This window comes from Calypte anna, chromosome 10 (assembly GCF_003957555.1).
Source record: "Calypte anna isolate BGI_N300 chromosome 10, bCalAnn1_v1.p, whole genome shotgun sequence".
NCBI lineage: Eukaryota > Metazoa > Chordata > Aves > Apodiformes > Trochilidae > Calypte > Calypte anna.
This window is the reverse complement of record NC_044256.1, coordinates 7,087,370-7,231,548: the sequence shown is the minus strand read 5'-3', so window position 1 is coordinate 7,231,548 and position 144,179 is coordinate 7,087,370. Positions and strand designations below refer to the sequence as shown.

The window sequence follows — 144,179 nt, the reverse complement described above, 5'->3', positions numbered from 1 at the left end:
TGATGCTGGCAAACATGATGTGATCAGAAGGCAAGAGGTGGTTCATTTCAGAGAACGAGCTGTTCAGAGAGCAGAGCTGTGTTGAGTCAATGGCTCTTCCTGTATGTGGTATAAGTAAATGAATTAATAATCAAGGGAAAGTCTTTAAAAATACATTTCAGATTATAGCTTTAAGTGAGTTTGATCTGTTTTAGCCAGTGAAGTCTGGTGTCTAATTAGGTTTCTATTCTTACAGTGAGGGATATGAAGTACTTTCTGAATCTATTTGACCTTCTCAGCCTGGGGAGCAAAATTATTTCCATACTCATTAATTTGACTGGAGTTTTGCATTTGTTGCCACAGAGAACTCACAAACAAGGAAGAAAGTTTAAATGGTTGAGAGACCTGCTTAACTATGTGCACTAGGCACGGGCTTTATTACTGCTTATTTGCCTGTGGAGTTCTTCTCCACCCTCTACATCTGTTTCAGTATGCATGGTATCACTTAGAGTTGGGCTTGGTGGTTACTCACAGGGAGCCCCTGCACTTGCATCTATCCTCTGCATTTCTTAATTTCTTTTGGAAATACTCTATTCTCTCACCTTATTAATGTTAAAACCAGTAGAAAAAAAAAAAGATTTATTGCTAAAGGCAGCAGAATAGTGAACTTCTTGGTGGAGTTCTGTGTCTTCCCCTGCGAGTGAAAGCTAAATTAGTTTTGAGGTGCTTTCACTCAGTGGAAGCATAATGAGAGACACCAGCCACCTCTTCATTAATAACATGTCAGTCACATTGGGAGCGCCATACAGAGCCTGCTGGGAGAGCTGCACCACCCTCAGAAGCAAGTAGGAACCAAAAAATAGGCTTCAGAGAAAGGAAACACAGGTGGAGATCAGAGCTCTGATGTTACGGGGTGTAAAGTCATTTCTGTCTGATGAGCAAGAGTGACTCAGCCTGGCTGGAAGGGCAGAGTCAGTGCTACCAATTGCCACCACTGTAATATTGCAACAACAATACTCCTACTGCTCTGGAAGAATTGGCAACAGTCCATCACACAGTATTTTTAATAAATGTCTGTTTATTTTATTACTTGTTTACAGTTTGGTCTATTTCCCTAAAACTGGGATGGCTCTGAGTTCTGCTGTCTGGTTCCAGATGTGATATGAGGTGCTGGAGGAACCTGAGCGTGTTCTCCATTTTTATGAGATTCCTATATTATTTCTGCTTCCTTTTTATTATTCTTAAATTGAACTCATAAGGATTAATTTTACATATCAGACAGGTGAGAGCAAAGATGGTTGGTTCCTGTACCTTTTTCTTTCCACCTCTCCAAGCGAGGCAAGCAGCAAAGCGAAAATCTCATAGCCAAAACCATAGTATTAGTAATAAGGCTTACATGTTAAATTCCTAGGAGCTGTGAATACGGCTAAGGTAATCCTGATCTTCTGCTGAACTATGGAAAAAAAAAAAGTGCTCCTTCTGATACAGGAATAGGAATAGACTTCATATTCTGCTGGTCCTCCTGAAATACCTGCTGGCTTCACCTGGCAGGATGTCTCATAGCTTACCTAACCAAATGTCTAATTCCTTTGCATGGGAAGCTAGCTCTAGATTTCTGTCAGATTTTTCTGGGTTTTGAATTTATCTGTTTCCATAGAAAAATTACTGCATTAGATCTTTAAAGGAAAGAGTATGCTGGATAAGTTTGCAGATGAAGACTATGCCATAGAAGATTACCTTTTACTTTTGTTTCCCCATACTTCCACAGATATTTCTGAATCTGTGTCATCCATCTTCAAAGTCTGTCACTGGCCCTAACATTTTTGGATTTCTAGGTTAGTTGTCCAGTGTTACACACATAGGGTAAAAAAATCGGGTAAATTCAGGCAAGAACTGTTCAGAAACTGTGGTCCAGAAACTTAGATAAAACATTTTTTTCTCAAAATCAGATGCATCAAAGTGGCTGCTATCACCTATGTGAATGTGGATTCTTTGGTACAGGGTATGTTTCATGGCTGTGTCCTTCAAAATCTCAGGTAGTGGCAATTCTATTAGGCAAACAGCAACTTGAGTGTAATCTTCCATAGTCATTAAACCTTGTCTAGGAGAGAGGGAATAGCTGTGGTTTATAGCACTTTAATATTTTCTTTTTGGAGACATAATATTGGATCAGCTCCTACAGAAATTGCAGAGTCTAAGGAATGAAGTAGGTTTATTATTATAAACAGCAGAAGCATCAGATAAAATGACATTCATTAGATTCATTTGGCTCCTGCTGTCTGAGGAAATAAATACATGGTTCCTTGCACTGGCAAGTACATGTACACATTAAAGGATCCATGTTGCCTGTCAGCTCAGGCAAACGCCCATGCAAGCCAACAGGGATTTGTCGTGGGTGTCTTTGCAACAGAACAAAATTCCATGAATGGAGAAGTTCCCAAGCAGCTAGTTTATGGTGTAATTCTCCTTTATTTCTATTAAAAGTATTCCCAAATTCACAAGTCTGCTAAAATAGTACCATCTCACTGGACTTTTTTTAGTGTACCAAATACTCAGCCCTACTGTAGTCAGAGGAAATTTGAGTACTATGAAAATTCAGTCATGTAAATAAAATAGTTGGTTTATAAAAGTTCTGCCTCTTCTAGTCAACTGTCCATATGCCAGTCTCATGTTACTTTGGATGTTGTCTGTCATAGTTGATAAAATGCTTTCACATGGTGGAAGTACTGGTATTTATTTTATGCTTTCTGCATTAGCTTCTAATGACTTAAGAACGCATTAGAGCCATAAATTGCATATTACAGCACAGTGCCCTCAGCAGTCACCTTAAAGTACTATCATCCATAGTGCATAGGGATCTGAGGTTGGAACTTGTGTGTAGAAATTCAAAACAAGTAAAGCTAGAACTCAGCACTGGCTTCTGCTTATAAATCAGGAGTAAATACATCGTGTTGCAGTAGTTACTGCTTAGGAGTTGATCATCAAATGCAGGCTGGACTAAAGAGTTAACTTCTTGAATGTAAGCCTAATGAAACTATTGCTCAAAATAACTTGTTGAAATCTCTGGCATTTTAGTTAAGCTCAGCCATCGATCTGATCCTACACTTTTCTGCAGTACAGTCTGTCCTTCCTTTTCTTCCTCCTCTCCCCCTGCCTACTTCCCCCTTCTCCTCAAAAAAAAAAAAAAAAAAAAAGGGATGGGGGGGGATGATCTCTTCTTTTCATGGTTTGAAACAATGGGAAAGTTTAAAGTTTGTGACAGAAATGGCAGTGCTTTGGATTGCTAGATCTTTGTCTGGTTTTAAAATTGCCTTCAGAGCTACTAGAATTAACTCTTCAGTCTGTGATAAAGCAATATAGATAGCCATCCAGAAACAGTGTTTCTGCCTGGTTTCTGGTTTCTTGCTTTTTATCTTCAGCAGCTGTTTGTCATAAATTTAATGCCTATATAGATTAGACTGTAGATTCTGGCTTTACATACAAAGAAATGAGTTAGGAAAGCTTCTTATGAGTTGATTGCATCAGTATCAGCTTGATGTAGCCTATAGTGTGAACACCAATTTTTAAAAATCAGTAATATTTGGCCTAGGAAAGTTTTTAGATTGAGAGAACTGGCAGATGAACTGTATCAGTTTAACCAGAATCTTTCATGGTATTACCAGTTCCTGCTATCCACTCTCCAGACAAACCAGGATTGGTGTTGTCTGCCCCACTGCTGTTCTTTTCAGCCCAGAGTACCAAAGAAGATGGAGTCCAGTTTCCAGTGTATAGAACTGCACTAAGCTGAGAAGCATGGTAGTTTGACAGCTGGTTTATGAGTAGATAAGGTATCCCTGCCTGAATTTCCCAGACCTTCAGAGGAAGAAGTGGACAGTAGCTTGCAGGTACAAATGTCCATCCTCTTTGAATCTGCTTCTGAGTCTCAGAGCCCTGGAAAAACTCAGGGTTTTGATTTAGAATTTAAAGGCAATTACTTAGTTGAGTCTGTGAACTTCAATATTTAATGCTGCTGAGAGTGTTTATGACAGGCATGAGAGCAGCAACTGCTACAGATTTGGGAGGAAGGGTGCTGCCTGTGGTAGTCTTGTGTTAATTGCTGAGGTAGCATCAGCCTTGACGTTTGGGCACACTTGGGGCAAGGGCTCTTGCTAGTAGCATTTGTAGTAGTAGTTGTATGAGGATCAGAAGACTGCAGTGTAGTGTCTTCTTGATGCTGGAAAAGTATGTTTCATCAGCATATGGGAGGAATCTGGTGCACTGTTGAAGGTAAAGTTGGAGGTATTCCTAAATTCTGCAAACAAAACTGTTCTGTGTCAAGGAACTTAATTTTGAAGAGGACTCTTCATCCTACTGGTAGTTTTTGGTACTTTGATAATAGGGTGCCCAATCAGGGGCAGGGAGTAAATTCACAGAATTTTAGTTTGTCTTTCTCAAATATTAATCATTTGGCTCTGGCTAGATGTCTAAGAGTACAGACATGAAAAAATAACACGTTCTGTTGAGAAAACCTTGATGACAGATCTGGCTGGCTGGCATCTTGGCTGTGTTTCAGATGTGAAGACTTAATTGACAGCATTGAAGACTTAGTTAACTTAGACCATATATGAACAGTACAAGCACTCCTCCCTTCTTCCACCATAAGTCCATTTCATTTTGTGTGGAGAAATTATGTAAGAAGCGTGTCTTTAGGGCAGTGTTAAAGAGAAAAATACCAAGCAGTAAGAATGGAGGAAGGCAAAGTATGTTTCCTTTCTTTCTTTGTCTTTTCCATATTATGCTTTGTGCTGTCATATTTTTATTTTGTCTTAATGTAACTTGCCTATAGGGAGCAGCACAGAATAGTATGTGCAGTGTTGAGGCAGTTAGCATTAGGATATCCAAAGTTTTAATGTTTTTTTCCTAGTGTATGGAATGCAAATACTTGTGAGCAGACTGAACATCTAATAAAAGTGACCACAGGCTAAACTTCTGTAATCCAGTGACATGATGGGCAAGTTCCATGATTATATGATTAAAGGAACAAAGTAACGTGTTTCTTATTGTATGTAAATCAGATTAATACTAAGAAGTTGTCTTACTTATGTAGAAATTACAGACATGAGGAAAGGAAAAACACAACAAATTACAGCATGTCTGTGCATTCATACTTGCATTTCATCAAAGCCTTATAATGTTGATAGAGAAGAAAAACAGGAAGGAGCAGGAAAAGTAGGTTGAGATTATACTTCCAGCATGACTACCTTATGTTTATGACACTTCAGGAAAGAACTGTGTAGTGCTTGCCTTTGTGTCATGTTCATCTTTTTTGGCCATGATCACTGATGGTAATTTTATATGGAGGTATTCTGTCATTTCATATGCTCTAGAAACTAGAAGAATCCCATCTTTTTACCTTGGTGAAGAAAGACTTAAACTCATCAAGGTACTGTGACACTGCATACCTGATCAAATGTAGTGAGTGGGTGCAATACCAGACAACTTGCAGCCATGCAGAAATATTTTCAGAGCTGAATATATGTATGGCTGTACCCACGTGGGATGAGGCTGAACTTTGTGACACAGGATATCTACAAGTTTAACATTGTAAATCTAATATAAAGCATAAATACCCAATGAGTTTGTTAATAGAGTACAAGGAAGAAATTAAGTATCTAGTGGTGTCAGGCCTAGATTTGTCATGATAAAATCTGAACATTTGAGGGTTCAGATAGCTTTTTAAATAACTGCCTTATTGACAGTGCAGGAAGTGTCATTGTCTCATTTCAGCCTGCAATAGTGGCATGCAAATGTATACCCATACCCCTCCTAGTTATTGTGCTTACCTCAGCTCCTGCATCTGGCAAAGCACAAAGGGTACTCCTATGGCATGTCAAGGTGTAAAACTGAAGCTGTTGTTAAACCAGAAGAAGTTAATTTACCTACATTAAACTATTTGGAATGGGAAGTAGATTACTGCATTGGAAGGATGAAAAGACAGATAGGAAAAGGGGTCATTTGGATATTTCTGACAAGTTGGACCTAGGCCCAATTTGTATTTATCCAGCCAGCTTTAAGGAGCAGCTGTTGAAGAAGCATTTCTTTTTCCAAAGGAAAGGCAAATATTTTGTGAGAGCCTTGGATGTAGAGGGTTAGCAGCCTTCACAAACCATCTGTGCAGTGTGGTGAACCAGGTTAATGGTCTCTGTCCTGCACCCTGTCAACAATCAGTCTAAATTTGGTAGTTACAGACACAGTCTTTGTACACCTATCAGGAGACTCTCTCGAGTGTTAAAAAATTATATGGATATAATATGTAGCATGATATATCATGTAACATGATTCCCATCTCAGCATCCCAGGGGGAGGAGCTTGTTTGTACAGGAATTGAGAGATGAGCTACCCAAAGTGAATGCCAGAGAGCGAGATGTATAGTGTCAGGTCTCTTGGACCATACAGTGGTGGGTTTATCCAGTGCCCTCACCTTGGTTTAAAGCAGCAGCAACTTACTACTTCTATTATTGGTGCCATTAAATCATCCTCTAACAGAAAGTAAAACTCTAGATATGTCTGTGCTCTGTGTTTTTGGAAAAGTATTCCCAGAATGCCATTGTTTACTGAAGGACTGTGCAGTGTGGTCATACCTGTCATCCTCTGTTAGTTTTCAGATGGTGATAGGTGTTGGGAAACTTATTCACCTTGATGGCTCTTTTTACAGAACATGCTATGAAGGGTTTGCTTTGTTTGCAATCTCTCACTCTCGTTTACAAGGTCAGGACTGATGTTTTGGTTGTTTTCCCAGCAGTGTTCTACTGACCCATTTTGCCTTAATCCCCTGATGTCACTGAAATAAACTGGGGAGGGGGAGATTTCAGAACTTGAAACAATTTCCTCTGCTGTTGTGCTCTGCTGCAAATTAATTTGATACTATTATGTAAGCATAATCATCTACTCTAATCACATCACAAGATTGGGAACAGACAGAAATAACAGAAGGGAACATTCTGGATAGCAAAATAGAGTCAGTGGAATAGGCTATTGGTCAGGACCAGAGCTGAAACCCTTCTGAGATTTGATGTTACAAATACTGGTGCCAGTTGTCTCTTCTCACACTTTTGAAGACATTGTGGTTGTCTAAGAGTTGGAGGCTTTTACTCACTACTGTCTGCTAATACTATTCCTGAGTTCTATGGTTCTCTTATGGGCAGAAAGCTGCTAAGTGATGTATTTTCTAGTGGAAGCTGGTAGGGAAAAAAAAAAAAAAAGGTGTTTGATCTTGTTCTTTATGTATTGATCTGCATTTGTATGAACTGAATATGAGCTATCATGCTAATGCTCTCTTATCCCAGTGGTTGTCCTTCTCAAAGAGTAAACTAAGTCATAGATGTGAATAAATAGGCATATGCACCTATTCTCCTCTCTCTAAAATATCTCTTTGATCAATGTCACTATCACTGGCAGATATTTCCTTAAGTGTATTATGACTGCAGTTATTTGCTTTATCTGAAATTGAAACTCCACATCTTTCATTCAAGTGGAGATCAGAAGAAAGACAGAATTTTTCCTTGCAGTTCAGTTGGGCATTTATGAGTTTTTCTTTTGCTAGTGGTACTGCACTGTATGTAGTGTATCCCTTTTGCAGCCTATAGCAGAGCCATCCAGTGGGAATTGCTCAGGCAGTGTTTGAGGAACTTTTACAGGGAGCTTTGTGTGTACAAACAGTGCAGACTTGGAACCCCTCTTAGGTTGTTGTCTCTCTTTGTTTAGATGTAGCAAAAGTTGACGTTGGGTAAATGCAGTGCAATCTGCATTCCAGATTGGCCTCAAAGTGAGTGAATGCAGATGTTCTCTGCAGCACGCTCTGACCTCCTTAGTGTAATTTCCTCTTGAAAAGTAGGTAGAAGAGGGAGGATTACAGAACACAACAATACGTTTGAAGTCCTGATGGAACCTAATCTGAGATGTGAGGCCTTTGCTTTTATTCCTGATATTGATTAGCAATGTAGCATCACATAAACTACCCCAACTGATTTATTTGGGGTTTTGTTCCTCATACGCAATTATCCCCATCACCCTCAGTCTGTAGAAAAGTCACTGGAAAGCCAGGGAGTTTATGAGATGTTTAAGAGCAGAATCTGGCTCTGGGACTGGGTTCTAAACCTTTGTACTTCTAACTTCATTAGAGCTGACTGAACACCATTTACCTTGTCAAGTCATTGTGGCAGAGTCTAAACAAGATTTTGGAGTCAGTTGACCTAATATTCCAGTTTTTGCTTCATGTAATGTTTTAATATTATTTTCTTTTAATTAGGATTGAGAGTATGGCAGATAGTACACAGGAAAAAAAAAAAGTCACAGATTCTTAGTTACATGAGATTTTATTAACATTTTTAGGAGCCAAGCTGTGTATTAGAATAAAAAGATTGTTGCATTAAGCAGTGTATGTCATTGGATGCAAAGGTTAGGAGTTATAAATGTAATTGTGTAGGATGCTGCCCAATTTCATAGCCAAACAATAGTTTCTGCCTAATGGTGGCCTAGTTTCTTTCAGAAATGAATTGATGGTGAAAAACCAATGTATTTTAGAAGATTTAACCGAGAGCTGACCTTACAAACACCTACTACTGAATCTGACAGAAAACTTTGTGGAAGAGGCAGAGCATGGCAAGGAGAAGATGACAGACGACCCTATTAGCATAGGTACAGAAGTGACAGACTTCCTTTGCATGTGCAAGAACATGACATTGGAGTGAGAAGGTGAGAGCAGATGTGCTTGATGGATAAAGGAAAAGCTTCCTTGTGAACCAGCATCTTGTCAAGTCCAAATAGGATTAGCAAACATTGGCTACCTTCTGGGTAGCCTTCAAAATAGGAGCAGGGGAGACTGAAGAGGTGAAGTGAAACTAACTTGAAAATAGAGCTGTTAGGGGAAAATAGATGCATCTGTTCAAAGGATATCAATTTCTGTGCAACAAGATTATTCATTTACGAGGTTTCTGCTATATAGTAAAGGACATTAACATTTCAAAGGCCCGAATAAGCTTCTGGCTAGCAGAACCACCAGCATTATTTCATTACAGTCTGTTTGCTGAAATTGAGTCTTCCTGCCGTGGTTTTGACTTTTACTCCGCTTAAGTATAAAAGGCTTTATTTCTGGCATGCAGTCTGACAAAGCAATTATGGTTATTTACCTCTGTTCACTCAAAAAGAACCACTTCACATGGGCTGTGCTGCGTTTGACAAAGCCTAACAATGTTGTTACTGCTGCCTTTAATGATTTCTCAGGCTCTGGTTCCCATCAAGAAATATGAATGACTTTTCCATACAGAACTGTAAGCCTTGACAGAGTGAGACATTGGCATTTTAAGTGGAAAGACAAAGTTTGTGCACAAGATCAGTTTTTACTTTATATGCCCCTGAAGCTATTTCATTTTATTAGCCTATTTTTTGTAGAATATTGTCACTTTTGAATTCATAGTTTGTATTGTTCTTTGTACCTCCACGGAAAATTTAAGAATTTAGCATTAGTGGGAGCATTTGATAATCTATATGATAATCTGATGATAATCTATCATCTTTTTTTTTTTTTTTCTTCTGTCTTAACCTTTCTTCCCAGACAGGGTTTCAGTTTTCGATCTGTGTTTTGACTGGATGATCGGTGAATACTCAGAAACAAATTACACCTACCTGCAGAAGAACATCTCATGTCAGTGCAGTGTAACTGAAAGCACAGACACTGAAAGAAGGTGGCCAGGTGGAGACCAATGGCTTGAAAATAAGACAGCTAGTTTCTCTTCACCCACATCTGTGAAAATATCAAACTGATCAACAGAACATGCCATAAAGCTTATACTTGTACCCATTTGTGGAAGTTATTTTGAAATTAGTGCTTTAGAGCAACAAAGGGCATGGTGAAACAGTCTAGCAGATGACAGTCATTGCAGATACAGCCTCATGGCCACCTTCTAACAAAATAGGTGGTGAGCAGAGGATGGCTTGATGTTAGGCAACCAAAGAGACAAGCCAGACTATGCAAGTGACGAAGTGCATCACAGTAGGATTTCTCTTGAATATTCAGGCACATAGTGCCTAGTAAATGAGTGCAAGTCCTGCAGGATGATTTGGTATGCAGTCTGCCTGTCAAATGAAGCCTGTGTGGGAGTAACGGGCCAAATCCTGGCTTCAGTGTTTCCGTCGAGGAGCAGTTTTTGACTTCTCTCATTCTGCCTCTTGGGGGGGCTGTGTTCCTGGTAGCTTGTGTTAATCTTTCACTCACTGTAAAAGCTTTGACAAACAGGGAATAAATAACTGGGCTTGTCTTGGAACCATTAGGTTTAAGTGCAAGAAAGGAACAGTGAAATAGGCTATTCAAATGAAATGATTTCTGTGATTTTGAAAAGCACAGGACTTGTAAAATTATTTTGTTTAGGAAGTTTAGGGGGTTTTGTCAATTCTTTTTCCAACAAATCCACAAAAATCATACTTTTTTAATATTCTCATCCATACTAAATAAGTGATTGAGAGGTTGGTGAAGAGGAATCTACAAGACACAATTAATAGGCATTGGTCCCAGAGCTAGCTCTAGTGGGTTTCCTGTTTGCTGAGAACATTAAGGGTAAGAGGACACAGGGTGTGTTTTACAAGCAGCTTAAGCAGGCTTGAGCCTCACTCTCAGATTGTTAAATAGTCTTCAAGTGAGACAAGTAGCACACCACCCAAAGCCAGAATTTGGTTAGGAAAATGGTTACACTTGAGCCTGACTGTCCCCTAAGTGTAGGACACAATTCACCTTGACTTTAAAACTCTCTGCTATGTATTAAAATGGGCTTTGCCAGTGGCTACATTTCAGTCATTTTGTAAAAAGTCTCTAATCCATCTGGTGGGTATCATTGTGAGCTCAATACTCTGTTTATTCTTACAAGAACCAAGAATCCTCAGCCATCAGCTCTGTCTTTCAGCCTGCCTGTAGCTTGCCTGTTACTGGCTCATGGACACAAAGCATGTGTCTTTATTTGTAATAATTACCCAACTGCCCTTACCTCGTGTAACTTTTAGATAGAGAAACATTTAGAAAGTACATCGTCAATTATTGCTAATGTCATTTAACTTTCTTAGGAGAATTCAGCAGTTAGTATCTCGAAGTCTCCCTGCCTTTTTTCCTTGCCTGTTTTCAAGTAGTTGTGCTACTTGTTGCCAATGAAATGTAAATTCATGTAGCCCACTCAGTCTTCCAATGTCATTTATACAAGTTCTGATCTTCTCAATGGAGAAAAATGTTTCAGCTGTAGTAACAATGCCTAGGGTTTCATGGGCCCATGTTCTGAGCCTGCACTACCCAAGACAGTATTTAGGAGTTCCTGCATAGGGGTGAGGGGTCTTTAGAGAAAAAAGGAGTCCTCTCTGTGGGCTCTTGTCTGAACATAGCAGTGGCTTGGAAAAGAAATAAGTAGAAGGGTGTCAAGAAAATCTGTAAATCCTCTGAGCTTTGATAGTCTTGCACTGAGCTGGCAAGAGTATCTTGTGTGGTTTATTTGGTTTTTAGTAAAACAGGACAACGTTAGTAAGCTGAAATTCTGAGAAAAGTAAGTTTGTTTGCTGGGCAAAAATTAGGTGATCTGTAGTTCAGTGGTTAAAAAACCCCACAAACCTTAGAATTTAAATTTGGGTGCAGTGGTTTTATAGCAGGGGTAATTCTGTTATAAGCCTATCAATAATCCAGGTACCAGGCTTGCTTAGCTGGGGCTAGCCTAGAGCAAGGCAAAGGGAACTGCAGTGAGCCTATGCTTAGGCTGCCTGACATGTTAAATCAGATTTTTGGAGGCTGCTGCTTTTTTTCTCCTCTCAGAATAACACCTTCATTTTTGCAGAACACTTTTGGAATTCAGCAAGAGCAAAACTAATGTAAAGAGATGTTTCATCTGTGTTCTCTGCAGTTTTGTTTGTGTTAAAATGTTAAAATCATTGCCTCCGCTTTTAATTTTGTGCTGGGCAGGAAGGAGTTGGGAGCTTGCTTTTTAAACAAATGAGAGAAAGAAGAATTGGGTTCTAGCAGCAATCAGCATTCAGTACATGCTGAAGTATCAGGGAACTGCTGGAATATCTGGAAAGCTCAGAGTACCATCTCAGTTGTGCCTGAAGGTGAGACTCCCACTGTACGTGCTCTGTGGGGAAGAAACAGAAAAGGGGTTCCATCTGCTCTCTGAAAGAGGAAGAGAAAATGAAAAAGTTACCATACCTACAAACCTCCGACTTCTAATTTCTAGGATAACTTTTTTTTATTCTTGAGGCTCTCTTGCCTTTAGCATAAATATAGCTTATATTTATCTGACTAGTATTTTAGGCTTATTTCTCAGACAGTTTCTGGCTCTGTGAGCCACACAGTAAAAACTTCTTTTGTCATGAACTAGAAGATATATATACTGGGTACCTTTGGAAGCTGAGGAAGGACAAGATTTGGAAATCAACAGTCACTGGGCAGTAAGGATCCTGCAGGAACCCTGTTGCTGTGCCCTTAGAGCAGTGCAGGCCAGCAGCAGTAGCCTCAAGAAGTCTGAGCTGGCTGGGGTGCATGCAGCAGGGCCCAGCATGCCCGATTATTTTTTTTTTTTTTCTCTCTTATCTAGCCTTAAAGTCGTTAAAAACCTTTCCAACTGAAATACTTTTTTCCACATCAGTCAGCTCATCTCTGCATGGTGGAACTGCCTTGTACAGTGGAGTTGGGGTAGTTCTTTTCTTAGAGGGTAGCCATTTAATGGAGCAAGCAATTATTGATACATACACAAAAAAATTATCTGATAACTCCTTTCATTTTTGTTCCTTATGCAAATTGGTGTTCTATGTTTTCCAGACAGTACCAAATGTTTTATTTCTTTTTTCAAATTCTCTAACTGGAATTGATGCCTGTTCATTTTGATGGAAGTACTTTTTGTAGCTGTGATAAAAAAAATAAATAGGAAAAATAAGTAGCAGGCAGTCTCTGTTGGTGGCTGTTGTCCTTTGTAGATATTTTTGTTACATTCATAGGTGAAATAACCTTTATTTAGTTCTGTCAGTCATAGCAAAACACTTCAATGTCAGGCTTCTGGCTCTGTTTAGCCAGAGAGGCAGAACATTTGATACTTACTCTGACTGAAGAGTGTGCAGCTGCTTAAGCAGGTACCACCTTGAGTTATCCAGGGCAGGAGTGTGCTGCAAGGCACTAATGGGACTGCTCAACTTTTAATAAGGAAAATTTGCAACATCATTAGTTGCATACTAGGAGTGCACTGCTAGGGTGGGCATAAGAGGATGTGCTTGCTCAAGATTCAAAGCTGGTCTGAAGTTCTCTATAAGATGGCACTTCTTTCCATTTTCTGATGTTTCCAAGTGTTAGCTATTTACTGTGATTCCTCTAATTATTTAGTTATGAAAAGAGGAAGGCATTAGGAATGGCAGGTCATGAATGAGATGAATCTGTACTTCATTTCACTGCTGTCTGCATTACCAGCTTGTAAGATAAAGTTGTGGGGATTTCCTATGACAAAATACTGACTGTAGTCAGTAATTCTGATAGAGTAGGTGATGCTTTAAATAATAATTTCTCTCTGATTTCTTCCTATGGTGCAGGCTGCCAGAGAAGCTTAAACAGGCTTCAGGTATAGTTTTCAGTATAATCTGAGGAGTGCAGCCATCAATTCTGATGATTCAGTGGCTATATTAAATGTTATCACACTGGAAATAATAGGAATAGGAGAATACTGAATGCCTCAGGGTGATGGGGCTTTCATATTATTAAGTATTGATTGAGAATGTGCACTTAGGTTAAGATAGGGTTTTAAGAGAAAAAAAAAAGGATTAAGATTTTCAGACAATCCTATTCATATTTTGGGGTACTTTTTTCTCACTTATTTTCTGAGGAAGTAGCTTTCCTCTTTCCCAAATTATGCAGCTCTCATGACTGATACAGGAAGAAATCCTGACATGCTTTTTGTCTCTTCCAAGTGTTACCATGCCTAGAAAAAAAAGTCTTGATTCAGAAGTACGGTTCAGGGTTTTCCTTTTAATCAGGGTTAAATTATTGCTTTGTCAAAAATACTTTATTTGGTTTATTAGAAGGAAACCAGTGTTAATCACACAGATTGCTTTTTGTTTGGTAGTTGTTTTTTTGGTTTTTTTCCCTGTTCTTTTGTGTTCTCCAGAGGAATAATGTGTTTGTCCAGAGAGTACATGCTGCTGACCACAGTCTATAGTCTCCAGATTTCTGTGGAGCTGCTATTTCCCGTGTAAGCCCAAACCCTCAGGCTCTATCTTTCTGAAGTAAAGATTGTTAACATATTAAAAAATATGCTTCCTCCCTCACCACATGCTATGGAGGAAGCCTTGGAGACTAATGTCCTTATATTGGCCCTGATTTGGGAATAATGCCCTCCAAATGTTAATTATCTGAGAATCTAGTGACCATTAAGAACTAATTAGCAAGGTGCCTTACAGATGCATGAAGGAAGTTTAGAAAATTAGAAGATAACTTCTTATCATGCTACAAAAACTCAGTTGGAAGTAATTTCTGTTGTTATGTGTGCTTGTTTCTGCATCTCAGTCCAAGAGTCTGCTTTTGTATCTGCAGGGAGTAGGTATGGTTAAAATAGCTCCAGAAAAAAATAAATAGGTACCTCCCTTTAAGGGCACATTTCAGACAGGTTTATTTCTCAATCTTTTTATTCCTCTAGATCAGTTGTAGAGTCCAATTTTTAGACATCTTCACTGCCACATTTTCTTTTGAAATCATTGTATTTGTCAGTATCTCAGGTTAGTTTGGGAATGAATTTTGGCTTTGTACATAAATGATTAGCCTTCATCCAGAGGAAAGCACCTTTTTTTAGGACTCATTTTTTCCCTGCAACTTGGTGGAAACTCAGACTTGTTTGTAAGTCACTAGCAATGTGTGCCCAGTTGCCCAAGAATGTAGGTGAGCCCAAGCAGGGGTCTTCTATGGAATGAAGGTATGTTTGGAATTTAGTTTGCTGGCTACAGCAGTCTCCCGCATTTATTAAATGAAATCTGAAGTGCAGGTGGAAGTCATCACAAAGATATATGGCCAAGTTAACTGCTGTGGTGGGTGCAACACACTGATTTGTATTAGAGATTAATTTCACTGCTGAAGATGACAGACATTGGGGAGGAAAAAAAAATTCTACCACTTTAGTGTACCGTCAGAATAAAGGAAACCAGTGTGCTAATTGGGAAGACTGATGACAAAATAATTCAAATATCTAAATATCTTGTCTTATTTCTATGTGAGAGTTAAACTGTTATGTAAAAAGTAGCTACCAAAATTATAATAGCTGTTCAAGACAGACTAGCAAGAATTAGCAATCAAATCATTGTACATGTGAAAGTTATTACAGCTAAAATAAAAAAAAAATTTAGATCAGGGTTAATTATAAGATGATGCAGTAGTATAATTAGTATTCTTCCTATGGAGGATTATGGGTCCTTCTAAATGCCCTTTTTGATTGCCTTCTTCCCTTTTTTAATTTCCTCCTTGTCCTTTTTGATTATCTACCCCATGACCCTCAGGGCTCCTAAATGTAATACAATTGAAATAACATTTTTGTTAGAGGTGTTTTTTTCCTATATAGGCTATTAACCTCTTGCTTACCAAGTGCTAATCAATTCTTTTCCGTGAGAGCTCCGCTAGCCACAGAGGGACTCTGTAGTGTCCCTGGAGTTTCTATGCAGTGCAGCTTTTTTCCTGTCCTGAAGCAGTCTCTATGGATGTGTCAGGAACAAATCTGCATGAGAATGAGCAGAGAGAGGAAAGAGAACCTCCTTGGAATGTGTTATACAGCTCGGCAAGATAAGATCTAGTGGATCTTTGATATTTCCAAGGCTGCTTCAGCAGTCTAACTATGAGTGTTAGGGTTCAATATAAGATACTATTGTCAGTGGTCCGTTACCACAATTTTCAGAATATTCTTCACTACTTTTTATACCTTTAAGTCCAACAGGCTGAGATTTTTTTCCACAGATTATGTGGGATTCAGTTACTCACTTTTTTGGAATCCTTAAGAGGACAGCCAGACCTAGCACTTCAGTCAGTTTTGGATCCTAGGAGAAACAAGTATTATTTTATTTTTACTTTTCCACCAAATAAACTAATTGTATTTTGCAGCTCAACAAACATACCTATTTTGTATGTTTCTTTTCAGGCTAAAATTTTTTTCTAAGTTCACTTTGTGGGGAAGGAGCAGTGTTTGCACCAGAGCAATCAGATGTTGTTAACTGCCTGAGATGCCTTTCATTAATATTTTTTGGTGTATAGTATAAACCAACGTGCGAGGGCACCTCAAAGTACAGTGTGCTGGCTATTAATGAAACTAAGTGCATCGTCTTTATGTATATCTTTGTGCTTGTTTTCATTTAATGCCCTTTACTGAAGCTGGCAAAGGGATATCCATCTCTGTTTATAAATTTCTTTCCCCTTCAGGCATGAGTTTTAGGCTAGAGCTGCTGTAGTTTCTCATACTGCTTAAGATTCTACCCATCATCTATTTTTCTGAAGTTGAATGAACTCCCATTTCACATCAGACATGAAAGAAGAGGGAGGTCTTATTTTCACTTGGGCAGTAATTGGTCATAACCTTTCTGTGCTCACCTGAATGCAAAACCAAGGACAGGACAGTGTGCTGTGTTTGAAGTTACCCTGCTCATAGCCAATAGAATCCAGTAATGAGAATTCCTTGTTTGTGCTTCGGGTTTGCACAAGACTTGTTGCATTGGGCAAGTCAAGGTTCCTATCTTCTGAGACAATGTCCCTTTCTCTGTCTTGTCTGTTGAACAAAGCATCATGCTTCGGTCTTTCACTTCAGCCTCTTTCTAAGGCTAAGAAGGTAACTCCTAGTGATAAATGCATTTTAATACTTAGCGGAAAGGTCCTTGTTTTTCTCTGTGCCAGTAACGCAAGTGAACTGATTAACACAGTTCTCATGGCACCCGAGATGGGCTATTGCAGCTGATGGGAGACTGGCAACCAGGAATTATTTAGGCTGCCTTTGTATGAAGCCTGTATTAGGACTTTTACAGAAACATTTCTGATGCAGTCTTCGTATGAAGACAGTTTCTGTTGTGTTTCTATGCAGGTGTTTTGCCAAATAGATTAATTTAAATGGTCACACGTGACATTTTAGCGTAGTGTTGATGATATGGTGATATTTAAACAGATTCATCAGCATCAGTAAGAGTATAGTGAATCAGACAAAAGTTCCTATAAGGGTTTCCTACACCTTGTTATCTTGTGTCAAATATTAATCAAATGTTTCCTTACTCATTCTTATTGTAAAAAGTGAGACTCAAGGAGTTAGAAGTGAAAACACAGTTAAGTAACAGTAAATAAAATCTGATTGCATTATCATCTTCTGCAGTGATTTAACTAAAGAATTGTGAACTTTAGCATGGAGTTGAGCATACGGTACCTCATGGATTCCTGGAGCTGAACTATATGATGAAAGTAATCCCTTGTTTTATTAAGTAAGACTACTTCTATGCTCCTGTTTTCCAGTGATGCTGAGGTCTCTGCTTTTTATTGCTGGTAGAGGAAAATACCAAGAATGTATTAGGAAAGCTGTATGCCATTAGACATAAGGGTTGGGCCAGGGGAGTAGAAATTAAAATCCAGTTTAAAAGCACTAGTGGTTTTTGTGTGTGTGTGTGTGTGTTTAGAGAGCTGAATGCAGAAATGGATCATGGCTCTCTTCATCTGAAGAAAAACCATCAAGAAATAGCTCTAAACATTTTTGGTGTAAAAGTAGTATTATGTGAGGCGTAAGGGTTGAATGGTTCTAAAGAAAGCAATCCTCGTCCAAGATACAACAAGTGGCACGGAGTTTCCACAAGTGTGGAAAAAGGTACTGATGATTTTTTAGAAAAAGTGTCAGAAGTTAAAATGAATACTTTCTTGATATCAGGGGTAAGTACACGTTATTGTGTCTTTCAGTATTTTGATACTTTTTTTCTTTTGAGAAAGAAATCACTGGCTCTTTTTTAGCCTAGAACTCCTATGCCAATAGAATATTTGTATCTCATTGCTCTGAGAATGACAGCACGCTTTTGGTACATGTCACTGGATGTCACACTTAAAGCATTCTTGGGTGTCTGCTCATTTTGAAGTGTTTTAGAATGAAAAGACTATTTTTTAGGCTGTCAAGCCTGGAAGCCTAGGTAGGAGGACTGCTGGGAAGCTTTCCAGTGCTGCATCTCAGCAGAGATGTGGCGAGTGCTGAAATTAGTAACTTGGCAAACAGCACTGGCTGGGTATAAAACCTTTCTATTGGCTCTTCACAGAGATGGTTGAACTACACAGTTCTGGATCACCATTCACCTGCAGTTTATTTCTGTCACTTGTCCCATCTTCCTGGTTCTGTCTCAGAATGATGTAGTATGTCTGCTCCCTTTGCATTATGAATCAGGAGAAGGAGCTAACTGCAGGCTGTTTCTGGAATACACTGGCAACTTGCTTTCAAGATGAAACAGCTGTGTGTGCAGAGCCTGCCTTGTGTTTCTTGGGCTATGATGCCCTTGCCTGGATTCTCTCCTTGATTCCAAAATAAGTGATTGGTGTTTCCATTTTTTGTACTTATAAAAAACACCTACAGCAAAAGAGCAAGAAAAAAGGAAATAGGGAAACAAAAGCACTACTTAAATTCTACATTCATATTAGCACAAACACGGAAGCAGCGGATATTCTCCTAATTTTAAGACTTCTCTCTTTTTATTCGCTGTTAACCAGAACCCTAGGCTTTATTTTCTCACAAGATGTGAGTAGATAGAGGCTCTCTTGATCTCAAATACAGATAAAAGTTAGCATGCAAATCTGTCAGATGTGAAGGTGATGTCTAGACTATGCATACACCGTTGCTGTTAGCCAAGGCTGAGTTGAAGTTTGCCACATGGATTACATCCACCATGCCTGCAAAAGAGGTGAGGGTGGGAGGCTGTGTTCCAGACAGTCATCTTCTGTGGCTGTGTTTTTGGGTTTAGCAAGTGAGGTAACTGAATCAAAACAGAAGTGTTTGATAGTTGAGTGGTTGAGGGGATAACTTGAAAATACAGTGTAAGAGACCCACCAAAGCTGTCTGCCAGGGCAGCTCTGCAAGCTGCTCCTGCCTTTCTCTACTGTGCCCCAAGGCTTGATACTCTGCACCTTAGCTCTTGTCTTGCCAGCCTCCAACTCAGTAAGAAATTGGCCTTTTTCTGTTCTCTGAGAAGATGCTCATGAAAAAAATTAATCAAACCATTTTAAAAAGTTTAGTTTGTTTTAATGCTTTTGTGTTCCATGGGTTTGTGTTTTTAGTTTGGTTTGTGGGGGTTTTATTCAGGTGAAACATTTAAATTCCTATGTTCTGGCCTTGAAAGGGTTGTGGAAATGCAATGGTGACTGGCCATTCCCTAAAATCTATACTTGCAATTTCTCTCATAGTATGCTGGTGTAACTAGAAAGGGTTATTGTGTTTACTAGTTTGTTAAATAAGCAATGTGTTGTGGAGCTTTATGAGGCTCGAGGAGCATTGGGAGGGAGCACTTAGCTAGTTGTTCATCTTCTAAGATGAAGACACAGGGAAACAGGTCCTTCCCTGTGCCTTATGCTCACTAATCTGTGCAGAGGGTATGGAGTTGGGGCAGGCTGAGCCTAGGGTTTTCTTGTGACCTGTACTATCACTGCCCATTTTCCAGGGATTATACAGCAGAGGAGCTGTGTTACAGCTTGGGAGAGAGATGAGGATCAAGGCTGAAGTCAGCTGCTTGTTGTGCATATAAAAGGAAGGATTTAATGTATGCCAGGACTGAAAATGAATACCAAGTGTTCCTTTTGGCAGGGGCTCTGCAGAGTGTGTGCTTTTGAAAAGCAATGCTTTTCTCATGGAGGGGGGAAGTGATGTTTCCTGTTGTTGGTACCTGTCTTCATGGTTTAGTTCCAGAATTAGAAAGATAGTTCAATTCCAGCAAGCTTTGCTTGACCAACACAAGCAGATAATTTTCCTGATACCCAAGCTGTTTGCTGCCCTATCAAATCAAAAGAAGACTCAGTCACTGTGTTTGTTGGTGTACTTGTCACCTATAGTATAGTCAGGACCCAGGAGGTGTTAACTTGGCATGAAATAGGAAGAAAAATAGAGTATAGAAACAATTTTCCCCAAATTGAAACTGACAAAAGATAAGGAACTCTGCTTACAACAGAAACCACAAAAGCAGGGAAATTACAAATTACAGTTATTAGTCATTCTTTACTGGCAAGAAGAGGCAATAAAACCCCCTACATGTTCAAATATGGTGTGGCAAATAAAGAGACTCATCTGAAGAGGGGGCAGTAGTGGTAGTATCTGTTCATCTCGAGAATGTTGCGTCCAGCGAGCAGACAGCAGCAGACTGCCATGTTGAGAAGGTTTTGGCACACACAAAATTATTTTATTCCTTTAATATTTTATAGCATTATTCGGTTCCTTTGATTATGAGAACTGCAGAGTCACTCCTCCAAATTTTCTCTGGCTACACCCTGGCTGTTAAAGTGGTCTGTGTTTGTGGCTTTCAAGTATCCCATGCTTTAATTACAATCACATTGTTACCTGGAAAATAATGTTGGGCAAATCTTGAGGTCTGCACAGTTTAACAGAAGATGTGACCTTTTGACAAGATTTGCTTATACTTTGGATATAATAAGGAAGACTATCCAGAATGGCATTAGGTTATTGTACTCTTTAAACAATTATTTAAAATCATTTAAAACCTTGATAAGCAGAATGATCTCTGTTCAATGTACAGAAACAGTCTAGATAGAAAGCTAGGAGGCTGCTAGATGAGTCTCTAATCTTTTTCAGATATTTTTTTCTTTTTTGCTCACTAAAGAACATGAAAGACACGTTTAAAAATTTAAAAACTTGATATGTTATGGTTCTGTGGAGCAGCAGAAGGAAGAAGCTTTTTACAGTGCTATAATTCCCTGTCCGGCAGCTCTTTTAAATTAAGATGTTTGACAGCAGTTTGTACTTAATGGAATGCACATAGACTTGGTCATTAATTATTGCTTTTTTTCCCAGTTATTATTTGTATTCAGTGGGTCAGGTGGTTATGGTGCTGCTGGTGTCAGTCCAGTAAATGCACTTGTAACTTCCAACCTTTCCCTCTCCCTATTTATCTTTCCCATGGCTGAAGATTTTGTAGGAAAAATATTCAACAACAGTGAGTAGTTATGGAGCTTTTTCTTTTTTTTTTTTTTTTTTTTTTTTTGTAATGCAGTCATTTAACAGCTTTGAGTTGGCAGTGATCCCATCCACCTTAATCCTCTTCACAGTTTGCAAGCAGTCAGCCGAGAGCAAGAGTGCACCAGGACTTAATAGTGTTTGAACTATGGCATTTGCGTTTAGCTTCCAGAACTGGTCTTAAGTGCCTAGTAAAACCCTACAGCTTTGCTTTCATTAATTAGAGACTGCCTTCCACTGATTTGTGGAAAACATTGGCTGACATGTTCTTTCAGCTCAGTAAATATTTATACAACTCATGTATGATATTTAGTAACGAATACTGCTCATTTTCAGTGAGGCCAAAAGAGGCTCTTTCCACATAGTAACAGATTCCTTGTCTGACCCCTGCTGAGCATGGAAATTCAGGTTAGGAAAAGGTTATTTTAAATCTTGTTTGGTTTTGAAGGGTTTTTTCTGAACTCTGTTTGCCATATCATCATTTTCCCTCAGATTTAATAGGATTTTGTGTGTAAAATTAAAAAAACAGTAGATAGCACTTAGTGATTTAAACCAACTGGCCAACAGTATTGTTGAGCATCTGTCAGATAACTGAGTGTTGTGCTGTGTTGATATTCATTAGGAAACGATCAGGATATATTTACATGAGCTTTCTGGGGTGTATTAACACCTTTCAAATTTAATCCTGTTTGTCCTCACCCACAGGATCCCTGTGAGGCAGTTATTATCCCTGTAATGCAGATGGAGAACAGAGATTGAATGCCTGGCTCAAGGATGCATTCAAAATCCTTGCCATAGATGTATTGACAAAATTGGCCATCCACATGGGATATGACATATCCCACTCTTGGGAAATGATGTATCCAGCTCTTGGCATGCACACATTTAGCTTTGCATGCAAATACCTTTTCTATGCACCCAAAGGAAGGCAGACACCTCAGCACTGATTTCCTTTGTGGAAGAAACATCACAGGAGCTCGTTGGAAAATTTCTTCAGTGGTTTTAATTGGTTGTTAGTGGATTCTTATTTTTAAAATTCCCCCAAATTACTTTTCCTTCAGTTGTCTCTCCTGGGTCTTTTTCTTACCCTTTGATTCAAATATTAATCTTGGTTGCATTTATGCAACCTGATTTTACAAAGTACTGTGCTATCTTTATATGAAGTGTCCTAGGCAGTAGTTCTCCTAGGTTTCTTATTCTTTGATCTATGTGATTTGGAGATGTAAGAAAACAAACATATGTCAGCTGTTTAGGGATTGATGGAACATTGAGTGCTCATCTTGCTGGGTATACTTGGGTTAGTATAAATGAACCATGAGAGAATGCTAAACTAACTGTCCCGTCTTCTGTGTTGTTCTGAGATAGAGCCATAGTAATGTCCCTTAAACAGTAATTTCTAAAGAAACAACTTTCATGTTTAAGACTGAAGAACAGAAAAGCTGCTTGGAGACAACCAATCATATTTTAATGTGTACAGTAACCTTGATATGACTGCATTGAGCGTCTGTAACTAACTTGTCTTTAGTGGAGTTCACCCTAGAGTTTTTTGTTCAGTTTATTACATGTACTAACAAGTAGAGACATCAGCCCAGAAGTGTTTGTTATCAGCAGGCTGTGTGCACTCAAAAGTGAGTATGATAAACCATGCTGTCTGCCTTAAGGCAGATGCCAAATTACCTTGTTCTTGCCCAGCAGCTCCAGGTAAAATATTCCATCCCATACAGGTCATGTGGAAGTTAATGGGAGTTTTGTTTGGAATGTGGTGGCTCTACAGAACCTTGGAATGCATCAACTGTAAAGTCCTTTTTGAAAGCAGTTAGGAAAAAGCACCTATTTCATTAGTTGGTGCCAATCTGATAGAAAACAAGTTTAAAGGAGGGAAGAATGCTCAACTGATAGGAGTAAGTATGCACAGGTGTGGGAACTTAAATTTTGTTAGAACCAAATATAGAAAGGAAGGTAAATCTTCAACTATTGCCCATTAATTGATGTACAGAGGAAGCATTCACACTTTCTATCTGCATGGAGCTGTTTTGCCCAAATGTAAGGTTACAGAAACTCCAGGCACCTTAATTACCTGTAGGGTAAGATGTGATTCATTTCTTTATGTGCCAAGGCAGTGCTGGGGCAGCTTGGGGTTAGTTGATGGGGATCAGCCATAGCTGATTTCCACCCTGTGGAGATCAAAGCCAGTCTGGGAATCAGCAGTGCTCAGCTGCCCTGGCTGCTGACCCACCTGAGAGCTGCTGGGGAATCCTGTTCCTGTGAGGATCTGGCAGTACTTTGGCAATCCTTCCCTTGATGGACAGAGAAAGATCATTGCAGCCATTCTGACCTTTGTGCTGCAGTTGCTTATTTTTTTGTCTTCTGCAATGGGTCATGACTCTACCTGTAAGGAAGATAATCTGTTCTTTCAGATTTTTAAAATCGAAAGCTTTTTTCTTAAATGACATTTTTCTATATTTTGTCTTTTTAGAAATAATTCAGTGGGTGAATATACATAGATGTGTGGTATGCAAATACAGTAGTAAATTCAATGCAAAAAGCATTATCTTACAAAAAGCGTTTACAAATATTATTTTCAAGAACAGCTTTGAAATTGACTACTGTTGGGCAATATCTTAGAGAAACTCAGTGTTTTAGTGCAGGGAATCAGAGAAATCTTTTGAAACAGGGACCATTTCTTACTGGCTATTCTCCTCTGTACCAAATAGCTCCACTCAGAGCTTTTCTTGTCTATGATTGTCAGTTATCACGGCCCTTCCAGAAGAGACCAGGACTGCTTAAAATGCAGGAAGTCATTTAACCACTTCAGATACTTGGATGGGAGTTTCTTTTAAATCATTGAGGCAGCTTGTGAGTTACAAGTACATTTTCTTGATAAATGAGCCTGAAGAGCTAAGCTCCCTCTCACCCCCCAACTTGAGATCTGGCTCATCCTGCTGTGAGACAAAGAGCAGTGGCAGAAAAGGCATTTGCCCTGCTGCAGTTTGTTGGATTAAAGGAGAACTCTTTGCTATCAAGTGTATCAATGCAGCAACTTGTGCAAGCACTAAATTTACTTCTAGAAGTAAATCTATTTTAATTGCCCCAGAATAAACCCTTTCATGTCATGCTATTGCCTAGAGGAAGGTTTTATATGGAAATGCGCTTTTTTTTTTTTTTTTTTCCCTCCGAAATTATATCGAGGATGTCTAGAGTTTGCCAGACCAATTGATCTTGCAGGGAATGTGCTGACTTTCAGTATATATGGAGCATTTTTAAAGCATCTAAATAAAATCCTTTCTCTGATAAGATGCTTTCTGTTTTGTCAGTTAAGAGCATCCCCAAATTGAAATAGCTCAAACATAATCAAATCTCTCTTCCCCAATCCCTTGCCTTCTCCTCCCAACCTCCTACACAAGCCATCCCCAAAAGGATAATCCTGACAGTGATGTCATTAGAATGAATTTACAGACTAGTGCTCAATTTTCTTGTCTTGAGCTTCAGTTGCTAATGCTGTAAATTTGAGCTGTGTATGTAAAGGAGTCAGGTTATGCCTTTTCCTCACCCTTCTTTAATTTCCCTGGAGCCCAGAAAGTAACTAATATGCGATTATTTGGATATTTTAATGCTTTTTTTCTTACTGCTTTTTTTGCTTTTTTTTTTTTTTAATATATAAACTGCTGCACATCTTCGCATTTCTTCTAAGCATTTGTTAAAAGCTCTTTCTGTATTCCTAAAGGAACCATTGTCTTCAGGGACCAGAGGGTTTAGGGGTAGAATTTTTCTGGCTAACTGTGGTAGGTGTTGTAAATGGTGACATGAAATAGAGCGTAGACTGTAAAATCATTTGTTTAACCAAATTTCTCTCTTTTCCAAAAGGAAAAGCTTTTCAATGTGATGATCCTCAGTGATTTTCATCTCTAGGCAATATTTTTAATTGTTAAGGAACACCAATGAATAGTTGATCCAAACCTACCCCAAAGATCAAGACCCATCTTAAAAAGGTTACAATATGAAATGGCTTGGCAAAGAGATGAAGAAACAGGCTGAACTTACCTATTTTATTGGTAGGAGGTTATAATACATGGAAATTATGTGAATTTTACACAGGCATTGGAGGAATTGATAGCAAAACCAGAAAGTGAGGACAGGTCCCTCAACTCTTAGTGCATGTGCTTGGAATGTTAACCACGTAACTTCAGGCTGGGGTGTAGATCCCTTGGGCTGACTCAAGGCTCAGAAGTGGGTCTCTACCCACAGGCTTATGGATAAGGAGACAGACGACACTGAGAGCTTCCAGGAGCTGAGTGCACACAGGGAAAAAAAGGCTACAGTCAGTCTGAAACATGTGTTGGAAGCAGGATTTTTGCTTGGGGCTTATGTCTAAAATTAGCTTTCTTATTTCTGTGCCAAGTTGGTGTACATTTTGAAAGTGGTAAATACTTGTTTGAAGTACTCTGCTGCATTTCAAGTTTAATTTATAATAAACAAGAAGCCTTTCAGATCTGAAATGGACAACACTAACCTAGCCAGGATGGTTTGAGAGTTGGCAGGCAGTCAGCTTGCTTTGCAAATGGCATTCCATAAATCTGTGTGTGAAAGCTTGCAGTAGGAGGTTTGGGAATGGTGGGTGGCAACACACAGATTCAGTGTCGTACACTGCAGAAGAAACACACAGTTCCCTCTTAACAGAGCTGCCAGAAGACAGGAGTTACAAGTATGGGGTCCCAGCTGTACTTCTGAGGTGGATTATAGCTGTGGTGTGGATGATTGGTTTTCTGTTCAGTTCATGTATCCATTCAGCAGGTTAGGATATTTCATATCATGATCTTTCCTCCTCCTTATTTAGCCCCAGATCATAATATATCCAGATATTTTCCAACTTCTGAGTTAAGCTTTTAAGGGAAACTCTCTTGAGATCTGACTGGAAGATTTTTCTGACTTGATGGACAGATGCTCCTAGGCCCAGGATCATGGGTAACATGAACCTTGCCATATAATCACATCTAATGCAAGAGCCCTAATGTGTGAAAAGTAGATCAGGGTGGTGTCTATAACTGAATAGTTAAAGCAAACAAACTATTAGCTTACACTATTAAAAAGGGCATTTGTGCTACTGAGTAACTGTGTGGCACTGATTCAACGTGTCCTTTTTGACTTACCTTCCTGAGATGGCAAATACCACTGTTTGGTATATATTAGAAAAAGCAAATTAACCTCAGTCTAATTTGGTTTAATTCCTTTCTTTGGTGTAATTCAAATATCTCATAAGCATTTTCATAATTGAAATTTTAAGATACATTTTAGGTCAAGGGGTTATTAACACCTTATTCTATTTTCTAAACATGTAAATATTACGTTATGAGCTGCATGTCAATTTTGGAACATAATGGTCTCTGTAAAGAAAGTAAGCTTTTCCACTAATCACTGAGAAGAGACATTTGCTGAGATTTTGACTCTACTGTGCACACCCAGCCATCACAGCAGTGCAGTGAGCAGTGCCAAACAGCTGGCACCCTGAACACAGGGAAGTGAAAATAGCAGTGGTCTTCCATAAGGAGAAAAGAAAAACTCCGAGAAGTGAATGTCCAACCACATTTGGGGTGTAAGTATGCTAGAAGAATGCAGGTAGATGAAAAATAATTTCACTAATTCCATTTAGATTTGTAGCTCATACAAAACAAGATGACGAGCCCCTTTTTTCTAGCAAAAATAAATGCATAGTGTTACAGACTTTTAATCTGACATCTGTTTGAATTAATTATAGTTTCTTTAAACAAAAAATTACCAAATGGAGGTTAAATGGTTCCAAATGTTTTTTTCTGTACATGTGCATTTTAAATGAGCAAACTGTAGGCTGCCCTTTTGAGAGATACTGAGGAGGTTCATAGTTTTCCTTTAGTGCTTTATCCTTTAATGGCACTGAAAGCACAAAGGGAGGGAAACTTAGCAATTTTTTTCACTTCTATTGTGCTGTAATATTAAATAACTGCTAAAAAAGAAGCAACAAGTGTAGTATTCACAAGCTAACTAAGAGGGAATTAGAAATTTGTCAAACTCCTGTCAAGAAATGTAGTTCACATCAGGAGCAACCAGTTTATTAATTTTGCTGGAATTGACAGACTTTTCTCTAGAGTGTTCTCCCCTTTCCTGAAATAAGTTTAGTGATTTAAACTCAACTCTCCAGGGGTCTCAGCACTGAAGGAGTCTGAAGTGTTGAAGTGGTACTTGTGCTATATTCAAGTCTTGAATTCTGCATGAATTTCCTTCATGCACAAACCCTTCCCTCTCCCTATTTTCCCCTCATTCATCGAAGCTGATGAAGACGACATAATAGAATCTTATTTCTTTTCCTCAGGAGAGCAAAGTAATGAAAAGTTGAGATTCAACCTCAGTATATTTTAAAATAAAAAAAGGAAAAAGTTGCAATTATAAGAGACTTCTTAAAAAAACTGTGATTTATTTTTTCTTTCTTTCTTTTTCCTCAACAGTCCGTCTCAAAAGAATACTGAAAGGCCAATGTACATTGCAGATAAAGTATTCCAGTTGGGATAGATGAAGTAATGTGTAAGGAATCAATTTTTCTGGATCAAAAATATTACCATATAAATACTTTGCAAAGCAGATGAGTAAAGAAAATATGGTTTTTATGAAAAACATTCGTGACCTTTCAATTAAGTTTCAAGTAACCCACCAGTTATAATAAGAAACTGGTATCTTAACTTGGCTTCGTTTGATGTACAATGGGCCAGACTCATTGAAGCTGTTCAGTAGATGATGGTTAGTGGGGTGAATCAAGGAATTCAGTCAGCCTAATAAACTTCCTTTGTGACTTTAAAAAGGTATTGCATGCCAGAGAAATAACTATCTTATGACACAGCTGTCATTTTAAATCCTGTAGAAATGTGTAGAACAGCACTGAATTTTCTGCAGTTAGTGTGGAATTAAATATTTCTATCTGTGTATTCATAATGAGCTCTGAGCACATATATATAAAACAATGGGACCTTAGCATGTTATTATACAAACTGCTTTTGAAATGGAGGCCCAAATTTCATTTCTAAAATGTACATGGGTTACTGGCTGAGATGCAGCATTAAAATTGTGGCCCTCAGACACATTGTACTGCTTATCTTATGGTACCTTTTATCTTCTCAATGAAGTCATAAACTGATTTTTAAAGATGCAGTGAGAAAATTGGAGAGATTTTGAATTAAGACTGCTGCTGTTAGCCAAGCAACCCACTTTATACATCCATGACTTGTCCTTATGTAATTATTGCTTTCTCTCTCCTCTGTAAAGTGCAAGAAGTGTTTGTTTTTTGAAGTGCAAGAAGTGTTTCACATCACTAACTTAGTGATGTGAAGTCCTTCAAAAAAAGCCAAGCCAGTAATAGCAAAGCAAATACAAAAAGTAGCCATGGTAGAGTTGTCTGCTTTTTGGTCTGTGATAGACCTTGCAATTTTAGGGTTTGTCTGAATGTAATAATTTTTTTTTTCACTAAATTCCTCACATCTTTGCAAACAGTACAGCTCTACCTATTGTTAGTGACAATCTACTCAGTAAGCACGGGTGGTTTGTAAGTTAGAGAAGCAAGTGCTTGTAATTTGCCAACACACCTCCTTGTGTGATATTCCTGCTTGTTCTCAAACGTAAACCTGTACTTATTGTGGCTGTATCTGCAGTGGAGGTCTCCCAGAACAACCTGTACATCAGAGCAAATGGGGCTGATAAATCACTTGATTGTGTCCTTCCCCCACACCATTTCTTCCAGCTTAGCAGAGAAGCCATGTGTGTGCTGTATCAGAGGGAGATTCTGCTAGTCAAAAAGCTTTCAGATACAGTATGTAGCAAGTTCCAATTACTTTTCAGCTTTCCTGTATCCTTTTTCATCTTTTTATTACAACCTGACCAGGGTCTTTCTGCCACCATCAGTTACACGTTTGAGCAGTCCATGGGTGCATCTGTTCTTACTGAGAAGTGGCCACTGTCACAGAGCTGACCAACCAGGATTTCTGGTAGGGCGGAAGGAGCTGCTTAATGGCATTGGAATGTGGTTCAGGTGAAACTTGGTAGCAAGGTGCTCTTGACATTGGCATCTTTGCCAGACTACTAATAATCTGTGTCCATTTTCCTCACTTTATCTGGCTGCTGGAACTCTGTGATGAAGATTTTTGAAGATGTTGTTTTGCGATGGATTAGGAGTGTACTTAGTGCTGTAATGACTGGGTTTCGTTGAGGACTTCTATTTGCCAGCCATTGCCTGCTGTATACAATCAACACTGGCTTCAAGGGGCAAAACCAAGTAGTATTTTTATTTGGTGGTTCTCTCTTTTCCTGATGAGTGTACAAACTCAACTTCTCACAGAAAAAGCATTAGAAGAATATTCTTTTTAATTAGATAAGTTCTGCTTATTTGAAAGAACTCATCTGTGAACACCATCTCTTTCCATGGTCATTTCTGAGAACCAGGCAGTTAAGTATGAGGTTTGAATTGGTAATGAGCTTTTTAATTTTTGAAATTACAGCAGTCTTGTCTATCTCTTTATTTTGAGAAGTGAACATATTTGACTTAAAGCCAAAAGGAAGAAGAATACTTGGATGTAACTAACCAGCAGGCATGCTGCAGCATGCCTACTGAATAAGTATTTTGGATGCCAGCTTTTCTTTAGGCTCTTGTGAAAAATAGATGCATAGTTGTGGATTTGGAGTTCCTGAAGTCCAAACCGGGTCTGTACTTTTAATTGAAAATCAATAATTATTTTCAAGAAAGAGATGAATACACGTAAGAATTTAAAACTGTCTCCTCCTGTGAAAGTATACTTTAGAACATGACACTTAATGATTTGTTTTCTTCTACCTGAACAGTCCCTGGGGTTTGGTATTAGAATGACACACAGAGCCTATCTGATGCTGACAAGTCACTTGAATTTCAATTGATTTAATATTAAATGAGTTTTAATACAATAGTTACACTAGATGCAAAATCTAGATGATAGAATTTACATTGCAACTGCTGATGCTTCTCCAAAGGATATAAAGAGCTGTCCTGTGATTCTGTAATGGTATGAGAGGGAACTGGACAGACTTGAGTGTACAGGCATCTGTGAGTGATAGCTTTTAAAAAGTTTAAATAAGACTACAACATGATTAACAGAAAGGGCAGCTGGGGTGAGAAGTATGTAGCAAGAAAAGAAGACTGCTTTCCAGTGTGCTTGCATTCTGTAAAACTTAAGAGTATCTGATGTTGGATATTAATGCTATTTCAATAGATTCTTCCATGCCAAACATCCATGGTACAATATGCTATGAGTGGCTTAATGCTCAACAGGAATGTCTTCTTTGACTGTAATATTTGTTACTTGTATTATTGAGTGTTGAAGGCCTGGATTTTAAATAATCCATTTTGTAGATGCAAGCAGTGTGCGCCAAAAGCAGGTAGCTGACTGCAGCACCAACATTCACTGGTCATGGATTCAGAAAAGTGAGTGGACAAGTAACTCAGGAATTGGGGAAATATATTTCTTTTGAGGGAGTTGGTTTTTTGTGTTTTGTGACTGCATAAAGTCCAGAGTTTTATGATCATATTTTACTGGTGGACAGCTAATGAACAGAGGTTTTTCAGAGAAATACTGAGAGACGTTCATTGTCAGCTGTAGTGTCAATGAGGACATAGATGATATAAAATGGATGTATTCTTAACTAAAACAGATTTTATTGGAAAGTATTTATAGGGTAAGAATAATAAGAAAAAATATTTACAACTATATATTAAGATGTATTTTAAGTAGAAACACATTCTTTTCTTTTTCTGACATAAGAATATCCATCAGATCAGTTTAGATCATAACACAGTGTCTTTAAACTTTGCAATAATCTTTAATAATTAATTCCTTTTGCAGAAATGTAAGTAACAGGGACTAACAGCTACACTTTTCATAGTTGTTTGGTTTTCTTTTCATTTTAGTTTGGCTTTTTGTTGGTGAAGACCATTGGCAGCTCAAGTGGAAATGTTCACATGGTAGTTCTGCTACCTGAAGGCACAGAAATGGGGCTTTGAGGCTTCTGTTAATCTCCATCTTGCCTTAATTGATGTTATCAGGATGGCTGCAGCCTTGCGGTTCTTACGTCTCCTGGGCCACCTTCAGTGAGGAATTTCAGTTTTGCTCTAAGGACAGCTAGATGTCCATGCACCTGGAGAAATAATGAGTGGCAAAGGTTGCCTGAGTTAACACATTAAAAAAATAGCTGTTAGCCTCAGCTTTTATTTGTAGTTTGATAATACATTGGATATTTTATGAAATACCATGAACTCTGAATAATGCTGTGATAGATTTATGTATGAATAGCAGCTGTGCATCTTAGGAGAGCAAAGATGATTTTTTCAGTACTGAAAGCATCTTAGGTCAATCTGGATTCCTGGGACTTTGGTATATCCTATGCACTTGAGAAAAAAAGAAATCCTTATTTCACCTGGTGAACTTGTTTGTTTTCAGTAAAAGCTGTGGCAAGCCTGGGAAAAGACCTGAAATATTATATTTAAAAAATTTATAGTCATCATATTGGAAGGTGGGTTTTTAAAAAGACAAACAAACCTTTTTTTTATTTTTCTTTTTTTTTTCCCCCTTATTTATGGAGAGCTTCCTGGTTTTTTGCATGTCCAGTGAATGTCATCCTTGATAGTTGCTACCCTAAGTGCATGATTATTTCTCTTTTGAGTGAACTGTGAGCCTTAGTGTCCATTAACAGTTTTTGAAAACAAAATGAAATTACATGGGGTACTTTCAGTAATGTGTGCTGATCACCATTGGCAGCTCTTCTGTCCTAGGTCACTGTTTGTTTTGCAACATGATTTGGTTTGGCTAAAATTACTGAAGTTGTATTTACAGAATAGCAATGTGTGTTATTTTTACCTTAGTCACCATAAACAATGGCCTACGAAGATCACAAATTCTTTCAAGCTAGAGATCCTTACAGACTTTAACATAAACTTATTTTTAGTGTTCTTAGAAGAAGAAACTCCTTTCTAAATACACTCATATCTTATTATTCTGCTTTTTTTAGGTTCTCTGCAGGTGCCCAAGTGTTACACTATAATGAATTGCAGGCTTTGTGTAGTGACAGAGTGAAAGAGAAGTGGAGTGACAGGATGAAACACAGTGGAATCCAAGCCTTGTATGCATTTTTTGTCTGGTTTTACACAATATGTGTGAGGAGGCCTAGTGTTTAAAATTTTACCTTTCTTCTCCCACAGGATTTCTAATCCATCCTAAAATTACTAAAATCCAACACATGCTGGAGCCACAGTGCTGGTTTGAGGAAGGGCTGGGGGGCAGTCAAAGAAAGTAAAACTGTATCATGATAACAGACCCAGCAAAAGCATCATACACTGTCTACATAGATGGTAGGTTCCATCCACACTGCAGTCAGACCAATGTTAATCACCTCATTTGGCATGAGAAGCAAAGCAGAGGAAACAAAATGCTGCCTACCAGAAGTCCCAGAGATGACTTAAGAGCTTTGCCAGTGATGTACGTGTTTATTTGTCCAAAATTCTGAGGAAGAGTTTCCTTAAAGCTTTTAAGAAAACTGCTCTCAAGAAATATCCTCTTTTGATATTTTTGCAGAGTAATATATCTGCCAGACAGGGCACTTTTTACTTATCTTTCTCTACATCAAAGTATGTTTTCCCCTTGAAATATGGGAAGTTGACAACTGTACAACAGCAGCAGGGATCTGGGTTCACAGAATAAGCAGTGTTTCATTATGCTGCTTTATTTGGATGGGCAACTGTGAGAAATAGCTTATGATGTATAAAATATCTGAGTCTCTTTTTGTACTTGAAGACATTGTTATCTCTATTTGAAGTTGGCTAGTGAAGGTCAGCTGGGCTAACTGCTTGCAAAAGAATATCCTGTCTCTGTTGGTAGATACTCTTTTCAAAGTTCATTGCATCCAGAAAGCTATTTTTGTAAATACCACCCATCATGGCAAATTACATATTGTTAGTGGCAGGGGGAAAGGGAATGGTGTATGAATTCTTTCATTTAAAAAAAAAAATAAAAAGTGATTGTTGTTGCAAAGAGCATTGCATAGCAACAATAATAAGTCTAAGAAGTTAATTTGTTTAACATTTGGCGTTGATCAGGAATGTCAAATTGCACTGCTGAAGTGATAAATTCTGTGATAACTGTAATATTGAAACTTTCACTCACTGATAACCATGGCAGTGATATATTGTGGTATTTTCATGACATTTCCTTTGCTTTACTTTGAAGTCTAGTTGGTTAAGTCAGGAAGCCTTTCTGTATTAGCAACACTGAAGTTAGGGTTGTTTCTTCCTCTCTTTTTTTTTCCAATTTTAGTTGATTTGTTAAATAAGAACGGAAAGCTGGCTGTTGAGGATCATGCTAATGGTGATAAGCAGTCACATGTCACTCCAGTCTCTCACAGAAATGAAACCTGTTACAGAATGGGTTTTCCATTAAGTGATATTTTGAAAAGAATCAGTAGGTTCATTGTGCTCCACTTATTAAAATCAGTAAATCTTTGTCTTTCAGTGATGTACTAGGTTTACATTTTATTGTATAGTGGCTACTCAAATCTACATAAACTCATTGTCAAAACAGTGAATGGTTTGGGTTGGAAGGGACATTAAAGGTCATCTGGTTCCAACCCCCCTGCATGGTTCAGTCCCAGAAATATTTACAAATTAGAGCAATCCCAGTTAATCATGCCTTATCTTGTGAAGAAACTTACTGATGTATGGTGGACATGCAGAATTAGTTTCTTAAGAGATCTTGTTGATTTCAAAAGAAACCGTGAGAACTGTTCAAGACTTCTAGGATCTGGCTTGGACAAAAAGTGTTCAAAACCATTTGCAAGGAGGAGACAGCACTGGCCCCTCAAAAAGGCAAAGATCTTATAACTCCCTTTTATTACATTAAGTACTTTTCAGACTGATTTTTTTTTTTTTTCACAAAACACTCATTTTTAGAAGGTTATTGTGCTTCTTGACTGTTCTGGATATCAAAGTCATTGGTTTTCTTCACTGAAACTAAAACTGATCTCGATGTTGGAATGTGTTGCATACTTATTATTTATAGCTAAAGCAGTGGTTACAGTGCATCTGACTTCCCTGTTTGGAAATGCCATACTTATTATTTATAGCTAAAGCAGTGGTTACAGTGCATCTGACTTCCCTGTTTGGAAATGCTGGTACATTTATTGCTCAGCTTTTCTTGTCACAGTTACTGTTGTGAAAGAGGAGGCTTCTTAAAACTTTGTAACTCATTTTAACATAAGGGAAGGTTCCTGGTTAATTTAAATCTAATCCTGTTAAACTCACTGGGAACATTTATCCTTGTTCCACCAGACTGCAGTTAGTCACTGAAAAACTGCAGTTCAAAGCAAAATACTTTGGTTTAACTGCAACTACCAGTGTAATTATGAAGGAGAGGCAAAAAAGCCAACCTCTAAGCTGTTGTTTTAAAAGGTTATCTAAAAATATCTGCATAAATCAGCTAAAAGGCCTTACCAGATGGTAATCGGTAATTATTGTGGAAACATCTGATTGGAAAAATCCACCACTCATCTCATAAAAAAAAAAAAAAAAAAAAAAAAAGGGTAGAAAAATATAAGCACTAATATTTCCATCACTGTTTTATGATGTATCAAGGGAAAGTAGGCCCTCAGTTAGCGAATAGAGCTAAGTCTGTTTTGTGCTGTGGCAAATCCCATTGTGAAGAGTCTGTGAGTAATCAGAAGTGACAGCATAAGCACTTTCTGTTCAAAGTGATTTTACAGCAAACATTATTTTCTGAGGAAAGTACACATATGGCTCCCATAATGCTGAAAGAGCACTGATGTATCCATTTATTAGCACTAGTGTTGGGAGAGGAAGCTTGCAAATGTTCAGATTTAAGACCTTTTTCTTGGCGTTTCCCATTCCATAAAGCATCCCTAAATTGCCAGGACCTGGCCAGATAGATGCTGGTGGGGCAAATACTTCTGCCAAGGGAATATTATGACAGTTTGTGACAACAAAGATCATGTCAGGAGCTGTGCAGGCTGTTCGGTGATCACTCAAGAACTCTAACAGCAGCAAAAATGCTCTTGCTTGGTGGAACAACAAATGTTCTAATGAGAATAGTAACCAAAGAGTGTGCAAGATACTATTTATGCATTTTGAGGTAGGAGCTTCAGATCTCTCTGCTGCTCTTCACTCTGCCCCTATTCTTGCCCTAAGCAATCATTCCTATGCTAATGCTCACCAACTTGCCAAGCACAGCTGTCCTGACCTGTCCACCACTCTGAGCCAGCCAGTAATGATGGGGCTGGAATGGAAATCTGAAAAAGCTGGCTCTTATGAAATACGAATTTACAGAAAAAAAATTGTCCCTTCTAGTAGCTACTTATGTAACTACAAGGTTTTATTTATGTTATGCCTGTTTTCCTTTTGTTGTTACTGCTTACCGTGCTCTATAGTTTGAGGCTACAACCCTGATTCCTTGCATGACAAATGTACAAATTTGTCTGGGATCTTTTCATTTTAAGTCAGCACACATACATGTTCAAGTTCCAGTCTTCTGAGTTTTGTAAATTGCCTATCAGTGTTTCACACTTACAAAATTATTCAAAGGGTCAGAACTTCTCTTTTCAAAACTTGGAGCCTCTCAGTTTTGCTTTTCAGAGAAAAAAAAGCTTCCAGTGTGTGCAGTTGTAGAACATGGTGTTTCAAAATCAAAAGGCCAATAGCAGTAAAGTGGAATTTAAAATCCTTGTGACATTTATGCCAAACTTGACAGCTGTATATTTGGGGTTGGCATTGTGTATTTATTTATCTACCAAAAGCATGTATAGTTTGAAAACTGTTGGCTAGTTAGCTCTAAATCTGCAAGTAAGGTATATATGTTTTCCTGAATTATTATGACATACTGCGTACCTGAGATATTCCATAACAAAGAAACCTCACATAAAAGCCTGTTTTTTCCACAGCTTTTTTTTTTTTTTTTTTTTTTTTTGAAGAAGTACTTAAAGAAATAGGAAGATAGCTAAGGAGATTCAGATCTGTCTTTTATGAATAGTAAGGCAAACAATTCCAATTCCAAAATTTCATTACAGGCTTTAATCACAAGTGAAATGTTTCAAATACTTGTACTGCTTCCAGTAACCTCTTTCTGTTCTCATAAAATTCCCCCCAAGGAGAATGAAGCTTAAATACTGAGGGGCTTGAGTAGAACGCCATTTATCTACTAAAGTGGAGGCAGTGTTTTTTGTATTTAAGCATGAATTCCGATGACATTTAACAGAGTTAATTTTATCTTTATTTGGTATTATGAATTTTGCCTTGTTCTGTTCACTCTGTTGCTTTCTTTAAAATGCCTCTCAAATTTCACTGGCACTGGACCATCTTTGGTGATTGCTGCCACATGCCTGTCTAGCATAAAAACATCTTTATTATTTCAGAAAGTATATATTTAACAGCTTGGAGATATTTGCATCTGGCTTGGAATTATGGCAAGTAATACTCATATTGAGAGAGCTGTTCATTTGTTTTTAATGAGCATAAGCTACAGCTTGCAGTCAAGGAACTACTTGAACTTAATGATATAGCAAATGAATTGTACTCAAATCTGTTCTGTCTGGGTAGTTTCATGTGTACTTGTTAATATGAGTGCAAGAAAATTTTTAACCATGAAGAATAAAAGGGAGCTTCCTTAGTGGTGGTGATATCTTCTGTTTGCATCAAGTTCAGTTTTAAAACTGCAGCATTTACATACACATTCCAGTGACAAAATTTAAGCAGTACATGTTGAAACATTTCTTGATGAAAGAGAAAATAAACCATTCAACTCTGCCTGCAAAGAAAGGAAATCCTCCCACCTCAAACGTACAAATAATTGTGATTTTCATTCCTCTTTTATAGTGGCTGCTGTGTGTCTGCAATAAAATATTTAATAATGAAATGTATGTCAAAAGCACTCAGTGGCTGCTTTTCTAACACTGATTTCATTTCTTCCCTACAGGTATTTCTGTAACAAAGAAGACTCACACATGTAAGTAATACCTTTTGATTTAGCCTCTTACAAATAGAATTCATGATAGGCTGTGCTGTGGTGCTCAGACTCTCAGGTGTCTGCCTGGTGTGAAAAGGCTCCATTTTAAAGATTCTTTGGGGTTTTCTGCTTTAGAGTGGTTCTAGTCCTCACCTGAAGTGTCACCTAAATGAATATACAATGCATGTGGTTGTATGTGTGTTATGTTCACATGTGTGTTAAGTTGGAGGGCAGTAAAAATTATGAAGAAAGACAAAATTCTTCATTCTTACATGAATACCCTGCAGCTAGCTGATAATTAGCATAACCAGAAGATACAGGTAAGGAGAATGGTTGCATTTTTATCTGTTACTTGCACAGTATGATTCAAGTAAAAATAATTTTCTTGGAAGTCTTCTGTTCTTCCCTATGCATTAATCTGTAAGGTAAATAATTTTGTGCTTGTGCTTAAGGAGCTCTTGATGGCAATGGAGGTTGTTTTGCTCTCAGCTGTATAAGCAGTGCTTGCAAGTGGCAGCCTTGGAAATGGATGTGGATGCGTGCATTTACTTTTGTATACACCTATTCTGAATCTTCTTCAAAGACATCATTACTGGGGATCAACTCTCATCTACTCTGCAGTGAGTTAAAAGCACAATTCTGATTTGTAGCTGAAGGAAATGTGTTGAGATTCTGCGGATACTGTGGAGGTCTGGAAATCTGGAAGTGCAGGAATTGTACTTGCCCAGGATCTGAAGCAGGAGTAAGCTAAAGCTGAGGCTATTAGGCTCCTGAAAGCCTTCTTACAAAACACATGGTAGGCTGCACAACATTTAGAAAGATGTACTCATGTTAATGGAGTTACACATTTGAAGTATGTTTACGGCAGCTTTTAGGGTTAAAGCAGTGTCATAAAGTGTCTTACATTAATTTCATTCTTATTTCATTCCTGGTTTTAAAGAATTAATGTCATGAAAACCTGACTTGAGATTATGGATTCTAACCATAGATAATCACAAAATGCAGTTGCTTGATTCCAGAATTTCAGATGAGAAGCTGGTGTGGATGTGATTTGAAGCAAATGTCAAATATCACAAATTTTTGGAGCATGATGGCCCCTCCTCTGCTTATGTGGGCTTGCTGCTTAATGCATTCTTAGGGTCAGATCCTCTTTGGCTGAATTCATATGTGGTTTCCATTGAACTTAGTGGGAGCTACAGATAGACATCTGAGGGCAGACTTTGACCCTTAAATTTTTGGGGAATATTTGAGCTCATGCTGACTGAGACTGACAGTGTAGGAGACTGAAGTCCTCTGTATATCCGCAGGCCAGGCATTGTACAGACAGCTTCCTTGCACAGCCTTGCCCATGAGCTCAACCCTGGCCTGGAGTGACCACCCTCTCTAGAGGTGGTAAGTAATTTGGTATTTACACAACCTCAGTCTTGGGCTTCTCTTGTAGAGAGACTGAAGACTGTATGTGGTGGTTCAAAATGCTCCACCTGCCAATCAGCTGAAGTCACCCTCTGTAGTTTTTGTGCAGCAGTGCCTTGTACTCATCTGCTGGATGGAAGAGTCACATCTCCAGTTCCAGAGTTTTTTAATACTTCTTATAGGGAAGTTTAAATAGTAACCTCAGACCTAAAAAGTGTAGGAAATGTGGTCTTAAGTCATTCCAGACTGATTGTTATAGATGCTGTGTTTGAGGCCTACAATGAAAAAAAGATGTCCATTGAGTATATTAGATGCTTAGGTACTGCTCACTACCTGTGGCCTTTCACCTAGTTAAGACAGAAAACAGGGTCACAGCATCTTCTATGTTGAAAGCTCTGTTTGTGATGTTTTAAGAAGACACTCAGACAGTAGTTCCTTGATTTGTTAATCAGTTGTCGTGCAATTGATGAAGCACGACCAAAAAAGGTTCCTGAATAATGGTAAGATAAGCTTACCCATTAAGAAGGGATTAAAATAGAAGGAGCAGTATGCTGTAATTGGCATGATGAAAATTCAGGCTATGTTTGTTAGCCAATATATATGAGGTTTCATTCAGGTTTGGTTGAAGTTTTTAGAATTCCTTCCTGTTATGACAAATTATTATAGGAATTAATATGAATCATGTGACTTAGACATTTTGGCATCACATACAGCTTGTTTTCCCTTACTGCCCAGAAGTTTGTTTATTATTGAATAAAATAAATGGACAACAAATGTCACAGTTTGGAGTGACTTGGAAAACAATTTTATATAAACACCGAGATGCAGAAACTACAACTCAAGTCTAAGATTTTAAGGAGGCAAGGAGACACTTTTTGTATCAAGTTGACCTAGAGTTTTCCTATCCCTCTGTATCAGTATACATGACATATGTGATGTGGGCTACATGCAGTAGGATTTCTGCAGTAAGATTTCAGAAAACACTCCAACAAAGACTGCATGAGGTATGTATGCAACATGGGCACTGTTCTTTAGAAATATGGATGAAGTATTCTTGTTCCAAGTTTGCAATGTATGGAATAGGAGAGTACTGACTGGTAAACTAACACTTATAGTGATCTTTTTACTTAATTAGTGGAGTACTTTGCCAGCAAATTTGATGTTATGCATCTGAAAAATCAGATTAATCCTTTTCAGATGTCATCCTGATGGCCATTTTGGGTTGTGCAGGTTTTAAAATCAGTGGTGGTCATCTCTCTCTACCACCTAGTTCTTTCTGGGTTTATTGTTTGAGATTTTGTGTTTATTTTACTCACTTTTTGGTAATGCTCTGTGGCAGAAGGATTCTGTCAGCTGAAATTGAAGTACTGTGGTGATGAGAGGCACCTAGGTAATTTCTGAACCAAACAATAGGTCAGTATTGGTACATGAAGAAAATTGGTATTGAAGAAATAGAAGTTTGCCTTAATGTAACCAGCAAAATAAAACTTGAGAGATTTTCAGTCTTCTTGATTCAAACAATTTTAGGCAAGTATTCTGTTTTACTAACTGCATCTCCACATCCTCTCTTTACTAGAGTTTGAACATTACAAAACCTGCCATTTTACAAAGAGTGTAATATTTTTCCAAGCAGCACTTAGAAAATAAATCTTGTCTGTCCCCAAATGCAGTTTTTCCCTCAGTAGATGAAACAGGCTGCTGAAGTGAAAATTCATGGTCAATCTGTAGAACCAGTATCTCTTGGGCTCACATGATGATTTGTTACAGGTTAGCCATCATGTCCTTTAGTCTAACTTAGTCAGATGGTAAAGTCCCAGTTCTATCTCCTCTTCTATCAGTTCATCCCACCAGAAATGGGTCTTTTTGACTCAGGAAAGACATGACTGTCACATTCTTTTCTGATCATTTAATTTGCAAGTACAACCCTCTTCCTCTTATATTTCATGCCCTGAATAGAAGAACACAGTGAATGCTAAATTTGATGCACAGCTTCACTTTTTTTTGTAAATTCAGAAGGGGTTCATTATATCAGTAATAACTAAAGATGTAAAATTCTGGAGAATGGAAGGTTGCAAAGGACCTGGCATTTCATACCCACTGACTTAGGTTTATGCTCAGTCCTGAAGTGTGTAGTGTTTTGTTTCTGAAATCTTAAACCTAAATCCTTCATACAGTGAGTTTGATGGCCTCTAGTAGATTACCTATGTCTCAGAACTATCACACAAATACACAGCCTTATTTCTCTACATATCATTTTTATATCCTGGGAATTGACTCTCTTATATGAATTTGGCTTGATTGTCTGGGAGAGTTCTGGGGTGGTTACCTGCAGATGCACCAGGGATGCTGATAGTGTAATCAATCCACAGTGTCATCGAACCTCCTCTCACTATTTGAATTGCCATGAACCACAGTCCGAAATTTCAAAGGAGTTTGATGACATAGAGGGAGTTCATACCTGCATAGAGGTTCAGGTGCATTCATTTATTTGTTTACCTGAAATTTTTAAGAATAAAAAGATATGGATATTGCAAGCTGCTTTACCACACCATTTTCTGTCCACATGTCCAGAAAGCCATGCAAGAGCTCCTACCCTCTACTGGTATATTGTTCTGCAGCAGAAAAGAATCAGAAGCCTGAGCCTGTGCAGGGGCAGGGACCTGGGGTGCAGGGGTGCTCTCACCTGGGCTGTGTTCATCCAGGTGCTACTTTGAATTAGGGGCTGCTCATTGGGTTTAACTTTCCAGTGACAGTTCACCTGCAGATCACTGTCAGCACACAATGTGGGTGATGATGACCCAAGTTCAAAACATTTTGACAGCTGCTTACTTCATGCCCTTACACTGTCTGATGATCACTGTTTGGAGGACAAGGCCTGTTTCTTTGGCCAGCCTCAGTGATCAGTAGCCAAGTACCTCACTTCCTCTCCCCAGTCTCACTCACTTTTCAGTGAAATTTAAGGTTAAGATCTAACAGCACAATCTGTTCTCTGATGCTCTTATGATAAGGATTTCTTTTATTGGTAAGGGAACTTGTCAGTTGTGCTACTTTGCCGCTATTATTTCCTAAATCTCTGGCTCAAGAGAGTCAGAGTCAGACGTTAAAGGCTGCTGCAAACTGTGGTTCAAAAAGCACACCTCATTCTCTGCTCACAGCCAGCTGATCAGTTGAGCTGTTGGGAAGCTCGGGCTCCTCTCAAACGTGTACAGAGAACTTGGCATTGCAGGGCAGCTGTACCTTTTCAGTGTCTGGACAGTTTAGGTGTAGACTGTTGTATTTCAGTATGTCACCACTTGTTACCTGCTCCCTCAACAACCACAGCTTTTGACATTTGCTCCTTTAATCTGTGTCACTGCCTGGCAATGTGTGAGGCTGGCAGAAACAGCATCCAGTGGTTGTGCTTTGTAGATTGTATTGTGGTAGGTACCACAGTGAGAAAGCCCTTTTTAGTCATCTAATTTTTTTTATCCTTTATTATCTGTTTGCTTGTAATGCCAATAGATGTACTTTGTATCACATCCAGTGCTGCGTATTTTGTATTTTCATAGCCCAAAGTATATCCAGATTTAACAGAAAATACTTATACCAAAATCCTCTATAGATAGATTGAAACTTTTAACTCTGAGATATTTACCCTTTATTGTAGACTTGGGACTTCTCTGCTTTTTGTGATTTACTGAAATAGTTATTCTAGAGTAATCTTTCTTAAACAGTTATGTCAGTAGGTATGTCTGTATTAATTCCTTATTTTGTGATTAAATGTTCCTTAATTACACTGAAATTATCCTTTCAGTTAATTTCTTGCAGATAAGAAATGTTTGCAAAGCTACGTATTGGTTTTAATGACATAAGCTCCTGCTGGAAAATTAGGTGTGGACTCTGTGCTTTTAATTTTTATCACTAAATAAAAGCATTTTCATGAAGAGCTGGCTGCTTTGTTGGCAAAGGGTGGAGGATGGGTAAACTCATCCCTTCTGCTGAGGTCACACACCAGGCATCTATGCCAACCCTCCCCTTACTCTCTCATCACCCTCACAGGCTATTCCTACACTTATCTTGTAGTAGGTGTTGATCCTGAGAAGTATTTTGACTCTTCAGTGAGATTTACCTTCAAGCTAAGCTCATGTTTCAGGTCTGCAGTGTAGTTTGATTTATACTATAAGGAGATGAACTTGACTGTATACTGCCTACTACACATAACAAGGCCTTGGAAGTTGGAGTGACAGCGTTAGGTGTATCAATGGATAACTGTGGTCCTAGCAAGTCCCTAAGCCTTTGGCTGGAGCTTGGAGTGCTCTCTCTGCACTGCTGCTGCAGCACAAGTAGTCAAAAAGGAGGGAGGGTCATCTTCTTCAGGCATAAAAACACTCCTAACTATCTGGAGCAGAGATCCCTTCCTAAGACATGTCTTTTGTAGGTTTGGCTCTGAGCAGTTGCTGAGGAAGGGACCCTGCTTGCTAGAAAGAAAAAGGCTGGTTAGGGGCAGGAGACAGCTCTGCAGTTTCACAGGTGCCCAAATATCCTGAACTGTTGTTCACTGAAGTTCTACAGGCGTATTAAGGTTTGCAACTTAATTGAACCCAAGACCTGGATTTCTCCTTCTCTTGTTTGCTTTCCACAGTATATTTATAGCCACTGCTAAAGTTTTCTCAAAAGTTAGTTATTTTGCGTGATTGCATTGAATAGAAAATAACTGATTTTTTTTTTCTGGTCTAATTGAAAATTACTTGGTACATCTACTGTACATCGTACTGTCTGCTTCATCATCTCTTTTTTGTGTGCTGGCTAAAGCAAGTAAATGATACTTTTCCATGACAAAATAAAAGCCTGCAGAAAACTGATGGTTAACAGGATCTGCTGTTAGCACCGAGGCCTAAAGAGAACAGGTGAAAACTAAACCCTGTCCCCTGAGGCCAATAAAATAGCTGTTTGGTCCCCTGTGTGTAACCTCCTAATAACTTTACTGGGCAGCCTTAAGATCCCTTGGGGGCTTCTCTGCAAGAGCACTCCCTCTCTTTGTTCAGATTGCTTATTAAAAATGATTTTATAATGAAGTTGCCTCAAATAGCAGCTACTTTCCTACTTGTCCTTGAAGCACTGTTTGCCCTGGTGAAGAATCCGAAGACAACTATCTAGGGCTTTTCTCTTGTTCAAAACTTTTGCTGAACTACTGCTACACTTCATTTTTTTTTTTTTTTTTAATTCCATTATGCCAGAGAAAACCTTTTCTTCATCAGCTAGATATTGCATCTTGAATGCTGCTTTGAAGTTTGTAAAAAGGTTTTTGGATGCTGGCATCATCAAGCAATCAGTTTTATTCCCTGCCACACAAAACATTGTGTCAGTGACTTGTTTGTTGTCTGAAAGAGAATTAATGTTGCCACCGTGTTGAGGGTGTCAAGTTACTTAGTACAAGGGCAAAGGCACTGTCAAATAATGAGAAGAGAGAAAGGAATATAAAATATTCTAAAATAAGAAAATATTTCTGGCTGGCTTGGGAGAAAGAATATGCAGAGTGACAGTGCTGTGTGTGAGTGTGAATTTTGTGGTAAGGCAGAAATCTGGTAAGAAAATGTGGTAAGGTGGAAATCTGTAGACGCTCTGCTTCTTGATTGTAGGTCTATAGCAGTGAAACATTTCCTCTGAGAACATTCTGATGTTTGTGAGCCTGGCCCTTTGCCCATGTGGAAGCAGCTGTGGGCAAAGCTTTGGGAGAACATTTTATTGCTGCGTGCTTTATGCCCTCACAGAATAACTGGTCAGAGGCAAGAGAAGTCTGGTGCCTCTGATGTTCTATTATCTACCCAAAAGCTTGGCCCCTGCCTGGGCCCCAACCCCTCAGCACAGTTGGAAGGAATATTTCATTTTCTCCAAGGCTGATAGAACAGGCAATTAAATGCACTGTCCTGGAAGTCCCATGGGGAACTCGGTCTATTAGCTGCTCTTGAAGCTCATGTCTCTTCTCTGGTTCTGTTCTGAATATATGGAGCAGCTTCTCTCTGCTTGGGACTCTTGACTGTAACCATTAATTACGGAGTTCTTTTACTTTGAGTTTTCTGGTAAATACCTTCAGATTGATTTTTCTGTTCCTCTATAGCAAAATAGCATGCAAACCACAGCAAGGTAAACATCTACAAACAGGTGAAAGTTAATTTTGGCAAATGAAGAGTGATAAGCATTTGCAAAATGTTACTCATTCATTATTAAGTATGCCTATGTGTATATGTTGGATTATAGTTCAGATAGTCCAAAATCATGGCTGTCTTGCAAGCTCATTTAAACAAGGCAGAAAAAAGGAAACTCTCATAAATTTTGCAAGTCTTAATCTGGCAATAAGTCCTGACCCTTTCCATCCCTCTAATATATATTAATAGAGGTTACAAATTAACAAATTCCAGCTCTGCTCACACCTAATTTCTTTTTCTGGTCTGTCCTGTGGAAGCGTACAAGAAAATTGTTTAAAAAATGGTTTGAAAGCCCATGTTTTAAGAAGTGCTGCAAGAGCATTAGGAGTTTTCTGACATCCACATCAGGCATCTACAATTTTGGTATCATTGGTTAGAGAAGAGATCTGTGTTCTGTATAGGCTGACTCTATACTCTCCACACTCATAAGACTTGTATCCAACTCTGATAGCAGTACAAGTTACTCTTGGCAAAGTTATAAATGTTTTTTTTTTTTACTTTTTGAGTGGCTCAGCCACTAGAAAACTGATACATGAGACATCTCCAAATCTGCTTTTCAATTCTGGCCATTTTCCAATGCAAACAATGTAAAAACAAGTAACAAATGTTACTACTTACAACTTTCTTCTTTAATGTGAACAGTTCCTTGAAGTCACTTTATGGAAAGGTAAGTCTTTGTATCTGTGATGGATTGCTATCAAATACAGCAACAATTAAAATTAGGATTAAAAGTAGGATTAAAATTATTTGAAGGCCTGGTTGCTCATTTTTTCAAAGATCAAAGTGTTTTCACAAAGTAATCATTTATTCCTACAGACATATCACTGCTACCTTTTTCACACACTGAAAAGAATCTGTCCTCAAAGCTTTTTCTCTCACATTCATTTCACTTTGTGATATTGTTTCTTATAACACAATATTGCATTTTTGTTGTAGCAGGGCTGAATTCTAATGAGTCTAAAGCAAACTCAGTCATATGGATTTCTTCAAGGTTGGTATCTGAACCAAAAAAAGCACATTCTATTATCTGAATTTTGAAACCAGGGACTGATTCCATCATTTCTAATAGACTCATTTATTTGACAGTGCATTGCTAGACTTGTGCATCAACATTCTGAAGCTACTATTGAACCTGAAAAGGGCTTTTTAGTGTATGTTGATGGCTAACCTTATTAGGACTGTTAGAATATTGATAGTTTTTGCAGCCTTTCTATGAGAACATCACCTTCAAATTATTTAAATGTTCACCCCTTCTGGGAACAGTTTCATGCAGACCACATATAAGGCAGCTCCTTGTGGCAGTTCAGGTATTCATTCTAACTCATACTGAATCCGTGTTCTTAATCTTATGCCCAAATGATGATGGTATTTTTAAAGCTCATATTTTAAAGTTGTTTTGTTGATCAGATTTTTCTCCCTCATAGTTTCTTAATGTGTTGAAGTGTTAGTGTAGTTAGTGGTCATCTAACAGACTCAAAGGTCAACATAGATCAGTTAGAAGAACTAAAATTTGGGGTTGAAGAGTGGGAACAGCAACAGACAAGTCCAAAATTAAATAAAATCCTGACACAGTATCTCTAAGGTCCCTTCCAACCTAAGCCATTCTATGGAATATGGTATACTAACTTTTAAAAAAATCAGCTTTCTTTTTATTTCTTAAGAGCTATTTTTGACAAAATGCTGTTTCTTTGTATATACTGGGGGGGAGTATGGGGATAGAGAGCAGGCAGTGAGAACAGTGCAGTCAGGTTTTAAGAAATCTTGCCAGCTATGGGTTATAATATGTTCCTTTCATGATACAATAAAACACAGTTTTTCTGTAAGACCATAATAATTTCCTTGCAATCAGCTGTAAGTGCACTATAAAAGCATCACTAAAATATGCATGATTTGGAAAATACAGATGTGCTTAGTAGCACAAATAAGCTACTTATTCAATATTCACAATATTGAAACAAATTTTTTCTCAGTGTTTTATAGAGAGGGAAACGGGAATTCAGTGTAGATAAGTACCAAAGTTACATCCTTGGAATTTCAGTCTGAGTATTTTTTGCTACTTTATCTCTTGCTGTTTTAAGACATTATAGTTATAGATTTGGTCTTTAACTCTGATGCAGTCACCTTGCCTTAAATTACTGTATTGCCAGGGTCTGGACTCACTGTTCACTGTATCAAAAGAAGAGATATCACCTAAACAGAAGGTACAGTTTTAAGGTATTACAACTGGGACTTTGGGAAGTTTCCTTTCTTTATCTTAATGCCATTAATGGTAAAAACTTTGACTTGAATGGAAATCAAACAGATCATCCCCTGAGTTATTGTAGGAAACATAAGTAGTAAATTAAACAGGAGTCCTTGATAAAGGGGATGATGACTTTTTTGTAAAAACTACGTCAGTTGTGAGACTTTTCGTCTCTGGCTTAGCTTTCCCTGTGTGCATGACAGCTTCTTGTTTAAGGTTAACAAACGATCAGTTGTGAGTTGTAGCAGTGTGAACTTGCTGAACAGCAGACTAGGCACACCCTGAAAGCAATTTCCTCTTTTTCTTTCTTTGTTTTTTTTTCTTTTTTTTTGAAACGTTTACCACCGACTACAAAAGGTAGTTCACAACAGTGGTAGTTTGGTTTGGTTTTTTTTTTCTTTTTTCTTCACTTTTCTGGAGGTTTAAATGGGGCTTTATTTAATCTCTGTGCAACAGGGAAACCTCCAGTTTCAGAAAATCGGTATGTGACCAAAGCCATTTAGTGATTTCCTTTTAGATGCCATCATTAGTTGATAACCATCCTACCCACCAATGTTTGTCTGAAGAACTATTTCCTTATCTTTGTTACTGTTACCTAACTGATAGGTAGGTGTGATACTTCCTGGCTGCATAGAAAACTTGTACAGATAAGGCAAGTTTCCTGTTTAAACTCTTAACATATCTTTAACTCTGACCTGTTTTTCCTTTTCCCTCCCTATATTGCTGGCTTACTGTAGAGTTATGGTCCTTGAAGTAGAAGTGGAAGTAAGGGGTCATCCAGAGAGAATATTTTACATGCATACAAGGGTATTAAAGGCTGGTTGAAAATAATTCTCCTGGTAAACAAAGCTTTTGATATTTAAAAAAATATTTAACTGAAATAGTCTCAAGTTTTTTCTGCAGTTTTCAGGAAGAAGGCAAGGAAGCTCCTTGTTAACCAGACCATGGTGAGTAGTCCTTCACCTGGGATGGTGGTGTCTTGATTTAAGAGCTGGCCTAGAAACAAGGCAGTTCAAGTACTTCAAACTTAAATCCCCACATTCCATGAACATGATTTCACCACCTCATTGTTTTTGTAGAGTAGATTTTAGTATGCAGTCATTTATGAAGCAGTAATGTATGTTCCCCTGGAATATTTCCTATGTAACAAGCATGCAATGTTGTCACCAAAAAATCCCCAGCCATTTCTAACAGCAAACCTTAGAAAAGAGACACAGAGAATCTTCACTTGGGAACAAGCAGTTTGAAAACTTATTCTTGGTGAAACCGATACCTGATTTGCCAAGAAAATTTTCCTTACTGCCTGTTAATTTGCTGCTTTCATGGATGTTGGGTGGGAGGTTGTGAGATAGTCACTCCAGGTAGGACCTTATCTCTTGTTGTGCAGATAAACTGCTTTCCTTTCTCTGGAGTTTAATCTGCAGTTAGAGTGCAGGTCCAGCCTCATTTGTGTTTCTGGGAAGTGCAAAACTGAGAAGGCTTACATGTAGCTATTTAATTTCTTGACTCAAGTTATGGAGTTCATTGGCTTGAAATCATAAGCTAAGCTTATGAATGTGATTGACATTTTACTGTATATTCTGGGTAAGCAACAAAACACTGTCTACTTAACTCTTTCTAATGTGTTGGGGGTAGGTGTAGGTTGTCCAGTAAATCTTACATGTCCTGGTGTGTCAGGTCTGGCTTGCCTGTACACAATGACTTAGTGGTGCTGGCATTCCAAGCCTTCCTGGTCCTTCACTCCAAATCAGACTTGATAGTGCTCCTCTTGACAACCAGAAGGCCTATTCAGCAGTTAGAGATTGAATGAATGTTAGTTTGAAGGGGATCCCCTCCTGCTGGTGGGATTTGAGCAATTGTTGAGAGACTTCTAATATCCAAGGCAAAAGTATCCACCAGCATCATCCCACTCTCCCTTTTCCCTTTCCTGTCCCTTTGCTAATGCCCACACCAAATCTTTCTTCAAAACACTTGTCATTAAAAGATGGCTCTATTTCTAAGCAGATAAATTACCAAACTGCAAGTATATTTTGCCCAAAGAGTAAGTAAATAAATAAATAAAATCGGTAAGCTAGTTCTGAGTGGCATATACAAAAATAGCCATTCCCCTTGTTAGGTTACTTCGTTGCTGGATAATAAATCTTGGTAAAGTTTTTAATTGACTATTTAAGTAGTTCTAGCTCAAGTTAATCTTCTCTATTTTTACTGTTTTCCAGTTTGTGATCACTGAACACAGCTAGATACACAGCCCTTTGAGGGGCTTGCTACGCTTTCTTTCCAAATAGTTCTGAGGTTGTATTTCTATTGTGATTTTTGTTTTTGCTCGAGCTTTAGAGAGACAAAAGGAGAAGAGAAGCAAAAAGAAAGATGAAAGGATGCAGTCACTATTTATCTAAAAGTTGTGTGCCAATTTGGTATATTTGGACCTATTATATAAGAAGAAAAACAGAAGCTTCAGCCGAAGTTGGGGGCCAAATTGTGTATGAAGTAACAGCAACAGGAACTAAGTTATGGCAAAGTATACCATCCATTAAAGCTCTTAAACTTGTTCTCTCCAATGAGACCATTAACTCGTGGTAGGTAACCACATGTATCAAGCATGCCCATATCACAAATTAGAGCAAAAGTACTTACCCTCTTTCCAGAAAGCACTTGAAGGATACTTCCTGTAGGAATACATCTGTAACAGCGATTACTAATTTAATTCTGATGTTGTCCATACTCTATATTCATAAAACATTGTTTTTCTTTAAAAGCTTCACTTGCTCAGTCAAGTGTTTGCTTCTTTAATTGTTGCACTCTTGTTTTTTCTCAGAAGACTTTTCCCATTACCAAAGAGAGATGGAAAGATAGGTACAGTGACAAAAGGAAGGAATACAGTGTGTGTGTTTTGAAACCAGTAGAAAAACTGTCCTTGGTTTTAGAGCCAGAAGATCCTGTTCATTGCAAAGTAGTATGGCTTCTCCTTATAGCCTCAGCGTTATAGTGTACTGTATTTAATTCATTTTTACTCTATTATAAAGATAAGGAAAGAAACTCGGGATATTGGTATGATGGTAATACAGTTCTCCCAAACCACCCCATCCATGCTTCAGTCCTCTCTACTTAGAGTTACCAAATACAGTACTCTTGTCCTTTGGTGCTTTTAAATAAATTTTCCAAAGCATCTTTATTCCAAATTTTGGAATAGGTAAAAGTAACTCTATTAACTGTTGTATTTGATCCTTCATTGGATATAGTCATTATTTAACATAAATTTGTATCCTAAGCTTCTTGATTTTTCAATTATGCTTTGCAGATGGTTGTGGGGGGGGGGTTGTACTTAGTGATGGGAAAAGTATTTTCATTTCATTTCTAACCATATGTTTTCATGGAACAAACCACCTAAACCACAATGTATTTCTATGGAAACACAAGCTTATTAAATGTCAAACAGTTTATGTTTTCATGGCAATCATCTTGAATTTGACACATCCACTGTGTCAGTGCTTTATGATGTAAGCTTCAAACTGTCATATTGTTGATGTTCAGACATGAAAAGGTCTGAAGTCTCGCACATGGAGGAGGAGAAATTAAGCTCCTGACAATTAGCAGGTGGTGGTAATTTAGGCATGTTTGAGGCTTGTATTAAGATAATAGGAAATCCTTAATCTATCCTCAACTATTTCAGCTGATGAAGAGGTGGCATCAGAGTAGAACTCGAGTTTGTGCTTACTAAGGGCTGACTATAAATATCAGGGTTGCTGGTGGAGCTTGAAGTGTCTTTGCACATTTAACTCTGTCACTCAGCTCATGCATTGCAGAGATTGCTTTAAAAAGCAAGGAAGATGGGAAAAAGAGCTCCACAAAACTGTGCATACCCGGTGGAACTAGTGCTGATGGAGCTTAAGGGGTTTGGCCCTGCCTAATCATTTGGAATTAAAACTGCAAGTTCATGGGTCACATTGTAACAGGCTGAAAAATTACTTTTCAAGCCGACTGGCTCCTTGCAGAGAGCAGAGCCTAATGGCTAAGCTTATAGCTAAAAAAGTCCTGTGGCAGTAAGGAAGGACATGTTGAATAAGCTTTAGTTTACCCATAAGTGATCCTTGTTATATGGAAACTGAACTCACATCAAAGTCTGTCTTTGCTCTACTGACAGCTGTGGGCATCAGGCTCCTAAAGAAAAGATTTAGTATGTGATGCATATGGAAAAAAGATAATGCAAACATCACAGTTAAGAGAATTTCAGTGGCTAAAATAGGGAATACTTGTATAAGGAAAGCCCTTTTAGCCCTCCCATACTTGTCATTCCTTCCTTTTAACAAAAACAACGGTATTACCTTACTGATCTTTACATTTTCAATATATATGGATTAAAAAGCAGTAAAATCAATTTTTCCTTTATCAAGCTGTGTTATATACTACAAGCTCACGTTGATCATATGGTTCAATAGAATATGTCTATGCTTAGAAATGGCTCATTCCTCACACACAAAAATTTTCAGGAGTAATTTGCAGGTCTGAGTGCAGTTGTGTATATTATACTATCACATTAGGAAGAAATAGCCATTTAATTTATTTATTGTCCGTTGTTTTAAATATATTAATATATTTCTTTACAACAAACTTTGTCTCACAGTGGAATCAACTAAATTGTCTGGGGTTTAAATCTTCCAGTCTTTTCTGGTTTTGTCCCTCCTGTGCAGTGAAGCCAAAGACAAGTTCTCATTGCTGGAAAAAGCTGTAATATGGATGCCTTAACTTCCTTACTCCTTCCAGAGTTTGCCTAGCACATGGTCTGCTCTCAAGCTCTCTCTGAGGGTTGTTCATCCACCCTTGTGCCTATGTGGTGTTTCACAGAGAGCTGTGAGAAGGAGCAGTTCCCTAGTCAACTCTTCACTGCTCTCCCAACCTGGCATATCTGTGTGAGACGGTGGTACTTCCCTTTCTGGGTGAAATTGCAGAACTTGATACTTTCTTGAGCATCACTTACAGGTAACTTTCTCAGTTCTGTGCTTGTGTTTGTCTCCTAGAAGCTTAAACTATAGTGATGGACATACACCTGGTGACAAGTTTAATGAGTCATGAAATCCTAGCCCTTGGGGCACACGCTGGTTATTTATTGTTACACACAAGCACAAAGCAAATAGCAAATTTATCACTTTCAGCTTTAGGGGACTGAAATGGGTGATTATCTGAAAGAGGTAATGAATATTTACATCAATTTGCATGACAGCCTTTTTTCTATTGTACCACATATCAGAACATAGGTGTGCTGCTGTGAAGCTGTCACTAATTGTAAAGGAAGGATAGTTAATTACTAGTTTAAGTGATACTTGGTATCCTACTTTTGTACAGCTTATACTCTGTACTTGTTTGGTGGTATTTTGCCACATAATAGCAGAATATTTTTCCATTTTTGCCCCCAGCATAGGTTTTTCTCTGTTGAAAATGATAAATTCATAATCTCACCTGCAAGCCAGAGGAAGAATGTATTGGAGGTGTACTAATACTGTTTCGATTGATGCTGATACACTCTGTGGAAACTTCTCAGTGCATGTTTAATTAATTTATTCATAGCTGAACAGAATGCTAAGGGCCTGCCTGCTTTACCAATCATTGCAATAAAAGGGGCAGATCTGCACAGCCAAGCACTTGACACACAGGATCTGACACCCACACTTTAATCTGTCTCAGCGTGGTCTGTTTATTGGACTTTAGAGTAGGTCTTGTCTGGTCTCCTGGAGCCTTTGTGGCTGAGGTGAATTACATGTTGTCTCGGGACTGCATCTTCCACTTTGGTTTCAATCAGAATGGAATCTTGGCTCATGCTCTCTGGGCCACTTGTGATGCAAACCAAAACATGGTGAAGCCATGGGGAGAGCTGCTTCAAAAGCACACTCATGATCAGAACCTGAACACTGTTGGAGACTGACACTAAGAAGGCGCAGGTGCAATTTCTGAATGGGAGTAGGGTTTTCCTATCAGAGTAGTGTTTGCAATATCCAACTCTACTAAACTGCCTGGGGGTGGTCTCCTTGCTTTCTTCCAGCTTTCATGTTTTCTCTCTGAAGGGACCCCATGACTGCCTGCCCATTTCAGTCACATTGTGGGGGCTAGTTGACTCCTCTGCTTCTCTTCAGAAGCCACCCATATGCCACAGGCACATCGTAATGAGGTGTTATGAAAGGACATGGTTCTTCTATAATAGAATAGCTCCATTCATTATCTCTATAATAACTGCTGAAAAATAATCATATTAATCTTTTAGCGTTTTCCCTGTTCAGAATTAACTGATGGTTGTAGAGTGCTCTTATTGTTCTCCAGTTTGCAAAGGAAAGCGTCAGGGTAGCTCTTCTGTCTTTTATTCCTACGTCCATGTATACACTTCTCTATTTCTATTGTAAACATATCCTGTAAAAGAACCTGGAGTTTTGCTCCACTCTGTAGTAAAGTGCTGGAATTCAGTACAGCGTAATATTACCACATACAGAGAAACATTTATTGGGTAGAGGGGGAGAGAAGATGTGTCTTCTGCACACTATCATTAAAGCAATCACCAAAATGAAGCTTAAATGCTCACTTTAATTGAGTATTTATTGTTTAGATTTTAGGCCCCAAAAGCTACATTCCTCATTATGTTGCTTTCATTGCTCATAGCAGTTAAGATCCATGAAGACAAGAGGAGAACAAGGTGGTCTTTGTAGAGAAAAGTTTGCATGCAGAATCCAATTCTTTTGCGAGGTCTACAGGTGCAGCCTTTCCTTGTCCTTATCTGTGCACAAATACTCGTCTGATTCAGAATTTTTTGGGGAGGTTTCATGTCCTGCCGTAAACTTTTCCCTGCCTTCACTTAGTCAAAATTAAGCCCTACTAACACTCAGTGTGATTTATTACAGTGCTGACAATGTGTTGCTTAGCTGAGTAGCTTGTAAAAAAAAAATTATGTCCTACAAGGGTAACATTTTTTCCGTATTTGAATATATGGATTGTCACTATGCTGCCAGGTTCTGTGTTACGTGCATAAGTACCACCTCACAGTTCTCCTTTGTACGTAGAACAGCTCAGCATCTTTAGCTTCCTTCATTCATTTGCCAATGTTTCATGATGAGCTAAAAAATCATGTTCCCACATGATTTTATAGTATACATAGAAATGGGATCCAGAATCTCCTCAGATTCTAGGGGGATGTGTTTTCTCTGAGTCACTGTTTTTATACTGTGTCAGTGCCAGTTCATCCTCTCTAGTCAGTCAAACTATTGTTTCTTCACCCCAAAAGTATCTAATAGTATTAAGCATTGGTTTATTAATAATTACGTCATCATAACTTTGATATTTCTTTTGAAGGTTTAATCTAAACATTGCTGGGCTTTCTGTAATTACTTTAATAGTTCTATTGTTTTGCACTGGGTGTTTTCCTTTTCTTCAAATCTTCATTCTCATGGGAAAGAGAAGCCCAAGCAGAGAATGCATTGGGGATTTTTCAGAGTATATTATATTTATTTAGCTTTCATCTTATTTTTCCATGCTGTTTTGCAGACATGTTGTTATTAATGTGAATAAGTGGAAAGTGGCCCTTATTGTGGTTTCCTGTGTAAAAGTGCTAAGTTCTGTGTTTTTGTTTCTTTATGTTTTGCATTTTTAATGTTAGATTTCTTTCTTGCTTAAAAAATATTTTTAAAGAAATAAAAAAACTTAGAAACCCCTCATACTGGGAATGTGGAGATTGAACTGCCCAGGCACTAACTGAGGAATTTTGTATTTCAGTGCTTCACTTTCACAAGCCTGTTACTGACAGACCTTTAATTTACATTGCTAGCATAGAGATACAGCCACAAGAACTGCTCTGTAAATCCTTTTAAACAGTATTTTTCACCCACCTATAATGAGGTGTCTGGTTTTATATTGCTGCCCATTCATCATTCCTCACACACCTGCTGCCTCAGTCAGTTACTTCTTAAATCTGAGTAACTTCCTAATGCCATCCTGCTCTCCTTTCTTCCTGCTCAAACCTATTATCCATAATAACCAAAATCCAACATGAGTTCCAGTCACCTGTGAGCACATGCTGCAGGATTTTAACATCTGTTGCTTCTGCCTGCTGCTCTTTGGGCAGTGATTTTCATCACATCTTTATGAACTGAAGAGGCCCATTACCTAACAAACCTGACCTATTCATTACGTGTTCATGGCTTGCTTTATTGGTTTCCGCCCTGGCTCAGGGACTGCACATTGTTCTCTAATTCATTCTGCAGGAAGAATGGAACAATTAACCACAAACTCTTGAGCTATGGCAGATTGATTAATCAAAAAAAAAAAAAGAAAAAAAAAAAAAAGAAAAAAAAAAAAGAAAAACAACCCAAAACCCCCTTTGGCTGATAATGATAGTCTATGAATTATGAACTGGCTGTAAACCCAGGGAATACTCCTATTGTGCTTTGTACAGACAGCCCATTCCTTCCTTGACTGAAGTACAACACAAACATTAAAGATTTTCCATCTAAAATAATTTAACCATTATGTTGTTTAAACTTTTTAACTCTTGAATCCCTTTATCCAGCCACCATGTGGTCCTCAGGAAAAAAAAAAATTCAGAATCCCCTTGTATTTCAGTATAATTCGGCAGTTGAAGAGTGGAGATGGTAAATGAAGGTTAATAGCATTTAGATAAACAGCTGCGTTGCAAAATCTTATTGATGTAATTACAAGGATTTTAATTAAAAAAGTAAGCCACAAAAAATTTCTTTGCTACTTTGCCATAAGCTTACTGCCAGTGATTGCAAATCAGTTCTCTCTGTGCCTTTGGTATTGACACATACCCAAATTTCTGGGAGTGTATATTTAAGTTACTTTTACTATTAGTACTGGGTTTGTCTTGTTTTCATAGGCCACTATCTCTGTGCCTTACTTTGGTCATTGGCCATGAGTAATGCTTGAGTGAGGGGTGGTTTTTTTAGGTTTTTAGAATATTACTGTTTCAAAACATCACTTTTATGTCATAAACAATTATCTGCTGTAAGTGCATTTATTTCTGGGGAAAGAATCCGCACCTTTGCCACTAAAGACAGTTTTGTTTGCTTACTAATAAGTATCCATAAGCTGCTACTCTGAACTTGGATCTCTCATCTCAGATCTCTGAAAGTGTTTCTGAATGACAGTGGAAATCTGTAGTTCTGCTTGCTGGAAACAGGTATGATTTCCATGATGAGCCTAGATGGAACATTTCCTCTCCCCTGAGAAAGCCACTGCCACATAAAACTCCCTGTAATGCCACACATTACTCCCTGTAATGAAAGCCATGCCACATAAAAACCTGTTTTGGCTTTGAGGATGAACATTACCATGTCTGCTTCTAGTAATTACTTAGCTGTACTGGCACACCCGATGCAATTGTTTTTTCTTCTATCGTGAAAGGATTACTAGAAATGTCCTCTACCCCTCAGTACAGGGTGAATAAGTGAGGTGGCACCCAGGGCAGAGAGCTTGGCTCAGACTTGGTGTATTTTCAGCTCTTCACATAATTTCTATTGTAGGTAGAGAAAAAATAATCCAAGACATAGAGTGGGGCACTAATGATTAAAGTTGTTGCCAAGACATTCACAGTGTTTCTGAAGAATTTTGTTAATATTTTATTTCATTCCATATGGGTACATGGTGCTTAGTGCATTCCAAGAGTGATTTGATGGACCATGGATTTGGTGAAGCCATTAGGCGAATAATCATTGTAGGGAACTTCATGTAGGGCTCATTTAGTGTTTAAATTCACTTTCCAACTCATACTTTCACCTCAACAAACTGAAAGTATTAACTTAAACGGCTTGATAACACTATCAAGAAAAAAAATGTAGACAAATTAAATATAAATTGAAGATACTTGCAGTAACTTGATCAGTCATGTCCATCAGCTTAGGCTGTTATTCTGGCAGCTTAGGTAAACTGATCAGGGGGTTCACCAAACATTACCGATTCATGCACATTTCTCACTATGCAGAAACAAAGTACAGTTTTAAAAACCTCAAAATACTCAGTAAACTGCAGTGTCTCAAAGGGGGTGTACCTGCCAGTATGGGTGAGTGTATTCTGAGAGCATGTGGTTGCACAAGTTCATCTGAAAAATGACAAATTCTGAGTAGAATCTGTCCATCTGTGTAATTATATCTAGGGTTGTCCTCATTACCATCAGAGCCAAGTACTTCACAGTTTTTAAAAATATCTCAAAAATCTGCACACTGCAGAGAAGCACTCTCGTCTAGAAAAGAGCCAAGAGATACAGAAACTAAAGTGATACAAATCCTTTTCCAGCTCCCAGCTGTGATGGTCTGTGAATGTGCCCCAGCCCATTCTGGCAAAATCAGCCCAATTACCCACTGATCAGCAATTCTGGCTGCTTATTATTTTCTCCCTGTTGTTAGTTTAGGGAGTGGTGTTGGCCTTAACGCTGCCTCAGAGCATGTCCTTATCAAAATAGAAACTGAGGGTTTGCATTGCTGGCTGCTGCTCTGAGGATTTAAACATTGATCCATGCCTCAGGATCTAATCTGCATTACTCCTTGCTTCTGTGCACTCACTGTGCCCCAGTCCCAAGTTCCACCGGGAGCTTTTACCATTCTGTAGGTTTGAGCCTTGAAAATGGTGAAGCTTGACTCTGTAATGCGTCCTAATTTCTTTGAAAACTACTGATCTAGTGTTGTTTTGGGTGTCTCGCAGGCCAGATTCAGCCAGGCACGAGGTTATTCCAGAACAGATCTTCCCCCGCCTTTCTTGGGTTATGTGAATAGTCATGCTGTGCTATGAATCCCTCCTCTGAGCGTTGAATTTCCAATTGTTTCCATCCAACTACTTGTTGGATGCTACTTGTTTTCTGAGTTATGCTCTTTAATTTTCATTTTTGCTATTGGCAGCACGGGTAAATAGTGCTTTTGGTACTGCCAGCTGAGATTTCTGTGGGACAGAAAGGCCCTTGCTGACACATTCAGTGTAATGCTTGCTTTCTAATAGCACATTTTAATTGTGTAGGTGTTCATGATCTAACAAATATAGATCTTTAATTCAGGATGGCTTTCAACAAAACAAGTAATAGTGCTTGATGCTGTTGCTTTTCTTATAAATGTTAATGCTAGTAATTTCCAATCAGAAAAAGTTTTTTCTGTTGCATTGCTCACACTTTGTAAGCTAACTGCTTTCTCCCTTGCTGTAGAAGTTAGGTATTTATTAAATGTGATCTCTTCCCCTCTGTCTCTCCTCTCACGGAAATCCAGGCTCGTTTTAGTAGTAGCTGCTTCATGAGACATAAAAATCATTTGGAAAGCCTCTCTTTCCATTTTGCTCATTCGAAAGCCTTTGCATTCTTCTTTATGTAGAACATTTTATTTATAACTATGTAAGGGTTTATTAAATTATGAAAGAATATTTTCCATAGAGAAGGTTACGCCCTGCCAATGCCAAAAGAAAGCCCTACCTGGTATTTAGGCAGGACTCTCAGGGGAAGGCAAGACCATGTATTGTAACAGAGAGAAAAATCAAGTATCTGAAATGTTCCACTTCTGCAAGGGAGACCTTTGTCAAGTTGTAGACAGCTTTCTGACACAGTATTGCTTATCACTTCCTGAAAGTTGCTCCTGGAATATTTGCACAGTAGTCATCCATCTCCTTTTTCTCAGCCTGTCCCATCTTTGCTTAACCCCCATCCCACTGCGTTCCTTAGCAGTTCCATAGCCATGATGGTTCACCACTGCAGCTAGCAGTGTTTTGTAATTAGTGATGAGCAAACTACTCAAGGCAAAATAAGGTTGTAACAATTGCAGAATTCTCAGCCAACATTTTATCCTGGATTAGAAAGCTTGTATTGCAATAAAAAAACTATTAGCATGGGTAACAATAGCAGCAATCTCACAATGCAACAAGCTTAGTACATTTCAGCAGCCATCTCAGTGGCTTTACCTGTGCATTTCCATCGACTGGTAAATGCTGTTCTTCTATATATTTAACTGCTAGTTTAAATCATGTTCCTGGATATGTGATAACATGTGGTAAATTTTAGTTACTCAAACCTGATGAGTGTGATTTACCACTGAAAACTGACTTTGAATGAAGAACAGAGTGGCTGTGCTGTGGCCCATCTGGGAAAGGGAGAGTTAACAGTAACAGAGCCTTTTGAAGTCTGCCACTGTTCCATCAAAATCTGCTTTGGCAAATACAAATTTTCTGGAGGTATTAAAGTGTAACTCTTTCTTTAAAATGAAGTCTTTATGTAGCACCAAGTGGCAAAATAGGCCTGATTATTTTTTTTCATTTCTATTTTTTTTAAGCCTTCAGCACGTCACCTTTAAGAATCTGACCCTTATTCTTTCTGCTAGGGAGATAATTACTCACTCTCAATGCTATCTCTAGAAACCAGTTAATGAATGCTACATAATAAACAGAAGTAGGCAGCTGGATGAGAACAATGCACAGCGTGGGTAAGAAGACTTCATTTGGTGAAGAGATAATGAGCATGAGAACTTGTGGTTTGTCTAAATACCACCTTGCCTCCCCTTCAGATAGCTCCCGCATTGTTACTCTTCTTCCTCAGTCAGTTCTTCTACTTGTTAAGTGGCAAGAGGAAGATTGTTGGAAAGAGAGGTTTCCTCAGCAGTAAGAGATTCAAGCAGGAGAGGATACTCCCTATATCTCAACCCATCCCAAACATATTTACTTTCCTTTATGTTATTGTACATCGTCCCAGAGGAGGCTGGTTCTGCATGCCGAATAATTACTGCTTTGCTGTGCCTGGTTTTATTATTTCTCTGCAAGATTTATCCCTTCCTTCATTTTCCTTTGGTACAAAACTTGTACCAAATCTAACCTTTGGAGGGAAGACAGAATGAATTGTTGATATATCAGTTGATATGATGATAGCACTGAGAGAGAAAGCAACTGTCCTAGCCCTACCACTGCTTCTATTGCCATCTTCATTGAGCAGCTACATTTTTAGCCATGTTTTGCTGTGTATCTCTGAATTAAGCTTAACGGCCACAAAAAGGTAAGTGACACACCCACAAGTGACACTGTAAGTAACACTGCTATCCAACTGAAGAATATCAATGTACAATACAAATAAGTATTTCCTTTTCTGACAGCCTCTCCATTAACTGCAGTTTTCAGAGACATAGTGCATCTGTATTTTTTAAGCCATCACTAGCTCACTATGGGATTTTTGTTGTGTCAAGTCATAGCAGTAGAGGCAAATGACTCAGTCCACAGGAACTATTGAAGAATGAACAGGGAGCCAGGCCAATACATTCTTTCTAATCTGTGTTTTGTTAACCTGGCTGACACAAAGGAAAATGGGGTCTGAAGGGTTTCCTGGCTTGTTAACCAGAGTATTAATCACTTTAGAAATTGCAAAAATTTAAGTTAGTTGTGTGGTTTTCTAAATATTATTTGACTTTTTATTGTGTTGCACTTGAACTGGCATCAAAGTTAATTAAGGCAGAATTTAAGAAGCTAAACTCCACTGACTTCCAGTATGATCTGAGCACCTGCTTTCCTTAGACTTCTTGAAAATTTCCACCTTAATCTTTCAAAGGCACGTTTAATACACAAAATGGCAGAAGACATAGCCAGAACAGCTTCCAGCTAGAGATGCAGGTGGAACAATATGCATACCATTTGCCAATACAGGCACGTGCAGGCCAGCAATAGTTCCAGTGTCTCTGCCAGAAAGATAATGAGAACATATTTGGCTATAAACATTCCCCTGATTTGGGCAAGGGCATATCTAAATTCAGTTGTCTCCTCTCCACCAGCTATAAAATGGAGGTATCAAATCAGCAGTGCTAGAATAAAATGTGGTTTCCCAGGGATTTGCAGTGAGAGACTGAGAGATGCTGATTGAAGAAACATGCCATGGGCTGTGTTTGCAGGTGTATATTTTTTCTTTAATAAATGGGCTGTTTGTGTGTGCCAAGAGCTCACCACATGTGTGATGGGCCAATGAGGAAACACAGCTCTTTTCATTCCACTCTGAGCATGTTTGGAGGGGTAAAACTTAATGCAAGGTGCCATCTTTTCTATAGTAGCCCAGGGAAACATGGAGAAATGCTGTCACACCCAAGCCCTTGGAAACACAGTGAATCCATCAAAGGATTCACTTCCACCATGCTTGTGGCCCTTATTCATCCAAAACTAGAAGCTGCCTTTTCTTTTTCTTTTCTTTTTTTTTTTTCTTTTTTCTTTTTTTTTTTCTTGCATAGAAAAAAATTAAAAATGGGACTAAGGATCCTGGAAAAGCATGCCTCTTTCCCTGACTTTTGATCTATCAGACCTTGACCCATAGAGATAAGGAGCCAAAAAGAGAGGTGTTGTCCAAGAACTCTCTTAATGGGGAAAACTTCTCTCCTGCTTTTAAGGTCTAACCCCTTCTTCCCAGGCCCTCTGCCAATATATTTTAAGATGACCTTCAGAACCTGTGTTTCAGCTCCAGCAAATCTCCACCAGGAGTCAGCATTGCCAGATTAAATGTTGCAGGACATGTATCTGCTCTGTAAAAATCAAAATGCAGTATTCAGAGATGCTCAGCTCTTAAAGGCCTCCTTACAGTATGCCTGGTCTCCTGTGGAGTGTGCTACTCAGGCCCATGTTACCTGGGAGACAAGAGGCACTTGGGAATGAATGGATGCCTGGAGTTCTTTCCTGGCTGAAGTGGAGGTCTCTTAAATTGCCAGAGCTTCTCCCCATTGCCCAGGCACACTCCCAAGGCTGTTGATAGAGCACAGAGGAAAGAATGGCTCTTGCCCTTCTTCTGTGAAGAAACCATTACTTCTTGCAGTTTAGTAGCTGAACAAGGGACAGAGGAGAAGTTCTGGTGAAGGTTTTGGAAAGCTGACAGGCAGCCTAAAATAATAGTGTCCATCAGGCTAATTAAAGCTGCACTATAGCAGCTGGGAAGGTTTGCTTTCCTTCTTGACACAGTATGCCTACAAGATCCTTTATGCCAACCTGACTGACATATATCCCATGGCTGACAGGGGAGATAAGAAGAGACTTTTTCATAAAACCTTTGGATCATAATGACCAGCTCTTTAGAGGAAATTAATTTAGAAAGGTGTAAATACCAAGATTAGGAAGATGAACAATTAGAAACACTCAGTTTCATGCAGAAGCAACCTTGTCATCCTTTTATTCTCCCTGCCATGTTGTTTGTTAATTTTCCTGGTGAACGACTGTCATTAACAGCTTCAAGAGGAAACACTGCAGGTTGGGGGTATTTTTTCATTTGCAGCACACTCAAATCTCTGGAAAGACTTCTCTTAACTCCCCTATGACTCTGTCAGGTTTTGGTGAGTGGATTGTCTAACTGTAGTTGTACCAGAGCAAAAAATACACCAGTGTCTCAGTCAGCTACAACTACTAAGTAGATGTGTATCAGGTGATTACTGAATTCACACTACAGATACATCCAAATGGCAGCACTCAGTGCTGTGTAAAAATAGCTGTGAGGCTGGGTTTGGGTAATTGAATTAGTATAATTGTATCTGATGTAATTGCATGTGCTTTGGGGTAGTCAAAGGCTCTGGAAAGTTATCGTTTTCATCTGTCATTTGCTGACCAATGTTCCTAACATGCACGTGTGTCTGTATGTGCCTGACCTCTTTTGTCTGTCTATTGAACTGGAGAAGTCACCTTCCTAGTGTGGCACTTGTAGGCTTCTCAAACTCAGTGTGTCACAGCATGTTTGACTGTTTTCTTGGTGTTCCAGCTGATAAGTGGGCTCTCAGTGCTTTTGTATGGTATGTATAAAGATGTCTAGAGCTGGCCTGTTTATTCGTATTTTATACTGGCTTTTAAGAATTATAAACCTTGAATTTACAGGAATTGTTGTTACAATCTTTCTCTCCATTGGTATTTGATTTATATCCGCAAGTGCCGTTCCCAGAAGGAATTCAAGTAGATTTTTCTCCTAGATTTTTAATTTAATAGATGATTGTTTACATGAGTGTCCTTGCCAAAGTGAGGTGATTTGGCAGTCCTCTGGAATGTAAAGGTTAAGTATATTGATTTAATCTTTCCCCAAAGGAGCTGTTCTTCTGTTGAGAAGATCATAATTTTTGTTCTTGTATCTGCAACTCTGAATGGGTTTATTTGAATTTTATCTGTACTGTCCTCTAAGTGCAAAATGGCAATTTCATAAAGTTTTTCCCTCTAGAAGTACACATTTTTTGATTCTCAGTTTATTAATAAATCCTGAATTTCCCTGAGCAGTAATTCTTCACAGCTTTCAATGCAGTAAATATTCAAAATAGGAAGCATTTATTCTGCATTTATATACACAGTTAATAGCAGCTGTTCATAGTGATGAACCTTGTCTTCATGTGGTAAACTATACTTAGCTTACAAATAAGCATATCTGGATCGTTAGCTTAGAAACAATGTCTATAAATCATATTTATTTTAATATGAGGCACAAACTTGTAACAGCCTCAGCCTTAAGCAGTCATAGAATCATAGAATGCCAGATTTGGAAAGGACCTAATCAAGGATCATCTGGTTCAACCTTTCTAGTTAGGAGCACAGTTTAGATAAGATGGCTCAGCACCATGTCAAGCTGAGTCTTAAAAATCTCCAGTCCCAAGGAATCTAGCACTTCCCTGCAGAGATTATTCCAATGTCCAACTGTTCTCATAGTGAAAAATATACTTCTGGTGTCCAATCAGGATCTCTCCAGTAGTAACTTTAACCTGTTACCCCCATCTTTTCCATGTGGCTCTTTGCAGAAAGGGACTCTCCATCTTTTTATGTAGCCACTTTGTAAGTGCTGGAACATGGCAATAACATCTCCCTCATTCTTTTCTCCAGGCTGAACAAACGCAGTTCTCTCAGCCTCTCTTTGTGTGCCAGGCATCCCAGTCCTTTGGTCATCTAAAATTTTGGCCCTTCTCTGGGAATATAAAAGTAGAATCAGTAACTTTGTTTTCAGAAATCATGTATGTAGATTTTTTTTTCACTTGGGCAAAAAGTTTGTTGGATTTTGGACCCATAATTTTTGAGTAAGCTGATGGACACCATGGCTGAAGTGTTCTTTGATCTGTTTTAGCATGGATGGGTCTTGATCAGAACAGCAGGAATGGATGGATCAGTGAGCTGCTGAATAGCTTGCTGAGGATCTAAATTTCTCAGCTCCTTCTGAACTGAATGCTGGCCCTACCAGTAAGCTGCAGCTAAATACACCCCGAAGAGGTGATTTTGTAATTGCAAATGAAACTGGTGATCCATTTCTTTTTCTGGTCACATCTTTTATTGATTATTGTTTTTATACTTTTTTAAATTCATCAACAATTTTTCTCAGTGATTCTTTTTGTCATCCAGATCCAAAGTGATCCATTTTGTAAAGCAGAGGAATGAGCTGTATCCAAGTTCTGCATAGTGAATTTTATCCCTTAGCCCATTATGCTGGTTTAAGTTGGAAAAAAGGTAACAAAGCAGGTGCCCACCCCTGAGGTTCCAGTCATATGCCTGCAGACTAAGATACTGATCTGATGTTCCAGGGGTAAAATAATTCCTAGTGTAGTTTAGTTAATGGAGCTAAACAAGGAGTCAATGTGGTCCTCATAAACTTAAATTAGAAATACCTTCTGTTATTTCTTCTTCTAGTAAATGCCTCTTCCTGATACTCCTACCCAACACACAGACTCTGTTTTAACAAATGAGGTTTCTTTTTAGATATTTCTCATTCCTTCTTATGTCTAAGTTAGCGACAGATTTCCTGTTATTCTCTTTTTCTTTTTCCTCATTCCTCCAGGACTCAGTCTTAACTCAAGGATTTCTTTTGATCCATACAGACCTTGAGGAAATTAATTTCAAATATTTGATGTTCCATATATATTGTGACTCCTAAGTGTATATTGTTGAACATATTGTTTTTTAGTTAAAAAAGACAAGACCCATCAGTAATTTAGACCCATTATGGAAAAACTAGCATTTTTTCTTCAGTATGGCAATACCAAAAAGTCTGCTGGCATACCCAACTGAGGTACTTATAATCATATAAAGGGAATGCCTTTTAGGAATTGGATTAAAGCACAGACATATTTTCCATCAATTAGACTTTGAGAAATCCCAGACATACAGTGCTGCAAGTGGAATTAGATGCCTTGGGAAACCTATTCCAAATGGAAATCTTAATATGTGGGATCCTGACTCAGTCACCACTAGCTCAGTTTTTTAACCTCCCAAAATATATTTGGATCCAGGAGTAATGTAAATATAGTAGCAGTATACTCAGTAAATATACACAGATTGAACCATTCTAGCTGCACTAAATGTAGCCGTAGACAAACTACAAACTTGCCTGTAGGTATTTTAAAAGCCTGACAGTAAGGCAGATTTACCTATTTTCCTGTGATACTGCAGATGTGCAGTACTACTATTTGTGGAATCATTTCAGCAAACTGATTATTTATAAATGGAAAATAATGGCATTTATGGTGAGCCTTCTGTCAGAGTTGTTTGGCATATGGGAATTATAAATAGGACTGGGTAAATGATGTGCTATACTTCTGGCACTGTGGTCATTTCTAATCCAAAGAGGTCACAAGAGATAAATATGTGAAGGTCTGTCCTACCTTTTTTGTGTGCAGAACTATTTTTTGTTTTGGTTTACTCCCTACTTAAACTGCAAGCTAAATGGAGTATTTTGAACCTAATCCTTTACATGTTCCTATGGCATGACTCCTTTCAGTTTCCCCTAAGTGTTTGGGGCAGATCTTCTTTAGGGTAATAAAACTAGCATGTAGTTGCTAGTACAGCTTTCCCAATGCATCTTAAAGCCCATTTCCAAAATATCCAGTGAAGAACTGAACACCCAAAGTTTCAGGTTTGTGGTGGAGCTTGTTCTAGTTGTAAACTGAAATAATCTCTTCTGAGTGCACAATGAAGTCTTCTGCAAATCATATGCTAGAGGAAGTGGCTTCTAAACTACATGTACAGCTTGCAGGCTTGGTTTACAGTAGCACCAGGTACAAAAGGACCATCCAAAACACCATTTAAGTTCTTTTGTAGTGAAGGTGGGAAACAATTCACTAATATTACTCAAGGAGCCATTATTCTCTTTGACAACTTAAAGTACAACATTTTTATTTTCCAAATTTCCACATTTCATTTATACAATTTAAAAGTCATTCTAGGTTTGGGTTTTTTTTTTTAACTTTTTAAGCACTACCTGTGATCCAGTTAAATCCAGTTCTGCCTTTTCTTTTACTTCTGCTGTTTTCAATGATAACTGGTTTCTTCATTTGAATTGAATTGGCAGCTTTATTGATTCATGTTCTTGGTAGAATAGACTCCAGCTGTCTTCACTTAACAGTATTATAATGTAGGACAAACACTTCAGTCTGTGTCATCCATGTAAACAGTCTGTGGTGCTGAAGCTGCATAAAATAAGCAAGAAAATGCCAGTCCGTGCTTCTTTTTTGCTGTGCTTACAATGTGGACAAAAGATGGCTCCTGGTTTGTTGGTTTTGTTTGTTTTTTGTTTTTTTTTTCTGTAAATCATTACAATAAGCTTGTGGGGTGGTATGCCAGTTAATACTTTAATGAAGTATACCTCAAGGTTGCCAAATAAACAGCTTTTGAGGTGTATGCATATTATTATTGTGGGAAATGTTTCTACTGGTATATTAGATAATAGGTGCAATTTGAAGAAGGAACATGCAGTTCTGTTCATCTCCACTCCCTGTGCATCCTCTGGGTGTGGGCATACACTACTGAAATGTGTAGCTCAGCACATTTTCAATTCACCTGTTCAACAAGAAGTTGCAAAGCAGCGTGGATTTTCTTTTGTTTTCTGTCCGGTGAACAAACCAGATTGGTTTTCTAAGTGGGCTTTTTTTTTCCTTGTACTTCTTCACAATGGGCTTATTTTAACACTCTTCCTCTGGGTTGTGCACCTTTGTAACCTTGTAGCTACAGAACCTTTTGTGTGAAGTTGATTTTGCATATACATAGCATAAAAAAACTTAAAATCTTCCAGCAGGGCATGTGGATTTCAGATAAATAATGTTGTTAGCTGAGGACTGGGGAGTGCTTAGTAAATGAGATCCCTTGTATCCATATAGACTGATGTAGCAGGATTTGAAAGATTGGATAGAAATGAGAGTTTAATCTGTAAATTTTGGTTTCTGAGACATGAGAGGCTTTTTACCTTGTGAATATTTCCTGAGCTTTCTCAAGGTCTGTACCTCTTCACAGCACAGTTTCTACTTTCCATGTCCAGTGACTGATCCAGACATTCTTTGGCGGTCTTGATTTTTTTTCAGTCTCTATAATGTTGCTGCCTGCAGTTTTGTAGAGGGAGATCAGATAGACAAATGATCAGTGGAGCTTACAATTGCCCATCATGTATGAAAAATCACTCTAAGTGACTCTTTTTAAAAATCCTCCTTAATGAAATATCCTCGAGCCGCGTAAATGCACATAGAGGAGGAGTGTAACAGCTTGCTCTTTTTCACTAAAAACTGCAGTCTTCAAGATAGGATTCCAGAGATTGCTTTTGTTGAACAAGGATTTTTATCTTCCTATCCAATCACCCCCTACCACCAGGCTTTAAAATTCTCATTTTCCTGGTCAGAAGGCTGGTTGAGACGCCATACCTGTGGTTTCCCTTGTGTTCTGGATCTTCTCACAGGATTTGGTTTCCATAGTAAATGCTTTTCAAAAAAGCAGTGGTTCAATAAAAGCACTCTGTAGTCCTTCATTTTGTAAAGGAGTGCTCTCATTAACTCACTGCTGAATAACTCTTACAACCTTGGGTCTATTTGAATTCTACTCCAAATGTTCCATTCCAGGCTGTCTGACACCTCATGAAACACATTACAAGCTTCATTGCTGAGTTTCTTATCTCAAGTCTTAGTCCTCGAGCTATTTTATCATACTTAATTTGAACAAAATAAGACAGCAAACGAGGACCTATATTTAACCACATGATCTAGAAATCAGGAGAAAAGATCAGGAGAAATGATGAGGAAATACTGTTCATAAAACAGTGTCTTCCAAACTTTCTGAAATAATTTGATGTGGTCTGCATTGCTCCTTAATTTTGGAAAGCTTCCTGTTTTGTTGAGACAGCTCCTTTAGAGAGGCAAGTGAATGCTTTCATAGTTGTGCTTGGTTTAATTTTTTATACTGCTAGTGTTAACACCAAGATATTTCAGTATTGTGGTATCCCTAATCCTAATCCTTGTAAACCCTTTGTACATCATTAGTAGTATCGTGTTGCCTTTACCAGTCCTTTCCTATTTATGTCTTCAGATTTTAGATTACATCAGTATTCTGTCACATCTCAAGCCACAGGCACATGAAATATGGCAGAATGCAGTCTCACAGTTCTGGATTATTCCATTCTACTCAGTATCATGGTACATTAAATCACTGCAAAATGAGACATTTCCATGGTATTGGTCAAGCTGGTGCTTCCTTAGTTGCCTTTCTGTTTTCGTGAGAAAATACAAGCAAAAAGGAGCTAGATGGCTGGGTGTGAAATAACATTTATGAGCACTGTGAGTAGTGAAAACAAGTATTTGAGCCTTTGAAGGACAAATACCTGAAAGTTTTCATCTAAGACCTCTACAAACAATTATTTTTTCTCTTGCTGTATGGTTCTCAGTGTTCAACAAAGTATTTGTGATATATCTCTAAGGTTATATCAGACCTGAGGACTTGGTATAGGAGTGCAAAACATATTCTGATTTTCTTCTGACAAAGATAGCATCTTTTTCGTTTAGGAAATGACAAACCTGTCTACTGTTACTGTGCCAGCTGAAACCCCTGTGTTAATCCCAGGTGCTGTTTCTTTCATACATTGTGGCCATTGATCCTGCATGGCTTTTGGGGCTGGCTTTGAGATTTAGTTCTTTAACTGGTAATCTGGGTCTTTTTTATAGGCTTTATAAAATTTTCCTTTTATTTCCATAATAAATAAATAAAAAATTAGTGTATTTTTCCCCTTTTAATGCTGCTAAATGTTTTCCAGGCTTTATTTAAACATAGTGATTGCTTGAAAACATTTGTTGTCTTGTTTGGTTGACAAAACCAATGGAGCATTTATATTGTAATGTCTTGGCATGTTTTCAGTTTAGGATCACTAGGCAACTAAAGAGGAAGGGCTGGAGTTTGTGCAGGCAAAAATAATGCACTCATTTCCCTTTAAGAATCCGTGTGTACTGGTCTCTGCAGAGTGCCAGCCTTAAATGGAAAAGAAGTCTAACATAAATTATTTTTTGTAGCTTTCAGTGCTGTATGGCAAGGCTAACATCTATATGGATGAAACAAAAGACAAGGCAAGATTCAAGTCAAATCTCTAGGGCTTTGGGAATGGTGTCTCTTTCCTTTAACAGGTCAGTGTACACCTGAAAGCACGCTGTAGGTTGAGAGGGTCTGTGGGAACCTGCTCAGAGGCTGTTCTAAGGAGATCCTGAACAAAGTGGCTTGCAGCCCTGAGGAACACCAGGCACTCAGTCCTCCGGAGTGGTTACTACTCCCTTCTCTTAACCATTCTTCTCAGAGATCTTTAGGAGTTTCTAGAGGCGAGTTCATACATGTAATTTCTCTCCTTTTCCCAAGGGACTTCATGACCCTGAATGTGGAAGCACACAAAGATACTGAGGACCCACAAGTACCTGAGGTTTTCCCTCCTTGGATTGCAGAAAAATGCCCAGTTCCAAAATCAAGTACAGTTACTGTCACTTAATAGATTGTCTCTAACAGCAAGGCATGGGGACCCTTGCCATTGGATCTATAGCATCCTGCAGGATGGTAGCAGACTGACATCTTCCAAACTGTGAGGGCAGCTGCATGTACTTGCTAGTTTTTGGAAATGTCTCTTCTCTCTTGTATGCTGGTGAGCATTCCTGCAGTACACTTCATTTCTAATATCAAGCTTTCAAAGTTCTGTTAGTGCCAGCTCCCATTTGCTCCTTGTTTGCTTTTCACTTCAGTACTGGATGGAAATACAGCAGATGGTTTTTAGATACTGAGAAGAGTCAAGAAGCTGCCACAGAAAACGCTATATTTTCTCATTCTTTCAAAAGTGAGGCTCAGAGAAAGTTGATAAGTGTTTTATATTGTTCAAAACATGCTACTAGAAACTGTGATCTTTAAGTAATTGCTTCTTGTAGAATATCCTTTGATTTTTACCATACGTCCCTACTGCATGATTTTTTCAAAATTATTGAGAAGATTGTGAAGAATAAACCATTATGATCTTCTGAGAAAATAGCATGGGTCCTCTCCATTTTTCACTTTTGAGGTAGGTTGCCCTACCTTAGCAATTTCACATTGATAGTTCTTGAACTTCGTATTTGGTAGCAATTTTGGTTCATTTTATATGATATTAACTATCTTTAGCAGTGCTTTAGAAGCTTCCTCCCTCAGCATTTTGTGCAGATCTTGTCAGTATCTCTGAACTTCAGTTCTCCTTCACATCCTTTTGAAGTTTTCTTCAGTTCTTCTATTAGAAGTGATCCAGCTTCCATTCATCTTGGTTTTTTTTTTTAATTCTGTCATCTGTTCATTCAGCACATTGCAGCCATTTAGTCTTCTGCACAGGAGCTCGTTTCTATCTCTCTTCTGGTTTCACCTCAGCAGTGGGCAGCCTGTCACTTTGTCTTTGATCAGTGAATTGTAGAGGTTCTTCTTGCTGCTATAATTCTGGTGATGACATAAAGAAACTTGACATACCTTGATCTTGTAAACCTTTTTCGTCTTTCACTTTTAACTTATATACCTATTCCCTATTTCTTTAGTCATTATTGCTCAAGTTTTGGGGGGTTTGACATGTATCTCATTTTTCATTGTATAGCACAGCTCATGCACCTCTCGGTTTCACTTGACAATTACTCATCTGCCCCAGGTATTGCAGGGCACTTGACTCTTTTGTATGCAATCCACAGAAGAACAGTGCTCCAACATACTGGATCAGTGCTGTTTGCCCCAAAGGTGTGAGCAGCCCTGGTGGTGTGTGAAGGAGGCAAGATTTGGTCCACTATATGCCCGTTATCTTACCCATAGCTGGCATCCAGCTCTCCATGGGTGCTGTAATAGTAACAGGCTTGTTGAGCACATGGAAAGTTTAACAGCTCTGATGATAGGCTTTAGCTGAAAATACAAATCAATTCCACTTGTTCATGCTGGAGAGCAGATAAACGACTCTCTCAAAATAGCAAAAACACTATCTTGGGGAAACAGTTTCCATTCATTTAAAAAAAAAAATACCCTGTCCTTCAGCTAAAATTTAATAGAATTATTGAAAGCAGCAGATACCTTCGACAATTATTTGACGCCTAAAAAAACCCAGCAGCACATATTGAAATTCAAGTGTCTCTGCTCACTGTAGCTTGTAAAGTACATGTTTTTGTGATACATTTGTTGGAACCTGAGTACAGATGTGCACAGAAGCTCAGCTGCCATGTGCTGGAGGTAACCTCCCCAGCTATAGCAGCCTTAGAGTAAAGATTAACAGTGTCTTAAATTAGCCTTGATTCTATTAGAAATGTCCCTCATATTTCATGCTCAGGAAAGGGATATGGGGAAAGAATGTCATAATGTTTCCCCGTTCTTTGACAAGCCTTTCAGTAGCCCTGTCAAAGATCCTTTAAAATTGAATTGAAATAATCAGAAGTGATGTGCCTGTGTGAAAAATGCTTGCGGATCCTTTTCTGTAAGATGGGTGTATACTAATGAGTTTTAAAGTATGAGTTTAAAATTATTCTTATCAATCAAATGGTAGTAGCTCAGATTAAATTCCTAAGATAGAAAATAAGGTTTCTAAATCCTTTACCTATTTTGCTTTCTAAATAGGATAAAAAATGCTGTCTCAAGCTAAATTAATACAAATGCAGTTTATAAAACCAGGTTTTATATGAAGCAATAGATTTTTCCCTATAGGTGGTCTCTATATGCTCTGCTTTGTAATCAAATTCATTAGTTTACAATACTGCTCGCCCCCCTTTTAAAGTAAAAAATGGTACCATGCAGGTGTTTTCCTCTGAACTTGGTGATTATTAGGAACACAATGATTTCACATAATTAGCTTCCTTTGTGAATGAATCTTCATCTTATTTTGATTCTGCTAAAGTCTAGAATCCTTCAACAGTGTCACTTTATCATGTCTGATAATCAGAATTATGCAAAGGAATTATCTGTATGGATTTCATGCCCAGTAACTGTATCATCATTTATTTATCACTTTAAGTAGGCATGCAGTGTTTTGTCTGTTTGAAGTACAATAGTTGAGGCTGTATTGACTTCTGAAAATAGATCATTAAAGGTTTTGTTATCCTGAAAGCTGAAGCCTTAAAAGCCATAATCAGCTGCCATTTATTTTGCACTAACAGCATCAGTAGTAATGAATTTTCTATGATAATTTTAAGAATGTAATGGTGCTGTGGGGGCGGACATCTGGAGTAAAGGCTGCTGGAGTGGTGCTTAAGTTTCATTAGAACAATAGCATTTTATCTGTAAAAAACAGTCTGTGAGCTACTGTCAGAATACCAAGAGGTGAGAAATGGGAGAAATTAACAGTAATCTACCAGCACAAGATCAGAGGACTAAACTTGCCAGTATTTATTTTCTGGAGCTCAGTATTAATCTGAGGAGGAACTGGAGAAAATGCGATCAGCACAGCATTTACAGCCTGCCTATTAAGTTCTCTGCTGGAAAAGAGGAAGTCAGGCAGGCTTAGAAGCCTGTGTAAAAGCTGTGGCTTGACGACTAATTCTGGAGAAGAGAACACAGAACCTCAGTTGTCTGAGAAAGCATGTGTAGTTCTAAGCTTGTATTTTGCATTGAGACACAGAGAATGTGCCAGATCTTGTAATTTTTCTCATAATGGCACAAATACTCTCTAGTGCAAAGCTATGTAAATAATGTATATGCTCACAGGAGCAGGAAATATGGTGCTGATCAGACAATGTCAGCTTAGATGAATCCTCTCCTGAAAGCTGTATTTCAAATGTGAGCAAGGAAACCATTATTGACATTTGGCACTGAAATGTCGATAGTTATAAAAAGAGTATTTCATAATGCAGAATCATTGCTTGGTCTGCTTGACTGGACAGATGCTTCTGTTTTCCATGAAAGAAAAATAATTTCATATTAGTTCTCTGAATGCCCAGCACAGCTTATTTGTCCCACTGAAGTTCACATTCTTAATCATGTTCTTAAAAATAGGTAAAATTAGCATGCTGGTCTTGTAAAGCAAGATGGAGTTTTGACAGTAGGCATGACCTGAGTCAGTTCAAAGGTTGGCACACTCACAGCTTTGCTCAGGTTAATTTTGCTCAATCTGCAGTGTGGTGCAGGACAAACTCAATACATGAGGCATCCTCACCCTTACTCCTTAGCTCTGTACATGAGACTGCTTCAGTTGTTCTCTGGCAACTATGACCTGGACATGGTTTCCAGAGTTTACAGGCAGAAGGGATGGCATTTTGTTTGTCTACAGATGATAGCATGTGCCATAACCAGAGGGGAAATAAAAGTACCCGAGGCACATGGGGTTGGGCTCTTTTACCAAACGACTTTCAACAAGACAAGAGGGCATGGACTTAAGTTGTGCCAGGGGAAGTTTAGGTTAGATATTAGAAAGAATTTCTTTACGGAAAGAGTGATCCGTCATTGGAATGGGCTGCCCACTGAAGTGGTGGATTCTCCGTCCCTGGAGATATTTAAAAAAAGACTGGATGTGGCACTCAGTGCCATGGTCTAGCAACCGCAACGGTGGTTCAAGGGTTGGACTCGATGATCTCTGAGGTCCCTTCCAACCCAGCCAATTCTATGATTCTATGATTCTATGATTCTATGACATGGAGTGCCAGAGGATCCACTGAGATGTGTCCGTATCATCTTGACTGTTGAGCCATTCTTCAGAAAAAGGCCAGAACACCACAGTGTTCCTTCCTGACTCCTCAGCTGGCCAGACACACTTGTAAAGAATATTCTGAGAATGGAATCTGTTTTGCTTTGTGTCACATGCTGCTCACTACTATCAGTTCTCCCACCTTGACCGTCCCTGATGATTCAAAAGAGGGCAGAAAGAGAAACATGAGGATTATAGAAATAGAACACACCACTATTTGATTAGGAAAAATACCATTACTAATCTCTCATACATAACTGTATGAGGCTGAAGACCTGAAGCAAGTGGTCAAATCAGTCATAAATCTGTGAGGGAGGCAAGGAGGCTTGGAGCATTCTCACTAAGTCTCATTTTCCTTACATGTGAGAATGCATGAAAACAGACCATCTCCGTGAGCACTACAGATCTTCAGATGCTTCTGTGCACTAAATTTTGGACCTAATAGCCTGTGAAACTGAGGTGTTGCCTGTAAATCTGCCTAAGAATACTACAGGCCAGAAGTTTTATGGACAGTTAGGGACTTTTCCAATACTTAGGTATTTTACAGAAAGGGATCAAATCCCTGACAAAATTCTGTCCATTCTCAGCAGGCCTCCAAAAGGCACCTGCATCTGTATAGCTGACAGCCAGTATCTCTGTAGTTAAGCATTTGTTTTGTCACCAGCAGGGTGTTCATTTATCAACTGAGCAATTTTGCAAGGGCTGTTTCTATGTGAAGCCCAAACATCAAGCTGATAAGAAGCAAAAGGACTGCTTGAATACTCAAAAATATGTTGAGGTTATTTCACTACAACCAACATGATTTGGTCTGAATAGGTTTAGAGGGAAAGGTGGTTCTTTGGAGAGCCTGTTTATGCCCCCAAATTATTATATTATGATGGTCCTTGAACAAGAATGTAACAATTGCTTCTTTAAGGATAACCATTATCTTGCTGTTCTGTTTGCTGTTGACAGTCATGTCAACAGTAGATTTTAGACCTCCATTCACTTTTCCCCATGAAAAAGGGATGTACTGAACAATACACTGCTAGTTTTTGGCAAGCAATACTGTTTCACAAGTCAGATAAGTTTATGCATAAAATCCAGCTTTTAAACAGCATTGGTGTTAGGACATTGTAGAAAGATTTGATCATGTAATCTAAGGCAACTCCAAAACCATACAGATAGAGATGCCTCTGAGACTGAACAGGGTCTCAGCAGTGATCCATAGTTCAATCCAAGTCACCATAGCCCCACCTTAGGTGTAGAGAAAAGAGGATTGCTCTACTGCTACTAAGTGCAGTTTGAGCTATTTCTTTATAACCTTGTGATCTTTTCATAGACCCATTTGCAGTTAGTGGCAGATGATTAATTGGCCACAACCTCATCTCCCTAATCACTTTCATTCCAAAGTGTACTGCTGTTACCTTACATTCTGAAAAGCAGAAATACGATATCCTTTCAAGGGATTCCAAGGTCAGAGGAAACTGGGTGACAATCCAGTTGACTACATCTTTAAAACCTTTTACTGTCAACAGAATATCTAGCTGATAATAATGACTTTGGACTTACCTTTCATCCAGATGAACCCCAAAACTTTGTCAAGTTGTACTTCATCTCAGGTGCAGAACTGTAGCAGCTGTTTGGCAAAGCACAGTAACGAGTTAAACAATTGTGGATAGCAGTGTGTTTAACTGGAAGTAGTGGGGCAGTTTATAAAATGGCTTAAGATCTATAGCAGCAGGCCCACACTGCACAACAGCACACCTCCTCAGCAAGAATTTAGGAAGGCACTTTGTAGCAAAATGGTATGATTGCAGGGTCAGCATAGTAGCAGTTTTAAATAGATGTAAAAGAGGCAACTTAATGAGGACAACCTCAGATTGATCTTCGACAGTGTGCTACTTGGAGGGCTAGAAATAAATGAAGTTTAAAATACCACTAAATCTAGAGGGGGAAATGTGTTAAGGAACAATAATTTTCTTTTTGTGGGTGTGTTGCATACACCAATTAGAAGCACCTTAAAAAATGCTTGTCAGTAGGATGGAGAGGATTTGAAAGGTTATTTAGAGCTGCAGTTTCCCTAAGCTTTGTTTTGGATGTATTTGGTAAACAAGGCTGTTGTGACTGCTGCACCTGTGTGTTTTCATGTACTCGATTATTGCTGTGCAAGAAGCCAAAATGCAACATTGCAGCTTCCCAGTGCTCGGAACCTGCTGTGCATTTTAAACTCTCTTTTTACCTAGAGCTGCATCCTTAGTATGAGCTGCAAGCTGAACATTCCACCTGACTGGAACATTTGATTGGCTTGCAGTCGAAGGAAAGTTTTGCTTTCACTATCACCTGTTTTTTACCATTTACCAGGTAGCTGCTCTCACCTTTTCTTGGCACTCCTCAGTGGAGTTACTAATGTGTTGATAAGAAATGAATTTGTGTAAGTGTTAAAAGTAGTGAAAAATACTTAAACATTTCGAAAAGTTACTGCTATCTGTTGAAATTGATACAAGATTTCCTCAACATTTTCAAGAACTTCCTTCATTAAAAGCATATGAAAATTTTAGAAAAACAATTAAAAATATGCTCAAATATATAAATTTAAAGTAATGGTTTAAGGCCTTTTTTAAAAGCAAAACCATATATTTTTAACAAAGTGAAGAAGCTGCTTCTGCTAAAACTGCAAATAGGCCCATGTAAGCCCAGAACATTTATTGAAATGTTTGCATGTCCTGTTTCTTTTCTAGTAAGTAAAGTTTTCATCTCCATGGGAGAATGCAGCATGCAGGCCTTTCCCTGCAAGAGGATTTGCATGCAGTTGAGAATGTGCCAGTGACAGAGCAGTGGGTAAATGCTGTACCTCATAGTGGTTTGACAACCTCAGCTTCATATCAACCCCATGTGGTTATACGTCCTTCAGACGGGGTTATTACATGAAACATTTTCTTCTTTTAAAAGCATTTATTCCTCTGGGCTATACAGGGGAGGAGGGTGGTGATTGCACCCTGTATTTATTATTAAAAAAAAAATTTTAGTGATAAGGAGTTGTCAAAATTCTTCCCGAATTAAGCCTAACCATTCAGCTTCACTTGGTCAAAAATGCAAAATATTACCCAACTTTCTCCTCATGTTCCAAGTTAGGACAACATAAACATCCTTCTTTAATTAATTGCATTTAAACTACTTCTGTTTGGGTATGTCTTCAAAGAAGTAAATAGGAATAGTTATTGGTTCATCTTGGAAGCTGAATTTATTATTTTGCTCAGTGGGTTTAAAAAGAGGTAAGAGGAGGAGAGTGTTTCATTGTTTTCTGTCTTTTCTTAGGATACACAATTTAATACTGATTCCCCAATTACTCGTGCTAATAGCCATCGTGGGTGTTCTCCCTTTCTTTGTTAGCAAAAAACGCTGGGGTTTTTTTGTTTTGTTTTGGTTTTTTTGCCTAGCACGGGTTTAAAAGGTTGATAGAAAGAGTCGTTTCCCTCCTGTTGTTGCATAGGCTTGTGGTAAGGCTAACAAGTTGAACAACTTTTATATAGATACAACACAGAACAGTACCTGGTAAGGCCACACAGTGTGCTTACACCATTTGTAAACCTAGCAGTCCAACATTTATAGTTCATGGATGTTGGAGTGTGGTGAGAATTGAAGTTCACTGTGTAGCAGGCCCCACCACTCCTGGCTTCCCTCCCATTCTGCTGGGTCTCGGGACTGGCACGTCAAAGGCAGGCGAGGGTGCAACTGCTTTGGCCCTTCATGATCCGCTGTGACAGGGCTGGAGCACAGCTGGCACCCTGTGGGCAGCTTGGAGCAGTCACTACGGGGAGCCTTGAGGGGGAGACCATCCCAGGGGCTGCCATCCTGGCAGGGCCTGCCAGGAAATGCCGGGCCCCATTTCGCCAAAATGGCCGCTGGCACAGGCAGCTGCAGGACGGGCTGGGAACCTCCCGTGTTGGGGGCACGTAGAGAAGTGGGAGTCGTGTGTGCTCCCTGCCACAGGAGCAGTGGGAACTTGGATGCTGAGCAGCAGGCCCAGCCATCGCCCTGGGACAGACTCCCATCTTCTCTGAAGAAAGGGTGTTGTGAAGGAGGAACGTGTGTGTGCTGTTGGCAGGGTTTGCTTTGCAGGCCGCAAAAACATGAAGATGTAGATTTGACACCTTTCAGGAGGTCTTTGGATGCAGAAATCGAGGAAATAATTACATGTAACCAGAGGGGTAGTTGCTTGCTCCTAAGAAGAGTACTCAGTCTTGTGGTGTTTTACAGGTATTTATCAAATGCTTACATACCAAGCACAACAGACTAGAAATTTCTGGAAAATAGCATTGATGTAAGTCAAATGAAACCCTGTTGTACAAACCCGTGAAAGCAGTTTCCTGTTGAGTGAGCCACAATGCTGAGCTGAGTACTATTTGACTGGTACTTTGTTTTGTCATTGATACGGTGCCTGAACTTGAGTGAGACTTTGTAGTATTGCAATAATTTGGTAAATTGGGAGAAAACATTTTAAAGTGAATTTTCATAATGAGGTCAAACTAAGACAGAAAACTAAAGTGAGAATGGATGTGTTTATACATCCAGAAGTCAGCTAGCATATGGCTTCTGATGGGATACTGGTAACAAATAATAGACTATTTTAAGTATGCTCTTCTCACTAAAAATGTCTCATGGCCAATCTTCTATAATTTTATTAAGTAACTATTGTAAGGCATTGTAAGAATGCAAAATCTGTGATGCCTGCTTATTACTGAAGCCGTTTAGCACATCAGATGTCATTCCAGATAACGAGTTACATTTCAGTTGGACTGGAAACAAGTACAGATCAGTAATAATGTAATGCCATGTACCTTAAGGTTAAATGTCTGACAAGACAACTAGCGCTAATGGACTGTGACATTTTTCAGGCCATAGGTCTTACATTCCTTTCTGTGTCAGAGTGAAATGTTTACAACTATCTAAGTCCACATTACAGTGTATTAAGACATCATTCTTTTGTGTGTGCTGCAAGTTTTGTATCTAAATTCCACAGCAGCAGCAGCTGATCCACAGGTAAAAGCAATATTTTCCAGATTCTGAAGAGCTCTCAGCAGCCCTGGCAGTGGTATTTGATTCAGTCCAGGCAGTCCTGTAAGGGTTCTGTTCAGTATGTCTCAACTTTAAAACATGTGCTGCTGGTAAAACTCCATTAACACAAATCCATCTGGGGCCAGATCTGCCACTGTAACTTTTCTGAGCAGTATTGCACTATATATGTACTGCTATTGGTACAACTGATTTAATCTAAGGATGAAAAAACCCGGATCAAAACCTTTATGCCAAAGATATCTGCTAAGTTTACACTACTGCACCAGATTAGCTCTTAAGTTGGTTTTGGGCTTTTTTAGTAAGGAAGATTTAAACGTGGTTATGTTTTGCATTAATGAGACTTGAGTGACTAGACTGATAAATGGTAAGTACACCTGGGTAGCTTCTAATCATGTTTAAATAATATTCTGCATTAGGAACTCATTAAAGAAATAGGTAAGAATTAGCCATTAGGGGCTATTTAATAACATTGTTTCAGTGTCCTCATAAAGGTTCTCTCTAAATATAGGGCTTTGTTTAAGATATTAAGGTGTATGTCCTCTGGTTTCTGTTCATCTATTTTTGCTGGGTTTATTTTCATTAAATGCCTATATTTGTGATTAAATTATTATGAACTGTGATATTCTGACCCCTGGTAAACAATTTTTAATGCATTGATGCAATTCTGCATTTTGTTTTGTGGCACTCACTTCCAGTGGCTAAGGCAGGAACTGAGAACAATGCTGGGTTTGTTCGTAGAGTTCTCACTTAAATAGTGAGTTTGTGTCGGTATGTTGTGGGGTTTTGTTAATGGGTTGGATTTTTTACTGTGTTTTCTGCTATCCCTCTAGGGTGGATACATGTGTATCAGTGATGCAAAACTTGATCTTGCATAGTGACAGGATAGTGGCAGCTGATGTGGTTGAGTCTATGAAAATAACTCCAGCAGCTGTATAACGCTTTGTAGATTCCAAGTAGGTCCTGAGAGAGTACCAGCCCATCAGCAGACAGATTTAAAATGTAAACGCTCTTGTCCTTGATCGTCAAGTCAACGACCATTAGGTGTATAGTCGTGTTATGCCAAGATGTAGCTTCAATACGGTTATTTTTTTTATTTAGAACAACCTTTTTCTTTGGGGGGGGGGAAAAGGTTAACTTCACCGGGGAAAGGGAGGCGAGATGGTTGGTGGTGCTGTGACTCGGCGCATCGGGTGTTTCAGAAGCGATGATCGTTATCGCCCGCTCAGTTACGCGTGTGGCTGCCAGGGCTGACACCGCAGCCCAGCCCCTCTCGAAGTCACCCGGTACCCGAACCCGAGTAACTGCGCGCCCGGCTTCCCGAGCGGCCGGCAGCAGCCGCCCCGGGCGGGTCGCGGGTCCCGAGCCGCTCGGCACCTGCCGCGCCCTCCGCCTCCTCCCTTCGCGCCGGGCCCCCGCTGGCAGCGGGCTGCGGAGGGCCCCGGGGCGGGGGTAGGAGCGCGGCGAGGCGGCAGCCGGCGGGGGCGGTGCCGCGGGCCGGGCTGTGCCGCGCCGGGCTCGCCCCGTGACCGACCGCCGCACCGCCCCTCGGCGGCGGCAGGGGAGGGCCGGAGCGAGCGGTGTAAACAGGGCGGGGGGCCGGGGCTGGCTTGATGTCAGCGGGTCACATGGAGCCTCATATGGGCCGGGGGATGGCGGCGCGGCGCGGCTCTCCGCTGGCAGGCGGCGGCGGCTGCTGCTGAGGCGGCGGTTCACGCCGAGGGCCCGGCCCGCCTCTCCTCCCCGCCTCCCTACCCGCCGCGCTCCGCTCCCCGCCGCTTCGCCCCTGACAAATGATGTGTGTTGTGCTCGCCGCGATGAAAGGTAAGCGCAGCCCGCGGAACCCGCGGGGAAGGGGCGAGCCCGGTCCGGGAGCGGCGGGGCCGGCTGGAGTTTCGGTGCTCAGCGGCCTCCCCTCTGCGTCTGCCAGTGCAACCGCTCGGCGTCCGGCTCATGCCCGGCGGCCTGCCGGAGCCCTGCGGCGCTGCCGGTGCCTACCCCCGCCTCGCCAACCGTTGTGGGCACCCGGCTGGGCGGCCCCTGCAGCACGGAGGGGTTTTTAGGGACTCTGGCAGCGACGGAGGAGCTCGGTCCGTCCCGTCAGCGCCGGGCAGCGCCCGGGACCGCCGCCGCGCTGGTTCGGTGCAGGCGGCCGCGCCGGGAGCGATAACCCCGCGGAGCCGCTGCACTTTACACTGTGGCGTACAGGGTAGAGGGTAAAGACTGTTTGCCAGTACGGCTTTTTGGAGGGAAAGGTTCTGATTAACGTGGCTGGAGTTGCATAAAGCGCAGTCGAGCTCTCTGATTTTCCCACAAACCCTCATAGAAAATACTTGCCATAAAATGTGTCTCTAGCAAAGGGAAAAAGAACGTGAAGCATCCTGTAGATGTCGATGAAGCTAAAATGCTGTGTTCAGAGATAGGTGCTCACTTTTAAAAGGCTGTGTGATAAAAGGAAAAATCAGAACTATTTAGTAATTTTATTTTTTAAACTGAAGTTTTCTCTGCTTGCCGATCCGAGTCCTTTATGAGGGGCAATGTCAGGCTGAGGAGAGTCAAACGAAGTTTTTTGTGAGAAAGTAAAAGTTTAGACGTAGGTTTTCAGTCTGCCCCTTTTCCTAATAAAACTATGTCTACTGAAGAACTTCTCATTGCATAATTTTTTAAGTCAGAGTTGTGTTCTGTTTAAAAATTCTAAAAACAGTGACCATCTGATTTAAATATGATATTCTTTCATAGGAATATAAAGAGTATCACTCCTGACGTTTTAATTTAATTCTCCCAGTAGAATAGTAAATCTGTACCCTTTGAAATATTTTCATATATTTTGTAGGTAAAGTTTCTCTTTACCAAAAAAATAATTACTTGGAAAATAAGACTGAATCTTGCTTTATCTAGAGACTGTTTCCCTTTTTTTTTCCACTTTGCAAGAGCAGTAGGTAGTAAGCACCAATAACACCATAGTGTTTGAAGCATGGTAATTTTCAATTACTAGGCTTCCTTTTCTTCTTGGAAGGAATCCTGTGTGAATAAAAAGAAAAGCACAATATTCATTAATCATTAGCCATGCTGAATGTATTTGGCAAGAAAATGTAATTAGGTTGATTCAAATACTTGCATCTGTAACAAAAGGAAATGCATTTTTTAAGTGTGAAGTACATGGATGTTTTAGCAGTCCCGTAAAATTCTATGTATTCTGATAAGACAGTTTTTCAGTATATCACTCATAAGCTTCCTAGAACCATGAAATCAAATAAACAAAATTTAAAAAAAGGAAAGTACAGAAATTTTTAAAATGGGGGGGTGGGTGGGTGTAATTGTTTTGTATACTTCTGGACAGAGACTGAAGGTTGTGTTGTAAAATAGCAGACAGATGATTTTCAACAACTCAACTGTGAAAATTTTTTTGTTACTCTGTTGGGAGCTTCATTTAAATGAATTTCTACACTGATGTAAAGTCTTGGTGAAGCCTAGATTTGGGGTTTTAAAGTGTAATTTCTAATGGCTTTATTATGAAAATATTTAGATCTTTATACATTTTACAGAGGGCTTCTATGGTACATTTCATTCATGTTTCATACTATATAGTTTCCTAGTGCACTGAAAAACTTTCTTGGCTTCTTGTTCTTTCTCTTATTTGCTGGAGATGGTTCAGCTAGAGGAAATGTGTTGTTGTTTGTCTTAAAGTGACCTCTGACTGCCATGAAATAATAGATCCACAATCCTATATTATGATTTGAGAGAAGTAGACCAGTAGCATGGGGAATGCAGCTTTATATAAGCTCAAAGGCTCAAGGGAAAAATTTAAATGTGTAGGTAAACATTTATTTATTCTCTATTGGTGTTTTGGGGGCCTCCTGATCTTTTACAGTTCTAAAGTTTAAGCGCAGAAAATTATGGTCTGCGGGATAATATGGGGTGTTGCAAATTTTCATGTTCGATTGTGGTTTTTTTAAGTGAAAAAAGAACAGTATTCCTGTCCTGTTGTTCATGTAGCCCAAACCGATACCATGGGAAATAAATTTGTGGGTCATTTTCATTCTCATGCAACATAATGTTTAGGGAAACATGTCTTGTTTCTTTTTGAAAGTCCTCATACTTGGAGAGTATATACAGATTTGAATGAGGAATGATCAGCCCATCAGTAGCTGTGCTAGTATGCTTAAGGAGCTGGGAAACAGACTAGTCCAGTGAAGAGGCTGAAGATGTTCTTAAGTCAGACAGCGTGATATGAAATATACGTAGCTTTCTGGTTTCAAGCAGAGGAGAAAGAAGGTTTTTTTCCTATGTATTTCTAAGAAAATAGGTAGTGGTGAAATGTCAAAGACTGAGTAAGTATTTTGTAGATTATTGGGCTTTTAGAAATTATTTATCAACTGTTTCAAGTCTGTGTAGAGGATTCCAGAAGCCTTGCTGTTGTAGTTTATAATATATACAGGCCAGTAACTAGCTGGTGGCTTTAAGGGAGAGTGCAACTTTATGTGCTTACCAGTAAAAGTTTGCAAAGAAATCAGATAAATTTGCTAGCATATTCGTTGGTTAAGATCTTATTCCTGTGAGTATTCACTGGCAGAAGCTTCAAGGTTGACTGCAAGGAGAATAGTAAGTACTAAGTGTGATGAATTGGTGAGCAAATACTCTGCACTGGAGTAGAAACACAAACTCAGTTGTCATGCCAGTACATAGCTGGAGGTGAGCCTGAGACAGAGGAAGCTCGATTCAAAAGTGTAGAATTTTACCAGTTTGGGGTATCTACTTTGTAGAGAGACAGTGGTGAATCAGTCCAGGTGTTAGTGAGATCTGAACTACTTCCCTTGTACTGTTGTCAGGCCTAGACAGAAAGATTTTGTCTACTGATGAGTTTATAAAGTATGAAATACTTTACTAGCAGTAGTTTTACTCTATTTCCTATGCACAGTTCTAGCTAGAGATTTGTGGGAAAGTAGATGTAAATTTTCTAGGCTTTTCCTACCAGATATCTTTGTTAAGATAAAGTTTGAGTTATTAATCCTGACTTCTGCTTTGTGTTCATCAACACAGCTGAATCTGTTGCTGTTGTGTGGGGAATAAAACAAATGAGTAGAATTAATTGTTACTTGGTTGTAAAGGGAAACTGTTTGACTTCGGGAGTCTATGCTTGGTTCACTGGACTTATAACTAGTTTCCTGACTGACGCTATTTCTCAATGAAAATCCGGTCATTTTAAAATACCTCTTTAAGCAAATAGACCCTTTTGGTTTCCATATTAGTGGACATGATTTTTGGATCCTACAGTATTTCTGTGACTACTCAAGCTGCAGCCAGGCGGAGGAGCAGGGTTTCCCTCACTGCCTGGCGGTAGCGCTGAAGGGAGCCTGTGTTATTTGCAGTGACCACCATGCTCCAGCCTAGGCAGTGCCAGGTTGCTCAGAGGCTGGGAGTCTGGGAATTTATGCAGTCCTGCTTGCTGTGGGTGAGCTTTTCTGAGTCTGTCAAGCCTGACCTTTTGACGTGTTTTTTGTCATGTATCTTGGCACCAACCTCCCAGCATGCTGGTAATTACTCTGTGTTTTCCAGCAGTGAACAACTGCCTTTGGAAAAATTTCTTACCACAGTTTTTTTAAAAAGTTGCTTCACAAATTGAGGTATGTTTAAATTTGCCTTCACTGTGGCACTATTGAAAGTTAAATCCAATTTAGCAAATACCCTGGTACAGAACTTCTGTTGACTAAATATTAACAGAATCTGGCCTTTGGAATTGCTAGCTGAGAGGCTGCTTTCTTGCTGCTTTAATTTTGTACAACTGATCTGAATGACTTACTTGTACCAAAGACATCAGTTGCATCACATAAGCCAGGGTAAGATTGGTTTGAGGTTTATTGCTGAAATGTACTTTTCAGGCCCCTTGAAAGACTCTCAAGATTTGCAAGTAGAAGAAGAGGAAATCTGCCTTTATGTCTCACTCTGTGATAATCAAAGGCGGTTGCATGCTCTGTACCAGTCTCAGGTGGGGACACTCTTTTTCTTGTATGGAAAATCTGTACGTCTTGTTTAAGTCAGTGAAAAGTGTGGGTGCTGAACATCTCACAAACTCTGTAATTTATGTGCAGCTCTTGCCCAGTTAAAATGGGGAGCCTGATCCATCTGGCTGGAAATACAATTTTAAAAATAATTCAAGGATAATTATGAGTAACTGGGGCAAAACTGAAATGGGTTTGTGGGCACCACACAAGGACTTCTGTAACTTTAAAAACCAAACCAAACAAAACCCAATATTTTAATGGATGAGGCTGTAGAGCTGGGTAGCTAGGATCGCTAGTGTTTGGCGTGTGGGCTCTGCACAAACACAAAATGTCATCACATTTTATCCAGTGATATGACATGGGGGATGGAGGGAGATGGCAGCTGGTTCAGTGTGTGATGCAGGGTAATAGCCTGCAGCTTTGCAGCCTAGCTCTGCAGTGAGGAGTTGTATGTTTGTATTGGCATTTCTTAGTTGGGGGAGTAGCGTCTAGAGGCCTCTCTCAAGAACTGAGTTCTCTTTATATCAAATAATTGCCCAATATGTGTGAAAAAGACTAATTTCTTTACTCATTCCCCATAATAGGTAGCTTTGCACATCTGGTTTGATTTTTTTTTTATGATGATATAACACTCACATTTTTACGTTTAAGGGTTTAAAACCTTGCTTGATTCTCTTTCCTAAAGTACAGCATAGAAATAATTGCTATCGGGTGCTGATTACTGGCAGAGTTGTTAGTATTTCATCTTCACTACACAGTAGAACTCCAAATTGCTGTATATGTTTCTAAACTATGGATGCTAAATCAAAACTGTCAAATCTCTGTGTCTCTCGTGAGTAGATACATGAAACTTTGATTTTGCAATTCTCTATCTAGTATTAGAGGAATATGAGATGCAGCATGTTCTTTTCTTTTTGCTTTGCTTTCCCATGAGATAAGTTTTAGTCTGCAAAATAACTGCGTATGACAAGAATTAGTTATTACAGTCAGACTTGATACATTTTAGAATGTTACTGTTTTTTCCTTTGCAATGAGAGAAAAAATGAAACATTCACCCTCCCTGTGTTTTGTAATTTGCAATTATAGCTGGTAACTCCTGAGATCAAGCAAGCAGTAGTTCTCTCCTTTTGTGATTTGTCTTTTCCTTGAGGACAGATATCTAAGGGATATGCACGTAACTAATGGTGCAAAAACTGTCTTCTAAACCTCTATTCCTTTTTGAACTTCAGCTTTTTCTGCTTTTCCCAATAAACATTAACAGGGAAGGATTCTGTCCTTCAAGAATAGCTGTATTATGAGAAAAAAGGTGAGTCTGTACAGTGCAGGCCTCTCTGCTTGTTGAATGAAAAAAAGAAGTAGAAAGCCTTGTCAGGGAATCTGGCAGACTGGACTTTGTTCTTCTCTTCCATACTGATGCAAATGGAGCGTTGCTTGTGGTTATCAGTCTTCAGACTTTTTTGCCACTCTTCTTGCTAGAGGCATTTAGGCAAAGAAGTTCTGCACAATACAGGTTGGCAAACTCGGTGGAGTTTCAGGCTGGTTCGCAGTTGCCTGCACCTTATGTTGGGAACAGCAGGGAGTGACTCAGGGCACCAGTGACTCACGGGGTGTCGTGCTGTTCCCCTCTTCAGAGTGGGGGTTTGCTGCAGTAAGGAGCTTGCTGCCAGATTTGGGCAGTTGGTGCTCTGGAGAGAGCCCCTTGCCTCCCCAGCGCTCTGTGCTGAGGTGATTGCCTGCACAGGTTTCACTTACATTCTCGTTTTCGTGGAAAAATGTAATGAAATTACTATTTGCTTTTCTTTTCCTTTTGCTTTTCTTTTCCTTTTCCTTTCTTTTCCTTCCTTTGAAGGTGAAGCCTTCATATTGGCAGGAGCAAATGGGTATCTGGGGAAGTCTCCATCTCCTACTGTGAATGTTAGGGTGTCTTTCTGGCATCTCAGGCCTGCTTGCTTTTGCCTGTGCTGTCCTCTCAGAGGCACCAAGCTGAAGCTGTTATTAGCTGCAGTCTCTGCGATAGCTCATGTTCCCTGTGCTCTGGATGCAGCTTAATGGGAACAGCTAACATTTAAAGCTCTGAAAAGTGCAAGGCTACCCTGGAAGAAATCTTGGGGTTCCAAAGCAGTGTTGGGAGCAGGGTAGGCTGCTGCCCTCACCATCAGATGCAGCCCATCTGATCACTTCCATTCGTGAATGCAGCTGGGTGCAGTTTGTGAACCTGTGGTGGTCAGCAGCACCCACTGCTGCTGCCCTTCAGTGTACAGTCTGGTTCCACAGCACTTAAGCAGTTGACTTCAGTAAGGTCACACTTTTACTGTATTTTTTGTTTTCTTTCCTATGGGGGGGAGAGTGATGCAGGACCCAGGGCCTGTGGCTCTTCTGTTTGTGCGATTCCAGCCTTTGAGCCTTTTGTCATGTTATGTGCGTAGCCATCTGGCCTAAAATCAATGTCGGGAGAGGTATAATCATCCCAGCTTTCATTTTAAGAGCATTTATCTCAAAGCTTAATTAAAGCTACTTGGATGTAAATAAGTCTAACCTCTTCACTTCTGAACAATGCAAATGGAATAGTCAGCATACTTATAGGGTATCAGCCATGTAATTATTGTGTAATGTTTGTCTTCTTTGAAATACTGTGCTATTTATTGCCATTGAATCCTGGGACAAGGTGCTTCATAAAACCAACTGCATGACTCTTTATTTATTCACTTTAGAAGAAGTTGATCATTCTCAAATGAGGGGGTGGAAAAGTGACATTAAATCTTTATATAGACAGATGCACTGTGACAAAAGGTTTGTCAAAGTGTTCAGACTGAAGTGGCTATAAACTGAAGTTTTGTCTTGACAGAGGAAATACCATGAGCCATGTCCTTGTGAGCCAGTGTTGCTATTCCCTGGCTCTGGGTGCTGCTTGCCAGAGGTGCTGTGGCACATGGCCTGGCACTGGGTCTTCTACCACCTCTGCTCACACCTGGTACACGGATACCTTCTGCACTGTTGCCCAAAAATAAGGAAGAGGTCCTGTCACCGTTTGCAATTGATGTTTTCTGCAATTTGCTGCTCTTTGAGTGTTACTGAAGGCTTAAAAACTTGTTGTTCTTTCTGTCATTTGTTCACTACCCAAAATGGAAACCTAGGGATGGGTGCAGTATGGCCATGGTTTGTTTCTGCTTCAAGCTCTCGTAGATACCCAGAGCTGTTGTACTGGGTTTGCCAGAGCTGTACAAGTGAGGTAGGGTGATGTTTTGAACTGCTGTAGTTAAGTAATATTTATGTGTGTGTATGAATGGTGTGCATGTGAAATGGAAGTTGAAAGTCAAAGTTATTTCAGCTGTTTTTTGACAGAACAGTATTAATTTTAAACTGTAGTTTTAGAATAGATGAGTTGGAGCAGTGGGAATAAGCCTGAACACAGACCCTCAGGTTTTCAGTTCTCCACCACAGTTCAAAAGGGGACAGGACTGTGCTTGGACATGTGTTGGATTACTGAATTTCTGCTGCTTTCTCTAAAGCACTGGAAAAGTTGAGATTGGCAGGTTTTTCTTTCATCCAAGTACCATTTGCATCATGTAATAGAATTTACATGATCCTATTAGAAATCAAGTTCTCACTGTGTGTGACACTTAATTCACCTCTTGTGAGCCTGCCACGGATTTTAGGAGTTCATACTCTGTGCCATGGGGTAAGCATGCCTAAAACTTAGCATGAGCTGATGTTTACCTGACTGTCAATTCTAAGAAAATAAGCATTCTTCTGACCAGCCCACTTTGCTTGTCCCTGTGTCTAATGGGACATGACTGGAAGTGTCATTTATGTTCTTCTCACCCTAAAAAGAAGTTAAATTCTCTCTAAGCCCCGGATGCTCTTTGCCTCAAGCCCTTAGATTAGGCAGAGTGTAGGAAGCTAGTAAAAAAATGATCCCTGGTCAAAAGAATTTTTGGAGCTTCCTTTCTGTACATAGGCATTTGCATGTGTTAATTCTGACTTCAATTTGAATGGTATAAATTGCTCTTCTGGTTGATAGGAGCAGCAGTAGCTGCTGTCTTCCTGTATCAACTGTAATGTGACTCATAATGGTTGCATTTTTCCATTCAGCTAAATTAATTAGCTCATCTTTGATTTGGCAGAGTAGTTATTGTGGGAAAACACACATTTTCTAAAAAATGTTTAGTGATGGCTTCAAGCTCAATTTGGGAATTAATAAGCCCATCTTTTGCACTGTAGAAAACTGCTTATTGTAGATTGCTGCTGTTTTCCCCTCCTTGGACTTGTGCCCTCTGGTTTACTGTAGAAAGGTTTGCATGCTGGGTGTTCTATTACTAACAAGTTTTGGAGGATATAAGTGAAACTCATTTGGCAATAGGCCTCACACATCAGGCTGGAGTGCTCCAGCCTTTTGGAGGTTTTAAACTAGTGCTGCAGGGTCACTTCTCTGCCACACAGAGAAGGACAGATTTTTAGTGATCATCTGGAGTAGCTGAGCGTATGCTCAGTGTTGTTTTCCTTCAAAGAGACTCTCCCTGCAATTGTTGTATTGACACAGATGTATTGTGGTAGACTTTAGGTTGAGTTTTTCTTGTACTGTGGGTGCATTATTGAATTAAAATAAGTATTTGCTTAAAAAGTGAGAACATAAAGATGTTTATAAATGCTGGATAGACTCTTGTATCAGCAGATAATAAAAAAACCAGACAGGTTAATTAAAGAGCTAGAGATGTTTCATTTGAGAAAACTCGTATACATAGGCGCCTTTTAAATGGCTGAGGAAAACAGGCTCAGAGCATTATTTCCTTCCCCAGATGCTCCTGGTGATAGCAGGAGGAGCAGCAGTGGTTGGCAGTGCCTCTGGCAGCCAGGAGGGCTGGTGCTGTGGTGTAGGGGCTGGAACAGGGCCATCGGACAGAGCTGAATAAGGGAATTGATTTTTCTTATTGTTCCTGACAAGGAGGAGCAGAATTCTGCTTTCTGCACTGATGGAAACACTGCCTGAAACCTCTAGTTAACAGGAGCAGTATTTCATCCTTGCCTTTTCTTAGTGCATTATTTTACTGCACATGATAGAATCTGGTTGAACACTGAGAACTAACTTTTGCCTGGACCTGAAAAGGTGCTGAAATGTTATGTTTCCAGTATTGCTAGGGCTGGCTATATTCAACCAGACTTCTTAAGAAAATCTACCCATATCTCTGGAAATAATTTAGTGGTTATGTGCCAGAAAGGAGGAGTGCAGCACCTGGCTGCCTGGCATGGCTAGTGCTTCCTCCTTAGAATACATCCAGCTCTCAACACAAGTTTTTTTGTTCCTGAGCTGCTAGATATTTTTGAAAAAGAGGAATCAGTATCTCTAACACATTTATTTCATTTCAGGTTCTCTTTCCTGTCTCAATGAAAATGAATAATGTGGTTTCATCCCTGTAAAATTTTAACTTTAAATCAGTGTTCCAAGTAGTGCCTTTCTGAGGCTGATTTACTGTTGATGTGTCTTTAAACTAGGTGGCTTGGTGACAGACATCAGTAGCAGTTCTGATTTTGTTTTGGTAACCTGGAGCTTAGTATGGGCAAACGTTCTCTCCTTACTGTCACTGTTCCAAAATACTCTGATACTCTTCTGCTGTTTTCCCTTTCAGCCACAGTGTTTATCCTTACAGAAGGGAAAAATAACTGAATGTAAAGGTCACTGTAAAGCAGAGACCTTTTGAATGGCAAAACCTCACTCCAACAAATTTCTGCTCCTAGGGTTGACTGAAAAGCCCCTGTGAATGTTCTTCAGAATGGAAACTTCTGTGTGTCTCACACTGGCATCTCTAGCATGTACTGGTAGTAAATTTGCACTTTATAACATGTTTATTCCTGCCAACGTTGATGTTTTGTCACAGGAGTAACTAACTAGGTAATTTAATCTGCTTTGGTACTGTCAGCCTAAAATTTCTGTATACACTTCACATTATGAAAAACTGTGGTGCAAATGCTACCACTGATTCTGGAAGTCCCTGAGCTTGAGGCTGCTGGAGAGGCACTGCTGCATGCTTGCCTTGCTCATTGTTCCCAGTGCAACTACTCCCGGCCACTGCTGGAGTCCAGGCCCCAGCCTGAAGTATCTAAAAGCAACTGAGGAAGTGCATATTTGACTAGGTAATGATACTTTATGTTAAATACATTCAGATACATTAGTTAATGTTTGTATTAATTTGCAATACTTGAAAAACCTGATCAGATCCTGTTTTTTAATCAAGTTATCATTCTAGAAGAGTAACACAGTTCTTGTGGAAATTCTGAAAACAAGTTAGTAAGAAATCTGACTCACAAAGCAAGTGCCTCATAAAATTTGAATGTTTAGAAGGCAAAATGACTGGCAGCTGCTCTTGTAAGCACGCTAGTTGCAATAAAGTATGAAAGTTCAACATCAAAGAGATCACCGCTTAGTCTGTGGCATATTTGTACATCAAAGAACAAATACAGGACAAAAGAAGCTGTACAGAGATTCAGTTCAGCCTTGCAGACAGGTCCCTGTGGAATGGTAGAGAGAGCTGCTTTCATAATGTGGAAATTATCTCTGGCACATCTTGATTTCTGATTTAGGGAATAGGTAAGATTAAGAACTAAAAGCGGTGTCTCAGAATAGAGTCTTGCTAATATGCTAGGTAAGAGTGTCTGAGCTTATGTGATGTCAGCAGAGCTGTCTGTGTGTGCAAACATGCAAGTGTATAAACATGGGTAGGGATATCCCAAGTATGGGTGCAGCACTGCTGTGTCACTGGCAAAAGGTACATAAAAGGTACATAAAAAGCGTAAGTGAAAGCAAATGTCTACTATTTGGGTTATTTTTAAATATTACTATGTAATACTATTTTTTTAATATTACCATATCAGGTTGCCCTAAGATTGTGAAGTCTCCATTATTCAATGTACTAAAACTTCAACCTGACACAACCCTGAGCTGTAGCTGACCTTGCTTTGAATGGGGGCTGCACCAAGCAATCTCCACGTGTACCTTCCAACATCCACTTTTTTGTGATTCTGTGAGAATTAACCCTTTTGTGGGAAGGCAGCTGTCTTACACTTTTAGTTACGATTCCTCCTAATAAAATACATAATTTCACCAAAAATGCGAGCAGCTCGAGCAAGCAGAAGCTCTTTTTTTTAACTGCTTTTTTAAAGTAGAAGCTGGTTGTGTTTTTGCTGATTTGGACTTTTGGTAGTTTGTTGTGGTTTGGGTTTGTTTATTTGTATTCTTTTAATACTGAGTTCTCCCTTAAATTAATGAGAAATTTTGTCTACCTCTGTCTTAGAACTAAGGAAAAGTAATCTTGGGTTTCTAGAGCACATGTTTACTTTCAGAACAAGGCTGGGCAAAAGAAATTGATCACAGAAGATTGCTGGATTTCTTCTGACCAAATGGTAGCAGCGTGGTGCTGAAGGCAGTGGAGACTTTGCTATTAATTTTGAATGTACCTGTTTTAATATTAAAATACAAAGTAGGTCACATTAGTTCCTCAGTTCCAATCTTTCTTCTTTCATTTGTATTTGTCTCTCAGTGCTAACTGCTTATGTGGTATTTTAAAATGTTAATCATAAAATCTAGACTAAATATGAATTCTCCAAAGTTCCAGTGTGCTTGGATCAACAACTTTAATGCCCATTTCACCTTTAGTGGAGATGGTATTGTCAGCAGACTCTTATTTCTTATATTGCAGAACTAAAAATAGTTACAATCCCATGGAATCATTAAGAAATACAAAGGATTTCTGTTAAAAACCCTAGAGAAACCTTATTAAGCAAACTACTGTATAATTAATTGATGTACTGCTACACTTAGAGAAGTTGTGCATCAATAAACAGAAGTCAGAATGTAAGAGGCCAAGAAGAACTGCTGGGAATTGTGAGAAGACATCAAGGCTTGGAAATAACAATTTGCACACCTCAGGAGAGAGCAGTATTTGCATTTTGTGAAAGAACAGGAAGCTCAAGCTTCAAGACCAGGGCAGGGGGAACTGTGAAGGTTCAGGATTTGGCTTTCTTTTGCCAATGGAGCAGCTGTGAAGACCTTTGATATTCCTGGTCACAATATTCCCTTCCACCTTCAAGCTTATGTTCTCATATTTCCCTAGGCTATATTATTTTATTTTTAAAGCAGTGTCAGCTTAAGTGTTGTTAAAATGTTCCTTCTGTTAATGCAGTGCTTTAAATACATTCTTTCTAATAACTGTTGTTGTTTGAGATATGAAACAGATAAGTAATTTGTACCATTGTTTGTTTTGTTTGCTTTGAGACCCAGCAATAATTGCCAGCAAGTAGTCCGTAATTATATCTTTGGAAAAGTTAGTCTTCTATAACCCTGCTGTGCAGAGATCAGGGGGGATGTGATGATATGTGAATGAATTACTCTTCCAAAAATACAGTTAAACTTGAATCAAATCCTTTGCTGCTACCCCTCTGCCATAGTGCTACCTGGAGAAAGAATTCTTTCTGCAATGTACTGCAACAAGTCCCTGTGGCCAAGGAGGAAAAGGGAACCACTACCAAGAGCTTTTGACACTTCAGAAACATGAATTCTTAGCAACTGGAAGGATAGTATGCCAGGGAAAAGATATTCATATTTTTCTGTTTAGAGAAAAATATAGCATAGCTATTTTAAAGGAGGCCTGTTTCTCTATCTGTTGCCTCACCCTCTTGATGGGGAGAAATGAGCTGTGCCTGAGAGCTTTACCAACTAAGTGGCTTTACCTGCATCTTGCAACATGCTTGAGTCCTTCTAATAACACTGCTCACTTCTTCACACAAGGGCATTGGGGAGATTTGGGGATGCTCGACCTGCTTAAATCAAGCCTTTGCTTGGGAAATTATAATAATTGGTTGTAAATAGTGACCATTGCTCTCAAATAAATGTGATGGCTGTGTGTGTACCTTGCTGTAACAGCAGACATGTTTGTACTGTACTATTAAAAGAAGGTGGAGGTTTCTTCATTTGAGTATGTCAAGTCCTGGCCTGCTAGCTGGCATAGAAGTTGTTTGGAAGAGACAAGAACTTACATTTTAGAAAGACTAATCAAATGAATTCAATTTATATGCTAAGTTGAAGGGACTTTTGAAAGTGTTTACTTTTGAATTGGTAAAAAAAGAAAACAAAACAGAAAGCACAGCTAAGTCTCTAGAGACTGTTTTTCCCACCTTTAAAACACCTGAACTGCCAAGTTAATAGCTTGTTAATTCAGAGAGAGAAAGTGAGCATATGTGCTGCACAGGGAGAGTTGCCAGCAACTTGTAAAATCAGAATCCCAAAATGAAATCCTTCAGTACTTCTTTTTTCTCCACATTGAATTGAAAATTATTTTAGGGAAGTGCCAACAAAAAGATCATGTGGGGTTGTGTAGCTTAACTTCTTGTCTTGGCTCATTGCCCCATTATTAGCAGTTTGGTAACTATGCTACATTCAGGTTTTGTATTAGCAGTGGGTGGGATCTCTTTGTGAATGAATATTCTGAATGGGCAACATGCACAGATGTCCAGCTTGTCTCCTTGGAGCCTGAAGTTAAAGTTCTAGGAGCACATCCAAAGCTGGCATTAAGCTGTGTGTCTCACATGAGGAGCACTGCTGTGCACTAGCTAAAGAATTATTTCTACATTTGAGTAAGTTTTTGTTAGCCAAGCATATTTTCATTCATGGAAGTTTCACAGTTTTTGAAGACTCTTATCTAGTTCTAGTGTAAAAGCACCTTAATAATTGAAATTACATAGCATGACTTCAAACGTAAGTACCAAATATAATGTGGGAGAATTGAATTTAACTATAATTAATTCCAGATTTCAGAAAATGCTTTCAAAGTTCTATTAAGCTGAATACCAAAATGGTTATCACTTTGGAAAATGTTCCAAGCATCTCAGTTAAGTGTCTATTTCACAAAAGACTACTTTGATCCAGCTATCTAAGAGATTTATCCAAGGAGACAAAACCCAGATTGCTTGCTGCTAATCTGGTGCTTTATAAACAAGATTTCACTTTTTATTCTCTTGTTTTTCAAAAATTCGGGCAGATACGGAATGTGATGGTTTCTTCCCATAATTAAGCCATTGTAAACAGTGTCAGTAGAGAAAACAGTCTTGAGATTCATTTTAAGTACCTACTGTTTTTTCCTTTTGAAAACAACATAATGTCCCAAGCAATCTGAATGCTCATAAATCATGTTAGTAGAATAGGAGAAATTATTCCAAACCTACTCTCCATTAAGCTTTTACATTTCTCCTCAAAGCTATCTAAAGAAGGAAGTTTTCCTTCAGCTTGTTTCATCACAGGCTGCCCTAAGGTTGGTATTGGGTTCTCTTTCTCTCTGGATCAGCAGTGTTGCTTGTGTGCAAATTCCTGTCACCAAGTGTAGGCCAGCTGAGCTGCTGCTGTACCATACCCTTCCCTTAACATTCCAGAAGCACTCTTCCCAATAAGAACTCCTATGGACCAGTAAGGAAATCAGGTGTCTAAGTGAAGTTGTGCTTATTACTACTATTCAAAATTATGTTCTCTTTTTGATGAGTTTGGGTGTTTCAACAACCTTGTCAAAAAGAATTTAACATGACCTGGGAAAATAAAAAGCAACCCATTAAAAAAGGAAGCATAAAAGTTGAGTGTAAATACTGTGTTGTTTTTCTGGAAGGATAGCACGTAGTAATAAAAATTTAGAAGAAATGGGAGGACTGTATGCTTTTAAATAGCTGTAGCACTGAAGGAGTGAAAACAAGCATTTATTTATATACTTGTCTGCTAATTCCATCACAGTAGTTCCAAATACTGTTGTTCAGCTGAATTAAAGAACCCACCTAAAGATTTAAGGTCAGGGAGTGTAAATAAATTTGGTTACAAAATCTGTTAGATGCTGCTAAATGTTGTGGATGTTATTAAGTAACTAACAGTCTGGCAATTTATTAAATCTCAGGATATTGCATAAACAGTTCTAGATGAGAATCTCCAGTTTAGAAGGTAGGTGTTCAGTGTGATGCTCTGGACAGCTGTCCTGCTGCCATCTGAAGTGAGGCTGTGCCAGGTAGAGGTGTCTTGTGGGCAGACTGGGGAAATTTCACCCTGCCCTCTCCAAACACCAGCAGAAAGAGACCTTGTAGCAGGACTTAAAAGGAGCAGAGTGGGCTGGAATTCACCACAAAGCAAATGGCACCGGGCAAATCACTCACTGCTTTTTAGACTCCTGAGCAGCCTGTAACAATCACTGTTAGGTCTTTCATGTCCATTCCGAGTGATATTGTGATGAAGGAGGCCTTAAATCTGCCAAAAGTTAAACCTGCAGTAACTGTCTGCTTGCAGGTGGCCACCTGAGCTGCAGCTTTCTCTGCTGCTGGGCTGACTTTGCCGGGACCCACTGATTCCTGGGTAGGGCCCAGCCAAGGCACTTGCTCCCGTAGGCACTGCTGGAGAACAGCAGCTCCTGAGCTCCGTGCTGACCTCAGAGCTCCTTTCTTCAACAGGAAAAGGAGGTTTTGCACTTTGGTGTTGAGCTGAATGTAACGATTCATTTACTGGAATCAGGAAGCTGAAGAACTCTCAGAATAACAGTAGCAATAGGTAAATCTGGATAAATTGTCATGACTCTTTGTCCTCTTCTCTTTCTTAGTGATTGCTTTAAACAGATCTTAAGCTTTTTACCTTTTTTAATGAAAACTTTTTTTCTTTTTTCTGTCAAAGTAAATTGACGTGTTCTGTAATGGCTTTGTGGTTTGCAGGTTTTTTTCCTTGTAGGTTGATGCAGAAGGTGTATTTTGATGCTGTTACACTGTGATGGATGAAAAAAAATGCACTGACTTTTATCCAGGAGAGGGAAGTGAGCTGTATTCTTTCAAGGACTGTAGATCAATTGGTGTATTACAGAAGTAATACCGTGCAAGTGGGGAAGAACGCCTCTTTGATACTTGACTCTTTCAGTTGGTACAATAATGGGCTTCTGCATTAAAGGTTTGTTAAAGCTTGTATCTATTTCAAAGTATTGACATCCAAAGCAGACTCACTCAGCCAAAATTTGTGTTTATCCAAGCCTGTTAAAACTGGAATTTATGTTGACTGTACTAGTGTCTAAGCTTTAACACCACTTTTATATAGAAAGCTGCTATATGAATATTCAGTGAAGTAAATTTCTTTACAATATGCCTTTTGACTTATGATTTATAACTGGATTCATATGAATAAATGCTTTCAGCCAGATGCTATTGAACTAATTCCATTTTTAAGTCATTAATTATATTTAGCTCACTGAGAAAAAATAAAGGAGGGGGAAAGGAATCAACTAACCCTATATAAAAGTGACAACATAATTGTTTTGTGAAAAGGATTTTGGGCCTCTTAAGCTGTGAAGAGCTTGTGGTTTGTTGGTTGTTTTTTTAATCAAAGAAGTGTGAACAGAAGCTAGATAATGCATTGCTATACTACAAAGACAATTCATTTTGAGCAGGCATTAATACACTGAGTGCTTTTTGCTTTTATCGTGTTAAGGTCTTTGGCTTTGCAATGAGATCTGACTATGCAGTGAGCCTGATAGTAAAAACCCAGAACCTTTTTTTTATTATTATTTTATTTTTTATAAAAAGTACAGTAACTTGTCAGAGTGGTAAACTTGCAGGGTAAGTTTCTTCTGAGGAATTCTGATGAATTATTCAGATGAATAATTGGTTTGCTACATTCAAACTGCTCAATGTAGGAAACGTTACAACTTCGAGTTCTTATTGAATATATTGTGTGAAGCTTCCGATACAGTGCTAACTGATTATCAAAACACAGTGGGTTTTAATGCAATTTTGTGAACCTGCTCATTATATTTTATAAATAGGGTTCCTTTTTTTGTCTCCTTAGGAGTTTGAGAGATAAAAGAGTAAAACTAAGCATTACTGATTGCAGTTTCCCAAAGACAGATTGGGAAATAAGTAATGTATGTATTTTTAGACTGGAGCATGGTACTTCTGCCACCTCCATCTTTTTCCTTCCCATTTAGCTATCCCATTTAGGTGGATGTAAGAATTTTCCTGCTTGGAATTCACAGTGCCCTGGGATCACACAGGCTGCCTGCTAAACTGTTATCTCACTGAAGTGATGTGTAATTGCCTCATCCTCTTTCCTTTGCTGTCTAGTTTCTCGTTTCTTTCATTTCATTCCTTTCATTTCTTCTTCGTCCCGTTAGCATTCGTCATCTCTAATTCACTTTCTTGTGTTCTTCTTTCACTTTCTTTTGAAAGCAAACTGCCAGTGCCTTATTTAATCTCTTTATCAGTGCAGTGATGGGTAACAACACAACTGTACATTTTAGGCCCTTTATAGCCAGCTGTTTCAGATCATCACAAAAGAATGAAAGAGCCTGCTAGGACACCACTAAAGGTGCTTTACCTTTCTAACACTGCATGCTCAGTTCTTCAAGAGATTTTGTGTCCATTTGGTAGCCCTCTGGAATATGTTGTTCCAAGCACACCAGGGGGTCACAACAACTGAAGAAACCATCTCACCAGATTGGCTTTGTCTTCCCATCTATCAAAAGTTCTGTCTTGTCCCTAAAACCACACTCCCCATCCCCAAAACATTTCTAACCTTATTGCCATCTTTTTGCAGTCTCTACCATGGACACCAGCAGACACTTACTGGCACACTCAGGAAACTTATTTTGTTCGTGCTTGTTTGTTTACTTGGAGAGAAATTGCTGCTCTCAGATTTTTTATATTGGTGGAAGAAGACACGGAAATACCATGACATGCTGCTGCAATATCTAAAATATATAATTTAGCTATCATGTCTCGCATGATTCAAAGCTATATAGAAAGTCAGAGCATGAATATGGCTTCTCTTTCAATGCTAACTAAAGCTAAAAGGAGTGTCTGCCTGCACAGTGATTAGGCTATATAGAAATATATTTGTCACTGTTGGTGTGTGAAGTTTCAGCTTGAGCGGGCTTCTTACAGAAACCTGGCACAGTTGGTTTTTATGCTTGTTCACTACTTCCCCAGAGCTTCACTGCTAACCAAGTAAATGTTTCATTTTGCACAATTCCTTGGCCTCCCTTCCTTCCCTCCTTTTCTCAGGTTGCAAAACATTTCCAAGAGCTTTGCAATGATGCTATTTGCCACCTGACACAGAGTTTACTGGGTTTTTTATTGGCATTTTGCTTCAGTTGAATGTAGTTATTAGGGAGGGCTTCTGTCTATTGTCTTTTACACCTGAAGTTACCACAGATAAACTAAAAATGAAACAGAACAGCTCCAACTAAATGCTTTTATTTCTTAAAAACCTTACGACTTTCAGTATGCTTGCTTGTTTCTTGTTTTGTACTTAATTTTTTCTTTTTTTTATTAAACGCTTGAGGGCTGGCAATGCTGTGAAGTAGAGTGGCTAAAGCATAAATATTATTTGTGGTAGCAATATTGTCTAGAATTGCATCCTTGTTTTATGTGAAAATAATACTCCATTGTCTTTGCCTGGCTGGAACAATGGCAAGACCTATAGGATGTGTATTTTTTTGGCAGTGACTTTATTAACACATTTGGGAGCAGTGCCCAGCAGTAAATCATCACTGTGAGTCACAGCTTATTCCTTGATGGTTCCTACCTCCTTGGCAGAGCTGCCACCAGCCTTCCCCCTCCCAGCCTGGCACCCTCACCCACAGGGCCACCACAGCTTGTGGGGGGGGGCACTGGGGGATGGGAAGGGTTGTTACCCCACTGCCCCAGGTGGTAGAAGCCCCCACTGCTTTTTCAGAGCTTTCTCAGAGCACCACTGCTGGCCTCACTTGGTTTGTTTTTCCTCACTGGCAATGTGAAAAGCCGTGGGAATGTATTTAAGATGGGTACCACCTAGGAGTGGCAAGCCCTGCACCTTCCCACTCTTCTTCCTGGGTAACACCTAATTTCAGAGGATCACTGACATCAGATAAGGGTCTGGTAATCCTTTGTTTGCATAGGCTTGGTTAAACTGATCTCTTCAGTTTTGTGAAGATTTAAAATTTTAAGGGCGAAGATGAAAACTACAGCCCAGTTTATTAATGCTCCTTTTCCAAATATTTTTGTTTGGGAAGTCACAGATGTAAGAGAGCTGTCTGTCCTGTTGTTCTGGATTATGATTGTAGTTTCTGCCTGGAATAGGTATTGGCTCTTTGCTGCTGCCTCTACTTGCAGTGCAGAAGTATATTGGTCAACAAATTCCCCATTGTTATACTCGCTGAGACAAGTGCAAAATGTCTGAATGGTGTGGAAGATCAGTATAGTTGCCTTACTGGGAGGATTCAGAGCTGCACCATGACTAGCAGAATACTATCTTAGCACCTTAACAGTCTATATTCCAAAAATGGATAGTTTAGTTTAGCAGTAGCATGCCCAGTTTCTTTTGATGAGGGGCACTGTTCCCCACACTGACATAAAGCGATTGCAAAAATTTACAGGTTGCAGTATTGTAATGGTTGTGCTTAGTCTGGAATAATTTAAATTCTTTGTTGTGTAAAGATTGTGAACTATGGTCAGTGGGTCTAAGATACATGCAGGCTGGGACTGCACTGAAGGTCAGTGATGGGAAAGTGGTAGCTGTAGGATTCTATGGAGTCAGAAGGAAATCCCTGGTCATGACTGTCTACCCTGGGATGGAAATGTGAAGGAGTAGACAGTCCCTTCTCCCTTATGTAGCACTGAGTACAACATGGAGTTGAATATATGTTTTAGAAGTGCAATGGTGTTAATTAGTTGGTCATGAAATCATAGGCAATTTATTTTTTTAAATAAACTTAATAACAATTTTTGTGCATGCTGATTTTGAATGTCATTCATGTTGCAACAGACCTTTGGATGGATTCATTACATCACCTGTGAGCAAGCTGAAGGTAAACAAAGATGAAGTTCACCTGAGCCTTGACTGAGAAACCAAAAAATTATGGTTGGTTCCTTGTGTTCTGAGGACTGTCAGCAGCAGCTCTTGCTGCTCAGACATTTGCCTTACAGTGAGACAGTAATGATGTTACATGGGAAATGAAGCGAGTGAATTCACTTGTGTGCAGCAACAGTGACAAATCCATTTTCCACTACGAGACTGCGGTCTTAAAATCAACAGCAGAAATTGTTGTTTAGTTCCTGTAATCAGTAAGCTGCTGTGTTTCAAAGAAAACAAGAAATATTTGGTATGTGGGCTAGGCAGTAACTTAGGACACAGGTTCAGCTGGTGTTTGAAAGCACATTGCAGCTTCTGCTTGTACAGTCACTAAACAGTGGCTCCTGAAAACAAACAATTGCAGACTTAGTAAAAACTTTACCTTGTTTTTTTCTTTCGATGTTGACTGTTTGAATTTATATGTGTTTTAAAATGAGATGAGCTTAAAGGTTTGATACTTTTAGGTTAGGTAAATTATGTAATGATGAAGACTGTAGGTGTGTGAAGTTATGTCCTATAGCATTTAAAGAAGAGGGGTGAGGGGAAAGCAAAGGTTTGTGATTTAATCTCTTCTTGTATTGGTCTCTTTTGCCTAATGTAGGCAGAACAAAGATTGGAAATGTCCAGTCCTCTTTCTAGTCTATTTCTGGTCATACTAGTATGAAAATTGTTTTATTGCATTTGCACTAGAGCTTTATGCTTAGATATTGTGTTGGTGTATGAAAACTAGAAAATTAAGTTATTTGTGGATTTCATTGCACATTCTAAGCTCCAGCCAGATAACTGTTCCTGTATAAACACAGGGAAAAATACTTTCTCTGCCCTGTTGAGCTTGCATCTGAAAATGTATGATAATCAAAATGGCTTTTGTAGAATTGTCTTAGCATTCTTTAGCAACTTGTGATTGTATATTTGTGGAAAACAGGGTATCCACCATTAGCCTCATTGTTCCAGACTTACTAAGTATTTCAGAATTTCTCCAGTAAGATTTTGACAAGATAACACATACAAATTGTGCTGAAAGCTGATGGTGGCATTTCATTCCAAATAAAACTCAATATGGGAGATGCCCTACATTGTATGAAGTCCTTATGATATGTTACCAAGGAGTATACATTCTTTAAAAATAACCTTGTGGAATCCAGTAAATTCTGTCTGCTGAATCTGCATGCAGATTCTATCATCACTTCTGGAATGCACTCTTTCCCTGGGCCAGGTTTGCCAGACAGAGCTCTCTGATGATCTCTTTATCTATAGAGTTGTCTATAATGTTAATTAGTGAACTCTTTGAAAAACCGGCTTCCACAGGTTAATTTATGCATAAAACATCATTGAGGGATGTGTTTTACCTGTTTCACAAGTAAGGGACTGAAGTACAGCTTAAGAGACTTGGCTTGGACCACACAAGAAGCCTGTGTCCTAGCCAGGAATCAACAGATTCACATTTCATTGCCTAACCACAAGACTTCAGAAAATAAAAAATTGAACAAAAGCAGATGCAACACCAAAGATTTGAGTCTTGGGTACAATTTACAGGGTGCTTAACTCCCTTCCCATGAAAGTGGAAGGATCTGTTTTGGAAGGCCAATAATGCTTATGCATTCCTAGCAATTTAATTGCAAACTGCCAGGCTGGCTGCAGAGATTTCAGCCTGTCTTGTATTTCAGTGGTCTTCATTGCAAATGCAGACAGTGAGGGATTTTCACTTTATACTGACACTTTTTGTTTGCTTTTTTTACCCACCGATACAACTTCATAATAATGATTATTTAGGGCTGATCCCCTGGCCCGAGGACAGAGAAAAGGGAATTTCACTGTTAGCCCTTCCAAGGGATTTCTAGAATTGTCAGCCTGATGTTTCAGACTCATAAAGCAGGAACTGAAATCCTGAGGTTGGTATTTCAGCTTTAAAGCTCCTTTGGTGGATTGTTATTTTCCTTCTCTTTGTGTTCTGAGTATGTGTTCTCTAATCTAGCAAGGGCATAATAAGCTCTTCAGATATACTAAGTTCAGTAAGACTTGGGTCACTACCCTTTATAAGCAGCTACCTGGCTTCTGTTCCTCTTGATATGTTCAAGCACAATACAGTAGTTAAGGGATCCTCACAGAGAGGAAACTGCCAGTCCTAATGTTCTACAGGTATAGACTGAATTATGGAACGGTATGAAACTCCATGAAACTATTTAATCATTTAGCTCTCACTGTTTTCAGTGAGACCTACACATCTCACACAAGTTAGATGCACACGTAACTGTGAGAAATACGTGACTTGCCCTGGCTCTTGTGCACAATCCTTGTGACAGCACAGGGACTTAAAGTCAGATTTTCTCAATCCCGTGGCAGCAATCTTGCATTAGCCCAAGAGGAATGAATGTTTCCTGTATTCCTCTGAAAGAAGGCAAGAAAATTTTCAGGCTTGAGGGAAAGGATGGGTTTTAAGGAAAACAAGCTGTTGTGGAACAGCTTCTTTTAGAATCGAAGTGTGTGATGGCTCTGTGTGCATCGTGATGGTACCTCAGAAACAAGTGCCTTCCAGTATCACTGCTGTGTATGGGCACCATAGAAAACTCAGTGGGGGATATGCCATTGTTTCTCTCACACAAGGTGAGATATTATTACCATGCTACCTGCCACCCTTGTTCTTGTTTCTATAAATTTTTCCTTAAACTGACCTCCTTGTTTTGATGCTGGCAGTAGTATGTTCACAGAATGTCTTTCAGTCCTAATCCCATGATAATTTGTGCGATAGTTGTGTCCCCTATGGTTAGAAATTTTGGAATTGGGAATATGAGGAAGGACAATGGGATACTGTCTATCCCTGAATGTTGTGCAGCTAAATTAACACATTATTCAACTATCCTTCCACAGTGCAATTATTTTTGCATGTACAGAAGACACCTCCCTGTAAATTCCTTGTGACATTAGCTTTCTGCCTAAAATTAGGTCATAGCTATTTAATTGTTCAGTGTCCACCCACAAGGGAGCTACAGAGAGCTCTTTCAATTCCTTGCAATCAAGTAAGTAGCAGTTACTCTCATTTATCCTCTAAGGAAATAGTCCACCAAAAATAATATGTTGATTCCTTAGCCCCTCCCTGTCACTAATCACTGCACTCTTGCAGCTACAGACTGACTTGGCCCTCAGCACCAGTGTCCAAGTGCCTCAGTCATTAATTTTCAACTTACGACACTTCGGTGATGTAAGAAAGTGTTGTCCTCATTTCACAGCTGAGGAATTGACACATCAAATAAGCAGCTTGCTTTAAGTTTCACAGCAATACTGGACATAGAAACCCATGACTTATTCATAGACTATTCTGTTTCTTGGAAAACCAACCCTGTGTTCTTTGTCCTTCTGCCTGCTACCCCAGATCTCCTCTTACCAATTTAGCAGTCTAACAGCTTAGTTCTGTGAGTATTTTAACCTCCTGTAAGCTGGCATTGCTAAACAAACGTACCCCTCCCTTGCGCCAGCACAAGCAGCATCTCCTCAGTCACATGGGGAATTAAATCAGGAAACTGATTCAGGTTAAAGTTAATCCCCCAAAGAACAGTTTCACCCAAGTCCTTCCCTCATTCACTCTCTGTATACAAGCACCAGGGGAAAAGGGGTAAGGGAGTTGAGTCTGTACATTCCCTTCCCTGTTGGGCATGTACATAGAATCAAAATTTAAGCAAAGTAAGTTCTAAGTTCTTTTGCTGTGTGAGTGCAGATTGCATGCTTTGAATTTTGCCCATGTCTGCAGAGCCCACCCAAAGGTGACAGGGCAGCTGAGAAGTGCAGAGCTCAGGGAAAGCCTTGGATGAGTTCTTACTCAGGTGACGTTTTAGATCTTCCCTGTGTGGCAAGTTACTGTGTGGCTGCTATCATGAAAAATGCTTAGCTTACATGAAGTTTTTTTTCTGTTTTAAATTAAACTGTTTCTGAGGAGGTACAAATGCATCCAGAGGAGAGCACTGTTACCAGAATAAGTACATTTGGAAAAGAAAATCACTCATTCCAAGCTTAATGCTACATCTCACCTTGCACCACTTTGACTTACATGAGCCCATATTACTTTGCTTTTCTGCCTTGAGCCCACAGAAAACAAGAGAAACTGGAATTACTTGCATGTTTTATAGTCTTTAGCTGGAGTGTTATCTCCAGCAGCCTTCTGCTTTGACTTTGACACAATATACGGGAGGAGAACCGTATATTCTGTTCTGCTGATCACTCTCTCAAAAGTGTTTGGAGAGCTTCCAGATGGCTGTGCCCAGGTTTGCTTTCAGCTTTCAAAAGAGGGCAGGGATCGAATCCTGCTGTGCCGCTTGGAGGACTGCATCATAGGAGAACCTTTCAGCATGGAGTGATGCCCTCATCCTGACTACATCATAAGTCCAGAAAACTTTTTAAGTAGGTACCTCAGCATGCTTATAACTTGGTTGTTGGTGATGAAAGCAGGAAGAAGGGTGCCAATGGCATTTGAAAAAGTGACTGAAAGAAGGATTTCTTATACTTAAGCATGTTACAGAAGAGAAAAAAACTTCTTTTAAAACTGTTAACTTTTTTTCACAGAGGGATAGCTTTTCACCTGAACTATCCTATGACCCCCTGGAATTCTTTTTGTTGTCATTGTGGCTGACCTCTGGAAACAGATTGTAATATTACAGCACAGCCACTTTGTGTAGTAGGAACCTAACAAAAACAGATTCTAACACAGTTGCTAGTTCCTTTGAGGGAGGCAGTGTTAGCAATTATGATCTAGACTAGACATTGGTAAGAACTTACTAAATAATTACAGGCTTCCTGAGGTAGCATAGTATGAGTAATTGCAGGTTTAAAAATGTTATTATGAGGAGCAGCTTATACCGAAACTTCATCCTGCTCTTTGAAACCAGAATCCATAACTCTCATCGTACCACAGCACATGCTTGTCCTTCTCTGTTGAAGAACATAGGCTTGCTTTATTGTACAGCAAATGTGCTGTGGTACATTATTTAAATTAGCATATAATAGAAACCTAATTGCCCACTAGGGCCCAAAGCTTTAGCTGGTGGAGATCAATGCGCTTCCACTGAAGTCAGTGTAGCAATGTTGATTTTCACCCCTTGAGGATCTGGCTCAGCAGCTTGTTTCTATTCCAGGCATTGTTAGAGGAGATAGCGTGTTTAGAATATTAAACCCTGGTATTGTCAGGGATAGTCAACTCAATTTATGTGCAAGTGAAGAGAAATAAAGCAGTAAAACCATTATTTTTATCTGAGGATTTCAATTTACATTGTCGATTATTCATATTGACTGATCTGGTACAACAGGGAAATCATGAGCGTGGGGTCATCTTGTTGTGGTTTTAATTTCCTACGTCTGTCGTTATCTAATCCTCTCAGTGTGAGCAAGCATGATTAGTATTTATTTCTATTCTGTGTGCCAGTGCCCTGGGCCAGGTTCTGTGCTAAATCCAAAGTGACTCTCCTACTTAATTGGCATTAACTTGTGCTGCAATAATATAAATAAAAACTTGTGCTTTCTGTGTAAAGCACCCACAACTCCCCAAACAAATTTCTTCTGCATAGATGTTATGGCCTGATGTTCAGGCATGTGATTTATCTGTTTGTGGTTTTTATTCAGTCTGGAACTTCTTTTAGCAATGTTTTCTGAATAATACTTTGGGAAACAGATTTGGAAAGAATCTGGCTTCTTGTTTAACTATTCAGATGCTACTGGGGCATTGCTACAGCTGTGCCACTGGTTAAATTGCTACAGTAAGAACATCATCTGTCTCTCTTTGGAGAGTCAAGTACCAAAATGAACAATAATTCTTCACTTTGTCAAATGTTTTTACAGTCATTTGAAATGCTTGCTTTATTTTACTTAATGAATGCTCCATTCAGGAATAGGGAAACTTTAGGGCTGAGTTGAGCCAACAGTTCTTCTTTGTGGAGTTTATTTCCTCTCCTTTCATTTCCACTACTCTCAGAAGATTTCTGGCTGCTCCCCCACTTATCTCTGCTTCCATTTCTCCCCTGGGAGCTTTGGATAATCAAAGTTATGCTGCAAGTATTCTTGTGAGAGTAGGAACGGAGGAGTTCCTACATTTTTGGGTATTTACCAAGGGCAGTATAGTAACTGATTGTGTGTGTGAGACTTTTGAAATAGTACAGTGTGAAAACTGCAAGTTGGGAGCTGCCTGGCATTCATTCTTGTCTGTTTTCTGATGCTGTGTAGAAAGAAACATCAGCAGGAATGATGGGTACAGATCATCTTGAAAGGGTTGAGAGATAAGTCTGTCATTCTTGGTGAGTTACTGTATCACCTCACTCAGCTCTGGTTACAAGATTGCTTTCTTGTCCTTACAAAGTGATGAAGCTTAGCTTACTGAATGGTTTGGATTGTCTTTGGATAAAGTCATTGCAATAATACAGGTGATGTTTCTATTATTTTCTTCTAACTTTTAACAGGCCTTCTTTATTTGAGGAAACACAAATCCAGTACATTCACCACTTGTCAGCTTCTACCTTTTTGGCTAAGTTGTCCTATAGAGCCTAGTGTTAGTCATGTGAAGAACAAGGTGGGCTTTTCCTTTTACTGTGTCAAATGCATGGAGCTTAATCGTTTTATTAAATTTTATTATTTAAAACTTAATAGTTTTATTCTGTGATCTCCTCTTCTTACTCATATTCTAACCAGTGTGTGTCTTCTGCCCTGTTCTGTGGGACATGGGATTGTCTTCTCATTATTGTACTGTCAGACTTCACGAGCTGTGGGTATGCTGTTAGGTTTGTGTTGGCCATTTTGCAATTTAGTTCTTTCTAGAAATGAAGAGTATTAGGGCATTCATATAGATGTTGCTGACAAGTCAGCACATCATCAAGTTCCTTTGTTTTCAGTACTGGGTTTTTCAGCTCTGTTGTGGGGATTTTTTTCACTTAAAAGCGTAGGGGCCAGAGACACTGTAACATGAGTCATTCCCTGTTAAGGAAGCCATCTTAGAGCCGGGTGCCCGAGACCAGCACTGTGTTATCTCCACTGCAGAGATAACAAACATTAAAATTTTACAAACTGGTGGCCAAATAGCACACCGAACATGATAGCTTTTCTTTTCTTTAAGTGGTAAATCATGTTAGATAATTCATGATGCAAAGTGCTGTTATTTCTAGAGGATGTGAGCCTCTGATGGCATAACAGATTCTCTTACCTCTGCAGGTTAGATGAAAAGCTGAACTCTGGGAGTAGCAAAATATGCCAGTAGCTACACCACAGGAGATTATCTGATACTTCTTTGCTTGTATCATTTTACTCCCCAGTGTGTGTGGTCAGAGTGGTACAGCTCTTGTGTGTTGTGCTTTTTGCCTTTTGGTTAGGAAGAAGCAGGATTGCAAAGATAATGAGTGAAGGCATTGGAGCATTCATGGCAATAATTTCTAACTAAGAGCTGGAGATAAATAAGCAGGCAGAATTGAAGAGTTATCTGGGTGGGGGTATTAGCATTTTGAATATTCTCTGCACAGATGCAGTTATCACTTAATTGACTTTACCTTAGGGAACAGTAGAAAATCACTTCACAGCCTTAAAGGAAAAACTTATGCACGTAGTCTGTAATGGTTCTGTTCTGCGGTACAAGAAGCTGAGGCTGTTTACTACTGGTGTCATAACAGGGAAGGAGGGAGTCTGCCTCGGATGTGCTGCTTCACAGGCTCAGTTGTGATGATCAGCACCTTGCCCTTCCTTTACCTGCGTTCTTGTGATCCCCTTCAGCATCTTGAATCACAGCTGTCCCCTTGCCTCTCTCTCCATACAAGGAGAGGGAATTGCCACAAAGCTGAGAGAGTGGTGTCCATGAGCCCAGGAGGCTGGGTGCTCCCAGGCTGGCCAGTTCCCTGATGGGGAACGGCTTCTGGAGCTGTCCTTGCAGCACAAGGCCCAGCTCATCACCCTCAAGATCAAGCTGCAGCAGTTGGTCTCTTGGTCTGTCTGCCATGCACGCCCCTCCTGCCTGAGAGCCAGGGCCTGATTAGCTGCCCTGTCTGTGAATATTGAAGGCAGTGGAGAATTCAGCATTCAGGGCTGCAGCAATTTGTTCTACAAATGGGATTGTAATTGACAGCTCTCCCCAGAGAGGCACATGAGATGTGCAGTGTGCCTGCTCACCCGCTGCAGGAGCGGTGCTGCCAGAGCTCCTGCTGCCAGGCTGTCCCACTGGCAGATGCAGAGAGCAGGGACATGGCCAGATTTTTTCCTTTACCTTTCTCTGTGTTGCCTGTGGAGTTGGAAGAGCAATGTAGGAAACAGAAGATGACCATTTTGTTTATTATGTTTCTCAACTTCCTTTTCAGTCTTTCATCCGAAACGGGGTGTTTTGAATTTTCCAAGATTTTTGTGGAAAAATAATCCATTGTGTGGACTCACTGAGTCAGTTACTGGATTGAGATGGGTGTGTAGTTCCTGATCACCTTAGGTTTCTTGCCCTGCTGATGTGCTGAAGACAACCACTATTATCAGAGCTGCACAGCTGATGTCAGTGACACCTTCAACTCAGTGGTGTCTTTTCCTGTAGAAGTTGCTTGATTTGCTTGTAGGCAGTATTTTAAAATTTGCTATCTAAGCGTGTTAGGGTTTTATTGGTATTATTCCTTCAACAGCGATATTGGTTACTCCAGGCATTGTTTAAAAGCTTATTTTCTTGCATTTCTTCAAGAGAGATTTGGCTTAGAGCAAAATCAGTAAGGGGAAAAGAATTAGGAAATCAAGCCCTTCCTTTCCCTTTTCGAACCTCTCAGTTTTTCAACCTCAAGTAAGTACGTGAAAGGGGTTTAACAACTTCAAATTGGATTTTGGAATGTCAGATGACTCTAATAGCCTTTGTACACAAATAACAACAGAAGAGCTGATTATTGTTTCTGGGCTCTGTGATGCACTTATGTAATCATTAATCTTGGCACTTCTTTATCTCCAGCAGATTAGGAGGCCACTGTCATTTTGAAGACTGCCATTAAGTAGACTTTGTTAGTGTTTAAATATGTGGGCTTAACTTTAAGCTTCCTTAATGTATGCAATGGAGGTGTCCTGTGCATACAGCATTGCAGTAGAGCTGTTGTAGTAAGTTTCAGTCACATAACTCCTGCCACAGTCTGACCTCAGACACAGTTTTACGTAGGATGTTTGTTAATCAGTGTCTGAAGACACTTTGAAAGCCTTTTAAGCATAAAACATTAATATATGTGTTTGAAATAGCAAGCAAACTTGCTTTATCTACTACCTTTCTGTTGGTCTAATCGCTGAGAGGCAGGAAATTGAATGCTGTGAAGTAAGTAAGCAAAAGAAAGGGTTTTAATGAAGGCTGCAGCACCTAATCTAGTTGTGGGGAAATGAAGAGCTTTTGCTAGACCTTTTCACAAGCTTGTAATTTTCTGAAACATTTTTGTGGGCAACTGCATTTTTTCTTTTATGATCGTTGTCACAAAATGAAGATGGTTTTCAGACGGTGAGGATAGGACATGCAGACATTATGAGGATATAAAGAAGCACAGAAACAGAGACCAGTCCTAAGCAATGGTGGGAGCATAGCTGGTGGGGGACACCACTGTAACAAAGTTTGAAAAATGTGTTTGGGGAAAAAACCTCTTTCTGGCAGGAGTGGAGTGTTTCTGAGACTGATAGACTGATGGTTTTATTTTGTTGTAAGCCGGAGTCTATAAAATTTCTGTCTCCTCTGGTATCATCCTGAATGTTTTCACTCCTGGTGCTGTTTTTATGGACAGGTCATAGTTTTTTCCTCCTGTGCCCTTCTACAAAAGAACATCTGAGGAAGGAGAAAAGGTGTGCCTGGCTGCAGACTGGCTGAGAGAGCTGGCCACTTTCCCACAGTTTCCCCCCCCCTCCCTGCCCAACAAGGCAGCCCCAGCCAGCTTCACAAAGGTGACAGACCATCATGTAACTTCATTCAGGTCAATGAAGGACCACTAAGATTACAAAGGAAAAAGCTCTGTCACCATGAAACCACAGGGATGCGGAGAAGGGGAAGGGTGTCAGTTTGCAGCATGACAGAAATGCCTGTAAAGGCTGCTGTAGGTGACGGGAGGCTCTGGTGTGAAAGCTGTGGGCAGGTAGAAATTGTCATTAGGAAGAAGTGTGTGTGCCCACACCTAGTGCAATGTGTGCAAGTGTGCAAGGTATCTGTCTGCAGACTCTGCACAGGGTCTGGCAAGTGTGCACACACCCTGCCCAGATTGCCTTGAGCTGTCAATGAGTGGGGAAGTGTGCTGGTCTCCTCCTCAAAGCAGTATAATTAGGTATTCAGAGAAGTTGTATGGGTGTAATTGAAGAGTGACAAAAAAACTATACTCTGTGTGATTTATTCACTGTCCAGCCTGTCTTCTAGGCAGTTATTGTAGAAGTGATGTAGCCTTCATCTTGAATCCACATACACACTAATATTGTGCCTGTAGAGATGGGGTAAGAGCTTAAAGAAGAATCTTTTTTATGAGAGGAAAACATGGTTATTTGTTGAGGAGATACTTGACCATAAATCACAAAAAAGATTGCAAGTTCTCGATAATGTCTGTACTTTCTAGAGTCTCCGTTATGTATCAGGAAACATTCTTGGCTGTGAACCATTGATAGCTTTTGGACTTCAGTGATACTGTTTTTAAGTGGAGGAAACTTGGGTATAATCCATGTATTTTGTGCTCCCCTCCTTCAAAACCTTGAGGAGTAGGTGAAGCTACGTGTGGCTTCCTCTGGAGTGTCCCTCAGTTTCATTAACCTTCTAATGACCTCTAGAGAGGAGCTGTGACAAAACAACACACAAACACTGGTGATGAAAAGGATCCTTGGATCAAAAAGGTGACCCCATATCAGCTAGAAAGATGCAGGATACAGACTTCAAAATAACCTTGTCTTTTGAGGGAATCTGGTTGTGGGTTCTAATAGCCAGATATCACAGCAGGAGTTGCAGAGTTCATGCTTGGTATTGGCAGCCATGTGAATCCAGCAAGGAGGTGTTGGAGGGAGTTAATAAATGAGTGATTGCAGCTAAATGGCTTCTAACTATTTAGAGTTCTGAAGTTGGTTTTGGTTGTTACTGTTCATCTCTTAGATGAATCATCTGAAAATGAAAATTTAAACCAGACATTTAGAGCACACCTTTGTGAGAAACTAATGATTCTACTTGGCATACAGCATCAAAGGAAGCCTTTTTAATGACATCAGATTCGTGTACAGCCAAAAAGAAAAAGAAAATATCTTAAAAATGCAGATGTAGTCACTTGAGAATGATGGAGTTTCTAGCCTGGGTGAAATACTTTTTTTCCCTGCAACTGTTTTTTTTCTGGAAGTAAAAAAAGGTTTTGAGTGGTTTTTCCTCCAAGTGCAGCTCTCTAGTAAGGACAAAGTCCCATTTCTCAATACAGGCAGTGATAGATCCTGCAATGTCTGCAAAGGCCAAACCCTGAATAAAATTTGTGCAGCCTGGCAAAATGGCAGGACAAAGCTGAATCATGAATAACACTGTTTAAAGGGACTCTTACTTGATTGGGTTTGTTGGCTCTTCTGCATTTGTTCCATATGCCTGTTTCCACACTGCTTTCCACACATGACTGCTATCTCCAGGGAGCTAACAAAGTAGAACTTGACTTGGTTGGATATGCATCTCATGGAGAGTGTGTGATGCTCATCAGAGACACCCTCCTAGTTGTAGTATCAGGAATTATTAATGCTTGATCTGAAAGCTACGTGCATGTGAGTAGAGGACTGGAGCTGCAGCCTTATGCACAGTTACTGGTGCTGTAGTCTCACTGACCTAATGTTCCTTTAACAATTCAGAAACCTGTCACCTTATTAATGAATTTAGTTCAAATTGCTAATAATTTTGGCATTATGTTGCAAGTGATTAGCTTTCCTAAGTGCTTTTGTTTTGATCTCATAACTGTAGTTGTTGTGTTGTCCTAGCTGCCTAACAAGACCATCGAACTGAGATGAAATTTAGCAAATGGATAGCACTAATGTATTCAGCTTCTTAAAAAGCCCAAGTGACTAAGGTATCATACAGTATAAAAGGAGGTCTAAGACTCTGTAAGTACCCTTTTATCACTCTTCTGAAAAGCTAGTAAAAGATGCTTCCTTAATGAAGGCCAGTGTAATTTAGCTAGCAACTAAATTACTCCCATAATCTTGCATACAGTAGCTGTATGCTGCACCTTCCAAGTGCTGATCCTTTGAGGCTGTTTGTAACCTATGAAAAATAATTCAAGTAAAGATGGTTGTGCTGTTATACTTCTAGATGACTTGGTGAAGTGGTGCTTAAAAATGATGAATGGTTGGGAAGTTCTTTACTTTGAGCAAATGAACAGATGTGTTGAGGTGTTCCTCTAAGCTGATACATTTAATTAGGAACAAAAAAGATGGGAGGACAGTGTTGGAGTTAACAAATGCCAGTCTTCAGAAGGCCAGAGCCAGTATTTGAGAGTAAGAAATTTGATACAAAATGAGGACTCTGTGCATTAATCCATGGAGCAAAGTCAGAGGAAATTGAGATTGTCACTCCAAAATGCTGCATTATCAAAACACTTTCTGTATTAAAATCAAGTCTTTCGTAGTTTATTCCAAAGAATTGGGAAACTGGACAGAAGTACAAATATATTTAAGCTTTTCATACAATTTTTTTTGTGAGATGGGGGAGAATGCATTTCATGTTGGCCAGTCAGCTCCAGCAATTAACAGTTATTCTGAAATATGTTCTGTGGATTCCACTCTGTTATCCTCTCCTTTAATACTACAAAATAAAAGCCCAACATGCAGCCACTAGGAAGGAGAAATGTAGAAGGGTTTGTGTAAGAGAAAAATAAGTTGCAAAGACTGAGAAATCTCAATGTGATTGAGCATGTAAGGCTGCTTTCCCAGCCTTGAAGTGCAGATGCGTCTTGGGCTATCAGCTTACTTTTTTCCACCTTTTTTTGTTTGACAGACAATATCAATTACTTTGTTCTAGCAGCACAGCAGCTTGGTACAGATTGTCTCATAGCAGAACTGTGCCCCAACTTATGCTCCTGCTGCAGGTGTTCTTCACAAATACCCAAGGTTAGTGGTTTTCTGTAGGAAGAAATTAGGGATGTCAAAACCTGAGCGAGCTCCAGAATCCTGTGATACAGAGTGTGGACTGACATAAGCACTACCTTGCAGCTTATTGAATAAATGCAGTAGCAAATTGGAGCAGAAGTCTGTGTTGACAGCTACTGGGATAATAGCTCACACCTATGTTGCTTCTAAAACTTGTATTTTGTGTAATTTCCTTGAGAGCAATGTTTGCTATCTGTGTAATTACAGCTGTCAGATTTGTTTTGTAATTTTAAAAAAGAAAACTAAGAAAATTCAGACAACTAGCTCTACTCTTGTGGCAACCTTTACCTCAGCAGTGCAGATGATGGAGATCTGTTTGTCTGGAGGTCTGCTCGCTGGTTTCTTGGGTTGTAAGACCAAGACCCAAGATCTGGCAGTAAGCACCAGTCACCAATGGTAGATTTAGGCAGGGATTCTCTGATTATACAGAGAAAATGAGATGCCAACTGGCTATCCTCAGTCATACAGCAAATTGACCCTACAATGAGATTATAGCTCTTACTGACTGAGGTTCAGGGCTTTGATTAAAACTATAGTATGTTTCATTAGAGAGAGTCACATGATGGCAGCACCTGCATGGGTGGTTTGTGAAGAACTGTTTTTCTGACTTGCTTTATTTAACAAGAATAGCATTAAGTCTGGTCTTCACATTGATCATACTCCAAACTGTGTTCATTGTAGCCAGTGTAACTACTATCAGTTCTACCAGAGGGGAATAAAATGGTTAAAAGTTGATTCTCCAGCAACTGGGAGGTCAAAATATTATGGGACAAAATGCTATGTAATTTGGAAGTGTCATAGTCCAACTCATCTTCAGATACTTTGGGTCTGAACTGCACAGCACATTGCATAACAACATTTCTCCCTTTCTCTTTACCGTTTCTTGGTCTTTGCCACTAACTTTGGTTACAGTATCTTGCTGCTGGGCCTGGGTGATGTGTCTAGTGCATTAATCTTCTCATCCACCATCCAAAGATAAATTTATACTCAGAATCTGTGCTTCGGGTTTTTTTGGTTCTACTTTTTCAGAAGAGAAAGTATTGTTATAGAATCGTAGAAGAGCTGGGGTTGAAAGGGACCTTAAAGATCATTTAGTTCCAACTAGATTGTTCTCTACCTTGCTGCAGTTTACACCTCTTGGTGGACCTTTCAGCCATATTCATGATTTGTGTTTAAGTTCATGAAAGAAGTGACAAACTTGGAGCTTTTGGAATTCCCTGGACTTCATAAACAGGGGAGATGTTAGTTGTGTGCCCTGGGAAGTAACGAAAGATTGATTCTCTCAAGAGCTACTTGAGAGTAGTCTCTGCTCCTGGGCAACTGAACACATCCGGATATGGCAGTCCTGATTATTTTGAGCCCGGGCTTGTAGTTCAGTTGTTTGGTGTTACAGTTTGGTCTGTGGTATGGTTTCATAATGGGACTAGAGTTGTCTCTACCTGTCATTCCTTCAACAAGGGAAATCAAACAATCTAGTTTTCAGTTGCAAGCTAGATCGTTAGTCCTTTTTTCCTCAAAATTACAAGGAAAATATGTCTTGAGTTGCTTGGTGATACAGTGTTGCATTGCTGGATCAAAAAAAGGATGAGAATATTCCTGGATGTATAAAGGCAAGACAGGAAAGAGAGATAAGAGTGCTGTGGATGGGAAGCTTAGTGTTGCACACATGACTGAGAGGGAGCAAACATACGAGTTCCTCTGAAAACCTAAATCAGTTTTTCATTTCTTTGTGCTACAAAACACTTGCAGAAGTCCTAGTTTGTTTGTGTTGGGATTTATCTACTTTATTTTTGCTTAGTAAGAATTTATATTACAATGATCCTTTAGGGTTTTTCATAATTTCCTGTTTCAATATAATATCAAAAATATGCAAGAGACCTCAGCACAAGCAATTCACAGAAAGTTTTGCCTGTTAGAGAATCCAGAGCCATTTTCCATATATCTTTTTGTCATCAGGCAGTCAAGTGTCTATGCTGAAGCCAGTGCTTCATTTAACAGCCAAGCTTTAGTTCTTTAAAATTTGTGTAAGTAAAATTTCTTGGCTTAAAGTATTTAACAGTGACCCTGGCATGAGAATATGAGCTCTTACTGCACTCTTCCCTTTGGGTCCAAATCAGTTACTGAGGTTGAAAGAATTTAGATTTATTCCTAGTGGTTCCGTACTGTTTATCATGCATCTCCTTTAGTACTCTTAGAGGCTGAATGTTTCTCTCATTATGGAATGCTGCACAGGATCAAGTGACCTACTAAGAGGGATCCAGCTGTGCTCAGGCCCAAACATCTAGTCTTGGCATTGCAACATTTCTGCCTTATGTGTTTGAGGTGTTGCTCATACTTTACTTTTAATTAATACTTTGGTGGCCATGTTCATTTCTACTCCACCCATCACACCCACAGACTTCAAAGGATTTGTACCAGGATAACCTCAGTATTTATTTTATTTTATTACTAGTGTGATTTCCTAAGGAAACAAGTCTTGGAGAGGTTGCTTGTGTTTGTCTGGTTTTCTGCCTATCATCCCAATCCTCCTCATTTCCAAAACCATTTCAGCCAAGCTCAAGAGCATCATCAGTCCCTAACATGTGTTCCTACATGTTTCATGAAAACTGAAAAATGTACCCAGAAGGATCCCAAACTAATCCTCCACTGAGGAATGCTGCACAGCCTGAGCTCAGCTAGAGAGAGGAGAGAAGCTGTGAAGGAGAGGGAGATGCAAGGAATGCACCGCTTGCTGGGATGGCTTCTGCTGCAATTTCAGCCTTACTGGCCCCAGGAAATGCAGTCATGAGACAAAAACCTGTGGAATACCAGGCTGTTATCTCTCCTTGGGAGCTACTTGTTACTGGCTGTAGCACTGCAGTCTCCAGTGAGCCTGCTTCTGGCCAGGATGCTGGTACGGTGGGGACTGTATACAAAATAAACAAACCTTGGTGCAAGGACTGGGGAGGTACAGTCCCTCAGCTGTTGGTCAAAATACTGTGTGTTCTAGAAATGCTTCAGAGCTCTTCCAACCAGCCTTCACCCTTAAAAGTATACGGGGTTTTAAGTATTTTAGTATATGTGAGTGGACAGATGGTCACTTAATGTAGTGTGCTAATGGCATGGGCAGAGCTGTGCTGCCCCTGGCTTTCAGCTCAGTCGAACTGCAGTGTTTGTGAGCTGCAGGTGTTCTGAGGCAAGTCATTTGCAGCCAGCTCAAATTACTTAGGGTACATGACAGCAAATTATTTAGGTAATGAAGCTGAAAATGCAGGAAGATTAGAATATTATATAGTAAAATCATTCCTTGTTAATTCAGTTTGTGATCAGATATTATGTTGCTTTAAATACCACATTACATGCAGTACCCTTGTTTGAGTCAATGAATATGTATGAATATGTCAGTGAATATGTATGCCTCCTAATTTAATCAATATACTTACAAAGAACCCTAGCAGTCATGTCTGGCACAAACTGCATCCCTTTAGAAGCAGGTTAGCCCAGTTTGTGTCTGTATCATATTTATTTTGAAGCCCTTCTGCATTAGCTGCAGAATTGTACATGCAATTCCCTGCAAGTTGAGAGACAGGCCAGCCACATTCAGCACAAGTAATTTAAACCTGTCTTGCAATCAAAGAAAGGATAACTTCTTAAGCAGTACCCTGAGACCCAGGAGAGGCAAGCTGCAGCCCTTGCTGTTGCATTTACCCCACATCTAGCCTCAAGGAAAGTCCTCAGCTCAGCTGGCAATTTTGTTTAGGGTGCTTTCCTGACAGAGCCATTGGGCTGGAGAAGGATGCTCAGTGCCCAGAGAGATTTCAAGAAACAGTGACCAGTCTGGCAGACTAACCAGTGTGTGCTTCAGTCCATCTTCACTGAGTGAAAAAGGAACATGTATACCTGGAATTTCTTGCTATTGCTGCCTTGAGAGCTGAAGGCTGGGAGATGTCATGAGGATGCCCATAGAAGTGCTCTTATCTGTGGTGCCAGTGTACACAGCTGATTGTGACCCTGTGTACCACAAGAGAGGAAGGGAGCATCTCCTACACGGCTTTTCCTTTGGAGAAAATGCTAATTTTTTTTCAGAAACAGCAAGAGGCAGTGGGATTCCCCTGACTTTCACTTTCTAAAAGTTAGGCTTGTGATTAAGCTATCATTAAATTCCTTCTCTGGTGAGTGGAGAGGAGGCGTCTCCACTTGGAGTTCATCTTGCTTGTCTTGAATGAGATGAATCATTCCCCTTCTTCCTTTTTCTGTCTCACTTTCTTGAAGCAAACGAAGCAAATTTCAGCTAAATACCTAACTTCTAAGATATGTGAGATCCACTTAGCTGACTTGAGCTAAAAGGCAGGAACGGGGACCAACTTTTTGCTTCAATTGAAGAGCCCATCCCAGGATACCAAATCTGAGGTTTCTTATCTGTTGTGAGCTGGAAAAGTCATCTGTGTGAATGTAGACTTTTAAAATAATAGTTTTAAAGGAGGAGGAATGGAAAAAAACTTATTCTATCTTGAGAATTTATTCACAAGGAGCAAACATTTAATTGAGACATACTAATGGGGAAGAAAGAAACTACTGTCTTTGGAAAGTATTTTTTTCTTTTGCAAAATGCATCCTTTGGGGTGGACTGGTAACATGTTCCCTGTGCTCAGTGTGTTTCTACTTAAATGGCTGAACTGGCAAAAAATTTTTCCCATACTTTACTTAGCCCTGCAGGCTCTGTGCTGAGGAGTCAGAAAGGAAGAAACTAAAGATTAACGATGAGCTTGTGCAGAATGTTTCCTTACAAGTACAGAATTAGATTTCTTTCCTCCTCTTCTGCTCAATCCAGACAAGGAATAATGCAGCATATCATCATGCAGGAATTAACAGTTAGGGAGAGGCTGTCTAGATGGATTGGTTGGAAAGGGGAGTGTGAAAAAGGCAGGCAAACCCAGTGAAACTGTTCCAGGTTTGGGGAAAGAAGTGAAACCCGGAGTTGCAGAGAATGAGCCGTATTTGTCTGTTCCAGCTGCCAGCCAAAGACAGTGTTCAGTGCTCTCTCAGGAAGCATGTTCACTGGGAATTGGGTGAAGATGGTCCTGTACTTGAAGAATTCCAGAACTATTTGCCAGACAATTGCCAAGTCAAGACACAGTGGATGGAGGAAGAAAAAAGGTTCAGGGGGAAAGCACAAGTTTTTTTCTCTGAAATAGTTGGGCTCAAGTTCTTGCAGTGTCTGCACTCCCAGAGTCTGCACTCCATGTTCCTTCTGTGAAATGAAGATCTTGTGATGTTACAGCAGAAGGAAGATTATCCAGACATTGCAGTGATAGGAATAGCTACATGGAGGCGAGTTTGTCTCATCACTGCCTTCCTGATGATTCCTACCTCCAGCCCTGAACGGTCACTCCTTTCTCAGGAGCTGTTTCTGTAGCAACTTGTTCAATGCTTGCAGTGGGTCTCTGTGCTTGAGCTTGTGTTTGTTGCTCTTGTGGTTTGTTTGGGCTTTTATTCCTATTTATTGCTGCCTTTGGCACAGGACATCCTTGGTAATATTCTGGAGCACTGTTATTTCAGGGTGTGAAAGATTCTTAGGCCTTTAATCTGGGAATACAAACTACATCTGTCACCTGGGTATCTGTAGCGGTTTCTAAGCAACCACAAGAGTTGATTTTTTTTTTTTCTGCAATTCATATTTAAGAAATAATTTGCTCATGCATGAACCAGAATCAGCCTGAGCACCACCCCAGGAAACAGAAATTGTAAACTGTAATTTAGGCTAATTCTAGTCTAAAGCATGAATTAGAGTATTTTATATAATCTTGGAAAATACACCATATAAATATATGTAAGCACAGAACAGGTACAATTAATGTGAGCAAAGTAGGAAGCTTTAAGTAACTGTGGGAATGTGAGAAACCAAGTTAGAACATATTCTTGACATGTAAAAATATTTCCCACCTGCCTTGTTTGCATAAGAACAAGGTTTTAGCAAGTACATATTTGCATGTCAAAGTTAAAAGTGGGGAAAATATTTTCACCGTCATAAGAAAAATCCATAATCTTGGCACAGGCCGTTTGCATTCAGTAAGTTTAAAATATCAAAATCCTTTCATGCTCTATGGAAAGTATATGAACTTGTGACAGGGATTCTGTTTCAATGAGCTGCTTTGCAAAAGCAACCACATGGATCAGTAATTGATCTGATGTCTTTCCGTGCATTAATTTGTAATACAATTGGTTGCTGCAGCCCCAAGCGATTTACTCTTCCCAGTTTCATCCCACTGCCCTGTATTTCGGAGTGAAATGCTAAGTTAAGTTTTAAATGCTGCATGCCTAATTGAAATTTAAGTACCTTGAAGGTGTAGTAAATAGAAGGAAATCTGGAATTCTAAAATTACACATGATTTGGTGCTGCTGCTCATACGGCAAATGCTGGCACAGCTGGAGCCTATGAATCTGTGGAGATTCTATTCTAACAGTAAAGCACCCTGGAAAGTGCTTTTGGGACTAATTGTGGTACCTTTTAGACTGTTAATAACCCAGCTTTAGGCCATTGCTTTGAAGGCATATTACATTGCTCCAGAAACACTGCAAATGTCCTGTTGCTTAGAAATAGGGATCAAATAGACAGGCTCCATGGGTAATTTAACTCATGTGCTGGAGATTGTAGATAAACAAAATCCAATTATATCATACCTATTCAAAATAAGGCAGTAATTATGTATATAAAAGTGAAATGTACAAAATACATTGCCATGTAGCTGCTGAGATAAGCCTTGTCACTGCTCTGTCAACGGAGTTGGAGAAGGCTGCTGATTCACTGCACTAGAGTGGAAAAATAATCGCAGATTGAAAAGGCACAACTGGGAGTCAGTTCTGGAATCTGCCCACAGGATTGCTCTCTGAATTCGAACTGCACATCAGACAAATAGGAGTTTCTGTGAATTTCAGCCTGGTGTTCAGTTTGTTGATGTGAAGTGGGTTTATGTTACCCTTCCTGCTGGAAGCTTTGTTTGTAAACATGATGCCCTACTAATAATTAATCTAACACATTAGTAAAATAGTACACTATTTATTTTTCCCTTTTATTAGTTCACTTCCTGCTCTGTTGTGTTTAATGTGTTAGCTGAGAGCAAAGTGGAATTTAAATGTTTTTTGCAGGGCTTCAGGGAAGAAGCATTTCCTTTCTTAAGTGTCCTGAACAGACCTTTTAATTTCAGCGTGTTGTTTTGTTACTGCAGGGAGGGTGGGCGATTAAAGGTCCAGAATGCAAAGTTCCTTATGATGGAAGCAGATGCAAGTGGTGTCCTGCTGCATGAAAATATTTTGAAAGCTGCTGATGCAGAGCTGTCAGGAAAACAGCAGTGTAGTCCTGTAGCTGTTGGGCTCTGCTTTCCTCAACAGGGCGTTTGAGCTGCTGTTAGGTTCCTGGGAGCAAACAGATACTATCTGGGTACTACTCAGCTGTTCTGATCACTGCATTTGTTGTTTCCTGGAGAATAGTTTGAAGGAGTGTTTGAGCAGTCAGTCTGGTCTTCCAGTTTATATTTACACTTTTGGCCTGATCCTGAGCTATGATGTTGGGCTGCAAGGAAACAGAGCACACAGTAGCACTGGAAGATGACTGTTGTTTAATAAGCCATCAGTTAGGGATTTATGGCACAGAAAATGAAGTGTTTGTAGATGGACATACTTTTGAAAGCAGTGTTAAGAATACATCTGAAGTTAAGCTACTGCTTTGAAAGACAGTACTAGGTGCAGTCTTGCATGTTGTCACAGACTGGATTGTCAGAAACTTGAAGCAGTCACACATCTTGGGATCACCACTGCTGATCTTTAATATATCACCGCAGGAGTTGCATGTGTACTCCTGACTGACTAAGCCAGTTCAGGAAAAAAATGTAGCCTGATCCTAACAACACTGGGCAAGGAAGGGGCTTGCTTGGGACTTCTTGGTTATCCACCTAATAGATACAGTCTGTGCTTCTGTGAGCATGTGCAAGCAAACGGAGACTGGGGACTGCTGGGTTCAGTACCGCGAGGTGCTGTTTTAGCATGGTCCTGTCCAACAAAACCTGCTGGCAGGTGAAGAGGTATCCTGAGCACGCAGGAATCCTTTCTCCAATCCGTGTGCCCGGATGGGAAGTTGCTGTGGTGTAGAGACACACAGAGTTTTATCACACACTATACTGAATTCAGTAGTTACGTTTTGTACGTGTGAAGTTCAATATAAAAAGTCAGGACTTTTCTATCACGTATCTCTGGCATTTTCCAGACTGTGCCAGCTCCTTTGGGTTTTGTAAACTGACGAGAATACTGCTGTCTTTTCCTCCCTCGTTTGTTCTGTGGTAGCTAAAGACACAAATTTGTACTGGTAACTCCCTTTTGATTCAAATTTGTGAATTCTGGATTTCTTGTGTAAAATGCAGTTGCTCTTCACCTTGTTACTTATTGTTTCCACTGGCCAGTCATGTGAACTGGTGGTGGTGATGTTGACCATCATGAACATGGCATGATGGTGACTCTCTGGTAAAGGTGTTGCTTTCATTTCAAACAGTACAAACTTCAAAATTGCTCTTTTATGTTCTCAGAGGAACAGGATTGGAATAAACCATTTGAGTGTTGTCGTAGCTCTTTGGCCAAAATGTGAACTCTCCTTTTTGGCTTTGAAATGCTGATTCTAGCCTTCTTGTGGTTTCTTAAACACCTTCTCAAATGACCCATTTTAATAACCCAAAAGCTATTATATAACGAGCAGCCATAATTTAGTCCAAAGCTCTAGGGGACCCTTGCAGTTCAGCAATGAATAGTTAATGCAGTATAATGTTTAGCAGGTTATTAGTTTTCACTGTACAAATGCTGATCAGGGAATGCTTTTATAAGGTGTTTAAAAGAAAATGTAATTAACTGGTTGCGTGCTTCTGTTGCAGCTCAAATTGAAATTATTCCATGCAAGATCTGTGGAGACAAATCATCAGGAATCCATTATGGTGTCATTACATGTGAAGGCTGCAAGGTAAGCTTCTAAAATATTAAGTCTTTAGACAGCATTTAGCCTTTTGATAGTTATTATTTCTCTTACTCTTTTAAAGAGCAAGTGTTGCACCAAAGGTGGATCGGTAGACTGCAAAGAATATGAAATCAGTTTGTTTTCTGATTATTTGGGTTTTAAACGGATTTTTGTGACACACACACAGATTTCAGAACAAGCTTCAAAAATTTTGCAGTTGTCTAACATCTGCCATAAACTGTCTCTCTGTGAATAAGCAGAAGAGGTACAGAAAGATGATCTGCTTTTAGCATGCCACAAAGAATCTGTTCTGTGGATTCACTGGAGAGGGAATTTGGGGCATTCTTGAATCTCCCTCTCCATTTTTGCTTTTTAAATTGCAAAGAAACTGTGTTCAAATATGACAAAACTCTCTTACCTCTTAATTTTCTTTTGTAATCTGCTGCAGTTACAAATCTGTCATGTAAGGTGATGTTGCACAACTAGCACATGCTACTAGTGTTAAACACACTCAGGTCTTCCTGGAAGCAGTGCCTGTCCCTGGCAATGCAATCATTCCTGTTACTGCCCTCTCAGGAGAGAAATACCTGATACTATGCTTTAGTGCCAGAGCCTAGATGACCTGCAGGTAGTGACAGAGTTTAAATGATTAGGGCCTGGACAGCATGAAAAATGCCCTACTGTAGCAGATGGGTTTTGTTTGTGCTATGCTCTTCCACAGTAATGTCAACAAAGTCTCACCCAACAGAACTATTTTGGCTGGTGCAAAAGTTGGCACAGCTTGGCTTCTGCCAGATGAGCCAGGTGTGCACTGGTATGTTTTTTCCCCCAGCTTTTCTGTGGCTATGATCTGTGCAGGCTTGAGCATGCTTCCCTTGCTCTCTCTGTTATGCTACACCTTCCTTTGTAAAAAGTACATGAAAACCTAAGTTCCTAGTCCTGCACTCTTGATTCCTGGAGCCAATGTTCTGCACCAGCAGTCTCAGAGAAGTCTGTGAAGTTCTGCCCAGGTGCTGCAAACCCATCGGTGTGCATCAGATGGCAGGATCAGGGCCTCAGCCATCAGAAGTGAACAGATGCACTGCTGCCCTCTCAAGCCAGGCCTGTCAGGAATGATCCACAACAGCCAAGTGTGGGATGTGTTCTTCTTCCTATTTCTCACTCCAGTTTGGTGTGAAATTTAATGTTACTTAATAGTAATGGTAACTTAACTGGTACAGTGTAAATACTAATTACTGCCCCAAACCAACTTGATTCAAAATCTAAAGTGAAGTTATTAGTTGTAAAGACCTATTTTGCAGTACTCATCTGTATCATGTATGAAACCACAGAAAAGCTCTTGTGAAATTGTCACTAATCCCGCTGCACTCCTACAGGTCTGACCCTTGCATTTCACATAACTGAGTTTTCTGACCAGTTTTTGTTCTTATGTTGTGTTTCATATAACTAGAATTGAAGATATGTAATTAAATGCTGCTGGAGTTTTATTTCATGTTATGATATTACTGGCTGGTTTTATGAAGTTATTTGCACAAACATCACTGAGTACTTGCAACTCATCAACATATTTGGGTGAATTTGAATCTGCCTTTCAGAATTAAAATTTAACACCTCTCTTTCCTCCCTCTTCATTTTTTAGCCAGGCCTTTTTTATTCTTTATCTAGGAGGGCACCTGTGGCTTATTTTTTGAGTTTACTTATGAGAGAGGTCTTCTGTCAGACTGTTGCTGATATACCCACTGTACAACATATAATGGAGAAAAAGGAGAAATAACACTAACTATATAAGACTTTTACTCAGAAGCATGGATGAAGAATAGCACAAAATCTGTGCCACAACTGAGAAATAAAAATGTATTCTAAGATTGGAAATATTGTAGTAGCACTACTGAAAAACCTACTATCTATATGGGGTACTTTTTCAGCCATTAGGTGTGGGAATCTGCTAACAACCATATGCTCTGTATGCTTTTTTCTTGTTCTTTTCTCATAGCTGAAAGCTGAATCCAGTTCAGCACTGTCAGAAAATACCTGAATGCTTCAGAAGGCCATATGGACACATATAGTTTGAAATTAAGTTGGTTTTAATGGACTGTATCTTTTAATTTGCAGATGCAGTTACTTGCTTCTGCGGTCAACAGTGCCAGTTTATACCCAGGTGACCCACAAATGCATTTGTGGGATCCCTCTCTATACTTGACTGCATGCAGTCAGTCTCACAGAACCATTTCTGGGCACTTCTGGATTTTTTTTTTCAAAGGTTTATAGGTACTAGTTTAATCTCTTTTGTCTTTTAAGAACTAAGATGGTCTTGTTCATTGTAACAGCAAACAAATCAGTTTGCTACTCCACAGAATGCCAGGTGTTTTGTCACTTTCCATCTTGCATTGCTTTGCTCCATTGATTTCATTCATTCACTTTCTTTACTAAACAATTTTTCATCACTCTGTTGAATGTGGAGTGTCATATTAGCACTGTAAACATTTACCCCAAAATCATGCTTTGGAAGTTTTTGGTTTTAATATTTTGCCTACCCAACCTCAAGAAAAACATGCTGAGAAGCGCTGAGCCATGCTACAGAAAGGGTAGTCAGAAGCCTTGCATAACCAGTTAAACACAGTCTCACTCCTGTCTGGATTACATATGTAAAACTGAACATTTTTTCTTCATTCTTGGTGGCACTATAATGTTATCAGATACTTTATTAACAAAGACATTTTACAGTATTGTCGCAGCACCCTTCGCAACTAAAATATGTGCTCATTAACATAAGAGGGTTAAAAATCCAATTTGAATGTTCACCCATTTTTCATATGACTATTTTCCTGATATTTCTTGGAAGAAAATAGGCAGTACTTTGCTTTAGAAAACAGTAGAAGAATGCCCCCCCCCAACTAATTGTTAATTGCTCAGAATATTGCAAAACTTAATGATACGTGGAAGTCTTTAAGAATTAGCCATAAATCATGGGATTATGAATAAGCCTTTGTTGTCACAAGCTTGCATACAGTCATTCCAAAACGTCTGCCATTAGGATGCAGCAAGGCAGCTGTCAGCTGTTTTCTTGTAATTAAACAGCCAATGAGCAGCTAATTAAGACATATGTGTATACAGAAGTGGAAGTGGGTATGTTAATGAACTGTAGGAATCAATTCATTAAATGAAAATTTGTCAAAAGACCAAACATGAGATCAGCATTTCAGCCTGTGCCGCAGTGGAGCAGGAGCCTTGCTCTGCCATTTGGGATATCAGGAAGCACAACTGGCTTTTCCCCCACTAAGGAGCAAGCTTAGGCACAAATGTCTGTAACACCGAGCCACTGAGCAGGGAAGCTGTCAAAGCTATTAATAGACTTGGTGAAAACTGCTATTTACATTTCAAAGTTCCTTCTTTAACAAGTTGTTACTCAGACTGAGTTGCAGATGAAAAGTCCTTGTGCCCTTTTTTCCCAAACTAGATTTCTTGGCAGCATATGAAAAACTATATATTGTGTTGTATATAAATAGAACTCTGAAATGAAACTATGGCTTGTAATCTGCTCTGCTCTTCTTCTGGCCCTATGTTAATATATCCATCTAAAAAAGGCAGACGTACAGAGCTCAATGATACCTCATCAGAACCAGCTGGACCATTCAGGAGGAGGCAGAGCTTCACACACTCGCCACCAGAGACCTGGGTTTAGTGGTGTGACATGGGGATGGTTTTTAGTGCAGCAGTGGTTTTGTTCATGTGTGTAATCAAGAGGGGTCCACTGCCCATGATGCAATCCTCTGAATGTGTAATAATGGATGGGATGCAGTAAGAGCGTGCGACCTGGGCTGGTTTGCATAATGCTTGAATGTACACACGTGTTCTGTGCATGCATCTACCTCCTTCCTGGTGGAAAAATTATAGCTAGCTCAGTGCCTCTGGCAAAAGCAAGGAAATAGAACAACAGAATATAGCATGTCTCCTTCTCCTAATAAAGGGGGGGAAATCTAGGGAGAAACTATGTTTACTTACAGAAGACTCCTGTAACAGGGGCTTCCACACATCTTACAATGATGTGAGAGCCCAAGGACGACCAAAATATTAGAAAACACACAAATAAATTACAATATGGAAGAACACTGAAAGTAAAAAACTGTTTAACTTCATTGCTAATTCAGTGCTACATCTCAGATATGTCTATTTCTGAGCTTTGCACAAGTTTAGATTAATTTCCAAGTTCTAAGGCAAGGGGTTTTGTGCTTTAGATACCGCTTATGTTTTCAACATAGCCACATAACATTGTACAGTTTGTTTTTAAAAGCACTCTACTACATCTGTGGTTTGTAAAGCACAAATGCTTTTAAAGGCCCCTGTTTCAGGCATTTCTGCTCTATTGAAAATTTAGCTTCAAGCTGTAACTTAGCTGATATATTGTACACTAAAATATATTGAGCAGCTGTGTCTCTAGGGAAGATCTGGAAAAGCAAAATGCCCATATTTTCTCCATTGTGGTACTAAAAATAATCTTCAGCTTGACAAAACTATTCTTTATAAAGAAAAAATATGTCAGACTGGCAACACAGACTCAATATATGTATGTCTCAGCTGAAGGAAAACATAGATCTTTGAGGTTATTGGGCCAAGTTCATTTTACACATTGATTAGTCTGACTTTCAGGATCACAGCAGTGGCAGAAGATTTCATACTGTTCATTTGTGAGCATGTTCTTCAGTGCAACTGTTAAATGGGAAGGGACTGATAACATGGAGAGGCAGAGCCTTCATCAGCAAAGTCACATGTTGAGTCGATACTTAATCCTATTTGTCTGTTGAATCACATTGCACGTGCATGTGTACCTGCCCTGGAGTGACAGGAACTACTCAGGGTGCTGAGGGAACTGGAAATTAAGCTATCTACTTATCTAAGAGTTTTCGCCTCCAGATGGATCAGTCATGATGTTGGAATGGTAGAAATGTACATGATATTTCAGTTTTTCTTTAGGGGAAATGCACTAAACCAGAGCTCAGTATGTGCAGTACTTCCAGTCTCGGTGATGATCATCTTCCTATTGACAAATACTGAAGTTCCATCACACAGAAACAAAGCCTTGAATAAAAGAGTGAAAAACAATGTACAGGAAAATTCACCTGGACCATCTTCAGTTTCATTAGTTTTTTATATTTTGTGTTTTCTCCATTAAAGCTTTAATAATATCAGAGATTCACAGAATTAAAGGAGCATAATCAAAAAGGCTGATGCCCTTCTCATAAGATGAGAGCAGGAGGTTTGATCTCAGTGTTGTGTTATGCTTATGTCTGCAGGATGTGTGCTAGAAAGTCCCTTAGTTGTCATGCGGAAGTCCTTCCTATGTCTGGACAAAGTGTCTGTGTCCCAAAAGAGTCCAGAGTGTGGCCTTCAAATAAGTAAAGAAATTGTTTAAAGTCCATCTTTAATTAAAAAGTACCCAGCCTTTCCGAGGAAGTATTTTCCTTGCAGTGCTGTAATTAATCCATTAACTGGCAACATAAAACTAAAATACTGTGCTCACCAATCCCAAATGCCTCTTAAGAATGACTACATCTTTGCAGAATCCTTGTGAAGTAGGTATTACACACACACCAGCTTATGTTTGGAGAGTCTGTGGTAAAAAGATGAAATGGACTTCAAAGCAGGCAGCTGGCATAGTGGTTAATAACAAACACCAATCTGATGGAGGGAACTGAGCTGTAACTACTGGGTAACCCTCCGGTGCTGGCTTTGTTTGGAGATGGGTGTTTACCCATTGCAGATGACTCAAGAAGGATGTGATACATAAAATCTGTTTCAGCTTTTCTGCTTAAAAATCTAAATCCTACACTGAGCTGAACAAAACCTCAGTTGCCAGCTGAGGCAAAAAAACTTTTTAAAAACTTTTAAAATATGTTTCTTAGAAGAAACTGCTCACCATCATGCTCTGTGTTTTTAAACACATGCAAACACTGGTGATGCTGAAAACCAGCCTGCCACTGCCATCTCCAAAGAGCAGAACTGGGTAGCAGCTGTTGAGTCCTCCCCAGTTTGGAGATCTATGCTGACCCAGGAAAGATAGGAAGTCAAGGAAATCAAGGTCTATAATTAGTTTTATTTCATTTGGAAAAAGCTGGTGTACTGTATTTAATATGGGGCCTGTGAAAATCAATGGAAAGATGTGTAATTCCTTTATATGTCATAATACTTCCTAATGAACTCTTTTCATTTCCTTCTCATTACTGGCTTTTGTTTCTAGGAGAGAAAAATAGACAAACCTCTTCTTTTAGTTGACTGTAGTGCACTCAAACTTCATTTTCTGTTAGGTTTGGCACCTTCCAGAGCCTTTATTTTCTCTGTCAGATAACAGCTTCTTGTGTTTTGCAATTCAATTGCAGGGTTTTTTCAGAAGGAGTCAGCAAAGCAACGCTACATACTCCTGTCCTCGTCAGAAGAACTGTTTGATTGACCGAACCAGTAGAAACCGCTGCCAACACTGTCGATTACAGAAATGCCTTGCTGTGGGGATGTCTCGAGATGGTAAGTTCTGCTAACACATCATTTGCAAACTGTATGTTTAATATACATTGTGCTCAACTAATACAGGATTTGAGAGCTAGTTGTGCATTGGGCTTATAGTTCCAATCAAATGGTTTTCATATGTTGCAATATATTCACAGAAATATATATAAATAGGAGCATAAAGTTCTTGGATTTCTTCTTTTTCTTACTTGTCTACTTTAGGTCCCAGCCTTGCCTCTGGTCACTTCTTGAAGATGAGATTTTTAGTCTAATGCTAATACTTTCTCTGTGTGTTCATTGCAATTTAAGTGATGTAGTTGCAAGTAGCACTGGTTGCCCGATCGGTACAGATCAGAACTGTTTCACAATAGAGAGAGCTAAATGTGCATATAATGAATAATGGAAAAAATGCAAAGAGAAAATAGCGCACTGGTTTTTTTCAAGATAGAATTGTGAAGGAGATGTGTGCAAGTGCTGGTAATATTAAGCTCAAAATTACACCTTGTATAATGACAAAAACCCACCTCTGTAAAGTGGCAGCTTATGTAACTCAATTAGAACTGGATTTGCAGCCGATACTTGCACACCTCCCCCGTGAAGGTAATGAGGCTGCCACCACTTACTCAATTGGAAGAGCTGACAGAGTTTTTTTCTTTGCCATAGTGACAGCACTGCTGCCTGTTCTACAAACACATGTGCATTACTTTGTGTGCGTGAGGCTTGACTCTGCAGCTGGTTTTCAGATTGCATTGCCATCTTGATTTACACTGTCTTAATTTTTTTTAATGGGCATGAAACTAAAACAAAACAAAACAAAACGGAAATTTTTCTTTTATGGTAATGACTACTCCCTCTAATGTGTTTCTTTCCTGTAGAAAACTACAAGATGGTAGTCACTTTCCTAAAAATGAGGCTTTCATAGCTGATACAGGTCCCAGAAATCACATTATGGATGTTCCTAGGAATTTCCTGGAAGCAGCAAAGCAGTCACTTCTAGCCTATGCTTAACATTAATACTTCTCAAAGTAGTAATAATTTTGTGGAGAGTTAAATGTACACATGAGCACATACACACATGTACAGGTAGTTTTAACATTAATTCACTTAGTAAACGTTTTTGTCTCAGTAAGGTGCACTGAAAGGAGGCTCTTTGGTTCTTCCCACGTTTTTTGGTCTTGGTATCAATCAAGCCTGCATTTGGTACTCCTTGAGATGGACCTTGTGTTTGTACCTAACTCCGTGTTCAATTTGTAGTGTGAATATACAACTAGGACAAGCTGAACATCTCAGACCAGCACATTCTGGTTTAGCTTCTTTCCAGGAAGGATTTGAAGGCTGAAGAGATGCATCTGTCAACATAGGTGTACATAAAAAAGAAGATCTTTTTGGTATAGAAGTGGATATTTACCGAATGAACCTAAAACAGTGACTTCTAAGGTCCATTTAAGTATCATGTTAAGCGGCCTTTAAAGAGCAGATGCCTTTAAATGACAACTGATCCTTATGTCTGCCCATCCTGCTGATTTGCCTTTTATACTGTGTCCTTGTGTAAGATTTAAAGCCAATTAAAATGCAGTAGTGGGTTGGTAGAAATGTAACATACTGTATGTCTGTGTTTCAGCTGTGAAGTTTGGTCGAATGTCAAAAAAGCAGAGGGACAGTCTGTATGCGGAAGTGCAGAAACATCGAATGCAGCAGCAGCAGCGCGATCATCAGCAGCAGCCAGGAGAGGCAGAACCACTAACACCAACATACAATATCACCACCAATGGGTTAACAGAGCTACACGATGACCTCAGTAATTACATTGATGGGCATACCCCTGAAGGTAGCAAAGCAGACTCTGCAGTTAGCAGCTTCTACTTAGACATACAGCCTTCTCCAGATCAGTCGGGTCTTGATATTAATGGAATCAAACCAGAACCAATATGTGACTACACACCAGCATCGGGCTTCTTCCCTTATTGTTCTTTTACAAATGGGGAGACCTCTCCAACTGTGTCCATGGCAGAATTAGGTAATGAGAGAGAAAAGCTTCCATTGTAATTGTCTTAATAGTATCCTCTGGATTATAAAGTGATACATATAGCCAGGTGATAGCGAGAATGCTGCTTCTGTACAGCTGTGAGCATGTATGGGCATTCTTCTGGAAAGTGCAAAGCATCCTAAGTGGGGTATGTGGTGAACACCTTACAGAACTGGACTAAAGGTCCCAGGAGCCTGTGGCTGAGCAGCTCTAGTGGTGTTGCTTTTGCTTTCAGTCCTTTTAATAGAACTCTCTGAATACTGATCAACAAGCTAATGTTTACTGCCAAGTAAACAGACAGGATATTTCTTTATTTGCAGGTTATTTTTGAACATTCTATCTTTTTCTAGTTCCTCAGAACTCATATTATAAAAGTGATGAGGCTGATTTTCTTCTGCTCTGTACCTGGGAAATAGAAAACCGAAGCAGGAGTCTAATCTGAGGGCTGTTCTCCTTGCCAGTAGTGGAAAAGAATCAGGCCCCAGTTATTTAAGAAAATTTTTGACTGTGTCAAGTTTTGAAAATTTCCTTGAGAACCTTGTAATGACCACATTAATGAGCACGTTTTACTTCAAACTCTTCCCTGAATGATTATGCTTAGGGCTGAATTCCACACCTATCACTTTTAAACCACTAAGAATCACGTTAGAGCATGCTGTGTGAACTGGTTATAACCAAACTGGAACAAGACATGAGAGAAGTGACTTCAAGATTCTGCTAACTTATATAAGTAGACAGGCATTTAAAATCTGCTAATTACTCCAGCATCTAAACTGAAAAATAGTTTGAAAAATCAGGTATTCCAGGTTACATTTTTCTTTTCGCTAAATTTTTTTAATTAGAGACAAGATATGACAGAAAATTTTGGTTTATTTTAGCGTGTGTTCTTTCAAGAAATTTGTGGAGAATGGGCAGGAAAGATTACTTTTTAATGTCTTGTACTGCAGAATCATCAATGTAACTTGTGCGACAGCTGAAGTATTGTGTCTGGCTTGAGTTCAAGTAACTTCAGTTACAGATAATTGAAAACTAGTTGCAGAAAACCAGGATAAAGGCTATGTCATGTTGCTTACCTTTATTTAGATAGTGCTTGCATTTAAACCCTACAGAGTATGATTTGGGTGCCCAGCATTCACGTTACCAAATAATGCTTGAAGAATGTTTGTCTTCCAGACTAAGGTTTCAATTTAGAAAGGCGTGGCTGTTCAATGAAAGTATTTAGGTGTGTACTGAAATACAGTCTGGGGAAGCAGAACTGAGGCTGACTGTGAATAACAAAGTAATGTTTCACCTTCTGTATCCTTCAAGGGCCCTAGGTACAATGCTGTCAGTTGCTGCTAGGGAGAGCAAATGTTTTAAGTACCCACTTGTAAGAAAAAAAAACACTGCTGTGAAGTACATGAAAGCTATGATGACAACCAAAGTATAAACTACCTTCTGTTCTGCGTTATTGATTGCCTAGGTAGCAGATATAATCTGATTTTTACCTCAGCTGTACACTGAAGTTTTCAGGTAGTATCTTGTATCGAACTACTAATGCACCAAGTATGATAGTAAAGAGAGTAATTGGTCCAGCACTTCACTTTATAAAGAGCTGGGTTTGGTTGTTATCCCTCGCAGGCAGCTCCGTGTGATACTGTCCTGCTTGACATAAAACTAAACAGGTGGTAACAATCTGTATTTCTTTATTAGAAAGCTTCTATTGTATAAAACAAATTAATCTAGCTTTTGAAAATCTGCTGCCTGGCTGGCAGTGCTGTTACGTTCCCTATACATAGTATATACATGATATATACTATTCTGTATTCGGCAAGGCTGTCTCCACGGAGATTCTGGAACCCTAACATGAGGGGGTCCATCACCCTGCTCAGTTGGATTTTTTTCTATGGCTCTACTTAAGAGTATAAATTTCAGCCCAGGTTTCAAAGTACCGTACTGAATCTGCAGTGCTTTCAACACTCTTATGGTTTCACCAAGTCTGCCTTTTATTTTGCAAGCTTTTTGATCGGGCGAGATTCCTCCGCATCCACAGCGGAGAAGCCCCCCCCGCCTGTCCCCTGTCGCAGCCGGTGTCCCCCCTCCGCCTTTCCCCGCGCACCCCCCAGCGGCGGCACCGGGACCGGCATCGGGACCGTGCTGGCGGGTTTCGGGCTCTGCCTGTCAGCGGCGGGCGTTATACCTGCTTTTGCATAAAGTAAAACTCACGGAGATGTGAAATTTAGCTTTTTTTTTTCTTTCTTTCTAACAGCTGACCCTCTCCCCGTCCCCTCGTTGTAACTGGGAGATGTCAGCTTGCTCGGGCCTGAGGGTACAGCTTTGCATTTTTAACCTGTGTCACTTCTGGTCTTTCTTTTAGAGCATCTAGCACAGAATATTTCCAAGTCACACATGGAAACTTGCCAGTACTTGAGAGAGGAGCTACAGCAGATAACATGGCAGACTTTTCTGCAGGAAGAAATCGAGAACTATCAGAACAAGGTAAAAAGCTAGCCAAACTATGGCATGCTTTTTTAAAAGTATGGTATTTCCATAACACACTGAAACATTCACTTTTTCACTGCTGTTTACTATTAAGGATGTATATTTTTCTGTGTTAAAAAAAAAACACCACTACAATCAAAAGCAGCAAGATGATTAGGACATCCTTTGCATTTGTGTTTTTTACAGGTACAGGAAAAGGTAAAAAGCCACACTCCTAAGATCTGTCTGTGACAGATAAACAGGGATAAGAAACCAGAGACATTTTTTCAGTCCTAAATGGCATGTTATTTTCACTTCTTAATTTGTCATCTCCCAGGTCAACTACCACAAAACCCCTGAAGCCACCAAGTGTTTTGATTTTACATGTGTCTTGTTTTGAGCTTACAAACACAGAATTCTGTCACATTTGCAGCCTTCTGTGCCTGGTTGCAATCTCAATCTGTTCTGCACTTGGCACTTGATGTTTGGGTTTTACCAGCAGCCCAGTGCTGCCATGCTGCCAGTGGGCACCATGTTTGTGTTTCCCATATGTCTTTATCCACAAACTACTACCAAATGGCTACTTCTGAAAAACTCTTTGTGAAAGTACTAAACAAGCACACTGTTCTTGGAATATATTTTTCATTTCCATTAAAAAACTGTAAGCCTTTAGGAATATAATTTTGTCCACTCATTACATAATTTCATTCTGAATTACTACCAATGTATGAAAAAAACACTACTTGCATGCTTTCTAATTTATGTTGTTAACAACATGATCTTCATATGTATATCCTTATATCTACCCTTATGGAGACAAGCTAGTTAGACGTGGTGCAAAACACAGAAGTTGATAGGAAAACTGTGATTGTGCACTATTAGTGTAATCTGGCATTTGCTCTTGATGCAGTGAATAAAATTCCCACTGAAATCACTGGGATCATTACACCTTGACATTTCTGGCCTATGAAATAAAAAATATTCCAACCTGGAATGACCTCTTCTGACATAAATGAAGGGGTCTTACGTGTTTGCATTGTCACTCATCCACTCGAGGCTTTGGCTTGGAGATTAATTTCCCTTGTCTTACATGCAAACTGTAGCCAGGAGTGATGGAGAGAATTCACTCCGCTTTTGTTTCTCAGCTCAGTTTTACTTTATGAAAATAGGCTTTCCAAACCCTGATTAGTAATTTTTGCCTTTTTCTTCTCTCTCAAACAGCAAAGGGAGGTAATGTGGCAGTTATGCGCAGTCAAAATAACAGAAGCTATACAGTATGTAGTGGAATTTGCCAAACGCATTGATGGCTTTATGGAACTGTGTCAAAACGATCAAATTGTGCTTTTAAAAGCAGGTATGTGGGTCAGTTTTGAGGTCTGCTTCTATGTAGTTTTGACTGAGGAAGGTGTTACATGTATACAGTGATTGTATGCATATATAAATATATGTATGTTGTACAGTGATAATTCAAAATACAATAGGGGAAAACCCTAACAAATGGTTTGTGTCTTTGAAGTTATGTACCTTCTTAGTTACTCTGGATAGAATGCGTTCAGATTTTGTTATGAACAGGGCAAGCAATGAGTGTGTAAAGATGGAAAAAACAGATTAATGTTTTTAATTTTGGCTTACAAATAGTGGATAGCATCTTTCAAGGTAAAAAAACATTCTATGCAAGAGGTTGTAGAAGTAACGTAGTTTACAAATACTGGACAAAGTAATTAAAGCTTTGGGAACATAAATCTAAATGAGCTGTTTTGACTTCAGAGACTTCATTACTCTAATAAAAAACTACTAGAGATTATCAGCGTAAACTGAGTTGCTTCATAAAATCTAGAGGGCATTATGGGAATTCTTTTGATTCTACCAGCAAATCAGATTGTTCTGTGACACCACAGAAACACAGTACCCTCACTGATTGATACTGAATGCAGAGCATAGGACATTTTTAAATTCTCACTTGCTCTTTGCTGCTGTAGTCTCTACTTAAATAGTCAAGCATACATTGTTTCTGTTTTAGGGTCTTTAGAGGTTGTGTTCATCAGAATGTGCCGTGCCTTTGACTCCCAGAACAACACAGTCTACTTTGATGGCAAGTATGCTAGCCCAGAGGTTTTCAAGTCCTTAGGTAAGGAAATGTCAACTTTTGTATCTTAGAATAAAAATAAGGTAGAAACCAAGGGAACAGCAGTTCTGAAAAACTGAGGCTACTGTTTTCAAATAAAAGAATTCCACAGCTCACACTGCTTATTTTGTAAGCAGTCATGCTGGCTTTGTTTGAGGCCAGGCTGATTTCAGAAGCTAAAACAGCTTAACTCCATGCAGTAAAGGACTGTTGGTGTTGATGTGCAACACTTTGATCACAGTAGAGCAGTTTGGACACATTTGTTAACAATGAAAGCCCAGATTTTTTATCTAGAGTTTGTAACTTAATATTTTTTTCCTGTATATTTTTGCTAATTTCAGAAGGAAATTGGCTCTGGGAAGAGCATATAGATTTATGCATATAGATTTGGGATGTCACTGGCAGCAGTGAAAATACAGCAGCAGAGAATGCTCTACAATTCCTGAAGTATTCTCTGCCTTTCTAAAATACTTGAAGCGACAAGGTCTGAGTGTAAACAGTTCAGAGAAAGCAGTTTCAGATGTAGGTTCCAGTGAAATACACCTTAATTTACCAACTACACCCAGAAATTTAGACTGGGTTAGGGCTGAGCCTTGCAGAGGAGAGCCCTCTCCATCAGGCTGCAATCCCCTTCAAAGCAGGGCTCCACTTCTGTGCAGTGTGTAACAACAGCATGTGTAACAGCAGCAGTAACCTGACTTACACCTGTGTGAGCAAGAAAATGGATAAAAGGAGTCAGAGTTCTTTTACTGCATGAAAAGCTTTCAAACCTTGGCTTCTCCCTTTGCTCTTGCAGCACAGCACGTACCTTGAATGCATCTCTCCCCCCCCTCTTCTGTGAGCTCAGTAGTATTAAAATAATTACTTTTCAAGTACACATTTTCAAGTGCCACTCCACAGTGACAATTCTGAACAGAAATTAAGTTAAACCAGTTTTCAGTTTGGAAATGGCTTGGGGTTTTTTCTTTATTTACCAAAAAAGAAGCTAATGTTGTAAAGATAAAGTGTGCAAAACTTTCAAAATACTGGTGTGGGAGGCAGGGTCTTGTGGGAATGGGGTTATCAGCTCAAGCATGATTGACATCTCTCTACCATCATTCCATAGTCCTTAAGGAGAAGACCATTCACCCACAAAGTATTTTAAATCTATTTTGCACCTTCATCACAATAAATCATCTGTAGCCCTGCAGTAGTTTCAAACAATGTGGCATGAGCTGTACTGTATTTTTGGCAGGTTGTGAAGACTTCATTAGTTTTGTGTTCGAATTTGGAAAAAGTTTATGTTCTATGCACCTGACAGAAGATGAGATAGCTTTGTTCTCTGCATTTGTTCTGATGTCAGCAGGTAAGAGACGTTTCCTCTAGGTTTATTTGATAGAGATCACTTATATTTTTAATTCTTTTTAATGATAATGTTAAGACCATCAGGTAGTGTGAAATGTAACCACCTTTTAAGCATCTCCTTCTTGACTAAAATTTTTATTTTAATTAACACATTGAACCTATGAATTTAAGCATCAATTTGTTAAGTTGGAAATCCTAATCTGAGCCCTTTTTTTCCAAATTTTCACCTCAATTAGGACTCAGCTTCTTTGCAAAAGCTTAAATGCATGTGAGTGAGACCACTGGGTCAATGTAGATGAGCCAGGCAGAAGGTAGCCTCTGAATTTATTTAGCCAGCTTTCAACATACATGAGTTTGCAGTTCTAGCAGAATTATGGCAAGCACATGACATGCACATGAACAGTCTCCTCAGAGCTCTTAGGAAGGGGTGCCACTCTAGTGTGCTGCAATGGTACTCAGGTAGCTTAGGTATCTGTCCCCACCATGAAACTGGGTACACTGAGAGTTACAGTTCCAGACACATCTGAGTCACCCCAAGAGTCAGACTAAGTCTGCCCTACCCATGACCACTAGATAAACACAGTGCTCCATGTTCTGGAAAGCCTTAATAGGTCAGGTGGAACAAGATACCAGTGCAGAAAGTCAGTGTCTGGCATAACACCCAAGGAAATAAATGCTCTCTGTTTAGATTGCAGCACAGTGGACTCAGGAGAGGTGGTGGTGGATTCTGTTAGTAACAGTGGGTTTACTGAGATCATCATAAACATTCTCATCCTGTTTGCCAGATAAGATGTTAGCCCTGTATCGTAACATTTAAGCCACAATTCTGCCACACAGAGTATGTAGCAGCGAATACTTTTCTGCTAGAAGTTTAGAAACCTGTAGCGGGAGGAGCCATTCTTGCTCCTGATGCTCGATGAGTCGCTGGTCTTTCCCAGGACTTCAGCCACCACACAGCGCTTCCGGGGTAGAAGTGTAGTGGGTAGAGCCTTTCTTGCTCCAGTGGCTCGATGAGCTGCTGGCCTCTCCATGCCTCGCACCAGAGTGAGCTTTGGTCTGCTCTGTGGGTGTGTGTCCCACCTTTATTGGCCCCCCCGGCCTTGCTCATGCCCAATAGGGGCCTGTGCTAATCAGGCACAGGTGGACTCACACCCACTCACTGGCAATTCAAGGCACCTGGTTTATCTCATTTCTCTACAGAAACCTTTTTTTTTTTTAAATAGCTGAATATTTGCTTTTGATTTTCCTGTGTGTCTCTGTAGATCTTAGCAAGAAGATCTACTCCAACTACTTGTTCCTTAAGTGATTAATTTCCCACTAAAAAGATCTTAGCCTAATTTTGTAAATACCCTGAATTTTACAGACGTTGTTAGCAAACCAGTAGTAACTGTTACTCAGATAATATTGAATACTTCTAGCTAGGGACTTCTAAAAAGAAATTTTAAATACATGTAATAAATGCACTCCAAAACCTAATAATTGTGAAACTCACTTTCTGTATGAGAATATATAAGTGGAAGAAGGGTTGCAAACAAGAAAGATGAATCTGTAACAAATTTAGGAGTTCCTAGTGCATGGTGACTGATGTGTGCAGTACTAGGTGTTAACTCCATTTATATTTAGATCGCTCATGGCTTCAGGAGAAAGTAAAAATTGAAAAACTCCAGCAGAAGATCCAGCTAGCACTTCAGCATGTCCTACAGAAGAACCACCGAGAAGATGGAATCCTAACAAAGGTAAGATTGAAACTGTGCCATGTCACACAGCTGAAGTATGCTTCCTTATGAACAGTATCCTGATTATGGTGTAAAAGATTTTATATGGCTAATTTGGTACTTAAAGCCACAGATTTTTAAGCACCTTGTTCAAAATCAAGGTGCCTAGCTGAAAAGTACTCGATAAAACTTGAAGAGCTGAAATGGTGATATACTGGGACAAGGCTGATAGTGGTTTGAAAGGAAGTATTTTAATAGTGAACTTCATTAAAATCAGTGAAGGTTTTTATCTTATTCTCGCACACAACATTTCTGCCACACAGAATACTGTTTGAGTTCTGCAACATCTGTGTGTGCCTTAATCCTAGTGAAACCTGTGCCAGCATGCCAGTTAAGATGTTACAATATACAATACCCAAACTAACCTTGCTTTCAGTCTGCCATGAGAACTTCCCCACACAGCCTTTTTCTCAGCAGTTCTTCCAAATATTGATGCCTAGGGAAGAGATACTACATACTTTTATGCTAATCTAATGTATCTTGATGTCATTTTTCAAAAATGGTAAAGTGGTGTGATGTTAAATAAAAATAAATCTGCAGAACTGGGGATGGATAGGCAGTTCCATACAGATGTAATTGCTTTTAGAACTCCACACAGATGGAAAGCTTATGCTTAGTTTCACACCACAGAATTAGAATAGAAGCAGGATGGTCTGTCCTAGGCTTTGCAGATTGTCCTCATTTCAAATCCTAGCATGTACAATTCTACTCCCAGCATATACTTTGGATACCTTTGTTGGAAGAAAGTTTCTTCTATGTGCTTTGATACAAATAATTTACTTTTTAAAGTTCAGGAAGTAGCCTAGTGATATTTTTGAAGTACAATTTTTTCTGGTCACCTTATTCACCTTTTCACCTCATTTGGCATAAATTAAAAAAGGCTAATTAAAAAAGGCATAAATTTGAAAAGACATTGCCAGTTCCCTCCATAATATTCACTGTGGGTTGAAAAGCAGTCAGGACTGCCTTCTTCCAAGGGAATGACTAAGCCATACAAAAGAAGATTCGGACAGTGCTCGATAGGCAAATGAGGAAACCTAGTAATATGTTTTCCTAGGAACTTAAAAGAACTTACTAAAAATAGCATTAACCTGCTACTTAACTTTTTAGAGGCTTCCTCTTGAATTTGTTTTTTCTTAATCTAACATAACAAACTTGTGTGCTGCACCTGAAATATCCTTGTTAAGATGAACAATTTAATTGAACTAAAATTGTTTGAGAGAGCTTTAAACCTAAGAGCAAGATGGGTTCCATGTATGACTTCTGTTCATTTTTTTACAGTTAATATGCAAAGTGTCTACTTTAAGAGCACTGTGTGGACGACATACAGAAAAGCTTATGGCATTTAAAGCAATATACCCAGACATTGTACGACTTCATTTTCCTCCACTTTACAAGGAGTTGTTCACTTCAGAATTTGAGCCAGCGATGCAAATTGATGGGTAAACGTATCACCTAAGCACTTCTAGAATGTCCGAAGTACAAACATTAAAACAAAAAAAGAAAACGGGGGAAAAAAAAATTTAAAAAATTAAGAAAAAGAAAACCAAGACACTTTATATGGCCCTGCACAGACCTAGGGAGCCAACACACTGCACATCTCTTGGTGGTCGGGGTCAGGCGAAGGATGGGAAACAATGAAACAAAGTTGAACTTGTTTTTCTCATGCATATGATTTCCATTATGCCTACAAATATGGACCCTTTTTCTGTCTCAACTTCTCAATCCTTGACCTCTGGTTTACACAGACTGAGGGTACTAATGTCAGAAGGTTGTTTTCTCTTGTAGTTCACTGCCCAGACTTTTGACAGAGCAATCAATTTGTTGATCAGAACAGAGAGTCCACCTAGTAATCAGTGACTGGTGTGCATTGCAGAGATTTCAGCATCAGTTTGCACAACTTGCTCATTGTTTCATGAAGGACGATTTTTTTCACCTACCACTATTTGCCAGTAGACAGAATGGCATGAAAAGGGTCCATAGCAATAGCAACAATAGCATTATAATATATTACAGGGTAAATGGGCATGAAGACTATATATAGCAAAAGAGATATTGTTTATATATTGTTTTAATTAATATAAAATGTAGTTACTGGTATAGCTTTTCTTGTTGAATTGATAAGGCACTTTCATTTTGCACCTTTTTCTTTAAATTAAATGCTAGCGTGTTCATTGTTGTGTTGCATGTGCACCAGAAATTCAAGTTTAACTGAAAAAGGTCTGGCAGGTACTGGTACAGTGGGAGGTATTTATGCTGCTGTTTTCCATGTTACTTTTAAAGAAAGGCTGGTCATATCCTGAAATGATTACACAGATTTTTTAAAGAGCTGAAAATAATAACAATTTTCTAAATTAAAGTCAGCTTTTCAACAGTTAATTTCAAAGGTAATTTTATCTTCAAATCTTTCAAACCTGGATGTTAAAAATTGCCTGCCTAAATTCAGATTTAGGTGCTCCAAGACAAAAGCCTTGTTTTCAAAGGTGCTGAGTTTCCATGGTCTGAGTTAAACTAGGCAATTACAAATAATTTAGAGATGTGTAACACAGCATCCTTGAATATCAGGCTACTCAATAAAGTGTATTTCTGCCCACTGCAAATCCAGGTTTGTAAGTATTTACTCAAGTCTGTATCTACAGTAAAAGTATGTGTGTACGACATGTATGTGGAAAAGTAAGTTTATACATAATATTACATACTTTTATACTCCATATTGTAAACAATGCCTTCAAACCCCAAACTCTAGCCTATCAGAATCTGTAGGAGGTTTGTCTTGGGCTTCAGTGAGATGAGACACTGACGTATGTTCTTCTGGCATCCAGCAGTTCAATTTCAGGTAACTGAACAGAGAAGTCGACTGCTCTCCTTATTTAAAATTATGCACTTTAAAGTTTATAAGATGAGGACAGACTAACAAAAAGCACACTGTGCTAGAAAGCATTGAGATTTGGACTGCAGGTAATGCCTGAAAAACATTAATATAATTAATCCACATTCTTTAGTTCTGAAATTGTGATTCCCATACTGCATAACCAATCAATAAGCTGAATCTTGCAGTCTTTATTATTAATTAACATTCCCTCTAGGAAGAATACTGTCTCTGAGCAGATCTGTCAAGTAAACGTAGTTGTTAAGGAAGCAGATAGACAATAGATGACATCACAAAATAAACTGGCTGTTTGAGTGCCAGAGTTGCATGAGATGAGGATGTGTAACTGGATGCCTTGCAGGCCTATACAAATAAAAGTTTCTGATGAAGAACACAAGAAAAGCCAGAAACTTGAAAACAGAAAAAAGGAATGACAGAATATGCTTTTTATCCAAGGAAAAACAATTCCTTACATGTATTATAGTCACCGAGAATTAACATAAGTGAACAGAGGCAAACTGAAGCCTATTTTAAAAAGGAGAATTAGGTCAGTGGGTTATTACAAGCAAGATAGAGGTTTATTCTGTGATTTGAACATATGCCTTTGGTGTCAAATTGAGATATTTAGCTATGACACCTACTGAAAATGTCTGCCACGTCAGGGAAGCTCATGGCTATCACTCATGTCCATGGTTCAAAGGCAGGGGGAGACAAGTATCAGATGTTTTCCCTTCCAAGCATCCTGTGTGGGATGGGAATGCACCTCTGTGAGCAGTGGGCTGGAGACATGGAAGGGCTTCATTAAAAGGTCCATAGAGCTGTCCTTTTATTGCTCCATCCTGCCTGCTCCCAAAGAGGCAGCTCACAGCCCAGCACATGCTCCCTCTGGTCTCACTGAAACACTTTCCCTAGAATCATTGTTTGCTTTATTGGAGTAACTGGCATGATATGGTACTTTCTATCTCATGTGTGTTCCTATTTGTACAGCAACCCTTTTAACTAACAAATGTTTTCTGAATGTGACCAGCCTTAGGTGCTAGTCCTGTAAAGATCAACTAAACTTAATCTCAGTGTCAACTAATGAATAATGAAGTAAGACCTGTATTTTTTTAGAGAGTGAGATGCAATTCCTATTAGACTACCAGGAAAATTATTTTGGGATTAATTTTCAGTTACAACTTCTTCTTACCTTTTCCTGATCAATACTAGTGTTTTTCCGGGCATCTATGTGCCAGTGGTTTTATATTTACACCCATAAGTCATTGACCGCACCGATTTTTGGAGTACATACTAATAAAATGTGTAACCATATTCCAGATAGGGCCTTGGCTGAAAGCCCTTTGCACCTGAAAACAGCTTGTAATGGGATCTTCCAGGCCAGAAAGCTCCCCTGGAGTAGCTCCTACGTACTGACACCACATAAAATCAGACTGCACATACATACCGTAAGCAGCTCTGCTTTCCTGATCACTGTTAAAAGCCACTTGGCAATAGAATACTATTCTTGTTTTACTCTTTATAGAGAAGGAAAAAAAGGGGATACACACATTATGACAGAAGTAAGACTTCTGTTGCCAGGATGGCTTTTATGAAAGAAGAGGTAGGTATGTCAGAGGGCTGGTCATATAAGAACCCAATGCAGCAGAGGAAAAACACTCTGCAGAACCTCTGGAACCATGGCCTGCTATCCAAATAGTCAGTTCAAAACATATTTGAAGTCAGTGAAGTCAAGTTCATATGAGTATTTTCATAATCTCCCTACTTCACTACAAACATGAAAACAGCTGAGGAAAGAAGGATAATGCTTTGACTTTGAATGATCTGTTCCTTAAAAGCTGCAAAGAGATTTTCACTGGTTGTTATATCTATCCAAAGAGATATTTTCTGGCTTTCTAGGAAAGAGTTGCTATACTACAGTATACTGTCATTTGAACCACCCTAATATACTTCAACATCTTCAGCACTGTTTGATATTTTAAAAACTATGAGATTAGGTGGAAAGGAAGGCTGGTTTTAAGTTTGGTTGTTCTTTATTGAAGCTTATCTGTCTTAGTATGGATACCAAGATATCCGTGTGTGTATGTGTACCTGTGTGTGAGAGGGAGTCTATTTGTGTGTGCACATGAATATATGCGT

At 39.3% G+C, this 144,179-nt stretch overlaps 1 protein-coding gene across 2 annotated transcripts; it reads left to right on the top strand.

The window, feature by feature from the left end:
• The first annotated feature begins 80,723 nt into the window (after window positions 1–80,723).
• Window positions 80,724–142,470, top strand: RORA (RAR related orphan receptor A). Of its 2 annotated transcripts, none has more exons than XM_030457053.1 (10): window positions 80,724–80,819; window positions 122,867–122,952; window positions 129,321–129,462; window positions 131,066–131,272; window positions 133,827–133,948; window positions 135,152–135,284; window positions 135,951–136,058; window positions 137,290–137,400; window positions 139,023–139,135; window positions 140,456–142,470. In XM_030457053.1, the coding sequence occupies exons 1-10, from the start codon at window positions 80,789–80,791 to the stop codon at window positions 140,618–140,620; spliced, it is 1,218 nt and encodes a 405-aa protein (XP_030312913.1). In that variant the 5' UTR covers window positions 80,724–80,788; the 3' UTR covers window positions 140,621–142,470. The 2 variants fall into 2 exon arrangements, with proteins under 2 accessions (XP_030312913.1, XP_030312912.1); XM_030457052.1 differs by having other exon boundaries at window positions 131,066–131,461.
• Window positions 142,471–144,179: the final 1,709 nt, after the last annotated feature.

Coding starts and splice junctions, on each gene's coding strand:
- RORA (XM_030457052.1), top strand. CDS start 80,789: ATGATGTGTGTTGTGCTCGCCGCGATGAAAG. Junction 129,463..131,065: donor TGTGGGGATGTCTCGAGATG/GTAAGTTCTGCT, acceptor TCTGTGTTTCAG/CTGTGAAGTTTGGTCGAATG. Junction 136,059..137,289: donor AGAGGTTTTCAAGTCCTTAG/GTAAGGAAATGT, acceptor TATTTTTGGCAG/GTTGTGAAGACTTCATTAGT.